This window comes from Amblyomma maculatum, chromosome 4 (assembly GCF_055883805.1).
Source record: "Amblyomma maculatum isolate TAMU_Amacu chromosome 4, ASM5588380v1, whole genome shotgun sequence".
In the NCBI taxonomy this organism is placed as follows: domain Eukaryota; kingdom Metazoa; phylum Arthropoda; class Arachnida; order Ixodida; family Ixodidae; genus Amblyomma; species Amblyomma maculatum.
In genome coordinates this window covers 15463608-15602251 of record NC_139347.1, presented here as the reverse complement: position 1 = coordinate 15602251, position 138644 = coordinate 15463608, and the positions used below count along the sequence as shown (strand labels likewise).

Genomic DNA, 138644 nt, shown 5'->3' with positions numbered 1-138644 from the left:
TAGCGATCGTACCCGGCGAATACGAATCGAAATGCTTTTTTTTAACTGATTCTAAACGGTCAATGTCGCGAAAGTGATGAGGGGACCAAACAGTTCAGGCGCACTTCAGGATCAGCCGAATTAGTGATTTGTAAGCAGTTAATTTACATTGTTAATTTACTTGAAAATCAATATGCAGAAGACTAAGGTAATGTTCAACAGCCTCGGGAAGGAACAGCAGTTTACATTAGGTAGCGAAGTACTTTAAGTAGTAGGCGGTTATTTCTACTTAGGGCAGGTAGTAACCGCAGATCCGGACCATGAAAAGGAAATAAGAATAAGATTGGGATAGAGCGCATTTGGCAAGCACTCGCAGATTATGACTAGCAGCTTACCGGTATCGCTCAAGAGGAAAGTATACAACAGTTGCATCTTACCTGTACCCACCTAAGGGGCTGAAACGTGGAGGCTAACCAAGAGAGTTCTACTTAAGTTAAGGACAACCCAGAGGGCTATGGAACGAAAAATGGTAGGGGTAACATTAATATATAGGAAGCGTGCAGAGAGGGTCAGAGAAATAACTCAAGTTACTAACATTCTAGTGGAAATTAAGAAGAAGAAATGGGCATTGGCAGGACATGTAGTGCGAAGAGAGGATAATCGATGGTCGCTTAGGGTAACAAACTGGATTCCAAAGGAAGGAAAGCGTAGCAGGGGGCGGCAGAAAGTTAGGTGGGCGGATGAGATTAAGAAGTTCGCAGGGGTCAAGTGGATGCAGCTAGCACAGAACCGGGTTAAGTGGAGAAATATGGGAGAGGCCTTCGCCCTGCAGTGGGTATAGTCAGGCTGATGATGATGATGATGATGATGATGATGATGATGATGATGATGATGAATTTACATTCCTGCGTGGCATTTTTTTAAGGTTCGTTTGAGATAGCCAAGTTTGCGAAGTGCTTTCCCAGTAATGCTAATAATGTGAGCATTCCATTTTAAGTTACTTGAAAAAGTAACACCCAGGTATCTGAACTCGCTAACATGGGTCAAGCAATTACGTACCGTTATTACTGTAAGTGAAATGCAGCGGATTCTTTTTGTTACTGAAGGTCATGTTAATTGTTTTAGTGAAATTAATTTTAATTTGCCATGCGTTACTCCATTCACGGAACAATGAAAACACTTTGTTTAGCTCCTGCTGATCCTGGACGTTAGCAACGTTGCGATAAAGCACGCAGTCGTCGGCATATAGGCGTAACTTTACGGTGGTATCATTAATAGCATTTGGTACATCATTAATGAAAATTATAAATAATGGAGGCCCAAGCACAGATCCTTAGAGCACACCTGAAGTTACAGTGACTGACGATGACTGTGCGTTGTTGAAAGTGACGAGCTGGGACCTTAAGTGTAAGTAGTCGGTTATCCAGTCGAGTAACTTATTTCCGTTAAATATGGTACGTAGTTTACGAAGAAGCTTATTATGGCAAACCATGTCAAATACTTAGGAATAAGCTATAAATATTGCGTCAATTTTATCGCGGTTATTTAATGCGGAAGCTATGTCGTGAGTAAATTCAATGAGCTGAGTAACAGTGGAAAAAGCAGATCGAAAACCGTGCTGACAGTGTTAGAGTAGGTTATGACAACTTAGGTACTGAATAATGTGCTCAAGAAGCTTGCAGCAAGTGAAAATTAGGGAGATCGGTCGGTAGTTACTTATTTGTTGTTTATCGCCAGATTTAAACACCGGGATGACATTGGCAATTTGCCAAGCCTGGGGAACGGAAGATGTGTCCAATTATTAAAAATGAATGTAAGGTAACGGGCACTCCATTCCGAGTACCTGTTTAAGAACATATTAGGTATAGAGTCTGGTCCCGCACTTTCGACAATATCGACAATGTTGTGTTGAAGTAAAAGTGTTTAGCTTCTGTCATTGTTTACTTTAGTTCAGACTTGAGTAAAGAAGGTTGTGAATCTCGGCTTACGTCTCGTGACCGGTTGCGCTTGCGCTTGATGCGTCTTATGAGGTAAATTATGTCTCTTGTGTACCATGGATGCTTCGGGTTATGTTTCACACATTCTGTGGGGACGAACTGACACACACAGCTATGTACTAAATTATGAAACTGCTCTAACAAAGCATCAACACCGCACATTTCACTATCTGTTACGAAATCTCCGAAAGACGACTTCAGCAATTCAACAATAGCACGATCGTTAGCACGGTTAAAATCTTTAACCGTATTGAATTTTGGCTTAACCACGTTAAATTGCATGAAAACACCTTTGTGATCTGACAGACCGTCGACTAGGTCACACTGAAAACCATGTTGTAGCAACTGTTGGTTAACAAAAACAAGGTCAAGAACAGAGTTTACTCGAGTTGGGCATTCAACCACTTGTGTTGAATCAAATGGCATAGCCATATTAATTAGAGATTCACAATTAAACAGCCTTGTCACGACCTGCTGAAGTTAGCAAAGCCCAATCTATGCCAGGAGTATTGAAATCACCTGCAATAATCATTTTATAATTGTGGAGCCTGGGTTCCGCTACGTATTCTGTAATGTGCGAGAAAACGTTTTCAGAACCGGGCGGGCGGTATACAGCACACACAACTGTCACGAAACGAGAAATGTTCATACGGCACCAAACGGACTCGGTATTCGGAAGTTCTGGTAGTATAAAACTGCCAATGCCTTTTTTAACAAACAGAGCTATGCTCCCGCCTTTAGCAAACTGCCTGTCGTTCCTGATAACCGAGTAATCTGGAGGCAAAACTTCTACATCTGATATGGTGTTGTTCAACCACGTTTCTGTTACTCAAATAATTGACGGACTGTAGCACTCTACAAGCCAATTTAAATCTTCAACCTTATTAAGCAAGCTTTGAGCATTTATATTCAAGAGAGTTAGTTTCTGTTCATTACCGAGTCACTCTGTGTCCTTAGACACTGTAGCACGTGGAGCCTTGACGATCCTTTTGCAAGCATAATCCCACGTGTAACGAACACTGTCGACTATCAGGGAATCGTACTGCAATGTATACTTATCTGATTCCTTGCGGATATCAACCGCGTTGTCCCAAAGAGCCTTTCGAATTTCCCGTACACGTGCAGAAAAGTCTTCGCTAATGTAAGTACGTATCAGATCCTTTTACTTTTCTGGCGTTTTTGAGGATGGAAAGCTTGGTTCTAAAGTTTAACAGTTTAAAATTTACAGGTCGAGTTTTTTCCTTCCTTCGGATGCCAAGCTTGTGACAGCGTTCGATACCTTCACATTCGATTCCAAGTTCAGAAGACAGAAACTCCGATACAAAAGCTGATAGCTCCTCAGAAGATTCGTTTGATGGTTCCTTGAAGCCGTAGATGATTAAGTTAATTCTACGTGATCTGTTTTCCAGGTCATCGTTTTTGCGGTCAAGTTTGGTAATTACATATTTAAAGTCCTCAACAGTTATTTCGAGATCATGAACGCGCTGAGGAGCTTCGTTTGTTGGTAATACGCTGCTCAAAAGAAGCCATTCTAGAGTGGAGAGCGGAAAGCTGCGCTGATTCGTGCTTGTCCGGATAGCAGTTTTGTTAGCATTTCCTCTGGGCCTGAATTGGTCTCGACATCTCCGGACAGTTGCAACAAAATATGTAAATAATGCAGTGCGCAAGAAAATATACACACAAAGGGCCCAGGGTCTGGCAGCAGCAACAAGAAACGATTATAGCTCCTATAACATTTGAAAGCGTATTTGTGGCCTACCTGCAAAAGGAAGCACATGTGTTTCCATGAACCATTTGCCATGCCGCGATGCCGCTGCCAGACCCATTGAAGAGAATTGGCCGGTGAGTCGCTTTTATGTCGCGTCGGGTCCGTGATGACGTTCCGGTGTTGTGTCATGCACGGTCGAGGCAGGCAAGATCGGGGGGCAGTTGAGGCTACGCACGCATTGCCATATGTCGGTTGACAGCAATTACTGAATGGAGGGCCAGTGAGAGTGCAGTTCCCGTAAAGGAATCTTGAAGAGTACAGGCCAGCGATACTTGCGGCTATCTGCAAAAGGAAGCACACGTGTTTCCATGAACCGTTTGCCATGCCGCTGCCAGACCCACTGAAGAGGATTGGCCGATGCGTCGCTTTTATGTCCCGTCGGGTCCGTGCCGATGACGTGTTGTGCCGTGCGCGGTCGAGGCAGGCAAGATCGGGGGGCAGTTGAGGCTACGCACGCATTGCCATCTGTCGGTTGACAGCAATTACTGATTGCAGGGTCAGTGAGGGTGCAGTTCCCGTAAAGGAATCTTGAAGAAGAAACATTGCTCAGGAAGTACAGGCCAGCGATACTTGCGGCTATCTGCAAAAGGAAGCACACGTGTTTCCATCAACCGTTTGCCATGCCGCTGCCAGACCCACTGAAGAGGATTGGCCGATGCGTCGCTTTTATGTCCCGTCGGGTCCCTGCCGATGACGTGTTGTGCCGTGCGCGGTCGAGGCAGGCAAGATCGGGGGACAGTTGAGGCTACGCACGCATTGCCATATGTCGGTTGGCAGCAATTACTGAATGGAGGGCCAGTGAGGGTGCAGTTCCCGTAAAGGAATCTTGAAGAAGAAACATTGCTCAGGAAGTACAGGCCAGCGATACTTGCGGCTATCTGCAAAAGGAAGCACACGTGTTTCCATGAACCGTTTGCCATGCCGCTGCCAGAGCCACTGAAGAGGATTGGCCGGTACGTCGCTTTTATGTCCCGTCGGGTCCGTGTCGACGACGTGTTGTGCCGTGCGCGGTTGAGGCAGGCAAGATCGAAGGCAGTTGAGGTTACGCATGCATTGCCATCTGTCGGTTGACAGCAATTACTGAATGGAGGACCAGTGAGGGTGCAGTTCCCGTAAAGGAATCTTGAAGAAGAAACATTGCTCAGGAAGTACAGGCCAGCGATACTTGCGGCTATCTGCAAAAGGAAGCACACGTGTTTCCATCAACCGTTTGACATGCCGCTGCCAGACCCACTGAAGAGGATTGGCCGATGCGTCGCTTTTATGACCCGTCGGGTCCGTGCCGATGACGTGTTGTGCCGTGCGCGGTCGAGGCAGGCAAGATCGGGGGACAGTTGAGGCTACGCACGCATTGCCATATGTCGGTTGACAGCAATTACTGAATGGAGGGCCAGTGAGGGTGCAGTTCCCGTAAAGGAATCTTGAAGAAGAAACATTGCTCAGGAAGTACGGGCCAGTGATACTTGCGGCTATCTGCAAAAGGAAGCACACGTGTTTCCATGAACCGTTTGCCATGCCGCTGCCAGACCCATTGAAGAGGATTGGCCGGTGCGTCGCTTTTATGTCCCGTCGGGTCCGTGCCGATGACGTGTTGTGCCGTGCGCGGTTGAGGCAGGCAAGATCGGGGGGCAGTTGAGGCTACGCACGCATTGCCATATGTCGGTTGACAGCAGTTACTGAACGGAAGGCCGGTATTTGGAGGGATTTGGCGCTTCCTCGAGTGCGGTACCACTCAGCATACAGAGGCAGACGCAGTACAGCAGGCATCAGCGGCGTTTGGTTGGTTGGTTGGTTCACAGGAAGGGAAAGGCGCAGTATCTGTCACACTTGCTCTGTGGACACCTGAACCGCGCCGTAAGGGAAGGCATGAGGGTGGGAGGGAAAGTGGAAAGAGAGAAAGGGGAGCCGTAATGGAGGGCTATCGGAGTAATTTCGACCACCTGGGGATCTTTAACGTGCGCTAACATCGCACAGCACACGGACGCCTTTTCGTTTCGCCTCCATCGAAACGCAGCCGCCGAGGTCGGATTTGAACCCGGGTATTCCGGACAGTAGTCGGGCGTCTTACCCCTGCACCACCCCCCGGCGGGGCAAATTTCAAATTGGTTTACAGGAAAGAAAAGGCGCAGTGTGTGTCACAATTCTCCGCAGACACCTTAACCGAGCATCAAGCGGTGGTGGTGAACTCTTTTATTACGCCCAAAAACAGGGGAACTTGAGGTTCTTGAATAGGGGGGAGGGGGGGGGGGGGAGTTAAGGAATGTGAAGAATTGGGGAGCACAGCCCTATAACTGTCTCCTAGTAGAAATGGGGCTGTGCAGGGGAGGAGTGAGTGGAGAGAAGTGATAAATAGTGAGGGAGTAGGGAGGGCGAAAACAGGGGACCAGTCAAAGGAGCGGTCGCGCTAGCTTAGAGGAGGCGGCCTCCACCGCGCGCTGGATAAGCCGGCGTAGATAAGGCCAGGGGAAAGTGCAGAGAGAAATTTCATCAATGAATTCCTGCTTGATCTTTTTGTTGCATCTGTTTGCGTTTGCAGCTCTTTACTTTGTGACTGTCGTGCCTACTTCTTGTAGTGCAGGTAGTCCCACCCTGATAAAGCAGTGCCCGCTCAGTACCATACAGTGCAAGCGTTGTCTGGAACGTCGTAGTCTGCATGGGCGTTCCAGATATTAGCACCGCACAAGGGGAAGTTCGCATCTGCTACCGCTGTTCAGGCTGAACAGCAGTAGCAATATCTGAACATCCGCAATTTCTAATCGCTGTTCCTGGCTACGTCAACGATTTTAAATTTTCAATGTATATCTTTTCCTTTGTACCTACGTTTTGGCAGTAAAATCTGTGTTCTCAAAAGTAAATATGAAGTGATAACAAAAAGAGGGAAAACGTAGCGCAAGGAGATGCGGTAAAAAATGCACTTCTTTCTCCTTTGTTATCATGAACCAACAAGCCCAATCATTTACCCTTATGAAGTATTAGTTTTCTTACACTCAGTCCCACTTAGAACAATGGCTCCGCTGATAGTGCGGATCAAGTCATGAAGCTGCCATGCATTTATTAAGTTTTCAGTTACTTTCAACGTCTATATCAGTTGCGACTGAAGCCTGTCTTGCATCCATTGCCAGAAGCCCTTATTATGACAACTCTATTTTCGGAATAGCATACTGGAAGACCCTTATATAAATGATTTTAATCATATGGGGATTCTTAATAAGTGGCAATATTGTATACGCATCTTTCTTCCAGTCATATCGTTGAATGACCGATATGGTCAAGATCAGATCTTACATGGCTGCAGGGATGCCATTAAATCGCCTGCATTGCTTAGGGTGAAAACCTCGTATGTCTCATGCAGTGCAAAGCCTGTTAGTAGTGGAACCGAAAGTCACATGACGGGACGTGACGTCAAAGGCCAAAATTAAATCTGGTAATTAGGTACATATAAAACGGATGAGTGTGTAGTATGTCGTAACGAGAGTTAATAGACCGTATATACCATCGTGCCTCGCTCCACATTCATCGTGACTCGCTCGCGTCACAGTTCCCATAGCAACTATGACGTCAGCCGCCGAAGCGGTGAGTGAAACAATGGCATGTGAAACAGATTGAAGAACGTTTATTGAAAAGCGGTTGGAGTTTAAGCTCAGCTTGAACTATAAGTATACGAGCTCTAGGAGATTTTGTATGGTGTAGCAAGGCTGCGCACGCGATTTAACGGCTTGAATTAGAGGGACACTCAAACTTCGCCTAAATAGTAGACGTGATAGTGCCTTTAACACCCCCTTCTCATTCTGCGATTTTAGGTTTACAAGTTGTAAATTGGTTTACAAGCAAGGAAGGCGTGGTATCAAGCACACTTCTCCGTAAACATCTGAACCTGAATTACTGCGTAGCCCTCTACTACAGCACCTTTTTCTCTATACCACTTTCACTCCCACCTTCCTCCCTTTCCTTACGGTGCGGTTCAAGTGTCCACAGAAAGTATGACAGATACTGCACTTTTCCCTTCCTGTGAACCAATTATTAATATCATTATTAACTTGAATCAGTTCTCATATTAAGGCGAAAGTTTTTTTAGGCTCATGAAGCGAAACCCCGCCGGGGGGGTGCAGTGGTAAGCCGCCCAACTACTCTGCCGGAGTACCCGGGTTCGAACCCGACCTCGGCGGCTGCGTTTCGATGGAGGCGAAACGAAAAGGCGTCCGTGTGCTGTGCGATGTCAGCGCACATTAAAGATCCCCAGGTGGTCGAAATTACTCCGTAGCCCTCCACTACGGCTCCTCTTTCTCTCTTTCCACTTTCGCTTCCACCTTCCTCCCTTCCCTTACGGCGCAGTTGCGGTGTCCACAGAAAACAAGTGAGACAGTTACTACGCCTTTCCCTTCCTATAAAGCAATCATGAAGCGAAAATCTGTGCGCGGGAGCTGTGCGCGAGCGCTCTGCGCGTGGTTCGTGCGTAGCCTGTGCGCTGATGTGTCACTCACAAATGCGGATGCATGAGGAGGGAGATTAAGAATGAAAATGGTTGATTTTGATCGGTAATGAATAAAGGTTATACATAAACATCGACAGAGTTAATGACTAATGCTGATTAATGATGATTAGCAACGACTAAAATTACTTGCATTCTCAATATGTTAAACTACGACTTGTAATGACCGCAATTGATTGGAAATTAGTAAAAATGCTTAGCTATGAGTGGTAGCGACTAAATGACTAGACATGACAGGACTGCGAAGCGACCAATATGTCAAACGACGACATGAAATGACCGCAGCTGAATGGAAATGAGTTAAATGGCAAGGCATAATCATCATGACTGCTAATTCCTACGAAACAATCTATATGTCAAACGACGACTTGTAATGACCGCAACTGATTGGAAATTAGTAAAAAATGTTTAGCTATGGGTGGCAATGACTAAAATGACTAGGCATGACTCATAATGACTACTAAACGGCCAATATGTCAAATGTTGCCTTGAATGATCGCAGCTGACTTGAAACGAGAGAAAGAGGCAAACGATAAGAGGCAAATGATGAGAGTGAAACGATAGGAGAGGAAGAGTAGGCTTTCGCCCTTTGCCTCTCAAACATTTGAGAGCCCCTCTAATTATTTTTTGTTTAGGTTGGCTTTGGGGAAGGAAGGAGCATCATCTGTCTCGCATTTGCGTGGACACCTACACTTATGATTAGGTTTCGTTTGGTTTGTACACGACAGGATTTACGTGGTTTGCAGTGTCTAACCTCCCGAAGCGACTCAGGCTATGAGAGACACCGTACGTAGTGGAGGGTTTCAAAAATTTAGACCACTTGGGATCATTTAACACGCATGACATCGCACAGCACACGGGCGCCACTCCTTTTCGCCTCCATCCAAACGCAGCCGCCGGCGGTCGGGTTCGCACCCGGGTACTCTGGTACAGTGGCCGGAAATCGTAGCCACTCCGCGACCGCGGCGGGGTACTTATAATCAGGTCAGATCATACCCAGGTAGATTTTATACAGTTTTAAAATAACGTCCTTGTCATACCGCCTTTTTATTCTGTGATTTTTACAATATTATCTTTTAAGCTTGTTTTGGGGAAATGAAAGCCGTAGTATCTGCTTCACTTTGCGGTGTACACCTACATCTAATTAGGTCAATGCGACTTCTCAAAATGTAATTATCGTGCCTCTAGCTCGCCTTGCCGATCACTGAGGTCTCGACGATGCACCATTGTTCGGCGTGATCATAGGCGCATCGGTGTTCGCCGAGACGCGACCAGCAGTACACAGTCCGCTGAAAGATGTCACGTGACCAGCTGTGTTGTGAAGTGCCCTCGAGGCGTAGCAAGCTCATTAATAGAGCTCCCCAAATCCCCAAGCTCATATGTTGTATACACACAGCCCGCTATGAGCACGGTGTGTTTATCTGGCGCCGCTCTCTCTCTCTCTCTCTCTCTCTCTCTCTCTCTCTATATATATATATATATATGTATATATATATATATATATATATATATATATATATATATATATATATATATATATATATATATATATATATATATATCAGCAGATATGATAAATGAAGGGGAAATGAGGGTGCTCGTTATAATACATGAAGGAAAGAAGCCAACAGTCGGCGAGGCCAAAGAAAGCATTTGGTATTGTACTTTATGTTAATGTAAATCTGTCTTGGGGAAAAATAAACACAAAGTAGAAGGAAAAACAACGTGCCGATGGTGGGGACCGAGACCTCCAAATATTGCGTCCAGTGCTCTTCCATAGGTAGCGTAAGAGGGTTCTAGCACAGCTTTCGCCCTCGCTCTTGATCTTGTTCTACGTGACGCTGGCGGTAACACAAGACGTTCCACGTCCGCCGCTATGGTTGAGGATGGCGCTGGTGAACACTCTCAAGGTTCGTATACAGGCAACATTAATACCCAAGAAAGTAGCAGGGGGGACAGCGGCCGATGTAGCTCAGTTGGAAGAGCACCGGACGCGATATTCGGAGGTCGTGGGTTCGGTCCCCACCATCGGCACGTTGTTTTTCCTTCTACTTTGTGTTTATGTTTCCCCAAGACAGATTTACATTACTAATTTATGTGATTACCGAAGTAAAAATAAAAAAAGACATAAAGTACAATCCCAAATGCTTTCCTTGGCCTCGCCCACTGTTGGCTTCTTTCCTTCATATATATATATATATATATATATATATATAGGTATATATAAACTATTGAAAGGGAAATGAGGCCAATACTAGGCGTTATTATAGAGTTTTAAAAGAGCGAACTCCCTTAAAACTATATATATATATATATATATATATATATATATATATATATATATATATATATATATAGAGAGAGAGAGAGAGAGAGAGAGACAGAGTTCCTGGTTTCGCGGTGTGATCGCATTCACGGTCTGACTGTTTGGCAGTGTTTGTTGTGCATCATGTGCTTTACGGACACGAGGCCAAAATTAGTGGCAACGGGGAGAAAATAATCCGCCAGATAATTATTTCCGGTTGAAAAAGGCGGCCGTGTTGAAATATATTATTGTGTTGTATGGGCAAAGAAGCGTCAGGACCATAGCGAAGGGAGTCGCATTGTCGTGGCTGTAAACAGTTTTTCGTGGAGTAAACCCTACGACTGCACGACCAGTCTATAAGTTATAAGCCCAGCGGCTGAGCAGACTGTACGGGGGACGCACAAAAAACAGCGCGTTGGCGAAGCTGACATTCACGATTCGTACATTTATATCTGCATTCGGCCGCGTGGAAAGCGCTCGGTTGTTGAAGGTGCCCGCCATCAAAACACATATAGAAATATATAGCGGCGTGCATGAAAGCTTGCATGTTCATATTCTTCCAAGGCCATGTACCGATATATAGCCAGTACAGAGAGATTTCGAAACCTCATCGACTCCGTTTGGACAGTTTGGAGGTTCGCAGTATACTGTACAGGGTTTTGCAACTTTATCGGAAACGTTTTGATGAATTCTCCCGCTTCAACCGGTGGCTCATTTGCACTGAAACAGCGCACAAAGCTTGCGCGCCGTTGTCCCTTCTGTTCTGTAGTAAGTCTTAAAGTGGTTCTTACCTGGTTTGCTCCCGCTGGATGGATGGAATATAGGAGCGCCCCCTTTGAAACGGGATGATAGCAGTAGCGATCATCTTCATTTTTCTCCCTATATCTTAATTACTGATTTAGATTGGTTAACTAAACCATCATTCTATTTATTAAATTTTTGTTTCTACATTACTAACATTATGTCACTTCTCTACTTTTAAGCCACCAATCTTCAAGTCGTTTTTTGCTAGTTTCCACCGCCGGTTTATTCACCCGGCACTGGTATCTCTAAACCCCAGAGCTTCACGAACAGTGACTGCACCTGCATCAACTTCCGGATGGATACCATTACATTGATGAGAAATCAGAGCCATCTGTGACACACTCGAACACCAATTTTCCGCTAAAGGGTAGCAGTGGCGTCATCTGCCGTCATTACAAAAACCTGCCATGCTTGCCCATGGCCTCCGAGAGAGCCACTGTAATCACACAAGTAACAGAAGACGTTCCTGTACTTGACCCTCACTTGCTTAACCTATGGGAAAGCAGAAAACAAGCCGAACTCGATTATCTCCAATCTGGAAGAAAATGCAAAAAGCTTCTAAAACTTCGTCGCCTCACTGCTGAGGCACGCTGCTATAGCAAACGCCTTAGCAGAAGTCGATGGCTTGACTTTTGTAGCACTTTATCCTATAGGACCAACACCAGCAAGCTGTGGAGAGTATTCCGGGCCATGAACGGCAAGAGCAAATCCGCAAATACCGGAGAAACCCTTCTCCTCCGCACTAGTCAGACTGCTACCGAGCTTGAACAGGAGGCAGCCCGCACTTTCTTTCCGCAACCCGCCTCACCACCCCCACCTGACACCTATGCACCTGTTCCATCCACAGACTCTACTGGCATTAACGTCCCTTTAACACATTTGAATTCGAATATGCTCTTTCACAAGTTAAAAAGAACAGCGCTCCCGGCAAAGATAGCATCACTTGGAGCATGCTCCGGTACTCCAGTACACCTACTAAGGAAAAATTGCTTGACCTCATCAACCAGCACTGGGATACGGGCTGCCTACCACCACATTGGAAACACTCGGTAGTCGTCCCCATTCCCAAGCCTGGAAAACACCCCACGCAACTTGCCAACTTGCGACCGATCTCTAACCTCAACCGTCTGTAAGCTAATGGAACGCATGGTCACCAATCGACTTACACATTATCTTGAGACCTCAAATTACTTTCACCCGTTCCAGACTGGCTTCCGCCCTCAGCTAGGAATACAGGACAGCCTTTATCTTCTACACACCAGCCTGAACAGAGCACGCCGATGGTGCAAAGGCCGTCCTGACATACTCGTAGCTGTCGATTTACACAAGGCGTTCGATACCATCAGCCATCAAGCCATTGTCGACGCGCTCATCCACACTGGAGTGGGAGCCCGCGTCATCAACTTTGTGAAATCCTTCCTGAGTAATAGAACCTATGAAATTCAAATCGATACCAACCACACGGCACAACATTTTACAAACCGCACTGGTGTGCCTCAGGGCTCAGTCATTTCCCCCACCTTATTTAACATCGTCATGGCGAAAATCGAAAGGCAACTAGACAAAATCGATGGCCTATGGTTCACAATATATGCGGACGACATCACGCTCTGGACCACGTACCGTAATACGGCTCGAGAACAAACGGAGACGCTGCAACCAGCACTAAATACAATCAAGATTGAACTTCATTCTACAGGCATGCGTCCATCCCCAGAAAAAACTAAATTTCTGGTCATACATCCACCGCCTGGCGGCGTGGACGTCAACCTTCATTTCGGCGGTCAAAACATTGCACAACCCCCGGAAGGTTATCTCCGGATACTTGGCGTTCCCATCAATCAGCATGGTACTGCTAGATTGGATCCAACAGCTAAAATCTCAATGGAGGCCAACGCTCCACTTAATCAAACGGCTCAGCAGCAAGAGTGGGGGCGCAGGGACAGAGGTAGCGCGTCGCCTCACCGTCGCTATTCTGCTCGCTAAGCTCCGCTACGGTGCCCCTTACTTTGACTTGACCGCAGCCAATTACAAGACACTTGGCTTACTTTATAACTCTGCCTTGAGGGTTATAACTGGTCTACCCGTACACACGCGCATCACGGAGCTTCACAGATTCGCTCAGCTCCCACCAGTGGATGCACTTATTGCTACTCACCTAGCCAATCATGAAACTCGCCTGCGTCACACACCCAACGGGCATCGCCTCCTCACTCGAATCTTTGACGAAGCTAACCTACACTTGCCCATATTGGACCACCTTACAGCACCATGGACAGAAACATTGGTCACAGATCCAAAACCCCTTCCAACCAACACCAAAGGGCCAGGAAGAGATCACCGACAACGCCACATAATTGATACACAAGACCAGCACATCGGTCTCCGCATTTATACCGACGCCGCCCTATATCATGACGATGACACCGGCATCACGTTTGCAACCACCGCTTACTACCAAGAGGGTCCACAGCTGCACGCTACTAGCCACAGTGGCCGCAGGTACTGGTCCGCAACTGAACTCGAATTAACAGCCATCGACGAGGCCCTTCAACACTGCACCAAAGGAACAGATCGTTTCATCCACATCTATAGACAGTCAAGAGGCTATAAAAACCCTGCAAGCCCGTTCTTACAAGACCTCAGTACAACACAGCATCAAAGAGCGCTGCCGATACCTGCGAGAGACCTTACAAGTCTCGGTACGAATTCATTGCACACCTGGACATCACGCACAAGGAACTGGGAACAGAATGGCCCACGAGGCCGCTGGCGCGCAGCTAGAGGAAGACCGCCGGCATAGCCTTGATGTGGGCCCGTCCAACTCGGACCACCCTTACTGTTCTCCCGTCTCCTTCATCATACCGGACTCTGTCATCACGCGGCTTAAACATGAGCGGGGGGGTTTGTTGCGGGACCTTGTCCCCGGCATTACTCCTCCGATCCCTTCCGGCCTCCCTCGTCCAGCCCAGGTTCTAACTCATAAGGCGCGAGCCGGTGCAACGTACACACCGGAGATCCTGAGTCAATGGCGCCGAACCAAGATCAGTTGCCCCAACTGCCCTGCTGACTCCGTTGACCTGCAGCACATGGTCTGGACCTGTCCTGGCACGGCTGGCCTCCGCGCACGCTACACATCTACTCACCACATTCAGAGTTGCGAAGACTGGACAGCCCCCAATACCAACGCCAAGCGCAAGCTTAGTGCCCTGCTAGACTTCATGTCGGAGTCTGGCGCCCTCAACCTCACCTAACCCACCCCCTTCCCCTCTAGGCCTCAGGTCATCCTCATGAATAAAGGAATATGAATGAATGAATGAATGAATGAATGAATGAATGAATGCCTCCGAGAGCACCTCCGAGATCACACGCGCGCGAGAGTGATCTCAGAGGCCATGGCTTGCCTAAGCGCTTTTTCTACACGTGGCACTTTCCTCCGGGTCGCCAGATGACGCCACAACTGCATTTTGCCTAGGGAGCCTACATGTTATTTTGCTAGAAACTCGGCATTGGACGTCTTTTTTTTTTTTTCAGTGAAGCCGCAGACGGTTCGTGGTTTTTTTTATTATGCGAAGCCAAACCAGGTGAACCCCATGGTCAAACTTACCTCGTAACAAAAGAGTCAATAACGCGCAAGCTTTGTGCGCGGTTTCAGTGCTAATGAGCTTCCGTTGAGGCGGGAGAATGTTTTAAGACGGCTCTGATAAAGTTTATAAAATGCCTATTGTCAATGAGACAGCACTGCTTCGTTATACCTTCCTAAAGATAATCGGTTTACATTTGAAGTTTGAAGTTTTGAAGTTTGAAGTTTGAAGTTTATTTTCATTTCAAAAAGAAATGAGGGACCCGAGACAAAAAGTGAACGTTAATTCACTTGACGGCGCTCGGGCCCCAATACATGGCAACAGCGAGGGGTTAGTAATTACAATATCGGTGCATCCAAAATTCAGATTGTAGTTTTAAAAAAGAGTTACAAACATCTTCCTTTTCCACATAATTCAGTCTGCGGAAAAGCTTAATATAACTGCACAACATGAAATATCAACAGGGCCAATGAATACCATCAAAATGAATGCAGCATGAAATGCAGAAAATACAAAAGATTGAAAGAAAACAGCAAATCATATTTACATCTGTGACATAAAAAATAAATGTATTGTTCTCTTATTAACCTTTTCAATATCAACTTTACTTTGGAGAAGATAATTTAAGAGAGAGGGCAAAAAATATGCGAGCATTTGCTGGCCAAATGTTGTTCTCGCAAAAGGCACAATCCAAGTATCTGTAGAACGTGAAGGGTATGTTCGTGCAAGTGCTCTTAAATTGGCGATGGAAAGTAGTGCAGATTCAGAGGTAGCAATGTGCTGTTTGTAGCGAACGGCTAAGTTGTATGAATAGAGATGGGTCACTGGCATTATTCTAAAGTTCTTGAAAAGCGGTATGGTATGAGTATAGTAGTCTGCTCCAGCTATATGGCGGACCGCCTTTTTCTGAAGTACATATAATCGATTTAAATTTGTTTGTGTAGTTTTACCCCATACAAGGAAACAGTAGTTTAGTTGAGACAAGAACAATGAATTGTATATATGAAGCTTAATTTTGGCCGGTAGAAAGAAATGGAATTTTGCTAATATACCCACTACTTTTGACAGGCGTGAAATTGTTTCATTTACGTGCCTATCCCAGGACATATTTTTGTGAAAATAAACACCGAGTGTTTTTACTTCGTCAACGATTTCAATAGGAGCATGGCCAAAAATTATACTATTATTTAGAGGCATTATTGGCAACGATGACTGTCTTACGGAAAATAACATTGCTTTTGTTTTGGTTACATTTATTTCTAATGAATTAAGTTTGCTCCATGTGCTCAAATGATTCAACGATTCATTTATGTCATTTACAAGCTCGTTGTAGTCATTGCTTCGAAATAAGAGTGTTGTGTCATCCGCATATATTATATACTCTGGCCTTGCACTAATGTTTACAATATCATTGACATAAAAATTAAATAAGAGGGGCCCCAGGATGCTCCCTTGAGGCACGCCCATAGTAACACGCTTTGAGGAAGAAAGATTTTCGCCTATTCTAACACTTTGTGTACGATGCTCCAGGTATGAGCGTATTAAGTCTAGGGGCACACCTCGGATTCCGTATACTTCTAACTTTTTGAGCAATGTCCTATGATTTAAACGATCAAATGCTTTGGAGTAATCAATGTAAATACCAGCGACTAACTCTTTGTTTTCAAAGCTTCGTAGAATGAATTCTTTTTGTGTTAATAGAGCTAGTTCAGTAGATCTGCCTTTACGAAAACCATATTGTGCGGGAGTAATAAGACAACATTTATCAGCAAATGCAGTAATTCTAGTTTGTATTAATTTTTCTAAAGGCTTAGAAAAAACCGGTAGAATAGATATTGGACGGTAGTTTGACAAGTTATTTTTATCGCCTCCTTTAAACAGCACTATTACCTTTGATGCCTGCATTTTCCGAGGAAAGGTTCCTGTTGAAAGGACCAAGTTATATATAAACGAAAGCTGCGGTAAGATCAAATCTAAAACGTATATAACCGGCTTGATTTGTATGTCATCAATATCGCAAACCGTACTATTATTCATAGAAATGAATTCTGCATGAATCTCACTCTCATCTGTCGGCCTTAAGTACAAACTATCGCTGTTTCTGTTAATTCCATTTATTGCCTCAGAATGATGTGAACTCGAAACTATGTTGACAAAATGATGATTGAAAGCTTCCGCCAACTCAACACCAGATACCAGAGAGGCATTTAATGTTAATTCGGAAACGCTGTGATCTGTAAGAGAACGGTTTAAAATCTTGTTTATATTTTTCCACAAAACATCCACAAAGTAGCCGTGCAGAATATCATAGCAGTAACTTCGAGAGGCGAGTTAACTTGTACACTCATTGTCAGGCTCTCGATTCGCAATCCCCTAACTCCAAAAACGGCTGCAGTTCATTCTGAATGTGTTCACGGAAACTCTTCCTGGCATGTGAGTAAAGCCCTGAATACGTGAAAAAAAAAAAAAAATAAAAAAAGGGCAGAGCACGCATAAGATGTACTGCTCCTCCATCCGTAACGTTTTCCTAACTGCCCTCTATTCCAAGATAAAAATAATCTCATACTTCCCGCAAACAAGCACAATACAAATATATATTGTAGGGGTGAGCTTATTCGGTAAACCCAGATAGATCCAGGCGCTCAGGAGGGACTCGCAGCGGAGCGTCAGGCGTGGCGAAAGAGCAAGGCAGCGAACAACTTCTTCGTCCTTGAGAGCGGCAGCACGCGACGCATGTCAGTGGTTATATCGATTAAGATTACCACACTACAGTTTCCCCCCGGGCAAAGAAGGAGCCATCGTGGCGACTCATGGTGCCGAAAGGACAGACGGACCGTAGTAGGGCTTGATTCGGTCCACATGAACTATTTCGCGTCCACGGCGACGCAAGTCCGCAGATGGCGTAACGGGCTCAACTACGTAGTTCACAGGAGATGTTTTTTGAAGGACTCGGTATGGACCGTGATACCGAGCAAGAAGCTTCTTTGACAGGCCGGCGGTTGTGGCAGGAACCCAGAGCCACACCAGGGAGTTGGGCGCATATGAAGGCGCCTCACCAGTGTCACGATGGTGTTTTTGTTGCCACTGATTTTCCTTTGTAAGCGAACGAGCGAGCTGACGGCATTCTTCTGCGTACTGGGCGGCGTCCGAGAGTGGCGTCGATTCAGAAACATCAGGGCGGTAGGGAAAAAGCGCGTCCATTGTGCAGGTTGGCTCGCGCCCGTAAAGAAGAAAGAAGGGAGAGAATCCAGTGGTGGTCTGTATCGCAGTGTTGTACGCGTAGGTTACGAAGGGAAGAACTTGGTCCCAGTTGGAATGAGCGTCGTTGACGTACATGGCCAGCATGTCACTCAGAGTACGGTTGAAGCGTTCTGTCAGGCCATTCGTCTGAAGGTGGTAAGAAGTAGCGGTGCGATGAATGATGCGACATTCTTTCAGTAGAGCCTCGAGAGCGTCGCACAAGAAAAGGCGTCCGCGGTCACTGAGTAGCTCCTTCGGAGTCCCGTGGCGAAGAATCAAGTTGTTGAGAATGAACAAAGCAACGTCTCTTGCAGAGGCAGAGGGTAACGGTGATGTTTCAGTGTAGCTAGTCAGATGGTCTACTGCCACAATAATCCACCGGTTTCCAGCAGCAGTAGTAGGAAGAGGGCCATAGAGATCTTTGCCAACCCGGTCAAACGGACGATCAGGGCAGGGTAACGGCTGCAACGAAACAGAGGACTTCTGAGGAGTTTTTCGGCGTTGACAAGATTCGCAAGCGCGCACGAAATGTCGTACGAAGCGGTACATTCCACGCCAGTAAAATCGCAGACGTAGGCGCGTGTAGGTTTTCAATACGCCACCGTGAGCACATTGTGGGTCACCATGGTACGCAGCACAAATGTCGGCACGGAGATGACGCGGGATGACTAGAAGCCACTTCCGTCCATCAAGCAAATAATTGCGGCGATAGAGAAGACCGTCACGAATGGAGAAGTGGTGGGCTTGGCGGACGAGCGCTTTGGATGAATGACCGGGAGTAGGACTTGAGAGAAAATCCAAAAGTGCATTGATCCAGGGGTCATTCCGCTGCTCGGTAGCCATGTCGATAGTAGTAAGAGTCGACAAATCGTAGGCACAGACGTGGTCAGACGAAGTATCTCTAGGCAATGGCGAGCGGGAAAGAGCATCCGCGTCCGTATGCTTCAGGCCTGATCGATAAATGAAATGTCAAACTAGTGGAGACGAAGAGCCCAGCGAGCAAGGCGACCGGATGGGTCTTTCAGAGAGGCAAGCCAGCACAAAGCGTGGTGATCGGTCACAACGTAAAACGGTCGACCATACACATAAGGACGAAATTTTCCGATGGCCCAAATAATGGCCAAACATTCTCTTTCTGTGACTGAATAATTAGATTCTGCCTTTGTCAATGTTCGGCTGGCGTATGCCACAACATACTCGCTGTAACCAGGCTTACGTTGGGTAAGGACGGCACCAAGCCCAATACAGCTGGCATCAGTGTGGATCTCCGTAGGCGCAGCCGGATCAAAGTGGCGTAGAATGGGCGGCGAAACCAAAAGGCGGCGTAAAGTGTCGAAGGCTTTATCGCAGGCTGGAGTCCAGGTGGAAAGGTCGGAGCTGCCGGCAAGGAGCTGGGTCAGAGGAGCGATGATAGAGGCGAAGTTCAAGATGAAACGTCGAAAGTAGGAGCAGAGACCGATAAAGCTCCGAAGCTGCTTCAGGGAGGTTGGCTTCGGGAACTCTGCAACTGCGCGAAGTTTGGTGGGGTCGGGAAGAATGCCTTCCTTAGAGACTACGTGACCTAAAATTGTGAGTTTTCGAGCGGCAAAGTGGCACTTCTTCAAATTCAACTGAAGCCCAGCGTCGGCGAGACACGTGAGGACATACTTTAGGCGGAGAAGGTGAGAAGAAAAGTCGGTAGAAAAAACTACGATGTCATCCAGGTAACAAAGACAGGTCTGCCACTTCAGTCCACGAAGAACAGTGTCCATCAGGCGCTCGAAAGTAGCTGGGGCATTGCAGAGGCCAAAGGGCATAATGTTGAACTCGTATAATCCATCCGGTGTTATAAAGGCAGTTTTCGAGCGGTCATTATCAGCCATCGGTACCTGCCAGTAGCCGGAGCGCAAATCCAAAGAGGAGAAATACTCGGCTCCCTGTAAACAGTCCAAGGCGTCGTCGATTCGCGGCAAAGGATAGACATCTTTGCGCGTGATTTTGTTAAGCCTACGGTAATCGACGCAAAACCGGATGGAACCATCTTTCTTGGTGACCAAAACAACCGGAGAAGCCCATGGACTCTTAGATGGCTGTATGACGCCCCGGCGAAGCATGTCGTCCACGTTGTCAGCAATGACTTGGCGCTCAGAGGCCGACACGCGATAAGGACGCTGTCGTAAAGGTGCGTTTGTACCAGTGTCGATTGCGTGCGCAACGACAGACGTGCGACCCAGAGCAGTGTGAGGAAGGTCGAAGGCAGAAGTGAAGTTCTGTAGAAGAGCAGCGAGTTGATCGCGTTGTGCGGGTTGAAGATCTGCGTCAATAGCTTGTTGAAGAACATCGGGTGGTGTCGAAGCGGTCGCTGTATCGCAAGAGCTGAGCACATTAACGTCTAATGAAGTAGGCGTTGCAGGAAGAGTATTTACAAGCGCGGGATCAAGTTCTTCAATACGACCGAGACACTCGCCGCGTAGCAGGACGGACGGGCACGAAAATGGATTTGAGACGTACATTGCATTAAGGCCATCTTCGAACTTGAGGACAGCAAATGGAAGCAGGAGGCAGGGATGGCGTGAAGCGGCGTCGGAAGGTGTGAAGAAGACAGTCGAACTAATAACACTTTCACAGGAGAGTGGAACGAGGGCAGCAGAAAATGGAGGAATGTCTGTGTCATTGGCGACGAGGAGTTTTGCAGGCCGGGTAGGGACGTCACACAAGACGGTATCACAAAGAGGTAAAAAGGAAACTTCCGCGCGGGCGCAGTCAATAACAGCATGATGAGTGGAAAGGAAATCGTAGCCCAGGATGATGTCGTGTGAGCAGCGAGACAGTACAATAAACTCGATGGTGTATAAGACTTCTTCGATGAGAACACGGGCCGTGCACGCCGCTGAGGGATGAATGCGCTGTGATGAGGCGGTGCGAAGCGAAAAGTCGGAAAGTGCGGTGGTCACCTTACGAAGACGACGGCAAAGAGCTTCACTGATGACGGATACGGCAGCGCCCGTGTCGACAAGAGCGAGTACTGCGACGCCGTCGACAAACACTTGAATTACGTTAGTGGGAGAACACCGAGGACTTGAAGAGTTCGAACCAAGCTCAGTTCTTGCCCCGGGAACTGCGACTGTTAGTTTCCCTCAACAGTGCCGGTAGAACGTCGGAGTGGGGACGGGGAACGGCGACGAGGGGAAGGTGATCGGCGAGTTGTGTACATTTGATTGTCACGAGATACGAAGTCGGAACTGGGCGGATTTCTCGGCGAGGGCTGGTCTGTATTGTAGGAGTAGTTCCATAGTTCAGGTCGAGAAGGTGGAAGGCGTTGGCGGCAAAGGCGTGCGACATGGCCCGGCAGCCCGCAAGAGTAGCAGATTGGCCGGTTGTCCGCGGTACGCCAAGGGTTCGTAGGGCGTTGGCGTACCCTTGGAATAGGGACATGGAATGCAGACCCAGGCAAAGGCGAATGAAGGTTGGAAGGAGCGGCCTGGTAGGAAGGAGATGCTGATGGCATGACCGGCCTGGCCGCAACTTGGGCGTAAGTCAGTGGTGCCGTTACTTGCGCCGGCACGGGGCTGGGCGGCAGCACAGGGCTGGGCGGGAGCATGGAGCTGGGCGGAAGGATATCAGCGATGTGATCTTGAACGGCACGCCGTATGGTAGGGGCCAAAGACGGAGCCATGTCAGGAGCAAGGCGGCCAGTATCCTGTAACTGAGGGACCAGCGATAGCTGGCGGGCGACCTCTTCTCGAACGAAGGCTTTGATTTGCTGAAGTAAAGGGCTGTCCTCTGATGGGGTGGAACCGCCCAGCGCTAGTGTAGAGATGGCGTCGTCTCTAACACCGGACCGCCGGGTAGAAGCGCGCTTCTTACGAAGCACGTCGTAGCTCTGGCAAAGCTTGATCACGTCACTCACCGTGGCAGGATTTTTTACCCAGAGCATTTGGCACGCGTCGTCAGAGATGCCTTTCATGATGTTTTCGATCTTATCCGCTTCGGTCATTAGCGGATCGACACGCTTGCATAGCTCCACGATGTCCTCTATATAACTAGTGAACGACTCTTCGACTTGCTGAGTGCGCTCACGCAAGCGTTGTTCTGCCCGGAGCTTGCGAACTGCAGGGCGGCCGAACACTTCCGCAAAATTCTTTTTAAATGCAAACCAAGATGGCAGGTCTGCCTCATGGTTGCGAAACCAGAGGTTCGCCACGTCAGTAAGATAATAAATTACATTGCTTAGCTTGATAGCGTCGTCCCATCTGTTGTAGCTACTGACGCGCTCATATGCCGACAACCAATCGTCGACGTCCTGGTCGGCTGTGCCACTGAAGAGGCACGGATCACGCTGCCGGAGAGCTCCAGAATACAGCACGGTGGTTGGGAGGGGCGACGATGTCGAGGCAGTGTCGTCCGGCATGCTGGAAGCGGAGGGTAATGTGCGGCTTCTTAGTTCCTGGGTGGACGGGAACGTACCCAGCAGCACCTGCACCAATTGTAGGGGTGAGCTTATTCGGTAAACCCAGATAGATCCAGGCGCTTAGGAGGGACTCGCAGCGGAGCGTCAGGCGTGGCGAAAGAGCAAGGCAGCGAACAACTTCTTCGTCCTTGAGAGCGGCAGCACGCGACGCATGTCAGTGGTTATATCGATGAAGATTACCACACTACAATATTTATATATTATGCATAGACTAACACCGTTCTGTGACGTAAGCGCGATGCGGTGGCTCTCCTGTCGCCTTTTCGCCTGGAGCAGTGGCCAACATTCATGACACGGAAGCTTGGGAATCCCTTCTCCAAAGTGAAACCCTTGAGACCCAAAAACAAGTCGTCCGCCTGGCGGCTGAGGCTGCGAAGAATCAATGTATCCTTGCCCGCTTCTAGTCGCGGAGTCCCAGCCCCCTATTCGGGTCTACGTATCTGAGTATCTGGGTGGGGAAGTAGGGGAACCTCCTGTATCGGCGGCAATGAAGTTTCAAATAATAATAGTGATAGCGCCTATAGGAATACATGAACCCGAAAAATTTCAAAGCAATTTTGTAATTTCACGGCGCACCTATGATCTCGTTATTCGGTACAGAGCAACCATGAGCATCCTAGAACAGATCACGAAGGTATGAAATCTCATTAACGAGGCGAAGTGTTTTTAAAATACCGCGAAACGTATGCGGATGCGAATTGGGAGGACGACCCATAGAAACACATGTAAACACAACTTACCGCAACATTTTATTCGGTTCCGCAGCGTTGAACCCTTCTAATTTTTTGGTGAACGTCTTGTATCACGCCCCGACATCATGTTGCCTGGCACACTACATTCTCTTGCAAGTAATGCAAGTCTGACGACTTGCGGGACCGTTCACAGCGCGATAAACTGACCGCGCACAGTTGCAGACGGCAATGCACCACCGGCGATGTCGCTAGCAGACGCTCCGGAGCTGGAGGAGGCCGCGGTGGTTATCGCCAGCTGCGCTGTCGTCTGCTGCAATGCGCGACTCTCGTTAGGTCCGTATTGTCGTACGGCGTTTGACAACTGCCTTTTAAATGTAATTCTGTCTAGTGTATCACTTGAGGGACAGTATAATCAAGCTAATTTACTCCATGTGACAGCATATCAGACTGTAAACAAATCTACGTGATTCGCTACATGAGCATTTTGGGGGCGTCTGGATTCACAACATAGATTATTCGGGGAGTTTTAAAAGTAGACCGCCTCCGCAATAACGCAGCATACTTCTTCAAGGCGCTGGCCAGTGTTTAACGGCCGGCCACCACTTCTGTGCTTTGCGAAACGAAAAAAAATGTTGCGGTAAGTTGCGTTTACTTGGGTTTTTATAGGTCGCCCTCCCAACTCGCACCCCCATACGTTTCGCGGTGTTTTAAACTTCGCCTCGGTTATGATATTTCATACTTTCACGATCTGTTCGAGGATATTCACGGTTACTCTGCACAGAATAAGGACATCATAGATGTCTCTTGAAATTAAAAAACTGCTTAGAAATATTTCGGTTCCATGTATTCCTATGGGCCCTAACCCTATTTTTCACCCCCAGTCGGCTGCGACGCCGCGAGCGCCCCCTTTGTATGTAAATACGGTGTTGGTCTATACACATGTAGCCCCCTCTCTGGCATACTCTTGGAACGAGAAAGTTTGTATAAAGCGTCCGCGAGGTGTCGCGACCTGTCTTGTGACGTAACGTAAACACAGAAATGCTGGACAGGAGAGAGCGAAGGGCGAAGGCAGCGAGCGAAGAGGGGCCCCCAGGAATTTCATAATGGCTGGCAGCAGCATCTTGTCATTGCCAGCGCATGTAAAATGAGATTTTTGCCCATATGTGTCAACAGCCCTGAGCGTAACTAGTTGGAGTCCTAGTCCTCCGGCTCAACCTTATGCGGTTCTTACATACTCAACATGGCATGTCCCGAGTCGTCGGACTGGTGCACAGTACTACTGAATTCTTGGTGAGGTCTGCGGTCTTATTTTATGTCGTTACGGTTGCGCTCGACCGTCGGCGTGATGCTTGTTCGTGACGAACCCGGCAACTGCCGGCATCGAGCCATGCGGAGTTCAGAGTCAACGTAGCGTGGCAGCGCGGGTTCAATAACACCGGTGAGCTTCCGTCCGTGCTGTGATTACGGCGGCCTCCGCCGCGGCGGCAAGATTTCTTCCAAGGTGAGGAACCGCTTCGGGGCCAATTCGCCCTTTCGCTTGCGGTTTCTTTCTTTCTTCTCGGGGCCGCTCCGGAACAGTTTCTATTTCTAATAAAGTGACAGGGCGTTCTTAGTTTTTCTCGCAAGAAAAGCTCACACTAGCGAAAGTTTAAAGCAATCACCTTCACGGTTTGGTGCGCTCAAGAGCGAGTATTCGCTCCGTCTTCTTTTGCTCGGCTTAAGTAGGGCAGCGCTGGGAGATGCTCCCAAGCGCCTGTGATCATTAGACGGTCAACGCAGTTGTACTACAATGTGGTGCGTTGTAGGAGAAGCTGGACGCATGGCTTGTTTCCGAAGCGAAAGCGGTTCACAGCTTTGGCTTCCCGTGAAAACATTCCCCTAGTAAATGCCCTTCTTTGTAGATCACTGACAGTGGTTGCGAATTGTTCGGTATTCAATACGCAAGCGTCTCGACAGCCGTATTTGCTTTCCCAGCTAACGAGTGTCCGTTTGGTGCAATTAACATGAACTTTTCAATAACCGTCCTCGAGAGGTTCAAATATGACTTTTCCGGGCGCTCTTTGACAGCTCAATGGTCCGTTTGGCGGGCATTTCAAAACGCTGTGTTCTTCCTGCAGAGGCATATCGTCGAAGTTATATCATTGCTCTTGCATTTTCAAGAGAGCATACTAAGTATTTCATTTTCTTATTTAGAACTATCGAGCTACTTTTTGTCAGGGATGAAATCAGGAAGTTATGCTTAGGTGGCACTGTTCCGTCGTATCGATCCGGAACCTAGTAGCCCTGTTTGTTTACGCTCGATATGTACCGTGTTTTAGCTTCTGCATTGATCGGAGCACATGTGGTCATTATCCCATGGTGCTTTTTCAGGGACTTGTGTGTACACACCTTGTCAACGCTTAAAGATGGAGCTTAGGAAGGTAAGCTTGTTGACATTTGCGACTGATCTTCGAAATTAAATGGCTATTAAAGCCTGTTCTTTCTGACGTTCCCCCACTGCCTCTCCCTATTCTCTTCTGTTTTCAGAGCCTAAGAAGAAAGTTCTCGGGAAACATACGGTTGGTTTTCTGCTTCCTTTGACATTTGTTGTCATAAACATGTCACATTGTAATTTATATCTAGTTTTTGTAGGTCAGTAAAGTAATTGCTTCCTTCGGGAAAAATAAGTCGTAGTTTAGCATTCGCCAAAATAGTCTTTTATGTTTATCATTTTTCAATTAATTCACTAGTTCTCCAGCAGATTCAATAATCTTGAGAGTTTTTGTGCAAGTGCAAGGAATTGTTAAACAGAGAATGCATTTCTCTAACTCTCATTTTGCTAGCATGCCACTTCGAAGTCCTCAAAATTGAAAGTTTTTCTGGAAAAAGCTGGCATTCTTGTCTTCACAGTGTCATTCTGCGTTTGTTCGTGATACAAAATTTTAGATATCGGGCCCCATACGCAAGTGTTTTAGTGCATTATCTGTGCCCATCAGTCCATAATGCTCTTAGTCTTATCGGACTGCACCTACCATCAAAGAATAGCTACCAATGCATTGAACCACTCTGGTACAAACTTGTGCCTTCAGTTACTTTGCAGTGGCCAGCTAAACTGCCAGTGTGGCAATAGTTTTAAAAAACTTAGTTCAGTACTAGATCTTTTATTGTGACTCATAATTTTGGACATGACTGATAATTGTAGAGCATGGTTCTGAGTGCTGTCAGGTAGTCCATCAAACCACGGTCTAGTTTCATGGACTAATGTGCGGTTGCGCTGTCAGCATGCAGTGGTTGTGTGAGACTCTGTGGGTTGGGTGAAAGGTGGCTGTTACTTAGCACAACATATTTTTGCACTTTTCCAGGTCTCCAGTTGTCAGGAGAGACAACCAAGCAGAAGTAGTAATCAAGGGCTGGCTCTACAAACTTGAGGGAGCAACGATAAAGCAATGGAAAAAGCGCTGGTGCATTCTTTCAGACTACTGCCTTTTCTATTACAAAGGTTTGTAAGCAAACTGTCTTCCTTTTAACCCTGCAATTCTGCACACGTCACGTGCAATGCTGTGCACACATATGTCAATAGTACTTACTCTCATTCATGAACAGCAGTGTTAGGGGAACAGCATTTCTCAAAAGTAGTTTTCAAAGCTAAGGCCAACTGTGAGCTGCCAGGACTGCACAAGACATACTGTACGATTGCTCGCTGTGAATGGAAACCGTTCCTACAAAACAGCATAAAATTTCTTCACGTGCACTTCTACTCAAGAAGGCGATAGAACAACATTGAATTTTGTTAGTGATTTCAATATACAGTCATGTCTCGTTAATATGGACACTTTGGTTTCTGACCAAAACTGTCCATAAAGCGAGTCATCCATAATAACGAGTCATGAATAAAAACAAAAGGATTTTATTGAGAAAAAAAAGGTGTAATTAATGACTGCTTTTGTACATAATGGTATGCACTGGACTAAAAATTTGGCAGAACACCGGCAATTTTGAGTGCATTATCCTTGTCATTGTTGTCTTCGAAAAATTTTAGTGCTGTCTGAAGGATTCGCGTACCATGACACGCGTGATGGTGGGCTTTGTGTTGGTCGAACTTTCAAACACGAACTCCTCACTGGCCGATGAATCAGCGTCCGATTTTCTACTCACAGCCACTTCCAAAATGGCCGCGTCACTGACCAAAGTAGCCGCTAAGTAGCTGCTTGAGATTCTCCTGAGGCGTGGAAACAGCCGAGCTGTAGATACTAGTCCGTGACGGCTTGGACTGACTGAGATGACTTTTGCAGCTTGTATTCAGAGATTTTTTACTTCGCGCCTACGTTCAGCTCTGTTTTTGTTTTGTTTTTTGTTTTTTTTTTACGTTTAGCTCCCACCATGCGAAAAGCCAGAGTCAAGTTGAGGGTGACAGGCTCCTGATGCTTTGCACTTCTTTGCCTAGTTAACACTTCTGCATTTCCGTTCTTCTGATTCTCTCTTTTTTGACTTGTACTGTTTCCGTAAGTAAGCGAGGGAGTCAAGTTGGCAAGCTGCTATGCAGAGGGCTCTCGAACATCCCATCTTCTTGGCGCCGCTGAAGTAAAGTTTAGAACGATAGCTAGCCGACTACGAAGGGCTGAGACCTTGTCAAGGCCACATCGTTCACTCAAAGCGAAGCCGACATGCGGACCCAGGGGCGCAAAATGTGGCAGTTCGGCAACGCAACAGAGATGAAAACCAGGAACATGATAGGGAAGCGCGTCCAGGACGGGACGCCCAGTGTAGGTTGTGTGCTCGTACGTCGCCTTTCTTTTGTAGCTCTACTTTGCGAGTGCGTCTCAACTCTCACCGAACAGCGTTAACGGCTTCATGGAACACACATTGTGCTTTGGGAAAGAAAACTTCAGTTCCCACCGCCACTGTAGGCACTTGTTTTTCTTCCTGTCATTTCTTTCTTACGTTTTTACCGGCTTTGTGTTCACTTTCAGCAGAATTTATTGCAACCACATGTTGCATGCTTTCCCAACTGCAGCGGCACTTCTGCTGCACCCAGAAATCTCCTGGTTCCCCCTTTTCGAGGTCTTTCTTACACTGACCCTCGGTTTGCTGAGTACGTTGCTCTACGCTCTTGTGCTCCCCCCTCCCCCCCCCCCCCTAAAAATGGCGACACGCCCGCTTTGGTTCTTTCCAACCCCACAGGACTCGTTCAGGCATCCGGCCGTATCGGCTGTCGCATAGGTCCGCGGGCAGCTCGCCCTTCTTTAACTTGCTTTCGGACTCTTCTGCTTTTTTTCAAGCACTGTTCATATAAACGAGACCAGAATACATGCGCCCAAATGGGCCGTTTGCATTCTTCCCCTGTCCATTGTCCAGACAGCGAGTTTCCATATTAACGAGGCATAAATACATTGAAAAGGTTTCGTCCCCAGGAAAACTGTCCATAATTCGGGTCGTCCGTATTAACGGGGGTCATATTAACGGGGCACGACTGTATATGGTTGAGCATGTGTGCATCGGTCTACTGTTATGAGATATTCAGAAATTATTCAAAATTGCTTTTTAGTTTTAGTTGCTCTGTTTTACGCAGTAACATATACAGTCGTTTAACCGAAAAACAACCGATGCCGTAGATGGCAGTCGGGAAAAATACTGATTCATCAACAGTGTCATGACATCACAACCACATGGCCTTGCATGGGAATTTTTTTTAAAACAGTGCACATTCAAGTTAAGGAAAAGAGTTGAAGCTGGGTCAAAATGAAGCCAAAACTGGCAAAGAGGTTCCGCTAGAGGGGGTATTTCAGAAAAAAGTGATTCAATAAAATTAATTTGCCACCAATGCTGTCTGAACCCAAAGTCCTTTGTGGGCTATGATGGCACACAATGCATAAACCATTAAGGAGTGTGCTAGAGGGGCACCTAGTGGACGAGTAGTGGTGCATATGGCCTGTTCGCGTGCATTTGTGATGTGCACTGATATTACAGTAATAATATTAATAACTTAAATGTTTTTTGTTTTGTTTTTTTGTGGATTGAAGAGGTGACGTTAAAGGCACTTTGCATCTGCTCAAGGCAAAGCTTAGGCATTCTCCTAATTTTTTCAGTAAACCTCTCTTTTCTTTTATATATCTCCAAAGTAATGTTCACATCTTCTCTGCCATGTTTTCATTGTGTTTAGTTAACACTGTTAAACTGCATTTAGTTGCACATAGAAGGACAAATTTGTGTTGGCCTATAGTAACAATATATTACCACATTATAACAACCAAATTTCTATTTCACTGAAAACAGATCTTTTGGGAGTTAGATAAGGTCAAGAAATGCAGTAGAGGTGTTGTTATTGTCACCCATTGTTTTGCTTGTAATAGCTGTAGTAGTACAGTACTTGATGACAGTATAAATTGTTTTAATGCTCTATGTCATGTGCGGGTTGGTATTCGCTTTTCTGGGAGGATTGAATTTTCTAATCTCCCTTATTTTTCTTTCATTGTGGATATTAAGAAACAGTGTACAAATTTTGTCCTTTTAGGTTCTGAAGAAGAAAAGTGCTTGGGATCAATTCTGCTGCCGAGCTACAAAATCAGGCCATGCACAGCTGATGATAAGGTTTCGCTGAAGCATTCATTTGTGGTACGTCTGAGGAGAAGCTTGTTGAAGCTTGTTTTCTTTGTTCTCATTTTTTAATCTTAGGCTTTGGATTTGAAATTTTATATCTGATGATGTCAGTTCGAGTCTGTGCCATTGCAGAATGGGTTTAGCACATCTTAATTTAACCTTAGTTATTACCTCAGTTCTTTTTTGTATTTGAAGTATATGCCAGCCCTAAGAAGCTCCAACTTGTGAATCAGTTGTGGTCTGTTGATGTGCATCTGTCTTATACTAAAAGTGACGTGATAGTAATGCTGATAAATATTTATCAATGCCAAACATGGTGAAACACGCAGCTGGATAGACGACAATGCACAGAAGAGGTGTGCACACACACGTAGACGAGGACGATGCTGCACTGACAACTAATGATTTATGCCCGCACACTTCTTTCCAAATTTTCATGTACACCTCACTTCGTCCTTCACTATCCTCCCAGTGATCTAACAATTCTTTCTTTTTCTTCTCATCTCTCTCTCTTCTGTGCATTGTCATCTGTTAAGCTGCATGTTTCATTATGCCTAAAGACCAACTAGCTCAACATTCTACTGTATCAATGCCCACCATTTTGGTACCTACCCAGTCCCTTCTTCAGGAGCAACTGAGAGACGAATGAACAGCAACAGGCAGCAGCCTTAGTTTTGCCTTTGTTGCCACATAACAAAGGACATTCACTTGTGCGGAGGACAGTTCCCGGGATCCTCTTTACTTTCTCCTTTGTGATCTGTATGCATCATGACTCAATGGGATGTCATTTGCAATTATATTCCTTTACCAACGTGCTTGCTTCTTGAAAGTAATCTTGTGGTCAGTGCGTTTGCAGTGCTCGGCAAGGAGGCTTATTTGGTAGTCATGGACTGGAAGCCATTTCTATTTTGCCAAGTTTACTGGTTGTGGTTCATTGTCTCACCGATAATATGGTAGTATTACGCCACCTCAGCGACGTAACGTATGAAGTTGTACCAGCCTCATCAGCTTGTTCATTGCACAACAGCAAGCGCAGCGATGTTGTGCATGTAGTGTGAATGAAGCCGTACTACGAGCGACCCCCCGACTGACTTTCAGGCTACATGCAGTCTATTCTGTGATGTTAGACTCGTGGTGTAACTCGTGAACGCTTCTTCTCTCCTCTCCTCTGTCTGACGGTAACATCGAATCGAGGTGATGCTCCAGAAGAGGCAGCAGTGACACGTGTATTAGAGAAGCACGCAATCGGTAGAGGTATAGGATGCTGAAGTGTAGGCCCGTTGCTGGTGCCCTCGTTTCCTTGTTCAGCTCTCTCGGTGCCCTCGTTCAGCTGCTGCAGTACTTCTTCAGTCTAACTGTTCACATGACCAAGTCTTCAGATCACAAGTTGCGTGTGGTATTTATTTACTGCTGAGGGCAAATGCATTCATGAGGGCTGTCTAAAGTTGGCTCTATCTCTTTCAGTATTTTTCGTAGGGAGTAGATAATTGCAAAACTAGTTGTACCTGAACAGGTTGGTACATAGCTAGAGTGGCGTGAGCACAAGAATAGAGACAAATACAAAATGCATAGTGCCATGCACTATGTAGTGCTTCACATTTAATATGTTTGTCTCTATTCTTGTGTTGATGCCACTCTAGCAGTGAGTAGATCATTCTATCAAGGTTGGGATTCCTTGTGTAGAACAGATGGTTTTTTTAATCTGGTTTACCTGGAACCTCTGAAGAATGGAATCAGCCTCGCACCAGCATTGCAATAATTGATGCTCGCAATCATTTATTAAACATGTAGCCATAATTGTTTCAGTCACTATAATATAGTAAATGCATCACATGAGAGTGAAAATATCACTCAACGTGGTGTTTGCATCCCCTAGAGTGCTTATAAGTTCTAGCATTGTTCCATGCTGCCGTTTTATTAATGTGATAGCATTGTAGATCCTATTCTCCGGAAAATCTGGCTTGGTGTTGTCAGCGGAATGGTGAGCGAAAAATCGTGAGCAAGCCTTTGGCAGGCAATAGTTGGCCAGTGACGTGGCCAGACACTGATTGGTTGGTGGGCTGTGGGAGGTACGAGAACACATGAGATGGCAGGAGCTGCCAACTCAGACCAATCCTTTGATATGATAGGGTGAGACGAGAGTCGAACCTTCTGGACCTCTTGGATCCCATGCCCTCTGCTCATAGGCACATTCAAACAGCTTGGTTAAGGCAGCTCTTTATATCGGGGCTCTCTTTCACATAATATGGCAGCTTGTATATGTGTACTAATAAGCATGTGTGAGACAAAAGAGGGGCAAATTGAGGAATTACTGGTTATGTAATCGAGTAGCAATGTGCATGTATATGAACGAGGATTAACAAGGGGAACCCCAGACACGAGCCATTAATGTTGTCATGGCATACCTTTGAAGATGGAACTTAAGCGGCCCCCAAATTTTTCGTTTGCAGGCTGAGCATCAAAACACCAAAACCTACTATTTTGCTGCTGATAACAATGCCAGTATGTGCCAATGGATGAATGCCATGTCCCTTGCTGCTCTGATGCAAAAGGATGCCGACCGAAGGTAAGACTTATTCATATGTCTAGAGTGTTCAGTTACAAGTAGGCGGTGGTTATGCTCTTTTACAGGGTTCATTTCTGATATTCTTGCAATACAAAATGATAATACTGCAGAAAGTATATGGCAGGCAGGCTTATCACTTGAAGTTAGGTGCTGTCAATGTCCATGATTTAATTTTAATTGCTAAAGGTGGCTTGGCTATAGAGCCGCATAACTTATGGTGCGAGATGTAAGGAGTACACCTATGTAGAAGCCTACAAGTGACTTCATGAACCACAAATGTAACTGTTTGTACTTGCATATAGGCTGAGCTTGGAAAAAAAAACAAGAACATTGGTGTGATTGACACTGCAAGGAAAGGAGAAGAAATAAAGCAATGGGGACTGGTAGTCAAATGCAAGCTCATGATTAGGAAAATAAATTGTGTTTAGCAGTGCAGGCGATACACAGAAGAGTCAACCACTGATAGTTTATTAGTCCTGAGGTTTTAAAACTTGGTTCCTTTTTCTTGTTGGTGCTTTTTGAATATCTCAAGCACCTAATGTCATTTATGCCTCAACCCTTATCCTTCTATTACTCGCATTATTTTTGAACTGCTTATAGCTGACTGTTTTATTCTAAAGACAGGGATTATAATTGAACTTAAGAAATTTGTTTTCTGTCGCTGTGCATCTTCATCAGTTTTGCATGCATGTTAAGCAGCAAGGGATGGAAACCATGGGGGTTTCCTTGGCATCTTTTGAAAGCTATTGGAGTTCACTGACAAAAAAAAAAAGTCATTGAGAACTCCCATATTAGAATGTGAGGAGGAGAATTGCTACCAGGGCAGAGGAAATTGAGTGGAGTGATAATGGGAAGAAATTTGTGGCACTGGGATTAGGTTGAGTAGGAATCATTGGCAGATACCTTTGCCTTGCAGTGGGCTTCATCTGTCTAATGGTGAGCGCTATGATCTATGCACTTTTGTTTGCCACAGATTGTAAATGGCATTACCCATCACAACGTCTACTTTAAACAGATATCATAGTATTTGAGAGTAGACATAATGATTCGGGTCGTTACAGTGGATATCAATCTCTGATGGCTGAGTGATTAGCGTGCTCGGCTACTGAACTGAAGAGCAGAGCTCAGTCCCGGCTGCCGCGGTCATGTTTCGACAGAGGTAAAACAGGGAAGGTGCTCATGTGCTGTACAGTGACAGGGCACTGTAAAGATCCTTAGGTGGTTTAAATTAATCTGGAGCACCTCGTTATGACGTCCCTCATAGCCTGTATTTCTTCAACACATCAAACTACACCTACTATACCATTTTGAGTTTGGCTCGTGGATTGCATCTGCAAGGAGTTGATTAGGAATTGAGATTGTTATAAAGTGTATGTTAAAGTTGTCATTTATCTTTTCACAGCCGCCAAGCATTGCCGCCACCACATGGGCCACCAGCTGCAGCTGGCGGTGCCCAGGGCTTCCTGCCTCCTGACTACCAGTTCTCACCACACGCGGGGCCACAGAGGCACGGTCTTCAGCCACATGCCCAGCGACCCTCTGATGAGTCCTTTGAGGTTGAGGCATACTCTGCTGGTGCAGTGGGCGACGGCCACTACCTGGGCAGTGGAGATCAGTATCCATGCTCCTACACCCGCAGCCCCATCTATGACCAGCGCCCTCCTCCTCCTGCCGCTCCGCGACAGCGGCCATGCCATCCCGTGTATGCCAACGCACCCCCCAAGCCCCTGCGACATGGCGCGATATCACCAAATGCCGGCGACATTTGCAGTGGTGCCTATGATGGCTACAACAGCTACGAGGGTTACGATTTCTACGGGGCTCAGGAGCCTTTGCCAGCCTACGCAGGCCGGCCTGTTTCGGCACACTACGGAGACAGCCTATCGAACTCAATGGCTACTAATCAGCTGATGAGACCACGTTCAGCTGACTTCCTGGAGCGGGACGATGACGGTGGTGTAGATGGGGAGCTTTATTTTCGCAAGAGGAGCACTCCTGCTGTTGCCACAAAGCCTCGCCCCAAGTCTAGTATGGCGCATTACGATTGGGAAGATGAGGATGAGGCAAGGGAATGGCATCAGCAACAGCAGCAGCAGTGGAGGTCCCGCACCATGGAGTCTGTGTCACAGTCGAGTACATTTCATGACCAGCCACGGTTTGGTGCAACGCCATCACCAGCCAAGATGGCAGGTGCAAGCGGAAGCCCAGGGAGTGCAGTGCAGAGCAAGAAGGCAGCTCACGTGAGTTTTATTTTGCAGCTAGTCTTTGACCCTTGGTGTAAAGCGACTCCATTCGTGTGTAGTAGAGTGGGTACTCCAATTGGTTCTTTTTCTGATGATCCCATTCGATTGAAACATGGGGGACTTTTTTTTTCACATTTGTTTCATAAAGAAAGGTTGCCAACAGTGAATGAATGAAAGGAATGGTTGGTTCCAGAGCAATGTAGCATGTTCCTGTATAAACTGGACAGGTGCTGACATGTGAGGGAATAGGCATTCAAGGGTAGTGGTTGGGTACTATATTTTGCACACATCATTGAGCTATCCAATAGTTTGATCCCACTCATGTTTTAAGGATGTGTTTATAAATCTGTCTTTATCTACCCCCCCCCCCACACACACACACACACCTTTTTTTTTTTTTCATTACTCATACGCTACGAAGCCCTTAGACATTGAGCATTTTTTTATGTAAATGTGGCTTCAAGAAAGAAAAAACATCCACTTGCATGTTTCACTTGGGGGTACAGGTCTTTTAAATGTGCAAGCATGGACTAAAAAGAAAATGCACCTCTCTGTTTTCTTGTATGTCCAGGTGTATGTAATTGTGGCCTTAGAAAAAAAGGTCACCTTCTGGTTTTGAGTGACTCAGTGAGGTAGCTGAGAATCTCGTTTAAATATTTGTTAATCAGCTCTGTGAAGGATTGTGCTTGTTGATATAAATCCATAAGGTATCTTTTAAGCAATCATCTTTATGGATTTAACCATATACTAAATAGTAGCACATGTGCCAGCAAACAGCTCTTCGTAGTTGGCAGGTGTGCTGAGGTGTTGGAAGGAAGGCTTTGTGTTTGGCAGAGTGAAAATATGAGGAGATCAGCTGCAGGAAAGACAAGAATATGGGATAGAGCATTTCATTTCTGCAGCACAGTGATGAAAGCATTTGCACTTTTAGGCTTCTTGTATTGTCGCGTCTCTCATAGCCTGAGCTGCTTTGGGACGTTAAACCCTATAAACCAATCTTGGATTATGAGTCTTGCTCTAGCCTACCCACCAGTGAAATACAAACAGGCCTGTCTATTGAACGTTTGTTGGGAACATGGTGGAAGTTTCTCGTTTCTTTTTCAAGCTTGGGTTGCTCATTAGTCTAAATATAAATAACATGAGTGCTAATGCGCTGGTCCACATGCTGCCTCAGGACAAACAGTGCTAGATTGCTCATCCACTGCTATGCTGATAGCATTTTTACATTAATAACCACCCCGCAAGCTAGTACCATAAAAACCCGCATATAGTACAAGGTGTAATTTCAGTTTCAGTTTCAGTTTAGTCGTTCAGTCGTGTCCGACTCTTCGTGACCCTATGGACCATGTCACGCCACGCTTTCCGGTCTCTCACTATCTTCCTAACATCACATAACTTCATCTGCAGTGCCTCGAGGATGCCATCTAACCAACGCGTTCGCTGCCTACCCCTTCTCCGGCGACCCTCAACCTTTCCCAACATCAAATCTTTCTCCAGCGACTCCTCTCTTCTCATCAGATGACCAAAGTAGCTGAGCTTTAACTTTAGAATTTGACCCTCCAATGAGCAGTCAGGGTTTATGGTCGACAATATCGACTGATTTGATCTTCTGGCAGTCCAAGGAACTCTTAAGAGTCTTCGCCAGCACCACAATTCAAACGTGTCAATTCTTCGGCGGTCAGCCTTTTTCACAGTCCAACTCTCGCATCCATACATCACAACTGGAAAGGCCATAGCACGGGTTATACGGATCTTGGTTGGCAGACTAATGTCTCTGCTCTTTACTAGGCGGTCAAGGCTAACCATTGCTCTCTTTCCCAGAAGCAGGCGTCTCCTAATTTCATGGCTGCAGTCTCCTTCCGAGGTAATCTTGGTGCCCAAGAACAGAAAATCTGTCACAGCTTCCACTTCTTGTCCATTGATGCTCCAGGACTTGATAGGGCAAGACGCCATGATCTTCGTCTTTTTAATGTTCAGTTTAAGCCCAAACTTCTCACTCTCTTCTTGTACACGCATCAGAAGTCTCTTGAGTTCCACTTCACTTTCTGCCGTTAAAGTAGTATCATCCGCATATCTAAGGTTGTTGACACGTTTTCCAGCAATCTTCACTCCAGCTGAAGACTCGTCCAGACCGGCCTTCCTCATGATGCACTCTGCATATAGGTTAAATAGGCAGGGCGACAGTATGCAGCCTTGCCTCACTCCTTTCTCGATCGGAAACCAATCAGTAAGACCATGCCCAGTTCTGACTGTGGCCTCTTGTCCGTCATACAGGTTCCTGAGGAGACAGATGAGGTGTAATTTCAGGGTACCGAAAAAAGAAAAAAAGAATGTCTTCATCTACATATAACGCGAGAGAAGAAAGATTGGCAAAATTGTTAATTATTTGTACTATATTTCACGGTTGCCTCGCGAGGCATATTCGCTCTGTGCTTTCATGTCCAACATCGCCCCTCACCAGGCGTCCATGAACCATCATGAGCCGCGCACCCCTTCTTGCACCGACACACATGATCAGAGAATTTCACGCTGTCCTGAAACCAGTAGGCTGTATGGACTTAGGGCGACAGCACATAAGCTGCCAGCCATCATGTGCCGTGCTTGCGGCATGTGTACCTAGGAAGTGTTCTCAGATTCAAGGTTTTCGCAATCGTTGCCACCCGGTACGTGTAGTATCTGCCGAGAGTTCCTTGTTGGAAACATCTTTCAGTTGAAACCTTTATTCGATACCCCTAAACGTGGTCAGTATCCCGAATTTGCTCGAAAGCGCGATTGACATGTTGTAATGTGCTGAGTGATCCTTTGCCATTCCTACATCGTGCGAGGCGCAATCGATGCAATCGACCTCCTTCCAGTCGCATGTGTGTCGCGGGCACCATGGTCGCGAGGATCGCATGGTCAGTGTGGTGAAACCGAAACCACCAAAACAGTCAGCGGACGCCAACGCTAGAGAGCGGCTCCTCTTGCTAGGAGCCTTATGCTAACAGCACAGATATAACGAGGCTGAAACTGTGAATGTAGGATGAAATTTATTCAGATCCGCACACAATTTGGAAAAAAAAAGCCTCATATTATAAGCAGGTTTTTACGGTATGTAGGGTGATTGGCATAAATAGGGTTGAGCTACAGGGCTAAATGCAGTGGCCATGCTTGTTGCCTGCACTGTTGTCGAGCTCTTTTATGTTTTTCAAATGGATGTTAACCTTTGAAAAGCTGATTTCAAGTTCCTCTAGCTTAGAGTGTTTGTGTTGTCGTTATCAGTGATTCACTTCTTTTCTTTTTTTTTTTGCTCTTTTTGTAACTGATTAGAACACACTTGATGTGTTGAATATTACCAAGAACAACTCCATCATTTGGATAGCATGGCAAGCAGTGGGAAAAAAAAAACGTATGTTAAATGTTGTGGTACATGAAGAAGGGACAGTGGGCCAGGGAACTGACATGAGTTCATGATGTCTTACCTTAAATTGACTAGAAGCATCGGACATAAGCAAGGCATGCGATGCAAGGAGCATATAACCAATGATCACTCTCAGTATTGGAGGATATATTTCGTCAGAAGGCAATCTTAGCTAGAGGTGGCAAAGAGTTAGGTGGGCTGGTGAAAAAAAATCTCTGGGAGTGACGTGGTCATCACAAGACGGGTGAATAAGGGAGAAACCTTTGCTGGTGCAATGGATGTAGTTATGCTGGTGTTGATGATGATATGGTTCTTTTTTTTCTTTCTTTTTTTGTTTGCTTCCCTGATTGGCATAGAAGGAACAGTCTATGAAGAGGCTTCTTGAGTGGAAGCAGCGCATGCTCCAGTCTCCCCTGTGCAAGAAGCCAGGCCAGCAGCAGCAGCATCATCACGCGGTGCCTTCTCCTCACGAGCTGCAATCAGCCGTGCTTCGCAAGACACCTGCCCCTTCAAACTTGTCCTCTTCCTCACTGCCCCCCGAACGTCCCCCGCTGCCTGAGGAGTATCGAAGGCGAGCTTCTGATGGTTCTCGGCCAATGGATGGCTCGCCGAGAAGTCACTTCTTCACTGCAGACCCACCACGTGGTACACCTGTAGGAAGGGCACAGGATACATTCACATCTCCAGGACCAGACCTCATTCGTGAGTTTGCTTGCTTGTTCTTGGAAACATTTTATGAAAGGCATTCTTATTAGTGTGCTAAATACATAATTTGCAGTTAGTTATAATATAGCAAAATGTTGGGTGCGAAAGTTTCATGTTTGAAATTTAGATTTACTTTGTCGCGAAGGATTGACAGCATTGACTTCCGCAATGCTTGACCGCCTGGGCTGTACAGTGAAGCATCTCAAAACGCAAAGGGTCTGTTTTGTGAAGAGGGACCTTTGCTTTTGGAAAGAGGAACCTTCCCAACAGTGTGCGCAGAGCAAAGTGCTTGACGAAACCAGAAAAAAAAGTTGTTCTAGTGCAGACATCTATTGCCAGATATTCTTCAGATAAAATTACTTTGACGCAAATGGTTTTTGGCGCTTTTTGCAGACCCATTCGAGCTTACATTTAATTCTGACATTTTCCTAGTACCGTGAAGGCTAAATTAAGAAGAATTTACTGTATTCAGCAGTGATATGATAGCTCAGCTTCATCCGATTTCACGCAGATCCTTTATGTGCAAAAAATTGTTGTACAAAATCCTGTATGATAAATTTATACTGGATTTTTCAGTAGGGTGTACACTTGTGAGCAATTCTAGTTTAATTTTATTTTTAAATGCCATGTGAATTCTGAAATAAACATGGCAAAACAGTGTTTGCTATTTTTTTTTTTATTTTTTTTTCCACTGATAAAGCTTTTTTTTTTTTTTTTGCTGCTTTCTATTTCATATTATTATTTGATTTCTATTTGAAGCTTTTAATATTTGCACACCCCTATTTTTTAGTTCTCTTCAACTCCATCTAGAAACCCCTTTTGCTGATTTCATTAGAAAGTCTCTTTTACTCTGCACAGCCCAGCTTAGATTTGCTTTTGTTTAGCGCCTCGCTGTTGTGCTCTGCTTGCACCCTTTGTAAAAGATGCCATTTTGGTGTCCATCTACTTCATTAGGGCTATAGTGTAGACGAAGTTTTCCTGAACTAGGGCGTCCAAGCTTGACAGTAGTACTGTATGGTACATCTCTGCCCAAAAATCCTTAAGTTAAACGGGTAAAGTTGCATCATTGACATTAAAGTGCATCCGAAGAACATGGTGGTATAGTTGTCACCACCACAGTTGAGCATGCAGCACACATGCACTGAGGCGCCCGGCTACTTGGCAGAAGTTGTGCTGCAGCTACATGTTGGTGTATTCTTTTATCCATTTATTTAGCTCAGTAGAGTGCTGCAGCTTCTATGCACAAGAGCACTAGAATGTGGAGTTAGCCGAAGGTGGCATTGTCAGTGGCCAATGTTGAAGAGCAGTCTTATAATCTAAGGTTGTGCCTCTCATTGGGCCTTCTTTTTCGCACAAATTGAACGATTAGGAACGTTGACATGAACATTTTGGTAATGTCAGAGGACAGAATTTGCTCAACTAATAGGCTCTAGTAGTAAGACATATCACTGTTTTAGTTGCTCGAAGATAATCTAAGGTGGGAGTGAGATCAATGATTGTGCTCGGCTGACTGAGTGGCAGCCTAATGATCACAGCTCCTTTCTCTAGTGTGTGTAGTCAGCCTTGAATCAGGTGCATCATTTCGCTGCCAGATTTACATCGAATGGTGTGGACTACGTCATACTGGCTCATTTGTAACTGACAAATCAGTGATATCTAGCTGCCGTGGTGCAGGTTTTGAGTGAGGCTGAAATTCAAAATAGCTTTTGACATTCCCTCGCTGTTAGTTAGCTTTCCCGATGCAGCGTCCATTTCAGTATGGCTTAAGGTTAGACTTGCTGAAAGTATCTCATTAAGTAGGAAAACATATAGGCCGGATGCTTCACTAGAGATCATTTGTGGTTCTGCCTTGTAGATCTGTATTTCAGTTCTGTTCAGGCATGAAGCAGGTGTGATATTTACATCCATCTGAGGTGCACTGCACTGTACTGCCTGTCTGTTCCATTTTTTTTTTCTTTTTCATTTGAGTCATGCTAGTAATTGATAAGTAATTTAAAATGTGCATTGGTGTATTTAATGGTGGCCAGCTTTTGGTTTGACAGCCATCAATAATGCTTATCAGCTTTGGCACAGTTAGGTTCTGATATGTGACACAGGCTTGCCGTGTAACCAGTTTGTTCTCCGTTTTGTTGAGCTCTCTTATCACTTGTTTTGAGTGTTACAAGCAATGTTAGGGACTGTACTGTGTTGCATTAAGTCTGTGACTGTTAACAACACTGTCTTGGTGCAGAAATTTAGTACTAGCACTTGTGGTACTAAATTGGTAATTGGTGGTAATCAGAAAGTAAAGGTTACAAAACATTATGGTTCTTTACGAGACATGCACCTGGAAAACTTGCAATATTAGGCTCATCTCAATCAGTGCAACCATTCATGCCTTCCCTATTAGATGTACAGGACGTGCCCATAAGATGGCACACTAGTGGCCACAGCTACAGCTGCCAATATCAATCAGGCAATGTTAGAATGCGTGCTCCATTTACTTCCCCATCTGTCACTCTGCATGACAGGTTTACCACAGGTGCACATATCTATATAACCCCAGGTATGATTTTTCTGCATATTTCTCAATGGCACAAATTTTAAGCAAGGTCGCCATCATTTTAGGTATGTTAAAAGGTTAAAGATGAATCAAAATGTAGAGGTGAATGCATTTAATTATATGTAAGGCTTTGTTTGAAACAGCACACTCGCAAATGCTGTCTCTGTTGCAATGAAAGGAAATTGAGTTTTGGTGCTTTTTTGGTTTGTTGATGGCATTAAAAAAAATGCATGTTGGTGGTTACTTATACCTGTCAGCATGGCCATATCTTCAATTGTGCAGAGTCTAGGAATGATCAAGTCATTTTTTGTGAAATCCTGCCATTTTGGCATGGCATGTTGTCTGCTTTGTGTTGATAACTTTTTGTACTAGAGCACCCATATATATAGTATTGTTGTTGTTGTTGGTCATGCTGCATGGTTAAGTTTTCTTCTGCTGAACCCATTTTATGCTTTGTTTGTGTTTTCCTTCTCCCCCTACCCTGTTTCCTTCTACTAATACTGTTCAAAAATGAAAAGAGCACACAAAGGCCTCACCAGTGAGATACAGTGACAGCCCGGACTACGTAAATTTGCGAAACCTTCGTTGTGATCCCGAGTTCTTCTGTGAAACTCAGCAAAAAACCTTTGCACCTTCAACTGTACAAGGCCAGAGACCTTTGCGCTCTTGTTTGAGTCAGCCAAGCATTGACAAGAGGCAGCCACCTTTGCAACGTGAACAAACAGGCAATAACTGGAACCAGCCCTCGTCCAGACAGGAGCAGGGGCCAGCAGAAATTCACAGCGAAACCCCGCCGTCATACAGTCACCATCGCGATCCTCACAACACAAGCCAGCTGCGAGCTTTTAGTCCTTTTGAGAAAACATATTCCAACGAAGATCAGAGCAGGGCTTACTCTGAAAACAGCCACCCCGTTTTCTATGACACCACATACACCCATTCTGATAGGCAGCTGAGCCCAACAAATATCCTGGTGCAGCGAGGCAACCAGAGTGCAGCAGCAAGCAGTCACAGTGGCACAGAAAGAACTCCGCAGCTGAATGAGGAACCTGGGCAGGTCAGTTATTCTTCGCCAAATTCTTCCTCACAGCTAAGGCAGCAGAACGACTCGCTGTTTCTTGAGGAAAAGAACATGCCACGCAGTAAGCCGTTCATGGCCTCCCAAGATGGCAGTGCCCAGGACTTAAGAGGTACCCTTGGACGTCACAGTGCACGGTTGTCTTCTGATGAGCGCTCAACCCTGGATCACGACAGCAGTCTTTCAAGGTCTGATTGGGGTAGTTCACAACCCAGCATGCCCCAGGAAAAGCTCTATGGCAATGCTGATATGTGGCGTCACAAAGACAGCCCTGGCTCTCCTCTCCGACGACCACAGCATCCTGCTAATGCTAAGAAGGGGGCTGATGAAGAGGAGGCATTTTACATCAGAAAGGAAGACTACTACAAAGCGTCGCAGATGTTCTATCCAAAGCAGCCCGCTTCAAAGACACTTCTGGGTTCTGTCTCTGACTTGGAGAGTAGCGGTGGCAGTGGTGCAGTAGAAACCGAGACATTTGACAGTCGCTACCGCAGAAGCTCGGTGACACCGAAAAGTCCTCAGTGGCAACTTGACAAGGATGTTGGCTTGCCTCTTCCTGATAACCTTGATCTCTCTTTCCAGTCAACGAGCAACAACTCTGTGTTTGAAGCATCCTGCGAATGCCAGACACCAGGGGATCAGAGCCCCGAGCTTTTTCAAGGTACCCTGCGGCCGAATCGAACATATGTGAGGGATCGTCAACCCCCTTCTAAGAATCCCGCACAGTCAGCACCGAACGACCTCGGCGCTGACGCTGACTTGTTTTCTGAAGCTACTGAAGTTAAGATGCCAGTTGGAAGCTCCAGCTTTGAGGAAATGCGTACTGCCTACCAAAAGAAAAAGGAAGCACCACCCACGAATATAGTACAGGACAGAATAAAGTGTTTTGAGCCTAAGGACCTCGATAAAAGCCCCAAGCTTGCCGAAAATAGTCAAGAGGACTGGGAAAGCCAAGACAACAGGCGATTTGGTGAGAAAACCGCACTACCAGCTTGCAGTATAGAAAGCCAGCGCGACGTCGAATTCAGGACTAGTGCCGCTGATGCAGCCAAAATCGATTCGCTCACAAAGTACGGCAGCACGTCAATTTTGGCGAGCCTTCACAGAAGTGCCGAGCTGAGCAAGGAAAGCACCCAGTCAGCGTATGCTGAGAAGCTTCGCCAAGAGTCAGCGCCGAAGTCTGACACCATGCCTGTCCTCAGGCACTGCCCACAGCAGTCCCCTCCATCCAGCACATTGCAAACCAAGCCCCCCGAAGCTCACTATCTTCCCATGGGCTGGCTGACTAGTGAGGCAGATTATGTGTCCATGAATGTTGATTCGCTTGAGGAACCCGTCTACAATGAGCCAATGCTGCCCATCACCAGTTATGCGCACGAGTCATATGGAAAGTCATCATTGGCCTGTCAAATTCTGAAAGCTGAGAGTTCAAGGTCAAGCAGTGATGGTTCTACGGAAAACATTTATGAGCAAGTCCAGCAGCAGACTGCTGAAGATTCGCACACGCTGCCATATGCCAGTTCAGGGAACACCGCCCAACCGAAAGGGGAAAGCCCGCCTGTTTATGAAGAACCGTATCGGCTGATGCCTTCACAGCCCGATAGCAAGCCACCTCCTGATAAGGTGAAGAGCCATGAACTGTATTCGAAAGATGGAAGCAAGCAGTTGGTGATGAAAGCCATTCCAGACTTGTTGCACCACGAAGAAGTCAAGGACTCGGGAGCTTCGGATGCAGATGACGAGGCCAGTAGGGCTGACTTTGACACTGCCACATCTTCTCTTCCTAGCTATCAAAAGGAAATCCTTAATGATCACATGTCTGCCCTGCCTCTTAGGTCACCAACACAGCCCTACTTGCCCGTTTACGCTTCTCATTCCACAAAATACTCATTTAGAAAAGACAGAAAGGCAGAGGATACAGCGTCATCAGTGCAAAGTGCAGACACTTCAAAAGAGTCTGAAAAGCGTGTTATTAGCCAGTCAACGAAATTTGTCTCATTTGCGACAACGACCACATTGGCAACCTCCAAGATAAGCTCCGACACGTTTGCCAAAGTTCCTTCTTACCAGACCGAAAGTAGACCCACCAGTATCGGCTTGCTGAAGAGTCTCGAGGGTGAAACTAGCTCTAGTGAGGCTGGTTCAAGCTTCACAAGCTCTACGCTGAAAACAAACGATGCAGACACGTCGCATCGCGGTCTGTCGACACAGGGAAACTTCAGCCAAATTTCCTCTCCTCTCCTGTCTACTGCCCCTGACGTCCTGCCATCAGAAGTCCGGTGTGTGGTCTCAGAGTCCAACTCTAATAAGGCTCTGAACAGTAGCAACAACAGCGCACCATACTACTACTCTGACATCTTTGGTGACAAACTTGGGGCTGTTGGGAGTCCACCAGTGCGGCCAGCTAGTCAGCAGTCACGTGCAGCACCTAACATGCTCAACAACACTCGTGATGTGATGCCGCTGTCTTCTCATTCCAAGGACCATGTCGGTCGCAAGGTCAACAAGATTTCCACCCCTGCAGGAATGGGCGGTATAAGTCACACTCGCACCCTTAGCGAACCACAGTCCACAGCTGATCTGGAGAACACACTGCGCGGTCTGCTCCACCCAGCCAACACCCGCAAGTTCTCCGACGCTGAGCGCAACAAGTATGTCGCTGGTCACACACTTGAGAAGACATCGCACATGTCACGTTCGGTTCTCAGTCACATGCGCAGCAAACAACAGGCTTTGGAGAAAAGCCAAGCCATGGCCGAAGAACACGCGGTTGCCCCTGACAGGCATGACTCCGAAGAAAGCAGCAGCAGGTCATGGAGCCCAGGGAGAATGCTGCCGAGGCGTCTGTCCCGCTCGCTGGAGGACATCATAGACAGCTCACCAGCAGTAGCAGAGCATCATGTGACTCGCAGCAAGACCCCCGTGATAACAATGGACTGTCAGGATGAACCTTACTACGAAAATGTTGGGTTTGGGAGCGCTCGTACACAGGCATCGCCTCCGAAGCCTCTCAGCGGAGCTAGCCCTCAAGTGTCACCAGCGAAACACAGTATATACGATGGTGAAGATCTGTGCCGGGAGTTTGTGGCTGCCAGCATGCTCAATGATCCGATGAGGCTGCTCGGGAAGTCAACACCTGGGCAGCAGCTTCCACCCCAGAAGCAGATTAAGACTGCAGGTTGTGTCAGTGACTTTGCACAACAGGTGGGTCCATTGAGCGCCAGCTTATCATCGCTCAAGCTTTCCTCACCTGAGCGCCAGGAGGATGCCTCCTTCTGTTCCACTCATAGCAGCACCCGAGTTGACCCAGGTAATTGCATTTTGTCCTCATGCCTAGTTCATTGTTCATTTTGTAGGTGCGCTTACCCAGCATTTATTATTACTTCCTTGCTCCACAAGTACCCTCTGCATGGCTTCATTTGTGTTTCTAGTGCATGTTGAGCACTGCTTCCCAGCCTGCTGCTTTGTTCCACTGTTTTCCTTTTTGTTTGCTACAAGCAAACAACAGCCTTCATTCTTTGCCTTGTTGATGCAGTTTCATCTGTTTTTTTGTTTGTTTTTTTACCACAGGTAAACGCTGCTGGTCAAATGACTTCCAGAAGTCGGGCACTCAAGGTGATCTCTACAGGCACAGTATTGACAACTTGTATGCCCGTGGAACTGAGATTCAGTCAAAAAATGTGAGTGGTCCCAAAGGTGTCCTTCAGCGGGGGTTTTCCTCCTGCTCCTAATACAGTGACACTGAGCACTTTATTTTTCTTTATTTGCCTTCGTCTTGCAGTCGCCTGCGAGAGGCGCCACTGAGCCAACGTCCAGTGCGATCAGCCTCAGCCATAGCATTTCAGCGGGTGACCTACTTGGGAAGAGTGTAAGTATTAGGAGGTCATTTTTGGGGCTGTGTGTTGTGACCAGTTTATGGTGTTTTTAATTCACTAGTGTCAGTAGCCCCATTGGAAGAAAAAACATATTGACACATGTCATACTGTGACTTGCCACCAACCACAGTTGCCAAGTGGCAGAGGGGAAGGAGGGAAATTTATCTCTTATGAGAGAGGAGGGCAAAGCTGTCAGGTGGCTTCCACAGAAAGAAACCATACAAAAGCTTTGTAATACTATTGAAAATGACTAACAATAATGGCTAAGAATTGCTCAGCAAAATTGAAAGTGACTAAGAATGACTCGTCAAAGAGCATAGCATAGCGGGTCAGCAGCTTGTTTGCTCAGCAAGGTTGAGCAAAGAACCTATAATGTACAAAGAAATGCATGACAGAATATATAAGAAAATAGGAAAAGATGAAAAAAATATAAGAGAATCAATTAGTAGCAAGGAGAACACCTGGTGCTAATTCGTTGTCTCTCTATGATAATGACGTGATAGGTTAGGTTGCGTAAGCTGCTAAGGCTGTTATGCTCTAAATACTACAGATAAGTACACTTGTCATTTTTATGCTCATTTAATATTACCACTCATTTCAATTTTGATGATCCTGTGCCTCTTGAAGGGAAATAGAGAGTAGTATTATAAAACTCTTGTTTTTAGTGAATATTGACTGCTTGGCGATCTGTACCTATATTGATGTTCATTCTACAGATAAAGATGCATTGATTAACGGGAAAAATGGGGTTAAATGTGAAGCATTTTTTTTTTTGTTCCCACCATTAAATTCAAACTTGTTGGCCTAATGTCCTAAAAGTACTCTATCTATACGTTTAAAAGTGAGTGATAGTGTCACCCAGCTTTGCGAGAACCGTTTACATTCATGGTTAGCCTCAGTATCATTACCTTTGTTTGTCAAAACAGCCAGTGGCAGTAATGCCTGGGTCTTGGTCTTAATGAGGTTATGTGTACAAGCTCAGATTTCTGTGAAAGTTGTTCCTTCTTTATTAGAATAGAGTTATCTATTGACACGGGCCAACTTCGATTCTCCTCAGTGTTGTTTTGAGTGCTTTTGTTTGTGTATCTAGCTTTGGCAGGCTGAGATACATGTGTATGGATTCTAGGAGGCATTGTGATTCTGTTCGGTGTTTGCTGGTTACCAAGGGGGTCATTTCCAACTCGTGTAACTTCTTATTTCTTGCATTGTGCTCGCATTGTCAGTTTCTGGCTGCATTTTTTTTCCCCTCGCTTTTCTAATGTTTTCTTTTGTTGTATGTACAGCACGAAGAGCTGGTTCTGTTGCTGATTCAGTTGAGAAGAAGTCAGAGCAATTTGCTGTCATGCCAACTTCAGTGCAAGGAAGAGATGCATGAGCTGAAGCAGAGCCTTGTCCAGAGGTTGGTGTCTGGGCAGTTCACTGTGCAGCACTTTCTTTTCTTTTGTTTTTTACCAAGAAATGGCATTGATTGAGAAAAAGAAATAGTTCTTGCAGTTTGTTTTTTGTTTGCATAAGATAGTAGTTATTTGGAAGTGGCACAGGTTTGGTTGTTTACGAACTTCTTTTGTGTGAAAAACATTAATTATGCACACACTGTTGTCGGTACTGGAGCAAAAGTTTATGCTGCCGCTGCTGTACATTTGGTCTTAGATGATGTAAATGAGAATTTAAAATGTCCCTGAAAAGAGTTAACTTTCTGTCATGGCTACTACTGATAATTTTCTTATTGCTCTTGATAAAGCTACTTTTTAAGCAGTCCTAAATGCTTTTCTATCAATTATGCCTTTAAGTTCACCTGGTTGTGGTGTTCTGGATCACTAGCTTTTAATGTGCTATTCCTTTGATCTAAGCCAAAAGAAAACCAGGGTATTGTCCGGTGGTGTACCTCTCCATCCTGAATGCACCACTGCTCAATGTTATTTGCAATGCTTGCGATAGATGAACTGGGCAGTGGCATGCAACAGAGTGCTTGTGCCATTCTCACATGTGTGCCTTGCATAACAATTTTATTATTGCCATTAGTGCACTTTTTATGTCATTTGCTTGGCTGATTCCTGTCATAGGCAGTTGCTTTATTTCGCACAATAAGTGTTCACATATCTTACACTCATGTTTGTGATGGTTATTCAAAAAGTTCCACACGAGTTTCCAGTCCACTGCCATCATTTACCTCGCATTTGTTTGCTGTTGCCATGTGACTTGAGCGTGCTTTCTTATATTTTTAAAGTTTACTACGGTGGAAGTTTGCCACCATTGTTGTCCACATAGGACATCATTGCTTGCCTAATGTTGATATTAATGTGCCTGCTCTATAGAATGATGTGTCATTTAAAAGTGCACAACAGCTGCTGCCATTACATCCTTAAACTTCTTCAGTGGTACCCAGAGCAGCGCTGCAGATGTTCAGCGGCTGGTAGGTCTTCAGCGGAGCCTGAATGAGCTGACGAGGAACCTCGACCTGACGCAGCCACTGATCAGCCTAGTTGAGAACATGGTCAAGCTTGGTAGCCTGTACAACGTCGCTGGAATGAACAAACAGGTTTGAGAATGACTGAAATTGCTCTTCTTGTTTTAGTTGGTCCTCTGACGTTGGCACTGTTTTTGATGAGCTTATGGGCCAGCAAGGGATTTGTTGCATGGTCAGTCATTGCTTGTAAGCCTACAAGTAAATTCAGCAAATCTTTCATCACTTTTGATTGCCTTTTTTATTTCCCCCCCCCCCCCCTTCCCTCAGACCAAGAAGACAGATGAAGGTGAGGATTACCGCTATGAGGACACCTATGCCGACACCCTGGAAGCAGAGACTCTGGAGAAGCAGCAGCAGTTGATCGAGAAGGAAATACTGCACATCCAGAAAATGCTCACTGAAAGCACTTCAGTGAGTGGACTTATCTTGTGTTGACATTGTGCTGCCAGCCGCCATAAGTGTGGTGCCACTATGTGTTCGTCACTTCCTTAATCGTTTCCTTCCAGGGTTCCAAAATTGGAAAATGAGAAACCTAGTCTTCAGAATACACCCGTCTTAGAAATTTTTGTATTTGAATACTGTATGACGATTTTCGAAAACATTGCAACTAGAATATTTATTATTGACATGACTGAATATTTTGAATTATTAGTGGTAAGCCAACATATTTTGGGCTAAGCCAAGTGTTTGTGGAGATCTGTTGCAGGGAAGAAAATATGTTGGAAGGAACAAAATTGAAGAAAGGTATTGACAAAGAGATTGAGAAACTAACGCCAATATGTTTTCAGTGACAGTAAGTTTTATGCAGTGTTAGTTTTTTGGTACATAGAAAACGGGCAAAGCTTCTACCTTTGAGTCTTTCACATTATGCTGGCTTGTGTCAATATTCTCCAATTCTATCAATGAAATCTTTGGACACAAATCTGTGCGTGTTATTGAGCAATGTTGGCAGCATTCCAAACCCATATGTTTGGCCCCCTGCATGTCTTCAGGCTCTCATCTTCCGTGCAGCATTTGAGAGAGCACGTGTCTGCCCAGATGGCGGCAAAGGTTACACAAAGCAAGAGGTACTCTGCTTGCTTAAGGAACATGCAGAGGTGGCCACGTGACCACAGAATGAAGCCATGCGGGGGTCGTCTCAAGACATGCTTATAACTGTGCTGTAAAAGACATTGCTTCGTAAATGCTCTCCTGGATGCCACTGCTTCTGAAGCCCTGGATGCAAATAGTCCACATGGTGAAAGAAAACATTCAAGCATAGTGCTTTTGTCTAATTTGCTTTCTGTAAACTGTGAACGCATTGCACCTAGCTATAAGTTTGTCCTGAGATATCTAGTGGAAATCTGCACTGCACAGACCATAAATGCTGGTATATTTCAGGCAACATTTGCGTCCCATTAAGGCTGTTGCAATGGTACGTGTGAACTGTGAAATGCACCTCTTGCCACTTGCTTATTTGTGCAAAAATTTGGTGCACAGATGGCTTGTGACCATCTGCTTTTTTCAGTATCATGTTTGATGAAGGTACTTGCCTGATTTGATCAAAATTAGAAATCTACATTACCTGCAGCATTGGCGACCTCAAAACAAGCAGCCTTCAAGTAATTGATCTGTGGGGCCATCAGATGCTTATGCACGGATCATTCGTTTCACCTTTTCCGCTGCAGTGATTAGGAGACAAACGAATTTGAAGATGTCTTTTTGACGGCTTTAGCAATATTGGTCACAGAAAACATTTACACAGATGGCAGCCAAAGTTCTGTAAGTTTGATTTGTGCCTGGCAGAACAAAATGATTTTATCATTCTGCTGATATGCAGCAGATTGACACCACTGATACCAGTTTATATGAAAGCTGACTTTTTTTTTTTTGGTTGATTCTACAGGTGATGGGAATTTGTAATTAATTTTGATTGACTGAAGCAGGTGCATCATTCAAACGGCATTAAAAAAAAAAAGATGGGCGGTTGTATTCCATGTGTGTGCCATATTTCACCAGAAATAGCTTTAACTGGGATAAGCATTTTACTGTGTGTGTTTTAAGCTGCAACAGTTAATGTATGGGAAGCTCCCATGACCCAAAAATGGAACATCGAAAAAAACGTAGTCATTGTAAATGTGGCTGGGTTTTTCTTCATCCACAGATATTTTAGAAAGCATATGGGAAATGTCAGTAGGATTTTACTTCTTTGAGACACTGCTTCCTAGTGTGGCATTTTAATGGTTAAGAGCTTCAGGTGCTATACTGTTCTTCATCCTGAGCAGATATCCCCAAAAGTAACTGAAAGCTTCTTCTGCAAAAAGAGAATTGCAGTCTTTTAGCAGGATGCTGGTAATTCTTGGGGTTAAAATTCTCATTGGCCATTTTCTCACATGTTTTCCAATGGAAATTTTTGTGTTCGCCCTCTGGCCAACGAGAATATTAACATAGCGAGACTGTAGCGCAAAGCAGACAGGACACACGAGAAGAACGAACAACACGAGCGCTAACTTCCAACAATCTTTATTTCAGACATGCAGCACATTTATACGCCAAAGATAGGAAATCACTTGTGCTGACAGTATCACCGCCGGAGAAAAGAGAGTTCTTTATCGCATAAACTAATAGACGGAGTGCTAACACAAGTCTCTCCGCAAGCATTTATCTTCTCAGCTTCAATTATCATTCGCGTGGTCATGTCGACAGACAGGACGGTGCCTAAATCAGCGATTAATGGAACACGCACGTAACGTCAAGAATGGGAAGGGTAGTACTCTTGTTGATCATATTCTTTCTTGTGAATCGAAAACTTGCAAACCGTACTTGGAACAAACAGTTGTGCTAGCAAAAAATTATGACATGACCACGCGAATGATAATTGAAGCTGAGAAGAAAAATGCTTGCGGAGAGACTTGTATTAGCACTCCGTCTATTAGTTTATGCGATAAAGAACTCTCTTTTCTCCGACGGTGATACTGTCAGCACAAGTGATTTCCTATCTTTGGCGTATAAATGTGCTGCATGTCTGAAATAAAGACTGTTGGAAGTTAGCTCTCGTGTTGTTCGTTCTTCTCGTGTGTCCTGTCTGCTTTGCGCTACAGTCTCGCTATGTTCACGCACCAACAAGCCCAAAAAGCCACCCTTTTGAGAATATTAACCAGGTTTGTACTGGTAATATAGAGCTCTCGTGGAATTTGCAGTCTTGTGCTGGTGCTCTGGGTTGCCGGAAAACAATGCACTTGGGGTTTTATTTATGATGGTTGTTGATATTGTGTCTTCAGCCACCTGGGGAGGACAAGGGGTCCGAGGACTTCTTATTTTTTTAGGCGGAAGCCTTACTAAAACATCATTAAATCAAATTTTGTTGGCGACCATTATGATAAGGCCAAGATGGTTCCTAAAGGATGGCACTGCACATCGTCGGTGTGCACTGCACATACAGCAGCTGAGAGAAGCTTGGTAACGCATGCAGTTGAGCAAGGCACATGCATTGCATCGAGGCTAAATGCGCTACAAGAGGATCAGACGGCATCGCCTCTGGAAAGAGCCGCCCAAGGCCATGCACTCTGTCTAGATGACAGGCTGTAATGTGCGTGTACGCAGACGTGGGTGAGGTACACAAATGGAAAACTGAAGTTCAGCATGCGAAGAGAGCTGTGCTTGGGGCTCCGAGGAAATTCTGTTTCGCCATCCTAGTGCAACTCATTGTTTCGAATGTGTGCTGATCCTAGTGTGCAATAAACCACGTAGACGAACCACCTCACCAAAATAACTTTAATGAAAGAAATGCATCCGCACAAAAAGTAATGCTTTTGCCTTGCCACATGTAAGCAGCCTTAAGCGTGCCTAATGGAAATGTTTTTCATTTTCTTAAATTTTTTTTTGTGGTAGAGTTTTGTGGCTTTAAAATTGTATGAACATTAACAAGAGTTGGTTTTCCTGGCTTTTTTGCTATTGTGTAATTTTCTGGCTTGTTTGACACTTGTGCAGTGTCCAAAATTGAATTAGGGTCGATGCACATTATGGAGCCCTAGATAGTAATAATTCGTAGCTTTTCAATGACTGTGTTCTTTATTGCACTTATGCAGCTTCAGGGCACTAATCCTGTGATGAGCTTAGCACACTATAAACCCCTTTTGTAAGGACCTATTTTGTAAGCGAGGAAGTTGTCTTTTCCACATTGCATGCTGCCCTAATCATGGTGTTGCTGGTCGGCAATAAAACAAAATTGAAGTGCTGAAATTGCATGTTTCTGCTTCACAGGTGCACATAGTGTTGTGAAGGTAATCGTGTGGAAATATTCTGCTGCACAAAGCAAAACATACGAAGTGCGCCTGTTATATGCAGTTTTAAGAATTCATTGTTCCACTATTACTAGGGCTTGATATGTTGAGGAGAAAATGACGTTACATTTATGGCAGCGCTTCATGTGCGAACTCACTGTTCTTTTTATTATTATTCTGGAATGGGTGTTCGAGATAATAATTTCTTCATTTGAGAAGAATAATAAATAATAATAATAATTGGTTCACAGGAAGGGAAAGGCACAGTATCTGTCACACTTGCTCTGTGGACACCTGAACTGTGCTGAAGGGATGGGAATTCAGCATTTTTTACCTTGAATTTACCATGCAAATAGGGTAACTTCTTGCTACCATGTAGTGAGTGCAGCAGCGAAGGATATCTGGCAAAACAATTGGCTTGGTAGCACACTTTCCACCGTTTCAGAGATTTTGCCACGACTGCAGTTAAAAATTTTCTGGACCTTTTGAATCAAGTGTGTCCTTGAAACACAAAATGCTTCCACAGTCTCTAAGGTGTCGACCTCATAAATCATGTTCTTATATTAAGGCTTTAAGCTATTTTTACGGTTTGTCAAAAATTTTGTTTGGGCATTTAACAAAACAAATTAACTAGTTTTGTGTTTTTCCATAGAAAGTGAGTGAACAGGCTTTCCTGAGGCATGGATATGCTAGTTAGGCTGAAAGAGTTTTGTTTTGAACCACAATGATAAGTGGGACTTGAAGGGAATAAACCATGCCCGTACTACCTACATTTATATTCTTCTATGGCAATAGCTGCCATGCTTCGTTGACCATGCGTGCTCAGAATGGGTAGATCAGTAGCTGTCAGCTAGGAAGGGAGCTCTTTCAATTCACTTCACTCGTGCTGACTGTCGGTGCACCAGGAACTCAAGGCAGCGATGAAATGATTTTTTTTTTTCTTCTTTTTAGTGTGGCAGTCCACTCAAGGATGACCTGGAGGTGGAGCTGAAAAGGCTGCAGAAAATCGTAAACGACATGCTGCAGAGGAAGAGCAAGATGTCCACTTCGCCAAACATCTACCTCGATAAAGAGCCTGAAATGAAGGCTAAGCCAGCTGAATCAAAGTCAAGCCCTACTGGTAAGCATGGCAGACAGGATACTTCCCTGAAAATTGCCACCTGCTTTGCAGGCAGAACTGCAGGATTCTGGACCTATTATGGCTCAATGAGCTGAATGCTGCTCATGGAATCGGGAGGTTTTAGGTGTAATCTCTCTATTCCTGGTTTAACAGCAGGGCAGGTCTTCTATAGCTTTCTTCTTTTAACATGGATTGCATCTGGCACTTATTACTGGTATATTTAGATGCAGCTACAGCAACTTTGAAGCAGAACATATCCAAAAACTTTTTATTAGAAGCTGGTGCAATGAATGTGTTAGATGGAAGCCTCTCATACCACATGTTCTCATATCAGCTTCATCATTTTTTGTCCATTTGCATTGCATTTCCAAATGCTTGGTAGTTCTGTCACTGTGGCCGTGAATGGGAACTGGTCGAGTCCAGACGTAGAAAAGCTTGACTGTAGTGGCAGTGGTAGCTGTATGTAGCCACACACGAAGGAATGAATGTTTCTGAATGCGTGGCTGTGTGAAAAGCAACCAAGTACTATGGCACACTCAAATGCCTATAACCACAAAAACATTTATATTGAATTTCTTCTCGCATGCTCTTGCAGTTCAGTTTGAACTGCTGGAACATTGATGGCTGTGATGTCAGAAGTTGAGATATAGGTTACGTGAGAATTAAAGAACTTGCTGTAAAACTTGCTGTAAAATCATTGCTTTTTCTCTTGTCATTCCATTCTTGAGGTAGGCTGGCTTTAGCACTGCTGTGAATTTAAATGATAAAAAAGCGATTATCTTATTATTTTTATTTATGCCTTACATGGCCTATATATTTATCTTAGATGCTGTAGCCTTCATTCAGCAGTTAAAACCGAAATGGCTTGACAGAAGAAATTGAGGGATAAATTATTTAGTGGTCGTAGATAAACACCAAATGGTGATCAATGTGTACTGCCTTATTCACTGTTATAAAGAAAAAAACATGCATAGAAACTTTGGCATATTATAGTAATTGAACTGTGCAGTAACGAAATCGCCGAAAATGATCAAATTTGTTGCCTTCACAAAAATTTTGTTATTGTGCAATTTGGACTGCACAGATTAAAGTACGAATCTTCCCCTCAGAAATGAAACTTTATTTGAGAGGTTTGGTCATTTTCGTTTGCCTTTAATGGTAGCCAACAAATCAAAATCGGCTTAAAGTGTCATATTTACCTGCATATTAGAAAACCGTTCACTTTTGATGTTGAGAATTTACTTTTTTGTTAGCAGTATGTTGCTCATTTACGCACCATTGCTGTAGCCATCCACAGTGCAGACCTTGGCTAATATAACTTGAAATACAGCAGAACTTCGCTACAAAAGACACTCAAGGGACCCGAAAAAGATGTCTCTTGTAACCGAAAATTCTTACCAACTCGTTTGTGTGGCAGTTTAGATTCCCTTATCTAAATTTTGTTCCACATCAGTGTCTTCTTTTTTTGCAATGTGTTAGGAACCAAGAAGGAGGGCCTTCTCTTGACTGGGAAGTCAAATGTCCCCATTGTTTCAGCCACTGTCATTGCATTCCTGTGTGACTGAAACAACAGGGACATTTTGACTTCCGAGTCAAGAGAAGGCTTCCTGACATATTGCAAAAATACAGGACACTGATATAAAACATATAAAACATTTAGATAAGGAAATCTAAACTGCCACGCATACAAGTCGTATGAGTCAGCTGCGTTGCATGAGCCCACCTGGGTTAATTGTCTCTTCCAAATAGTGAAGAAGTTACTTTAGGGACCTGCAGAAGTTGCCCTTAGTAACTGAGTGTCTTTTGTAACCATGTCTTTTGTATGCAATGTTGTTAACATGGCAGACATAGGGAAACCAACCAAACCATTTTGCATTTTCTTTCCGCAATGCACATTTTTTTTAAACATGGTGTCGCTTGCATTTCTAATATAGCAGATACGGAAACCCTATGTCTATTCATTGCCGTAGAAGCAGTTAACATGATTTCTGCGACATTAGTATGCCTAGCTATTCCATTTGAAAAATATACATTGCAAAAAGCCATCTTTAATGCCAAAAAAAATACGTATTTTTGACATTGACAAAATCCATCTCTGATAAAGAAACTGGACTTTTATATGTTGATGGCCTTCAATTCCTAATAATGTAACAGTTGTTACACTCAAGAATTACTGCAACTGCTGAGCGAGGGCACCGAGAGAGCTGAACTAGGAACTCGGGCAACGGGAATGGGCCGACACTTCAACGTCCTCCACTTCTAATGATCGTGCTCCTTCTTCTTTTACCTCGAATGCACACGTCACTGCCCCCTCCTCTGGAGCATCGCCCCGATGCGATGTTACCGTCAGAAAGAAGAGCTAGGAGACAATCGTTCGAGTTACACCATGAGTCTGATATCACAGAATAGACTACAGTGCAGCCTGAAAGTCAGTTGGTGGGGTCGTTCGTAGTATGGCTTCAATCGCACCGCATGCACAATGTCGCTGCTCTTGCTATTGTGTGTGATGAACGAGGCGAGGCTGATGCAACTTCATATGTTACATTGCTGAAGCAGCAGACAACAAGGTAAGGGCGGAAGTAACGCCGCAGTAACTTTTCGTACAGCCCGCAGTGACGAACGGGCATCCAGATTCAGCCATAGTCGCTTGGGTTTTAAGTAATGTATAATGTTGGTCCTTAAAATCAAAAGTAAAAGAGCTCATTAGTTAATTTCAGTTAATTTTTTTGCCATTGAAGTCTATTACATATATAATGTCCGTATTGCTGTAAAATCCACCTGCACAGATCACACCGGTGTATCTCTCACAGGGTTTAATATAACAATCTGTAAACTGTTAGAAACTGCATCCACTATAATATCATTTGATCGTCATGCGTGATTACTATGGCTGGGTTGTTTTTAAAAACGTCAGCCCATATCATATGCACCTGCTAAATGGAAAAAAATTTTCTGTTTTCATTTTGTGACCCAAATCTTAGAAGTGTTAGTTATGCAAATATTAATCAAACTGCATGCCAAAATCGTCAGTAAATTCAAATGAGCACTACTAAATGTAAACACACGGAACAAAAAAAAAGTGTTGTAGCAGTAGCTCGACATGTCTCTTTCAGCAAAATTGTATCTTCATCATCATCTTCTGCACGCTGTCCCCCTCACCCATTTCTTTCGGTGCATGCCCGCACTGTATAGATGGATTGCTATGACATTTGTTATTGTTTTTATACTACATTATACACATATTTTTGTTTGACCTTTGCATATTTCCTTGGTTCTGTCATTTTGGTGTGGTATACCTTCATTTCTCATTGCTCCTCTTCATAAGGAGGGATCTCTCTCTTATGCACGCTTACCTCTGAATTCAGTGTAATGTGAATAGAAAGGCCCATAATTTGCTTTCTGTTGCTACATGCGTCGTGTGTTTTCCATTTTCAGCTAGTGTTCCAGAACGCAAGCGGCACCAAAAGACTTACTACGAGACAGACCTAGACTCTTCAGTGACAAGCAACCTTGCTTTAGACAGCCGACCATCATCGCTATGTGATGTGGTCAATGTGAGTAGGCAGTGTTTATTATAACTTCTGGGCATCAACAGTTCATCATTCCGTGCCGTGCCATGTGGTTTTGCTGCGCAGAAAAAAAAAAAAAAGAATGAACAAAGTGTAAGATTTTATATTCTTCGTTTTTGTTGCTAAACAACAGTGCAACAAACTCACAGAAAAGATGTAAGTAAGAGACACCACTACGTTGACTTCAGCTCATTTTTTTTATTTCCAATAGGCAAACATATTGGAAATTTTCATGAACTACAATAGAACCTCATTAATATTCCTGGTTCATGTGCTCAAAATTACGGAAAGTAAAAATCTCTCATAGAGTTAGTGTTCCTCTCTCAGTTAATTCGTTCCTGGGTAACACAAAATCCTTGCTCCTGCATTCCAAATTCTGACAAATTATGGTTGTATTAGGTGCCTTGCTTTTCACCTCCATCGAAGAGCAGCCAGCGCAGCCCGGATTCAATCTTATTTCCATGGGCACAGCAGTTGAGCACTTTAAGAAGGCTCACCAGCTCCAAGGCAACTCAGATTTGAGCTTGTTTTGTCGATAGATGGCAGCACCTAAGCACCACAAAAAGGAGGAAAGTTCTATTCCACGTCCAGGTACGTAAATTGCACCGTGGCACAAAAGTAGTATTACTACTTTCGCGTAAAAAAACTAGTCAAGAAATTTCAGCAGATATGAGGCCAAACCTGGGGGACTGAAGTTGGGGCCAGAAAATGGACCTTTTCTCCAGTAGCGCACCATTGTAGCATTTTCCAGTTTGGGTCACCTATGCTACCTATACTTTGTCTCACAGGACTTTTGCAGCACTAGGAAAAGCAGGGAACTTTGGCACATTCATAATCAGGCTCACTATAATAGGTAATTTCGCCTCTAAGTGCTTCCTGCCTCTGGGGCCACCATTTGGTGCAGCCCTGATTGGGCCAGGTCACCCCTGTTTTCCTCAGTGCTGCTAACAGCTTGTGAGAGGAAATATATGCTCCCTCTAATCTTTTGTGCGAAAATTCCTTTCCAGTGGTAGGGTGAGGATTCTTTGCAGGCAGTACTCGGCAGGGCTGATTTCCACTAGCGACAGAGATAGGTGTGAATCATCTTTTGACAGAGTTGAAAACACATGAAGCAAACCAACTACCATATTAGCCTTGCTTTAGTAAAAGCAATCCATTGTGTTGGGGACCCTAGCATTCAGCCCCCAGATAAAAGAAAATGGATCTCCTAGGGCAAGGACTCATGCACAAAATCTTGTTTTTGGCATGTTTCAATTTTTTATACCTGTGAATTTTTGCGCCCATTCGGAGCGCAACTTTTGGCAGCATGGTGCAGGAGGTCCTGCTAGCTGTGAAGCTGTGGAGGTGGCTGTAATTGGGAGAATAAAGGCAGAAGGAGAACCCTTGACATATGCGAAACCAGTTCAGAAGGGGAACTGAATGATTTTGCCTGCCAGGTTTTGCGCCTTTGAGGTCACATTGTTTACTCGTCGCGGAGGTCTATTCTGGAGTGTGGAGGTTCAGCCATCCGCGAGCTGCTTTCTGCAGAGAGGGCACACCCACGCCTTGCCTGCATACTGTGGACAGCAGCTGCACTGATTACGACGTGAACATTTCGGCACAGATCTGCCGGATCAAGAGGAAAATGAGAGAGAAGAGAGCGACACTCAGTCAGATTCATTAGATAACTGACTTTTAGATGCTGATTCAACACCTTCAGTATTGACTGAATTTGGAGCGAGAAGCACGCTTTTTAGCCATTGTTCGCAGTTTTTCCCCATCTACAGGGCATCCCAGCTAACTCTAGCCAAGTATTAAAAAACAAAATCTCAATTCTAGCTGGCCACGATTAGTTGCAGGTTGTTGGCTGCTGTTTTGAGGACTTCAGGCAATATTTTATTTATCAAATAATTGATTATTTCAAACAAAAAAAATGCAATAAATTGTATTGTCTTTTGACAAAAAATGCGACTGGCAAGCTCCAGGCGGTGATGGTGAAAAACGTTCAGTTCAGCAAGCAACCTCCTTGCTTGCGTATTTATCCATGACCAGGATTCTGTAGGGCACTGGGGTGGTGTGCTGTGGAACAAACCATAGCACGCAACTGCTTTGTTAAGGGCAGCGCAAACACAGATGGTGAGAACCCAGCAGCTGCCTTAAAATTTCACTGTGTTTGCTCAACAGAGGACCACTTGAATGCTTCGAGACAAGCTTGCTCCCATCTGTACATTGCAGCATGAACTTGGAGGGAGTGTACCCTCAAAGGCCAAAATGGTCGCAGGGTAGTAGATGCAGGGTTCTATTCTTGCTTTCAGTTGCTGGTAGCTCAATTTATGGGAGCGGCATGAGTGAAGTGCAATTTACTAATGTAGTCTAGTGTGTAAACTTCACTAGCAAGTTAATTCAACTAGCCTTGCCACTTTTTTTCTTTTTTCTTGCACCTCCTCAAAAGCATTCTTCTATTGCCGCCCCATTCTCTTGTTTTACTTTGCAAACTATGAAACACAAGTGCTTAAATTAACTAGCACCATTAAGAAATTATGAAGTGAAAAAAAAAAAATGAAATGTTGACACTTTAATTTCAGATTGGGTTTGATGAGGTACACTCTTTTGGGCATCACAGTTGCATCGAGACTGCAATTAAATTGATTGGCTGTGTTTAGTTAAAAGAAAGCTGAGCTATAACGGCATCGAGTCATCTTCTGGAAGAAAGCGGTCGTCACGCAAGAAATGAACACAGAGATTCCCCATCAGATAGAAGGAACATACAGCCAAAATTCGTGGCTGATAAGTTTACTTGGTGAAACATCGCTTTTGCGGCAAAATAAAAAAAAAAGAAAATGGCTCTGTGTTTCATCTACCAGATAGAAGGAACATACAGCCAAAATTCGTGGCTGATAAGTTTACTTGGTGAAACATCGCTTTTGCGGCAAAATAAAAAAAAAGAAAATGGCTCTGTGTTTCTTCTACCAGATAGAAGGAACATGCAGCCAGAATTCGTGGCTGATAAGTTTACTTGGTGAAACATCGCTTTTGTGGCAAAATAAAAAAAAAGAAAATGGCTCTGTGTTTCTTCTACCAGATAGAAGGAACATACAGCCAAAATTCGTGGCTGATAAGTTTACTTGGTGAAACATCGCTTTTGCGGCAAAATAAAAAAAAAGAAAATGGCTCTGTGTTTCTTCTACCAGATAGAAGGAACATACAGCCAAAATTCGTGGCTGATAAGTTTACTTGGTGAAACATCGCTTTTGCGGCAAAATAAAAAAAAAAGAAAATGGCTCTGTGTTTCTTCTACCTGATGGGGAATTTCTTTGTTCCATCTTTTTCCCGTGTCTTTTGGAGGTACGTTTGTACTGCTGAGACACACAAATTTACTGTTTTTCCAAGTGCATTCCTTTCCAACCTGTGTGTATATATGTCTGCCTTTTAGAAATAATCACTTGCAGTCAGCAGTGGTAGCTCACCTTTCCTTCATCCTTGTGTATTCATTGTGCGGTTGTTTCATTTCTTCTACAAATGCCACGTTTAGGAACTAGTCCAGTCAGCCACAATAGCAGCGTTGACCTTCTGCAGTCATGAAAGTTCCTGACGTTATGATTGTTGTAATCAGCAGCTAGTTTCGGAATTTCAGACCTTTCGAATAAATGCACTGCTTTGCGCAAAAACTTGTAGATGTGGTTGTATGCAGCTCTGCAACGGCAATCTCGCTTAGCATGGAAGTGCTCAAAGTACTCTTATCGATAGAAGCAGGGGTGTTTGCTAGACTCATCGGAGGATCTCTTCACGTCTTTTTTTAAAGGTACAGCCGAACAGTGCATTGAATTAGAATGACCCTGCAACTTCTTTAATAAAGCTGGTGTATTATTTATGCCATATGTGACCTTGGCCTCAATTGTCACTAGCCAACAGGCTTACTGGTCACCATATACTGGCCACTAAAGGTGTGCTGCTCAGAGAATCGACAGAAAGTTATGGCCTAACTGCACACTTGTTTGGGCTTAGATTTCACTCGGAAGTGGCATTTGTTGGGAACTTTCATTATATACGACGGTTGGTTGCGGCACCTGCTAGATTTGATCATAATCATTCTGCGGCAAAGACAAACGAAAACAGCAAACTTTTGCTGCAGTGGGACTGTAGCATTACATCGATGGCACACCTGAGGAATGAATGTGCTGTAATCACCGCAGCCTCCATGGTCGAATGTTTTTTTATATATCCATTATTTTTTAATATAGTGAGGTTTGACTTTACATATGTAAATTGTTCTCCTCACAAAAGTTGTCTTCGCTTGTTTTGATAATTGGACTTGGTGTAGAAATTTCCAGGCCAGCTTTGTGCTTACTATGGTGGGAGAAATTTATAAAATCACACAATAATGCAATAGCCCTCAGTGGATAATGTGCATGTCCAGCAAGAAAAAGAAAGTCTGGGAATTTAGATGTTGAGTATCCCCAAAGATCTTAGCAAGTGATACCCAATCTGTCGCTACTTTCAAATATCTGATTGGACCCAACAAATTACTGTGAAGGATAAAAAAATTACCCTGAATCTGCTGTCTTTGAAACTGCCCTTCTCAGCTCTGTTTTCCTGTGGTATATCTAAGCTGGCTGCGGAGGTGATTTTGGTATCAGTGACAAGGCAGAACCCATTGTGACAGAGTAAACATTGCAGCTGATTTTTTAAGTTCTCACCAAATGACAACTGAAAAGCAAGAGATTCCAAAGATCCCTTGACCTGGACGCCCTTTTTTATCGAAATTTGCTAAATTTTATTTTTTGTTCTTGTGCCTAACAAGTTCAACATGTCTTGTTATGTAAAGGCACATATTTTTCTTTTTTTCGTTGATTCATTGTTATTATACTTGCTTCTCTTAGTCATTACAATTGCTTTTTAACTCATGGTAAATGAGGTCAGTATTCGCGGCGGCAGCATTGCACCATGGAGTTTACTGCCCGAAACATGCATTGGGCAACAATATGACGTATTGGAGGGCTCGAGATCAATCTCGAGGGATTGTTTACCGTTCAGCTTTAATAAGATTTGAGAAATATTTGCTTCAGCCACGAAAATATAGCTTGTAAACCTAAAACTTGTAAACTGTTCCCTATTTTCATGAACTAAGAAAATTTTGATAATGAAGGAAATGTCAATAGACATATGTGATCTTATTATTGTTGGGACTCCCACGAGAGGGTGCACTGTAAGGTATGCTTGGGTTTTCCTCCATGCATTGCCGGGTCATTCCATGGGCAGGCCTCTCAGATTGCTGACCTGGAGTCTCCAAGCTTCTCTCCGGAGCCGAGCGAGATGGCTGAGGACAGGTCCTCCTACCTGACACAGGACATCAGCAAAGCAGACGACCGGACAAAGAAGTTCTATGGGTTGCTGCCCCGCGACCGTGCGCAAGAGATCAAAACTGTGCGCATTGTGAAACGCGAATCTGAGCGCCGGAACAAAGGCAAGGATCGTCGCAAGGGTGGTCTCGATGACTCTATGTTCCCCTGGGTAGCCGAGGAAAATGATGCTGTCTTCTGCAATGAGGGAGAAGAGGATAATGGTACGCAACTTGTTTTCACTTTGTGAGTCTAGGTCCCCACAAGAGGACTGCCATATATACTTTAAAGACAAAAGACAAGCAAGACTGCAGTTCTGCCATGTTCTGTTCTTTAATGCGATAGCTTTGAAATGCTTAGTCGAACAAACATTTGAATGTGCTATAAACCTACATCCTATGTCTGCTTATGTAGCACATCTTGCATCTACATGTCTTCTCGCATCATGGCCATTTTGATGGTGCACGTTGCCAGGACTTGCTTGATGTTCAGTGAGAGGGAAATCATGTAGTTTGCTTGGTCGTATTTCCTTGCAATTGCTGATTATTGGCCACAGGGCATGGAAGAACAAAAAAAAAAAAGATTTTTTGCTCTATCCTTTGTTGGCGTACTGTATATACCAAATTATTCAGGTGAAACTTGGCTAGCAAAACTGAAAAGAGCTCCTAGATTTATATATTGCCACAGTCCAGCTGTTACCGGTTGCAAATTGCATTTTCCAGAGGCTGTTTTCTGGCAGAAAGTGTCTTTTAAATTGGTACAGTTTTAGTACATTAATAATTCAGAATTGTAGGCAGAATCAAGACCATGACTTGTTTTTGATTCTGCCTACAGTGCTGAGGAGCGACAAAGCATGGCTTGAAAACATAAGGTGTGATAAACGGTAGAGTTGTAAAGAAAATTTTGGTCGGACGCTTAAGCTGCACCTTCAAGAATATGATGTGACACGGCAACGTTAATAGCTCCCGTCTGCAGCTCTCCTTGCAGATCCTCATTCACAGACATACATTTTGCCGCTCACTTAATCTCTAATTCCCCAGTTTTCAGTCTCTTTTATCTCATGCACTCATTAGCATTGTATTAGCCATAAGCTACCACATGATGTGGAAGACCCACTTTGCCTAGTAGGGTAGCGTGTTTGACTGGCAGTCCTAGGGTCCTAGAGGGTTCGATTCTTATTTCACCCTCGTTTACCAAAGCACTGGCCTGAGTTAGCAGCTGCTGTCAACTCGGCCATGTCATGTCATTTTGCGACATAGCACAACCCAGTAGATGGCCAGTCAGTGGCCTGTCATGCCACCCGCCAACTAGCACCTGACGACTAGACGACGCCGAGAATGGCTAAGTCAGGTTTTCTGGAGAACGAGGCCTTTAATGCTACCCCGTTAATAGTATGCTTTTCACTGTAGCTATACTGTGGCACTTGGGATGAATTACATGTTGGTTGGTGTATAGGATTCTAAAACTGGTTTCCACAAAAAAAAAAGAGTTTGTGGAGCTCAGGGGTTCTGTGGACTGCGTTTGTGGTTTCCAAGAGCCTCTGGCCTCTAATAAGTAAGCCTATAAATCCTTTAGACGAAAATATTCCTTTTAAGTACAGTGTTTGTCTTTTTATTTTCAACAGAGGCTAGAACAGCTCCTGTGGACATTTCTGGATCAGCATACGAGTCTCCATACGAAATGAAGGTAAAGTTCCTCTGCACCTCGCAGCTACTGTATGTGCTTGATGCGCATGTTTTGCAATGAAATTGATCAAAGCCATTTTCACAATGTTGAACAACCTGCTTCTTGGTGCTTCTTTTTCTCCTTCATATTCATTGCATGTTGCACGCAGCTTTTGTACACAATTGCGAACAGTGGATTTTCAGTTTAAAGTGAATAGCTCTTTTGTTAAAATAACTTTGAAATGAAGAAAAAAGTCTTGAATCAAAGTGCTAGTTTGTGCTGAAAATTTAGTACTGAAAAACAAGGCGAGCTCGGTAGCATGCACCAAAATATTTGTAGAATTTGCCAAGGGGACTGAAGAAGTAGATGAAAATAAACGCTTTCAAACTTGCGTCCAGCAAGGGTCAGTCAGCAGCAAGCCAAAGTGCATTAAAGGTTAACTGTGGCATTTGAAGCTTTCTTTCACAGTGCATTCTGTTTATTTATTGGTATTTTGCAGGGATGTGTGAACAGTGGTTTTTTGGTTCAAAGTAAATTCGAAACGAACAGCAATTTTCTTCTAATAATTTTGTGCTGAACAAATCGAATAGTAGTTCTGGTTTATGGGGTCTATTGTCCCCATATGCCTTCTGTGTCACTCAGCCTCTTTTTTTTAGTGCCTGTTCATCAGCTACCTGGACCCAAGGACATGGGTTCCATCCTGGTCACAGCCCATACGTATATATATGCCCTTTCTCGCGTCGCACCACACTTCCCCACTCTCTGCCCTTAGCATATGCTGCACCCAGGGAACACTGCCAGCCCCATCCAGGGCAGCAATCCAGTCCAACGCAATCTCAACTCACAAATATCACAAACAAAACATCACTCGTAAAACGCCAGCTCACCTACATGTGCACATGCCCAAAGGCTGACAGCTGATGTCAGCTGACCACTGTGAGCAAGTTCTGGTGCGCACGAGCTAGAGAGCAGATTGCTGTTGTCTAGGTGGGAACTGGCACTAAGATCAAAATAAGACTGTCGCTAACCTATCGAAATGACACGACGAGAGCAAACAGCGATGGCAGCATAGCACACTTGGTGACAGCATGCCGACGTCTTGATGCACACTTATAAGCCCGATAGAGATTAGTAAAATATTACATCCATGTGCACTGTCCTCAGTTCTTTTTTTTTTTTTTTTTTTTTTTTTTTTTAGTGGGAATATTTTGTTTTCGTCATCTTGATGCTGTGCAAGGATAGTGCTCCCAGCACTTTTCTGGTAATTTCGGTGTGTGAAAAAGGGGTGCTTGCTCAGAACTTTATGACTTTTTTTTTTTTTTGCTACCGTCTCATGTGTCTTCCTGTATCCGATAGCGACGTTTTTCTTTTTTTTTTTTTTAGTTTTTGTTTCGCTTTGAGGGCTGCTTGAAAAGGGCCCAGCAGGGTAGCCATTGCCTCTCTTGTCTTGCCCCACCTGCAGTATAGCTATTACAAACTTCATAAGCTGGCACAGCACATGCCTTTCTGCATGCCAAAGGCCAGTATTTGGCCATCTCTGCACAATGTAGCACATGTTGCGACAGTGTGTCAGTTGGAAATGCCCAGGCTTTTAAGTCTAACATTTAAGTTATATGGATGTAAATGCAATGTGTTCCTAGTGTCGGCTTTTCATGGCTTTTGTTCTTTCTAGCAGCAATGACATTCTGGGCTTTTCTGGATTTTTATAGTACTGCATCTTGCATGAAATAATTTGTCTTTCCAACACTTGTTTCAGCATCAAGGTTAGTAATTGTTATTTGGTCAGAATACCTTTGCAGCATGCAAACAGTCTTGTAAAGATGGTTTGGGGTGCAAGTGTAGTAATTCAAACTAAATAATTCGATATTCTGAGCACTTGTCGATTGAAACTTGTTGAATACTGTAGACAGAGAGGTCCCTGTCCTGTAGTGGCTGGTTTATTTTTGCTGAAGCTTACTTTGGGCCCTGTCAAAGAAAACCCATTTTAAAGAAATGCTTCTCAATTTGAGCACCACACAATTGGAACGTCTTTCTTGTCGCATTCGAGTTTAAATTATTAAGTGCTGACCGCACATGACTACTGATGCTCTTTGGGGTTGGTTACCTCGTATCCTGCACAGATATATTAGAACAGCTGGTTGGCTCTTGTGAAGTTCTCCTGTTGGGAGCTTGTAATCTTGAGAGTCTAGGAATTGTGTGTGCAGAAGCCACCCCAGGACAGCACCTCCAGCTCGGAAGACCGCAGCACCAGTTCATCATCATCAGACAGCACGTCAAATGGGCAGCGCACGCCAGCCAAAAACGAGTCTCGCCGCAACAAGCGGCGGCACTATACCATCTCTGGTAGCCATCCTTTCCTGGAGCAGCATTCGCCTCCAAAAATGGTGAGCTTGGCAGTCTTTCATGGCTACCCACATATTTCATTGTTTTCAAGGCAGTTTTCACAGCTGTACTGAAAATGCGCTGACCCTCACAAGTTTGTAAAAAAATATTGGCAGGGGCACACAGATAAATGGAAGCACACAAAGTCTTGTGTGTAATTGTCCCTGTAATGGTAGGCATTATTTTGGCATGAGTGTCGTATGGTTTTATTCACAGACTAGGTTGTTATAGTGGTTTACTCAAACTCCCATTTGTTGTGGTTCTTCTTTTCTTTCTTTTCATTATTGATTCATGTCTTTGCTGCGACTGTAAACGTGCATTCATATGGGTGGATGGTAAGAACTGAATTGAATCAGGCAGAATGATTTAAGCATAATGTGCTTACATTCATTACGCACCTTCTATCCAGTCCTTATGAAAAAAGAGAGTGCAAGGTGCAGTTGCTTCGAGAAAATAGTGTGTTAAGAAAGCGGTCTCGTATTGTTCGTGCTTTGCTCCCACACCTGCAATTGAAAATCGAGTTATATCTAAAGTAGCACGTCGTCGTAGGTCATGAGCACTAAGAAATGCAAAATCATGAGGCTTTAGCAGTTGAAGCCAGAGGTAGGGGAATATTCGCAATTTCAAATAGTTTTCGAAATAGTTTTTGAATAGTGTTTGCCATTCAATTGACATCATACTTTCACTATTGAATTATTCATGAATGGTTCAAATAGTGAAATTAGCCCCGTGTAAGCTTTGAAAATCTCCAGTAGGCTCGATTTTGGCTTCGAGTGATTGTATGCATTGCCACTGTTACAGGCTGCCTGCCTGCGGTCTCGCGATGACATGGACATGGAGCGGTGCCTGAGAACTGTCAATACGCCTGACATAGTGCGCTCCACCATAAAAAAGTCTGACGTCTACGATGAGCAGACCATCGACATGCAGGTGAATTTCTCACTTGAGGTTGCTGCCAGCAGAAAGCCTTGTTCTATTTTTCATACACGTCTTTGTGTGCAGTCGTGGCGTTGTTTGGCTTCTTTAGTGTGGCCTTCGAAGACGAACAACGGAGAAAAAGATAGTGAAACAAGAAGTGCAATGAGAGCGCGAAGGGCTCTGTTTAGTTTATGCTAGGGAGGTAATGGGGTGCTCGGCATCTCGATATCGGATATGTGGTTTTGTTGTCAGGAGGTAGGCCTCTTCGTAATTTATTATGATAAGCACATCACCAAAGGCAATTCAAGTTCCTGATTGTGTGCTGCAGGTTCCTTTTATCGCAATTTATGCAGCCCTTGATTATGAAACATTTGCACCGAAACCTTGTTAAGCCATACCATGCGGCACAGCATAAGTGCCATGTGCAAAATGGCAGTGTGCTTTAATTGAAAGCTGCATAGATCTAATATTTGCTGTCCTGGTAAGAGATGATGATAGCATTCCATAAGAGAAGGCATACCTGGTAGCACTTATTCACATAGGGCCACAGGGATATGCTTGTATATATCTGGGAAAAACCAAACTATAGCTAGGACTGGAGGATTGCAGGCTGACTCCCCTACTTACCAGTTCTAAAAAATAGAAAGAAAACTGGCAAACATATTAGAAAACACTCTTACCTAGAAAGAAATGCCACTCAACTGGCTGAGCATATCGGTGGCACTATTTCATTTCATTTGCATTAAAATTCTGTTTGAGTACACTGGTATCACATGGTAGAATGTCACTAAGTGCACAAGTGTTATCCAGACTAGAGCTCGATGACGACTGCTTTTTACTGCCGATGTCTCACAATGCATGGCTCTTTGTGCTGCATTTCCAAAAATATTTGCCCACCATCTCTGCGGTGAGAAAGAGACTCCCATGCTGATGACACCCAGCCACAAATAGTTTGCAGTGGCGGACGTCGCAGGTGGAAAGCTGAGGTGCTCGGGTTGTCGGCCTGTGTACATTTATTATAAAGTTTCTGCAATCAGTCTTCAAATGGCTTATTGAATCATTTTATTTCTTTCGGCATGTCATTTTGCTGATGATGGCATTTCGGCATGTCATTTTGCTGATGATGGCAATAGGGATGAAGGCTGTTAAAATATAATACTTCAACCACCCATTTTTGTAAGACTTGGTTTTTCCGCCTTGATCATTATAAACGACAAGGATCAATTTTTCTGTATTGTTTTTTTTTTTTTTTTCCAAGAAAGTTAACTTATACTCTCATTTTTAGTGCCTTAGAGGGCATATATTTTCTTTCATATAAGCTCTTTGGCATTGGAGTTTATTGGCCACATCATTGATGACATATCATGTGGCCTTGTACCCGATGCAGTTTACTGCGGGGAAGCCTGAACACAGTACATATAGCTTTAATGACAATTATGTCATTAAAGTAATGAAAGTGTTGCCATTTCAAATGCTAGCACAAGGACTTCGCAGGGTTTACTTGCATATTTCACATCTTTAATTTCTTTAAGCTCGTCTTATACTAAAACCTTTTCGTTTGCTATAATGGCATTGCTGCCTAATTACTTCTGACCCCCATTCAAGATTTGTGTAGAGTAGCCATGGTTCAGTCACACCAAAAGTCTTAACTTAACCATCTTAACTAAAATGTACAGTCATGAGCAAAAGTGGTATACAACACTCAGCCAGTGACAGAGCTCGGGAAAACAGCATCAAAGTGCCATCTAGCAGCAGCGACAGGGGAAGCGACAGTGACTCATGCATCTAGACAAAATGGGACTCTGCCCCTGTTGTCTAGATCCCACACAGCTGCTACTAGATGAAGTCTCAATGCAGTTTTCTCGAGCTCCGCCATCGGTTGAATGTTGTATACCACTTTTGCTCCCGATTGTACACATAATGTGAGTCGTAATAAATTTATCTTTTTGTTCAAGGAGAACCAGCGAAATTTTCTCGTCTTGTTCGATGTATCCAGCAACCTGCCTCAGTTGAGTCTGTCTGAAAGATTGTAGGGATACTGTATTCCTCACCTTCGTGTCTGTTAAATGTAGCTGGCAGCAGCCAGTGATAACATTGTTTCTAGTTCATAGCTGTAGTATATTAGGTGGGCCTCTTATTGCTGTGTTTCCAGATTGGCTTACCACAGAAGATCCTGATTCCCGAACGGTACATCGAGGTTGAGTCCGAGAACGTGTCTGCTGTGGAGCAGCTTCGAAGAAGCCTCAAAGCAGCGAACATTCGCAAGATGCTCACGGAGACTGTCGGGTACTTACAATCTTTACAAATTGTCTGCTTGGAAAGAACCCAAACTACGAAGGATGGGTAGAAGGAGTAGTATAAGGGTAGCTTGCATGAAGAGTAGTTCTTGTGCAGAGGCAGCTGTAGTGACTGTAATGCAGTGATTAGATTGATTGACCTCGTTTTCTGATGTGCTGCTGGTATTTGTTCAAGGTCAATCCTTTGTTAGTACATGAAGATAAAGTACATGAAAGTAAGGATGCTAATGTAAAAGAGAGCACAAGTCCATTGTGCTGATTTTCTTGCACAGAGAAGCCACAGCTGATTGGAGTGTAAATGCAAAGGCCGTTTCTCACTTATCTTTTTTCTTTTGCGCTATGGCTTTTAGCCTCCTGCGTCATCTAAAATGGGACTGATATGGATGGGGTGCTGAGAAGATTCATATTCTACCCTGCATCATAATCATATTTTTTTGTCCGTCTCAAACTTCCCCCTTGCATTATATTTGCGGTCGCATTATTTCATTGTAAATGTGCTTTCATAATCAAGCACAAATGGTTTTATTGCAAAGTGCAGCTGTGAAAAGAAGCAGATATATTGGAAACAAAATTTATTATGTGCCTTACCACACGCAGCACCTTGTGTCTACGTTTCCAGGCCGAATTCTATGCGCAAAACATGTTCATGGCTCTAAATTATGATTACGCTGCCAAAATTGTTCATCCTTGAAAGTTTTCTTTTTCTTGTATTTTTTTTTTCTTTCAAATTACCGTCTTTCAAGTTGTGAGTATGGCCCTTACACTATGCTGTAAGTTCACATGAAGTCTTCAGCATGTAACGATGCTGCTTTTTACTAAGTCTTTCTTTGCCAGGTTCACCGTAATGCATAGTATTCACAGTGCATTTGCTCTTGCTTGATTGCAAATTAGTTCCTCTCTCTTTTTTTTTTCCAGTAACTTTACCTGGGTTGGTAAGATTTGTCGTGCTTTCTTTTCTGTTAAAACAAGCATTCACTTTATCATTGTCATTGACATAAAGATAGTGTTGTTCACGAACTCATGGTAGCATATAGTATCGTCAGAAAAAGACCTAATGAAGCCATCCATAGTGGGCTGTGAAGTGTAATTACTACTACGTGTAACTTCAGAAGTGGCATATTGCAATTGTTGTCTTCTGCTCACCTTTCTTTTTTCATGAGGTTCAGCGTACATATTCTGTGATTATTACTCTGTATACACCTGTGCCTACTCACTACTCATTCCTTTTGTCCCACATTTGTAAGCAAACACCATTTTTCTGCAGGGCATATTTACCAACTAACTTAGCTTGCAACTGCACTGCTCTGTGAGCTGCACTAGCAGCTTACGCTGGCAAAGCGAAGTATGCAGGCCGCAGTGGCAAACTTACGAGTCCAGGCATTCCACCAAATCGCAGCCTGCACACAGAAGTTTGAAATGAGTGTCTCTCTCTTGCGAATGCAAAAGAAAGCTCTCGCCGCCGTCGATTGGTTGCTGTTTACCCTCATCCTCCCAGAGTTCACTCTACCCATGCGTGCATCAATATGACTTTGCAGCAAAGGGAGCCAGCCAAAACAACACCTATCGTTGATTCATCCCCAGGTGGCAGCCATCATCAGCCTGGCATATACATTCTGCACAAAGCATTTCTGCCATATAGTGAAATGTTATGGCATACATGCTGGTGAGCTGTACGGCGAAAGCAATCAAAGCAGGTAGTACTCGCTGCACAATCATTTCTGCAGATCTTCCTTTACAGTGCTAGTAGAACCCTGCTATTAAGTTCCCAGATGCTGCAGTTTCATGAGCCGGCCCTATTCAACCTCCCATAGACACCCGTTCAATACAGCTTGGCGGTTACGTTGCAATCGTGGCAGTGTTCTCACATGCTATGTCTTGAATGTCACTTCACAATGAAAATGCTGGAAGCACAGTGGCGGGGTGCTGTGCAGTGCAAGCACGTGGTGGTTATGGGGACTATATGTACACCGCATACTTTTTCATCTTTTAATCAAAAGAACACCGGTAAACATCCACCGGTAAAAAAAAAAAAAGAAGTTACGGTATTGGTTGAAACCGAAAAGCACTGGGTTTTGGCAAGTTCATGCTATTCTATAGAACCCGTTCTCAGTGAAAAACTTCCCATTTCCTTCTCTTTCAAGTACAAAAACAAGCCATCAGACACTCGAAAAAGTAGTCCGAGGGGAGTTGATGCTCAAGGCTGTGCCGTGTCGGCCACCCAAGTGCACCTGCTAGCATGTCTGCTTCTAGCAGGTACACTTTCTGGAAATCTAAGTCAGCTTTTCCCCAAGACTAGTTTTTCGACCAAAATAACTCGTTCCCAGATGGCACTCTTGCATTCTTCGTGGAGGTAGTAGTAGTAAGAAACCTGCTAGGAGAGCTGCCGGATGAATTCAGTCAGTATAGGCACATCTACAGACTTGTAATGCGGGACGAGTGCAATACGAAGGTGCTTGAGGCGGAGCTCTACAGTTACCGCCAGTACAAGGTGAGTGCTGTTGCCAACCCACCTTAGTTTTGGAAACTGCGTGCATGCGACTGGCCCCTATTAGCCCAAGCATCTCTGGACATTTTACAGGGATGGAAGTGCTACACCAATTGCGCATTCTGTGCCAATCTGACCTGCTGCGCCAAGCTGTGCCAGAGCGGTAATTTACGCGATAATTGACCGTCGCAGGTATGCAACACCAAATTCAGCCGAATATTATTAATATTGGTTGAGCAAAACTGGGCGCTCGCTGTAGACAAGCGTTAGCCCGCGATGTCAGTAGAGATGCGGCGGCACTGGCGACAGTAGTGACTTTCGGGGTGTAGGCAAAAGCCCGTGCCATCTGCATTGAATGCACTGCGCTTACTGTGTTTCGACTATAATTCCCGATATTTCTGCAAGCTGTGGTGCGGTTGGTTGTGCCACGAGGCACAAAAAAGAAAATGGCTCCTGTTTTCACATGTTTCTTGCAGTCGGATAAAGATGAGAGCGAAGGGCAGCGGCGTTAAGTGCGACAAGTAGACCCTTCGACAACGGATTGCCTTTGTGGCCAATATGCGTTGCACTTCTGCACTGAAACTTGATCGGTTCGTTTGCAACTTTAATTTTCGTGGCTTCTTTTCCGCCGCACTACAAAGAACGCAACAGCAAATGCCTGCAATTCGTACATGTTTTGTTGTATGTACTGTCAAGTCATAAGATGTTTTTACGGGATATTCCATGTGCCCATTATCTTAATCGAAGGCTGGAAAGCCGCGCTGTGACATTCCATTCACCTGCAGTACAGCCCAGGTATATGTTTGTATAGAAAAGGATACAAAAGCTGCTGTGAGGGTAACTGCAGTTAGTATATACTATACCTTCAGCAGCCATTCCAGCGTGATATTCATTTGTGAGCCACATTTTTCTTTTTGTGAGCATCTTTCACAATATTAACCTGCGAATTACATTTACCACTGTTTAACTACTGTAAGAGTTCTTTTCACTTACGTGTTGCAGTGAGAGATTGTCTACTGTTTCTCTTTGGAAAGTGCGGGGCACTATCATATTTAACCTGAGAGACTTTCTCTGCTGAAGGTGGCTAGTTTTGGAGGTTGCGAATTGTGAAATTTGCTCTTGAGTGAGTCACCTCTGTGTGCAGGTACGAAGACCTGGGTGCCCCTCGGGGATCAGTGGAGGCCCTGCGCTCGAAGGTAGGTGAGGAGAAGCGGCGTCGCGCACACCTCCTTGCCCTCAGCCACACTATTGCCAAGGAGGTCATGGAGCGAAGCAAGATGGTTGCAGGTGGGTCTCATGAGGGGAACCAGGGCACTGTACTTGGAGGTCTTGTTTGTCTGTTCACGCCTGCATATTGATATTTTAAGGAGAACTCTTCCCGGGGCATTTTATTGCGTAAGTAATACTACGAGAGGTTTCAGCCCATCGCGTTAACTTGGCCGGTAAGCACGCCGCGCAGATGGTGCATTGTTGCCATAGTAACAAGAGCGACCACAGATGAGGTCCCTCTCAAGCAGTCGGGTAAACCCAGTTAGTAGCCGCACCGCGCCACAGAAGAAGAAAGAACAGAAAGAGAAGCTACATCGGCTTTGCTTACGCAACCTATCAGGTTTAAGTAAAGCTAAACCCCACTAATTTTTTATATGTTCCTATCAATGTCGTCTGTTGCATCAGGGTAGCTTCATTGTGCCACCAGAACAAAATTTTGCCAGTCTTGCCAGTAACAGTTTTCTTTTGTTGCGAAAGCTACACTACGCCAGCCAGCTCGGCTCGTCACGTATGCTCATATGCCGTAGCCGCAAATGGCAGGAGCTGCCAACTTTGGTCTTTCGTTTCACATGAGACGGTTATGTCAGAATCAGCCTACCAAGACCCTAGTATTCACATTACCCCTATAGCCACTAAGGCACCTTCATACAGCTTCGTTAAAGCGGGGCTTCATAAGCATCGGGCTGGTAGCCTACGCTATCGTGTCATGCCTTTAAAGGCGGGGCTTAAATGTCCCCCATTCATAGATGCAATAAACGCCTTTAACACCACCACCTAGAACGCCGGTGAAATTTGGTGCGTTCAACGGAACGCTGGTTGTGTTCGATGCAACGCTCGGTCGCCCGCAGCCAAAGCTTTCACTCCACGCTCGGTTCAGCAGCGTTGAACCCATCTAATTTTTTACAGGATGGAGAGGCTAGTGTGTTCACAAGGTGGATCATTAGCAATGGCACAGTGGGGTGATAAACCCTTGTTAAGAGCTTTATGAGCAGTGTGCATACTGCATGGGGCACACTGCTGTACTACAGGACTTTCCGGCATCGTTTGAGCAGCAACAGGGAAAACCCATGAAGGCAAAGTATTTGCAGTGATCATATAAGGTGTTTAAGAGCCCATTAATATAACTGGCACCCCTCCTAGCAGTGCAGAACCCTTTCATTTAATCATAGGATGCTTTAGCACCAAACAAGGACATTGGATACTACAGCAGGTTGCACTCAAACCTATAGACCTCCCTATAATTACCTTTCCTTCTTCGCTCCCGGATAACCTCAGAATAATCCCCATTCCAAAAAACGTTGCACCCGACACTAACACAGGCAGACGTTGTGGGGTTTAAAGGGGGGAACGGTCTTCCGCCCCGCTCCTACTCCGCAGGTGCAGCGTCCTCGCTGGCGACCCGCGGAGAGGACAAAGGGGACGAAGGACGGGGACGACACATAGTTAATACTCCAATGCTATTTATTGCACTTGCAAATAATACAGAGCATGCCGGCTAGCTATACATCAACGAGGTTTTCCTTGTAAGAGCAAGGCTACGTAAGAAGGACTTTTGACTCACCGGCTGGGAAATGGGGGCGCGACTTCGGCGGCGGACATTTGAACGCGCCGAGAATATGGCGGCCGGGATCTCCCGTGCACGCCGCATTCTTCGGACAAAGCCATACCACGGAGTTTGCCGCGGAAGGCGGCGAGAGCGTGCGGTATTTACCGGTCGCTTCGCCGTCGGGAACCAGAAGATGGGCGGTCGTGCACGACGGGTCCTCCCGTGTGCGCAGCGTACTCCGTGCCTGCTATCCCCCGGCATTTGCCGGGAGAGGCGGCGGGAGACGACCGCTCTCGTTGCCGGCTGGATCCAGAAGCTCTCTCTCGTCTTCTCGCGGGAACCCGCGTAGACGTCTTGGTGGCGCACCCATCGCTGGTCTCCTTCCCCCAAGGGGAGGTATTTACCTCCTCTCCCAGCCGGCGCTGCCATGAAGCTCGTTGGGGAGGTGGTGGTCGGTCGCGGCGCAGGGGGAGGAAACTGGTTTTCCACATCCCTCCCTCCTTAAATGTTCACCTAAGCTGCTCCCTGGATGCCATCAACGGAGTCCACACCAGGCTTGCAATGACGACCGCAGGGCAGCTCGCACAGGCAAGACACTAGTGCAACCCAAGCGTTGGTGTCATCCGACGAGCAGCAAGGTGAAGGGGCCCCCAGCTGTCCATCGGCAGGTCCCAGAAGCCAGCGTGACGGGAGGGTGTTGTTCCCGCTGGCGCGCCTTTGTTGGCAGGTAGGGGTTGGCCTCCTCTCCCGTCAAGCCGGACTGGTTCCGTGAGACTCCGAGCTTCGGTGATTCACGGCCGCAGGGCAGCAGGCAGGAACGTAAACAATGGCAGCATGTCCAGGCGGCTTCACTTGATATCTGCACAACCCTCCGGATCTCCAAAAAGGTTGAATAAATTGAGCAAAATGACCATTTGGTAAAATGCGGGCCAATGCGAGCGCCAAACAATTTTATACGGCACCGCACTGCGTTCCGTTAATCCCAACGAATCACGGGCATCCGCGGTTCGTTTGCCGGCAAAATAATCTGGTTCAACGAAATTTCCGATTTCTCCTTCTCAACCCAAAAATACCAAGTTCATTTGAACGAAGTTAGCTTTCTCTAATTCAGCGAGATGTTCGGCTGCAGCGAGGTCAATATAAAACAAGCAAAACGCATTTGCGCATGCTGTATGCCACGGTTAGACTGTCCTCCGACGTGCGACAGGCAGCTCCTAAAAAGAGCCTTAAGCCTATTCGCTCTAGCGCTAAGGACATTAGCTAGAACACAGCGCCGCGAGGATGTGCATCTCCGCCAAGGAACCCAGGGTGACCCTAGTCGCTCGCTGCCATCCAAAGGCAACTTCTGAGCGAACGGCGCCCACCGCTTCCAGCGGTGTCGGAGTGCCCCGGTGCTTTCCGGCAATCACGGCTGCAATACCAGTCAGCCGATTGCGGCACCTGGCTCCCAGAGCCAAAGAGACACAAGAGAAAATATTTAAAACTATATACAAGAAAAGTAGGGCCACCGTCCCGTTTGAGGCACTCACTCGCTTCCGGCGTGCTGTTCTCCGTGGACGGCTCGGTCTCGCGCTCCATGTACGACCTCGTGGCTGCACCTCTCGAAGGTCTCAGCACACAAACACACACGAATAAAAAAAAAATGCTCCACACACACACAAATACATGCACGACCATTTGTTCTCGCTGCAACTCCTCCCACCTCGCCGTCAAGAAAGCATATTAGCCTTGCTAGCATAGCGATGTCGGGTCAGGCCTAATGTTAAAAGTCCGGGCAGGCACTCCACACCGCGAACTGACTATCGTCCTTTGTTCCTAGGGAGGGGTAACTAGCTCAAGTGCTTCTGCACGAGAGAACCACGTTGAGGCGCCATTGTGGGGATATGAGGGGGACGGTCTTCCGCCCCGCTCCTACTCCGCAGGTGCTGCGTCCTCGCTAGCGACCCGCGGAGGGGAACAAAGGGACAAAGGACGAGCACGACACATAGTAATACTCCAATGCTATTTATTGCACTTGCAAATAATACAGAGCATGCCGGCTAGCTATACATCAACAAGGTTTTCCTTGGAAGGGCAAGGCTACGTAAGAAGGGCTTTTGACTCACCGGCTGGGGAATGGGGGTGCGACTTCGGCGGCGGACATTTGCACGCGCCGTGAATATGGCGGCCGGGATCTCCCGTGCGCGCCGCATTCTTCGGACAAAGCCATACCATGGCGTTTGCCGCGGGAGGCGGCGAGAGCGTGCGGTATTTACCGGTCGCTTCGCCGTTGGGAACCAGAAGATGGGCGGTCGTGCACAACGGGTCCTCCCGTGTGCGCAGCGTACTCCGTGCCCGCTATCCTCCGGCATTTGCCAGGAGAGGCGGCGGGAGACGACCGCTCTCGCTGCCGGCTGGATCCAGAATCTTTCTCTCGTCTTCTCGCGGGAACCCGTGTAGACGTCTTGGTGGCGCACCCATCGCTGGTCTCCTTCCCCCAAGGGGAGGTATTTACCTCCTCTCCCAGCCGGCGCTGCCATGAAGCTCGTTGGGGTGGTGGTGGTCGGTCGCGGCGAAGGGGGAGGAAACTGGTTTTCCACAACGTTCCGCTCGCGTTTCCAACCATGTTCACCCAACAGATTCCACGATCATCTACACAGATGCATCACGAACTAAGGTCGGAGCGGCTGCTTACTCAATTCAAAGCTGTAGCGATGTAGTGACGCATACCCTCGGTCCTTACATAGATCCTCCTCCTACAACGACTCTCGAGACCCTGCCAATAGTTACCAGTATTCAAGACCTTGCACAAGCACCCCCTAACCCTTCAGGATATACCATATACACTGATTCAATACAAGCTATACGCGCCATTCACACGGGTCGCATTCCTGAAGAACTACACGATGATCTACACAGAGCTCTTACCAAACTACGTCCCCTCACTACGCTGGAATCCCAGGCAATGAGGTAGTGCATCGCCTCGCCCGCGAACTTCAACACCGGGCGCCTGGGATTCCCTGGCCTTATCCATCAACGTGGGACACTACTCTTCACTACAAAAAAGAAATCAACGTTCACTACGACAACATTAGAGAAACTCTCCGTACACTTCCTCTTCCTGATAAATCTCTCACTACCACGCAAATCCGCATTCTTAGACGCATACAACTAAATACACTGCTTACTCGTGCCCGACCTTTTCTATACAGAATCATACATTCCCCTGCATGCTCAAATTGCCCAGAACACTATGCAAACTTGGAGCATTGCATCTTTTCATGCCCTGTCGCCCTCCAATCTCCTCACTTTCCACACCCTCCTCCCCCAACGTGGCGGGCTTGGTTAGCCTCTGACCAGCTGCAAGATCAGTTGGCCTTGGTGACCCTGGCTCAGGACATTCTTAACGCTTAATGTAATGCGTTAAATAAAGTTGTTTCCTCCTCCTCCTCCCTCCTCCTAGCTATTGTTGTCAGCATCCCTCTCGAAACATTTTGCAGAAAACTTGGCCCAAAAGCCTCATTAAAGCAACCTAGAACATGCCGCAGGACTCGTCTGTTCCGTGCCAGATGATGTTCAAATTGGTGCCAGTCATTTGGCCACCTAGACGTTTCAGAGTAAACTGCTTAATGAGACATTTTGACTTTCCTTATTGCCATTTATGTGGCTTGTACAAATTGTGAAGTGCTTTTATGTACATCAGTAGGGATGAAAGATGTTAGGCAATCATCAGATCGGTGCCTACCTATGGTTTCCATACTCAGAGGGTTTGTGGCCTCTTAGCTTTAATTTTTAGAGAGCGGTACAGATGTCACTGGGAAGCATTTATTCCATGCTCTTTACTTGCTTCCTGTGATGAGATAAGCTATTCTTTCTGTCTCCCTGCTTCCAAGTAGGTAAACCTGGTGCAAGGCTTGAATTTGAAAAGTTTGTAGTTCAGCGAGGATAGGTTTGGTGCTGGCTCCCGTTGTAAATCCAGGAGCCGGCTTCACAGAGGACTTCAGGAATTATATCATGTGCGTGTTTAGGGAAAAATGCAATGCATGGAATGATGAGCACCTTGCATCACTAAATTTCCTGTGCCCTGTGTGTATACTTATGCTCTCAGTGATTCTGTGGTTTTCGTTGCCACATGGCAAAAATTGTGCCTTTATTTTTTTCTTTCTGATTTCTTTCACTATGTCTTCTTCTTTAGAAGGATATCTGTTTTGCTGTAACTGAAAAAAAAAATTATTAGTGCCATAATTTAGCCTTGCCATGTAAATGTTAACGGGGCAGCGGTTTGTCGACATTATGGCTGAAAACTGGAGTATATTGCTTACTTTTTAAACATGGTTAAAACATGTGAGCATGTTTGCCATCTGTTGATTTCAGGGCAAAATAAATTAATATTGTAATAATTGAAATGAATTTTTCTTCCAAAGGAGTACAAAGTAGTTTTGCTGCATCTCATTTTTAAAAAAAAGGCAACAATCTGAATAAACTGGAGAACCACTGGAAGGCATGGACATGATTCTTAGAATAAAGATGTAGCGCAATATGGACGGCCATGGAGGAAAGAGACCACAAACACGAACGCTCGTGTTCGCGTTTGTCGTCTTTTTCCCTTAGTGGTCGTCCATATTGTGCTACCTCTTTATTCTAAAAATGTGTCGGCAACTAGCCCAGCAACACGTTTTATGGACACGTTTTATGGCATGTTTTGCATTGAAAACTGACTCATTGTTTCCCCATATTATGAAGCCATTGCATCACTGCATGGGGACATTGCATCATCGTGCATGGGAACAATATGTAGCAACTATTACATAGTTTCTGCCAATCGCACCAATGTTTTTGTGAGTGCACTAATTTGTGACACGCTCATATTTCTGAGCCTAGGTTCAAGTATGTAATAATAGGCAGGTAGTATACTTTGTGGCAACTTTTCTTGGCTATGAAGCTAAATCTGCCAAGCAACCCCCTCTAATTATACAATGAATGCAGCCACACTTGGAGGCTCATTTGCAGTTGTTGATGTTCTCTGAAAAGAACTTAGTCAGATTGGTAATACTTGTAATTTAAGGCATATTTCTAGCATGAATGCGCATTTTCAATATTAACAGGATCATAGGAAAAACTTCTTTGATTACAAGTTGTTTAAATATGTGTGGTTCCAAGAAAGGCTACCATAAATGACACCAGCTGATCTCTTGACAAAGCAAAACAGTGCAGCCAGCAGCATGCAATACGGCCATCCTATGTTCGCAGAGTGACGCAGTTACGAATGCTTGGCACCCTCCTTTCATTGCTGAGAAATGTTGAGTGTAGAGCCATGAATGACTGCGGCAACTTTGGACAAGTGGGGCTTTTCTGAAGACACTTCCTTATAGTATTGCTGAAGCACCGGTGCATGGAAGCAATACCCTTCAGCTCTGTGTTATGTTTCGTTGTGATCGGTTCTTGTTCCTTATTCTTTTCCTCAATTATGATTACAAAGCCCCTGCATGACATGCTGTTCTTTACTTTCTTTTATTTTTCAGCGCACGTGAGCTACCAGGAAAACACATAGTGATGTCTCTGTTTTGCCCTCTCCCACACAAACGCACAGGTAGACACGCATATGCAACAGTTGCACCCAATTCCTGCACCTGTTGCATTGTCGTCCAACTGCTGCGTTCATCTCTCACTGCATTAGTTTTGCATACCCACAATACGCACAAGGGCACGGTATTGCTGTCAGTATTTCCAGGCCTCCCACATGCTCGTTTCAATCTTTTTGTTTTGTTATATTGCTTGTTTGTGCAGTATTGCATCTTGCAATGAAACCCTCCCACCTTAAAAAGTTGCACTTGCAGCTACCTTGTTTTTGTGTTGACTTCTCTTACTGTGCTCAAGTTTTTGGCAGATATTCATGCATTACTTGCTGCCTTTTTTGTCATGTTGCATTTCTGTTGGTTGTACCATGTTCCATTGCCATGTTTGCTGGAATCGCCCCTGGCGTCCCTGAATATCTTCATACACCTGGCGAATGTGTTACTTTTACAGCACATTCAGCTGAGACCAAGTTACTTTTATACCTTTCGCTTGCCTAATTGTCGCAGTGGCTGATGCAAGGTCTGACTCACCTCATGTATTTTTTTTTTCTTTTTGCTGTTACTGCTAGTGGCATTCCTGTATGCAGTCACAATTCATGAAAGTTTCATAACACCTTACATTTATTTTCATAATTCTTTTAATGCTCAATCATTTTAAGACTGAGAATAGAGGTAACACCTGGTCAGGGTATTATCGGACTGCTTTGGTACTTGCTTTCATATTTGTTTTGGTACTTGGTATGGTGCTTGTCGCTTGCCTTAGCACTTACGTTAGTTGTTCTGGTACATAGTGCCAAGCGTACTTAAAACATGACTGGGTGGAGTTCACGTAGCATTGTGATTTATAGCTTTTTGTCAAACATTTACCTTTCTTTTCATAATGAGAAGTCATCACTTTGATTTTAGACTTTGTGTGAAATTACACGCAGCTGTCCATTTGCTGTGGCAAACTGCATCTTTACAGCAGGCTGCAGCTGTTTCCAGTACTTAAACTTCCGTCCCCTCTTTAGCTTCCCTTTGATCATTCTTTTAAGCCTCGACATAAACGTGGTGCACCATCCTGAATGCGGTGCTGTGCCTCTGAACACTAGGCCACCGTGCAGTAGTATTCACGTTGTATTAGCTATTGAGCAGCCTTTTGTTGTCATACGTGCAATGGCTGAAAAGGGTGTCAGTAGTGCTTTTTATTATTATTTTATTATGTTCCCTTGCGTTTCACATGTAGGGCCTGTGCAACATTTTTTTTCTATGTATTGCCAAATTGCTGTTGCTCAGACAAATACATGGTTTTTTTTTATATACATAGATATACAAATAGTATACATCCTTATATTCCATGCGAACCTTTTACCAGCTAGAACGGGTGCAGAATAAAGCGTGCTACTACTTATAATTTTTTCGTTACAATTATCATGCTTATTACTCTTTTTGTGTCCATTGTGCTAGCTTTCCTTCAGTTTCCCTGAATTTTTTTTGGATTCAGAACAGCTGACTCTGTTTTATTTGTTTGTTTGTGTGTCTACTTGTCACAAAACTGCACTCGGCAGCAGACTTGCATATTTGGTCAGAAACAAACCTTTGACTCTGACCATCAAAGCACAGTTACCAGAAGGCAGCTTCACCACATTACCAGCATATTTACTTTGTCTAGCAGCCTGCATAAGCTGGTATATGTGCTACAGCTCAGCTGCTCTGTTAAAATGTCCAGACTTTCCATGTGCCCAGCCAGTTTCTGGCATGTCAGGTTTCTTCTTTGTCTTGTGTTTTCAATTCATGTCTTGCTCGCTTGAAAGCTGCGATTATTATTGCTCAGGCTTGGTTGTGCTGAGTGGCGTGCAGAAGCTGTAAGGCAGAGGTGGGTTGGTGGCATGTTTCTGAAGTGCCTTTTTAGAACAGTAAGCAGAAATAGGGCCATTATGCAGTGTATTGCAAATTGTGGTCACCACACGTTAATTGTGTTGTAATTAGCAGTATGTGAATATATTGAAATTTTTGGATTTGAATCGGATATAAGTACGTGAAAAAAGCCTTCAAATGTCGAGTCTAATGTCAAATATCTGATCAGTGAAGAAAAAAGGGAAAATTAAAAAATTGAAAACATTGTTTGTTTTGTTTATCTTAAAATTCATGTGGTATTGGCAAATAAAATTAAACTAGAAGTATGCAGAAGAAGAATCCAGTATAAATTTCATAAAGGGTTTCATATACCATTCTTTGCACAGGAATGATCTGCATGAAACTAGGTGGAGCTATCATCTTGCTGCTGAATGCAGCAAACTTTAATATGGGTTTAGACAAACTGAAAAAATGTCAGAATTAACCGGAAGCTCAAATTATCGAAGGGGCCTGAAAAAGCTGCTGCAAACCATTTGCATCACAGTAAATTTATCTGATGAACACCTCCACGATGTTGTCTGTATGTTAGAGGAAACCAAAGTGAGAATGGCTTTTTTCCCGCCTTCTTCAAGTGCTTTACAACTGGCCCTGTCAAGCTTTCAGGATGCTTCACTAGACAGTCCATGCATCAGATGACAAACATATTCGATTCATATTTGAAATTTCGCCCCGCTGTGGTGGTGCAGCGGTTACGGCACTCGCCTTCTGTATTCAAGGATGCAGGATCAAATTTCAGCCGCTTTTTGATGTAGAAGAAAAGCCAGGCATCCACGCGCTGTGTGATGTCAGTGCACATTAAAGAGCCCCAGGTGGTTGAAATTTCCGGACTCTTCAACTACGCCGTCTCTCATAGTTTGAGTTGCTTTCGAACTTTAAATGTCAGAAATAAACATATTTTAAATTTTGAATACTTGCCACTCACACCTAGTTGTAATAGTCCTAATAGTTGCCCACGTTCTTGCACTTCAACTCATTCATCCTTTAGAAAAGCTTGGCGGGGGGCGGAGGGAAGTATCTATCTTCATACTGCTTATGCCCTCTGTTAAGGCAATTTCCTTTTTCTTTTTTACAATTTAAGCTTCCTAACACACCTACTGTGCCGTGTTGCCAAGTGTTTGTCTGCTATGCTAGTTGCGCATATATCAATGAAATAGGTCGTTAGAGCCCTTTGAAATTATAAGCGTGGGTTGGTACAGTATGAATGCTTTAATCTTAGCTGCATTCTGTTCAGATTTAGATGACCAAAAACCCAGATCTGTGATATTTACTACTTAATTTTGAATTTGAACTAACATTCCTTCACTAGCTTAAGCTTGACAGTGGTACATCAGTACCGATGTAGTTTATGGCAAAAAACATTGTTTTAAGTGCAGAGTGCAGCTATTGCTCATTGTGTGTGAGTAACACACTTTTCATATACTATATCACAGTGATCTCATTCATTCATTTCTTTATTTATTTCGAATAAAAAAAAGTGGAATAGGTAGATGTAAAAGGCACCAGAGCACAATCGAGGTCCTCTGCCTGTGACAGCTATATGGCAGTATATAAAGCAGAATACACTAAAATAATAAGCTGTTAGCTGTTGTTCAGAAGAAGAAAAAAAAGTACCATTATCGAAGAATGTTATTACACATTGCCTTTGACCTTTACCACACTCAGCTTTAGTCTGTCATTTTTTTAAATCTCAGCCAACTTATCCACCTCTGCCCTAAGCCTGCACGCCACTGCAGCTTGTGTATCTATAAGCACCAATGATGCGGTCACAAGTGTATACACGTGTGGCTACTAACAAGGAGGTTACAATCATATTTTGCACTTTGTTTTGTTTTAGTTTTTATCATGTGTCGTCAGTGCACATGCTCACAGCTACTTTTGAGTCCTGCTGAACATTATACAATACATGAGGCCTAGCACAGTGCCTTAGGCAAAATCATGGCACATAGCATGTTACATACTGAAGACAGTGTTGTACCAGCTGATGAACCTTTCACGAAATGGTTATTGAGCTTTGAAATGGCATGCAGCCTGAACTGAGTGATGTCGTATGTGCTGCAATGAGTACGAAAATGAAGAATGTAGAAGAACAGACACTGTCTAAATTGACTGAGAAACCACTCGCGCGTAGACGATAAACCTGTTGCTGAAAAGGCATGTTCTGTCATCTGCTCACATTTTCAGAAGAGGGAAACTTTCCCTCCCTGACACTTCTCATACATGCATTAGTTATAATGTGGGCAAAGCTAGGTGTTTTAACGTGACTGGGCTCTGCATCCCATTCTCATAAATGTGCAGGTTAGCAGCTGTGGTGCTCAATTATGCACCCTTGTACCAAACATTATTGTAATATGTCAATATTAGGGGAGCACAGGAAGCTTCTTTTATGATCTTTACATGGCTTTGTGCTGCCTCCCTTCTCTAGTACTTGAGTAATTTCCAGACTGATACTAGAGGCCAGAGAAGGTAGGCCGCCTGACTTGAATTCCATGCCTAAATATGGTTACATAACACAACTGTTGCTTAAAAATTTGCATGTCTTCATGCCCTGCCCTTCCAAAGGAAATACATTTTTTTTTCTTTGATCTGTCACCATCTGACATTGCCCACACCAATTTCATTGAACCTTTGCATCATTCCCCTAAATTGGTCCCCATTTTGGCTGCACTATGCTCTCATCCACACAGCAGGGGAGCCAATATTTAGATAGGCTGGTCTTTCATGTCCATTCTGCTTGTCAGCAAGTTTGCTCAAGTGTGTGAGCTAGAACTAAAGGGACACAAAGTGCAGTGCTTGTAGCCCAAATGAATTTTGCAAAGGCTGTGACTGTGTGAAAGACTAATGTGAATAATAAAAACCCATCCATTTTTATGTCTTTGTGCAGAGTCGTTTCTAATCAGTGTTGTGTTTATGAGATAGCATTTGAGACACTTTTAAAAAAATTGTGCATGTGTCTGTCAAATGCATTGCCAGTGGAAATCATGCAAAAACATTTCTCTAGTATGCCACTGTATTGCAAGGATACGCTTCTTGTCGGACAACAAGGGTAATTACAGTAACTTCCAAAATTGAGATGAAAATACTAGACAGAAGTATCGAATGGCATGTAAACATTTTTGATTGCATTACTTGATGCTAATATCATATGTAATTTCTAATGATTTTAGCTACCCTATTGCAAAAACCAGCGTCTCCAGTGCGAAACCAGTAAGATTTTCGCGCTGGTTTTGCACTGGATCTGTTGGGCACGCTGGAGGTCTGCGATATTCACTGGAGCAGCAACAGGAAGACACTGGCTGCACTGGTGCGATGGGAGAAAAACGCTGGGATTAGACTTTTGACGCTGGGTGTGTCGCTGGTATCCGCGATGCACTGGGAGAAGCGCTGTATGTGCGCTGGGCCGCACTGGTCCCAGTGCCCCAGTATAGCCGGTGCGGCCTGCGGCGTCAGCCGGAGTAGCATCCCTCAGGGGCCAACAGGGTAACAGCGTACTTTCAATCGACCATCGGGGGCATATGAAAAATATGGTTCAAGCAAGCGCTTTTTGCTGCGAAGTCGTTGCGCATTTGTAAGAAAACAAAGGCAGTATCTTTTTTCTAGAGTTTCCATGTTTCGATAGGTCGTTCCGAGCGTTTCGAGAGCGACAACGATCGCCGCGCCTCGATCTCATGACAGACTGACGATTAACGCACTACTAAAGCTGGAATTGAATAATGTGGGCTACCATGCATAACCAACTTCACAGCTGATCTTAAGGGCACTCTAACACAATGATTACTGCCAAAATGTTCAATGCGGGCTCAATCGCAGGCGAGCGTAGCCTGCACCGCGGCCCAGTATCAACAGCAGAAAGAAAAACTAAAACGAGGAAGAGAGTAGTTTACCGAGCGATGGGTCCATGAGAGAAAAAGCAACAACATACAGCGCTTGTAATACATAATATTTGGCGTGTTTCTCAAGCTTTTGCGCTCCTTCTTACTCTGCGTATCAAGCAGCCGAGCCCTCGGTCATCGCAACGCTTCCCGCAATGTTTACATACAAATAAGGTTTAGTTACACGCAATTAGGGTCATCGCTGCGGCGCTTGCCGGTATTGAAGCTTGGTCGCACGTTTTTCCTTGAAGGCTTCTACTAAAGCTCCGTGTTCAGCGAAAATTACGCCCACGGTAGCAGAGCACCACCCAAGAACCGGCGTTGGTAAATTTGCCAGCGATGTCAAACTCCACATGTTAAAATGATTCCAGTGCACAAAATAGCGCGCATAGGCACCCAGAACATTAGTTGCAAGTCGTGAGAGCAGACAGCAAGCTAAAATGATCAAGAAGTTGCAATTGTTAGAGCGGTAGCACTGGCCTGTAGACTGCGAAACATGAAGTCCCAACATTATAAATGCGGGTCATGACATAAAATGCAAAAATGTTTATAGAAAATCCAGTTGTCGGCGTGGTCGAGTGGTTAGCGTGCTGAGCTAGTGATTAGTATGTACCTGGGGACTTAGTTCGAGGCACGCTTGTTGCACTAATTTTTTTTCTTTTTTTTTTACTTTTTCTGGGTTTTTTTTATGTACCTTTACTTTTATGTACTTTTTACTTTTTAATTTTTAATTTTTATCCCACGCCTTTTTTTTTTCCGGGCGAACAGTGCCGCCAGCGCGGAGCGTCCCAGTATGCCGCGTCCCAGTGCGCCCAGTGTCCAGCGTCATACTGGGACCATAATCAGGTATGGCGCTGGAGCGCTGGCTCCCAGTGGCACTGGTTTTTGCAATAGGGTATGCTTTAAGACTAGTTTTCAAACCTGTATTGGTACACGGGGCGCATGGAAAAATGTCGTTCCTCACGGGCCAGAAGCTGGGAGATACGAACAGGATAAGAATAAATAGCAGTATATTATAAAATCAATAAGTGACCAGAAACTAAATAAATATCAGCCAAAACATCCCATTCAAAGACCACATCCTCCCAGTCTTAGAAAAGTGACGTGTGCTCGACTCTGCCTACATGGGTGCCCCTTCAGAATCGCTCAGAAGGAGCCACTGAAAAGGTACAAAAAATGTAGTGTACTAGAATATTCCAGCACACTGTAGCAGGGAATAAACTTGGCTGCTTTGCAGACTTTTTATGCTCTTTCCCACTGCAACGACAAGAGCCCACCACAGAGCCGTAAGCAGCCGTGGCACGGCTGCTCAAGCAACTTGAGTACAGGTTCAGGTTCGATCCTCTCATACCGGCAAAGTGGGTATCGCGTCCTCACTCTCTGGCCTCCGCTTTGGTGACCATAGGCCGGGGGTGGCAAGGAAGAAGGCGCAATCCAAAATGCAGTAGCACTATGATGGCTGTGACAGGAGGGTCAGTTGAAGCTGGGTTTTAAGATAGAAAAACCGGTATGCTCCTTGCGGCACCTGCAAAGGAGGCATATGCGTGTCTTGTATGATATGCCGTGTGGGGTATATTTAGCTGTACTACTTTCTGTCAGTCATGTAGAATCGCAGCATTCTATAGATAAAGACACAAAACTAAGACAGTAGTGTTCAGAACAGCTGCGTGCGTCCTCGTCCTGTGTCTTCATCTAGGCACGCTGTGGTTCCTTCAACCGCCGCGTTCGAACGCTAGCCGCAGTGTAGGTGTAACAAAGTGCTAGTGTCTGTTACGGGATCAATGTTTTCACGTGGCATGCAGCTTCCCACAACTTTTTCCAGAGCATGCGGCATGAGGATGATCACTAGTATGCCCACACTCTATGCCCGCACTCTAAGCATTTGCTGTTGTTCAGCATCCTATGAACTTGGCCATGGAGCAGTCTGGTGAGCAAGGGGTGTCCCAGAGAGGTGCCTCACCTTCCTCAAGATTTCGGCGGTGAGCCCTGTAGCTGTAGCGACATGCCACCGATGTTACTCGCTATGACCCCCGCTGCTCGTCTGAGTAATGCACATAGAGTTTCTAACTGCGACAGCTGCCACGAAAGCTGAAGGACCGAACGTTCAGCGCACTCACTTCGCTTGCAAACACCACACATGATGAACGAATTTCATGGGTGCCGCAAGTCTGTGCATCCAATTCGGGTGCAAATTACAGTGAGAGCCACGTCACAACAGCTGAGAGAGAATGCAAGGGCGCGCTTGAGCTCAACCATGTATTGAAAAGTTGCCCATTGGGTCTCATAGGTTGCTCACATAGCACCAAAACATTACAGCAATGTCACATTCTTGTTTCAGTCTAAAATTATTTTGACGTTAGTATCCTTTCATTTTAATGTTCACGCAATGTTACATATAAAAGTTTGCATGATGTTTCAGTAAACATTCCAAGAGCATATAATAACATGTATGCAACATAAATGTAACATTCTTGAAGGTGATATAGCAACATTGCAAGAGCATGTAGGACCACCACTCGTGATGGTACACAACTTTCACGTTTTGTAGAGATCACAACGCAACAGTTCCCTAATAGAGCATAACTCCTGCACAGATAGCATAGACTCAAGCTTTTATATCCATTGCCGACGGATGTACCATGAGTGATAGTGGTGAATGGATAATAAAGCAGAATTTTCCAACAAAATATTGCCAGGGGGCGCTCAGAGTGAAAGACGACGAAGTGAATCGGCTCCGGACTCGCAGGACGTATCTAAACCTTGGACCGTGTGATTCTACCTGTACCGGCTCTGTTAATCTACCCCCTGTCGCCAACACCGTGACAAATCTGGTGGAGGTCAGGTCTGATGTCCCGTACCCCTACGCTAAGCAGGAGTGCTGGTCATATATTCGTGGAAACGCCCGTTCACCGCACTAGCCGCAGGCAACGAGGCCTACCACCTGAGTATTCCCCCTCGGGCATGACTACCAGTAGCCACGACGTCGTCGCAATGCCTGGCACGACCCCCACCTACGTCACGTTGCAAAACCCCCGCGTCCCAAAGACCTTTCACGGGGACACCTATGAAGACGTCGACGACTGGTTGCAGCACTACGAAAGGGTAGCTACATTCAACCTCTGGGATGACGCTGCACGGCTTCGAAATGTATATTTCAGCCTCGAAGATGGCGCTCGGACGTGGTTCGAGAACCATGAAGAGCAGCTGTGGTCTTGGAGTGAGTTCAAACGTCATCTTGCGGCAACTTACGGAAGCTCAGATCGCCGCGAACGGGCCGAACGCGCTCTACACACTCGGATCCAAATGCCTAACGAAACTGTAGCGGCGTATATCGAAGACATGACGCGCCTGTTTAAGCGTGCGGATCCTACGATGTCCGAGGACAAAAAGCTGCGCTACCTCATGCGTGGCGTCAAAGAGCAGCTTTTCGCTGGCCTGGTGCGCAGCCCGCCGAAAACTGTTGCAGAATTCTTTGCTGAAACATCCACTATAGAGAAAGTGCTTCAACAGCGAGCTTCGGCACGGGATCCCACCATCCACGCCGCCTCCGTCTCTGCTGAGTTCCCATCGCACAGCATGGACACATCGGCGCTACGGGAGCTCATACGTTCCGTTGTGCGCGACGAACTCCGACTGATGTATGGCACACCTCAACCAGCTCCTTCCTCCATCGCCAGCGTTGTCCGCGACGAGGTACAGCAAGCGCTCCGGCCTCCATTTCCAATCGGTGAACCTGGCCCTACTCCTCCCTCCTTAGATCGAACTCCTGTAGGCGAAGGCTCCATCGCGCCGAGACGAACTATTCAACTACTGAAAAGGAATGCCTCGCCATTATTTGGGCTGCTGCGAAATTTCGCCCCTATCTTTATGGTCGCCCATTTAAAGTTGTCACTGACCACCATTCTTTGTGTTGGCTGGCCAACCTGCGTGACCCATGCGGCCGCCTGGCGCGATGGAGCCTTCGCCTACAGGAGTTCGATCTCACTATTGTTTATAAGTCCGGACTTAAGCATGAAGATGCTGACACGCTCTCCCGCGCGCCTGTCGAGCTCGCTCCACCAGACACGGATGACGCTGACAGTTTCCTCGGAGCTGTTGATGCTTCAGATATCTCACATCAGCAGCGTGCAGATCCAGATTTACGAGCACTGATTGATTATTTAGAAGGTCAGCCAGCCACCATACCTAAGTGCTTTTCTCGGAGCCTCTCAACTTTCTGCCTGAGAGGTGGTGTGCTTTATAAGCAGAACTCTAGATCCGAGTCAAGAACCTACCTCCTCGTGGTACCCACAGCTCTGAGAGAGGAAATCCTTTCCGCGTGCCACGATGAACCAACATCTGGCCACTTGGGCTATTCTCGCACACTTGCTAGGATACGACAGACATTCTACTGGCCCAACCTTGCCACTGTTGTTAGGCGCTATGTCAAGAGCTGTCGGCAATGTCAGCGTCGGAAAGTTCCGCAATCAAAGCCTGCGGGCCTCCTCATGCCCATAATACCACCACGAGCACCATTTGATCAAGTCGGCATGGACCTTCTCGGTCCTTTCCCTCGGTCCTCTGGTGGCAACCGTTGGATAATCATCGCCACAGACTATCTGACTCGCTATGCCGAGACCAAAGCGTTACCTAGTGGTACAGCGTCTGAAGTTGCCCATTTCTTTGTACACCAGATCATACTACGGCACGGTGCTCCTACCTGTATTATTACTGATAGAGGGACTGCCTTTACTTCAAAAATGATGGCCGAAGTCTTTCATCTCAGTGGTACGGCGCATCGAAAAGCTACTGCTTACCATCCGCAGACCAATGGGCTGACGGAAAGGCTTAATAAGACCATCGCGGATATGCTGGCGATGTACGTCGACGCCCAGCACAAGACTTGGGATGCGATCGTACCATATGTGACGTTCGCATACAATACGGCAGTCCAAGAGACCACACGTTTCACGCCGTTTCGCCTCGTTTACGGCAGGGAGGTTCGGACGATGCTGGACGCAATGCTCCCTTACCAAACAGATACCGAACTTTGTTCTGACGCCGAGCAGTTTGCCCAAGATGCTGAGCAAGCACGCCAACTAGCACGCGTCCACATCACCCAGCAACAGGACAGGGATTCACGCCGGTACAACCTCCGCCACAGACAAGCTTCCTACAACACCGGGGACCAGGTCTGGGTGTGGACTCCTGTTCGACGCCGCGGCCTTTCAGACAAGCTAATTTGCCGCTACTTCGGACCGTATAAAATCGTGCGACGCATCAGTAACGTCAATTACGAGGTGCTCCCGGATGGATCAGAGCACACAGGCCGTCGGCTACCTCGTCCAGAGACAGTTCATGTCTTGCGACTGAAGCCGTACTTTGCACGGTGACTGACAAACTACATCTACAAACTTTTTTTTGAGGGGGGGAGGTTGCTTTTGTACGCTTGTGTGCACGTGTAACTGTGTGCGTTACGCTTAAGGAGGGAGGAATGCCAGGGGGCGCTCAGAGTGAAAGACGACGTTGAAGTGAATTGGCTCCGGACTCGCAGGACGTATCTAAACCTTGGACCGTGTGATTCTACCTGTACCGGCTCTGTTAATCTACCCCCTGTCGCCAACACCGTGACAATATTAAGGCTGTGCATGCATTCAATAGCAGGCATCATCTGAGAAATCTAGTGGCAAAAATGTGTTATTCTGGAAGAAAGGGCAAAAATGGCACTGGCTTAGCACAGCTATGCCAGGATATACGCAGCTAGAGGTACATTTCATTGGCTGAGCTTGTTGTGGTCGTTTTGCTTGACAGAGACGAAGACTGCCGCAATCATCTGTGAGGTAGCATGCAGTGGTCTGAATTTTTTCGATACAGTATTTCGATTTGGCAGTCTCTAAACGCAGTCTCATATGTTTCAATACTCATCGCTGCCAAGCCCATTTGGAGCCACAGTCTCTCGCACACACTACACACGTGTCCAAACGGATTGTTCATAAACTCTGCTTCGAATGTCCCGGTCGCAGCTGATGCACTTTCGGAAACTCTAATGGAGTTGCCAGTCACACGACGTGCCTTGAGATGCTCTTCTGTGGGTTGCCGTTGACTGAAACCTTCCATAGGCCCCATCACGGCGGTTATGCCAGGCTCCGTCTATTGCGCTCGGCAGTCTGGTATCGCCGTTTGGCAACCGTTCCTCTCTCTGTTCGGACGTCTCCGCTGCTCTCTTCGCCTTACGCTCATTCTCTCTTTGCTGCTGCTATGCGGCGCTTTTCGGCGGCTGCGTTTCGCTGGAGGCGAAATGGAAAGACGTCCGTCTGCTTGCGATGTCAGTGCACGTTAAAGATCGCCAGGTGGTCCGTAGACCTCCACTACGGCTCCTCTTTCCACTTTCTCTCCCACCTTCCTTCCATTACGGCGCGGTTTAGGTTTCCACAACATCCCCAGGTGGTCGAATTACTCCGTAGCGCTCCACTACGGCTCCTCCCTCTCTCTTTCCACTTTCACACCCACCTTCCTCCTTTTCCTTACGGCGCGTTTGCGGTGTCCACAGAAAACAAGTGAGACAGTTACCGCGCCTTTCCCTTCCTATAAATCAATCAATCAGGTTTCCACAAAATGCCCCGCCGGGGTGGTGCAGTGGTAAGACGACCGACTACTGTGCCGGAGTACCCGGGCTCGAACCCGACCTCGGCGGCTGCGTTTCGATGGAGGCGAAACGAATAGGCGTCTGTGTGCTGGTGGTGGTGGTGAAAAACTTTATATTTGGGAGCCTTAAGGGATTACATTCTAATGACGGGTCGGCTCTTGGCTGCGTGTTGTGGCCGAAAGCTGGTGCTTCACAGCGACACCCAAAGCCCAGTCTGTCAGCCGCTTTTGAACGGCCGGGTCAGAGCTGGACACCGCAGCCTCCCATCGCTCGAGGTCGGAGAGTTGCCAAGTGGCTGGAGGGTGGAATTCCGAGCATTTGATCATAATATGCTCAAAATCAGCTTTAGGTGCCCCACACAGGGTGCACTGCGGCGAGAACAGTCCTGGATGGATCAAAGATAAGAAAGCGGGGGATGGGAATGTACGGGACTGAAGCTGGCGCCACGTCACCTGTTGTAGCTTAGTCATAGATTTATGAGGAGGAGGGTAGATGGTTCGTTGATCACGGTAATGGAGAGAGATTTCGTGATAGGATACCATGCGCTCGCGAGCATCTCCCCAGGCAGTGGCAGTCCCTGCTCGGCTGACGTATCCTCGAGCAAAAGAGTGAGCTGCTTCGTTGCCTGGGTGACCCGTGTGAGCGGGCACCCATATTAGTTGAATAGGGTGTTCGGGTGGGGAGAGGGAGGCGAGGAACCGGAAGGCTGGGGTAGAGATCCGACCGCGGGCGAAGTTCCGTACGGCGGATTTAGAATCGCTAAAGATGGTTGTGGCTCGGGTGGTAGCTATGACGAGGGCAACCGCCGCCTCCTCCGCCTCCAGGGAAGTGGAGGCAAAAGTTGTACCGGCCGCGACCAGTTGCAAAGAGTTGGAAACAGCGCTGAGGGCGAACGCTGGGCGGGAGGGGTATGAGGCAGCGTCTACGTAAACGGTCTCTGGCTGGAAGCCATAGTTTTTGTGAAGAGCTTCTGCGCGTGCCTTGCGGCGATCGACATGGTGCTCTGGGTGCATATTCTTTGGCAGGGGATGCACCTTAAGAACGCGGTGTATCTCAGGGGGAAGTGTATGTTGTGTAGAGCAGTGACCGGGAGGTGAGAGATGGATGCGAGCAAGGATGTTCCGGCCGGTGAGGGTAGATGATAATCGCTCCAACTGGGCTGAGCGGTGGGCTTCTGTGAGCTCAGCTAGGGAGTTATGGATGCCCATGTGAAGAAGGCGTTCATTGGAAGTGTAGCGGGGTAAGTTGAGGGCGGCCTTGTACGCCTGTCGGATAAGGGCGTTAACCTTGTCTTCCTCCACCCGCGTGAGGAAAAGGTAGGGGAGCGAGTACACAACACGGCTCAGGACAAATGCCTGTACCAGGCGTCTGAGGTCATGCTCGCGCATGCCGCGATGGCGATTGGCTATGCGGCGAATGAGGCGGATTGTTTGATGAACCATCACCGTCAGCTTAGTGATGGTTGCGGTATTCTTGCCATTGTTTTGTATCAGAATACCAAGAATCCTGATGTTGTCCACTTCTGGTATCCGGGTGTTGTCAATTGTCAAGAAGATGGGGGGAGGAGGGCCTTTGTCTGTACGACACCTAGGAGGTCGGAGTATGAGAAGCTCCGATTTGGTAGGGGAACAAGCCAAGCCGACATTTGCTGCAAAAGATACAACAATGTCTGCTCCGGCCTGTAATGTATCTTCCATGGCGCCAATGCTACCTGTGGTGGTCCACAGTGTAATATCATCGGCGTATAAGGAGTGGGACAGGGCAGGGATTTGGTTGAGGGCGTGTGCCATGGGGATAAGGGTAATATTAAAAAGCAGTGGAGAGAGGACAGAACCCTGTGGGGTGCCAATGCTACCGAGTTTGAAAGATGGAGATGAGAGCGAGCCGATGGTGATTTCTGCTGTGCGATGACTAAGAAAGGCGGATATGTACTGGTGGACACGCGAGCCGACTTGAAGCGATGAGAGAGCATCTAAAATGGCTGCGTGACGGACATTATCAAAGGCCTTTGTGAGATCTAGGGCGAGAATTGCTCGGGTGCGCTTTGCGTGGCGGGGGTGAAGGACATCTTCTGACAGTTGCAGCATAACATCCTGCGTGGAGAGATGTGGCCGGAAGCCGATCATTGTTTCAGGGAAGAGGTTGTGGTCATCTATGTGGTTCTGGAGGCGTGCCAGCTCAACATGTTCAAAGAGTTTGCCAAGACAGGAAGTTAGAGATATGGGTCGGAGATTCTTGATGTCGAGTGGTTTGCCGGGTTTAGGGGTAAATGTGATACGGGCGTGTGTCCACTGGGCCGGAAGGGTTCCCGTGCGCCAGCATTGGTGGAAGAGGTCCGTGACCGCATCGACAGACGGGTCATCCAAGTTACGAAGCATCTTATTTGTGACTCGGTCCGTCCCCGGAGCTGATGTCGTCCTGAGGCGGTGCATCGCCGCCCTGACTTCAGCTGAAGAGATTTCCTCATCAAGGGTAGGGTTGGGAGAACCGGTGTAAGAAGGGAGGGGGGTAGAGGGGGTTGTAGGGACGTACTGATCTTTTAAGGTCTGAAGGAGGGCGTCATCGTCTAGGGGAAGCTGATGAATAATGCGGGTAATATTCTTACGCTGCGTGGCCTTGGTGTGCCCAGGATCAAGGAGGTAGCGTAAAAGCGACCAGGTGTCTTTAAGGCCTAGATTACCGCTCATGCGGTCACAGACCTGCCCCCATTGCTGGCGAGCGAGGTCCCTTGTAAAAGCTTCAATTGCTTTCACAAGGCGGGAAATTCGCCGTTTGAGGGTGCGATTATGCTTTTGGGACAGCCAGCGTTTCTGAAGGCTGGCGTGTGCCTCCCACATATGGAGAAGGCGACTATCCGCAGCCGAAGTGTCCTCTGGTTCCGGGATAGTGGATGTCGCCGACTCCACATCCTGTGTGAGAGAAGCCACCCAGGCCTCCAAGTCCACAATGGTGTCCGGTGCGTTTTGCCGGATGCGGCGAAATCGATCCCTGTGCTGTGCGATGTCGGCGCACGTTAAAGATCCAGGTGGTCGAAATTACTCCGTAGCCCTCCACTACCGGCTCCTGTTTCACTCCATTTTCACTCCCACCTTCCTCCCTTCCCTTACGGCCAGTTGAGATGTCCACAGAAAATAAGTGAGACAGTTACCACGCCTTTCCCTTCCTAAATCAATCAGCCACGCCGGAGGTTTCCACAACGGTGGTGCAGTGGTAAAACGCCCGACTACTGTGCCGGAGTACCCGGGTTCGAACCCGACCTCGGCGGCTGCGTTGCTGTTGCTGCTCTCCGGTTTCCGCGCATGCGCACTGGTGGCCTGTCTTACACACGGCAAAATGCGCTGCTGACTAGCGTAGTGTAGCTCTCGGTGCTGGGACTCGGTGTTTGATATATATGCTGTATAATAGTTATGATTCAAACATTTTAACGTTTTTACTACCACATTCTAACGTTTCTTTTTAACATTAAAATAATGTTTATAATGAAGCATAAAACCTTATTTAACATTGACATTCAAAAGCCAACATTAGTATAATCATCATCATCACGGGGCGGCGCAGTGGTTAGGGCGCTCAACTATGTGCCCAAGGACGCGGGGTCGAATCCCGTCCTCGGCGGCCGATTTTCGATGAAGGCGAAAAGCTAGGCGCCCGTGTACTGTGCGATGTCAGTGCACGTTAAAGAACCCCAGGTGGTCAAAATTTCCGGAGTCCTCCACTACGGCGGCTGTCATAGCCTGAGTAGCTTTTGGACGTTACAAACCAGACCAAACCATTAGTATAATATTTCTTTTACGTGTTCTTATACTGTTATTTTTATATCACAAAACGTTAGGCAACATTCAAGCAGCTTAGATAACAAACTTTATAACATTCTAATGATCGGGGCTACATGGGTCCTTGACGGCAAGGGGAGTCGCAGGCGCACAACGTTGCAGTTGATCAAGAAATGGAAGCTTCAGACGCTAGGATATAAGCTGCTGCAGCCTTGTTCGACGGTCAGCGCGGGGTCAGTTTGGCTGTCGACGGCGTTAAAGCGGCAATAACATGCAGAACACTGAAAACCCGCAGAGCTTGGGCCACTTCTGGTACGCTCAACACGCTCTTCCGGCATGACACAAATGGAGAGTTGGTGCTCGATGGACCCTGGCGTCTGCGTGACGCTTTGTAGAAGTGTGGTTGCTACTACGGAAACCGAAGCGACTGAGTGACACGAGTCCAGTCCTTCCTAGAAACTTGCTAAGGAAAGTTCCTGTTCGATTAAGCTGCTGCAAGCGCCAATAAACTTGCACGAAGGCGTGGAGTTTTCCCAGTAGATGAGGCGACAGCAATTTTGTGCCTGCGCACTGACGGAGGCAGAAAAACGAGCGCCAAAGACCGCAGTTGCCGTGCGCCTGGTTGTTCGGCCGCTTCCGTTGCAGTGGCAGAACTCTTCAAGGACAAGCGGATATTCTTGAATCTGCAGTCCCCTCGAACCAATTGTGTCCGTCAAGCACACGGACATGCAATATGCAGGCGGACGCATCCGGTAAGATACGCTGCCGCAAACGGAAGCAGTGGGGCGAAAGTCTGGCGGAGACAGTCGGATGCCTTTAGCGACCTTATTTGGGGGCCACTGGTTCAGTTCAGGAAACCCCTCATGTAATTAGTAAAACATTCCAGCAGGGAACCGCTACCAGCGAAGTCGGAGCAAGGGTGAATAGCGCCCGAGTGATTGCGTCGTGGGCGCACGAACATGCGAATGCTTAGATAGGGCTTAAAGAGCGATTCTTGAATCTACAGACTAGTCGGCTTATGAAGCCACCAGCCATTTCGTACACTACATGCGGCGCGATTTGGGAACATGAGCGCTCGATATAACTTTAAAAGTCATATCTGCGCTCTTTAAAGAATGACCACTCCAGCTGGGTCAACTCGGGCATCGACATGGTGAGAAGCCGCAAAAGGCTTCCGGGATCGTTCACGCACTTCTCACAGTAAAACGTTCGCAGAGAAAGAAAGAGAGCGACAGATAGAGCGTAGTATATATAAGCTGTCATCCCGCGGTTGAGGCGCATTGGCTGCACGTGCAGCGTAATTCAGCAAGTAGACAAGCAGGGATTCCGCACTAGAGTTGGGGTTCAATGTCACCGTTCGATGAAGTGCCGTTTCCTCGACCACCTGGGGATCTTTAACGTGCGATGTCAGCGCACGTTAAAGATCCCCAGGTGGTCGACATTACTCCGCAGCCCTCCACTACGGCTCCCCTTTCTCTCTTTCCACTTTCACTCCCACCCTCATCCCTTCCCTTACGGCGCGGGTCAGGTGTCCACATAGCAAGTGTGTGTCTCCATTGAGATGAAGACTACGTTGGTTGAAGGTAGTTAAAAGGAGTTCAGCCATGCCCGTGTGACAGCAGTATAAGCCGTCGTGGTGGCCTTGTATCCTTCCGCAGCAAGCTGTCTGCCTGGCCTCTTCGTGACCTGTTGGCCGAGTTGAGCTGGAAGTAGGATTCCTCTGGGATTATGGTTGAAAATGCGCTTTTGTGCGGCGGACTTGTCCTGCAGCTGTCTGGGTGCGTCATTTGGTCTGACAATGGTTCCATGACGCTGAACTCCGTGCCTTACGAAAACCATTGTGACTGGCCGTAAAGGTGCTGCTCTCTTTCTCTTGTCCTGTGCCGAGAGCACGGTGTGCCGGGAGTTATAATTTGCTGCCTCTCTTTTCTTGGTGACTTTGTTCCGTTGATGGCACTCCGACCTGCACTGCCACTCTGGTGAGTGCTTGGGGCAGTGTTGGAACAGTCGTTTTCAGTATGTGGCCGCCTCCGGTCCTAGTGTTCCTCTGTGAGCAGGAAGGCCTTCAGCGATACTTGCTGACTTCCAAAATATGTTCTTGGCTGTCTGGACAGCTCTCTTTCGTCTTCCCCATTATTTCGAGCATAGTTAGGGCTGGAAGTCATGTGTTTCACACCCCACCTACTCAGAAATTCTGCAAACTCGAGGGAGGCAAACCGTGGGTTATTATCTGACCGCAGCACATCTCGGATTCCATATCAAGCAAATTGTTGGCTGAAGAAATTAGAAACCGGCTTGCTTTGCGTTCCATGTAGCTCTTTCACTTCGAACTTTGAGTAGTAGTCGACTGCAGTGATGTAGTTCCTACCATCCAAGTGGAATAGGTCGGTGCAAACTGTTTGCCATAGGCAAGATCAGTCTGAAGGAAATGCTCGGTTTGTGCTCGACGGTGATTGGTACAGACTGAGATATCTCACGAATAGTTCGATGTCATGACTGATCCCCGGCCACCATGCAGCCTCACGTTTTCTGGCTCGGCATCTAACTATGCCCTGATGTCCAGCGTGCAGTCGTTCCAGAACTTGGCGTAGACTTGGTAGTAAGACGAACCTTGTCCCTCTGAGTAGTAGTAGTCCATGCACAGCGAACAGCTCTTCGGCCACACTTGCATATTTTCGTACTTTCGGAGTCAATGCTTCTGTTTTAAGGCGAAAGCCTTTAATGCCTCATCGTTGTCGACAGAAGGTTGTCAGCAGAGGTGTCACGCTTTCGAAAAAATAAACCTTGTATCCATCGGGAATCGAACCTCCATCCTTCGGATCCCCAGCCCAGCGCTTTACCACGCCGCGGTTCGTGGAATGCTCTCCATAATTCGCCTTGTCTACCGTGGGAATGATAGCGGGATTCCGTGGGTGACAGATACTGCGCCTTCCCTTTCTTGTAAACGAATTATAGAACGCCGGTGAACTGTGATGCGTTCAATGAAATGATGCTTGTGTTCGACAAGAGGCGCGGAATGGGCCATCACGACAGGTCATGACGTCACCAGACGATTCATGTGACCACGCCGGGCGTCCGATCCGTCCATGCGCCGCCTTTCATTTGCCACTTCCACGCATGCCGCACCACACAGCAAACAGATGCAGACCCAGAAGTCTAGGAGGCGCTAGTACAGCAGGCATCAGCGGCGTTTGAAACTGATTTACAGGATAGAAAAAATTAGAGGGCCCCTTAGATGTCTCTTAAGAGGAGAATGGCGAAAGCCTAGCCTTCCTATCCTATAATTTGCTTCCCATCGGTAGCCTCTTGTCGGTATTCGTTGCAGTGCTACGTATAAGTATAATTGGTTTACAGGAAAGGAAAGGCGCAGTATCTATCACACTTTCTCCGGCAAGTGTGAGCGGATGGTACACCATTGCTCCTGTCGCGTGGCGTTCCTTGGCGCGCGTTCAAGTGTGGCATTGCAGATGGCAGGGACGCATCCCGCCTCTGCCAATCAGGACGCCGCAAAAGCGGGACACACTTTGTCCACGACAGCATGAGCCATTAATGGCGTCCGCCTTAAAAGGCGCAGTATGTGTCACGCCGTAAAGGAAGGGAGGAAGGTGGGTGTGAAAGAAGAGAGGGAGATAGAGGTGCCGTAGTGGAGGGCTACGATCCACCGCGCTATAGCTTTCGTCTCATCGCACTTTAGGGGTCCAAAGTGCCCTCTAGAAATTTTTCAGCCATTTTGTCTCACAGTAGTGCATAGCCAATGAGGTTGCAGCATTTGAAGCATCCTTTGTGAGCTCAACTCTGGTTCTGTGCTAGAGCTCAACTCTGGTTCTCTGCAACATATCAGCTGAGGCTCGATGGAGGCGAAACGTAGAGGCTTCCGTGTGCTGTGCGATGTCAGCGCCCGTTAAAGATCCCTAGGCGGTCGAAATTACTCCGTAGCCCTCCACTACGGCTCCTCTTTCTCTCTTTCCACTTTCGCTCTCACCTTCCTCCCTTCCCTTACGGCGCGGTTGAGGTGTCCACAGAAAACAAGTGAGACAGTTACCGTGCCTTTCCCTTCCTATAAATAAATCAGTCAGCTGAGGCTAGCAGTATTCTCTTTCCATGTTAGCAGTTGCTCACTTTCAGGAGCGGACCGCGGATCGCGCTATGCTATGAATGACATGTGTCGCGTGCATAATGGTTGCAATAAAAACACAAGTAGAGAGGCGCTGTTTAGTGTCAGGGATGCACATGAGCAACTTATAATTTACAGTAACCTATATAGAAGGAGATTATTGAAAGTAAGCTGCAAAACCCTTGGAATGAAAGAATTCCAGAAAGGAGACAAAATCTTGCCAGTCTCACAACGAAAGTGAGGAAGCACAAAATGCTGTAATTTACAAAGCGAACTGTCTGACGCCATTATATATAACTACCTTGCATTTGCACACTCGAGCAGCACACTGTTTCCTTTCGTACACTCGGGCCCACAAGGTGTTTTCCTCTGACCCGTTCACAGCCACACACTTGGTGATGCAGAAAACGTAATTGTGCTCGTAAGAAGCACACAGACCTGCGCATATGCGCTGCTTTCTGGTTCAGGAGAGCATATGTTCCTAATCAAGATGGTGTTTCATTTTGCTCTAAAAGATTACCACGACCACTTGGAGAGGAATGGAAGTGGGAGCAAAAGTCGACGAGCGCGCTGTGTATGGCTTTTTTTCCCCCCATCATCGTGCACTGCCCTTTTTTTCGGAATTTTCGGAAGGCCTGATTCGTGCGGACCGGGTCACGATTTGCGCGCTTTAGCCGTTTATTGACTAACTGTACATAGTAAACGCGGAAAGGGGCCTTCAAGATGGAGAGTAACTTACACACCGTCACCCGCACGCTTTCAAAATGAACTCGTATGCAAGTATATTAAAGTAATTAGTTTCATATATCCTTTTTCGCTACCGTTATTATGTGGAGCAGCAACTTTGAACACCATGCCGCCCCCATTAATGAAGTTTGAGCTCAACTCGTTGAGCTATGAGAACGAAAATGCATGAAATCAAAAGAAATATTTAATTCATACTATTTCCAGAGCCGCTAGATGCCACGCCAAGTCGAGTCAACGCTTTGAACTCTCGCGCGTGCCCTTCTAAATTAGCGCACATGTACCCAGCACAATCCAATCCAAATTGTAAACACTGCGGCGAAATAGCAGGATATGATCGCATATTACGGAGCTGCAAAAAAGCGCCGCCACCAGCGGACCTACTACCAGTCCTTTCTTTTGAGCGGTGGGAGGCTATACTGGCCAGCTCAGACCCGTTAACGCAAGTTCGGGCTACTGAGTGGGCTCAAAAGGTCGCCGAGAGCAACGGTCTTGAGGCCATCTAAGTGTAGCGCCCACAAATCGCTCATTGCTGACAATAAATGTTTTCCAATCCGAAATGCCGCTAAACACCTGCAGCCGCCAGCAAACATGCCGACGCACTGACAACTGGTTCGACTGCAGCGCGCCGCGCAAGGCAGGTTTTTAAACTGAAGCCGCAATCATCAGTCAAAGCTCAGAAGGGAGTACAATCGTACAATGGTACAATGTACTCCGACCTGGCCGGAAGCGCCGGCATGTCCGCCTAGAAACCTCTCACTTCGTCGTCAAATGCTCTTCTTTTTGGCCTCTTGAAACATGGCACATTATGAAACATGGCACATACCCATATGGGGTATTGGCCAAGGAGTATAGTGACATATGTAAGGAAATTTCCACAGGCAATTACGGCAAAAATATTAGCGCCAAGCGGGAAATTAAAAAAATGTCGCAATGAAAACGACAGAAAATAATTTAAAGTAAAATTACAACATAACATTTTTATGAGAAGGAGGGTCTCGAAGAGTTTTGAAAGAGTTAGCAATTCAATTATAGATACCAGTTTCACTTAAGGAATCATTTATAATCCCACAAATTGAACCCAATGCAAATCCTTTTGCTGAAGTGCGAACTTCTTGCAGGAGAGGAGAAAATGCTGTATAGAATCAACTTCCCTGCATGAGCTACATAGGTCTATCGGTGTCCATCCACATCTGTATAGATATAAATTCAAACTGAGAATCCTGCACCGCAACCGCGCCATTGATACCTCACGTAAACAGTCTAGTTTTACAAAAACGGAAGTTCCTATTGAATGCCAAGGGCTGCTAATCGGTGGTATGCACCTGTAACTTCGCCATCCGTGTCAGCGCTGTGGCGGCAGCGGCGGATAGCGTCGCGCGTGCGCAGAACACAAGATCATGCTTCGGGGAATGATGTGGAGGGCTTCATGTCTACGCTTCACGTATTTCCCTGGGAGAAAGTATCCCCAGAAATTCCGCATGCTCTAGAATATAATAACTGTACGAAATTATATTTACGTCATTATTACTTCAAGCTTTTTCTGTTACTAACCAGTACAGCGTTGACGTAGAGCATGCTAATGTAAATACATTATGCCGTGCGCATGCCTATGATTGCGCTTCCAATCGGGAATTCCGCGAAGCGTACGTGGGCCGCATCTCACTGCCGGTTTCTGTACGCTTTCTCAATGCGCTTACTTTGACAACGTGCGTCGTATGGGCAGTAGTCGCAAATTCACATTCACATAGGTCTTCAATGGTGCGAAGGAACACACTTCTGCGTAATTGGCTGGTCTAAAACTAGTGAATTTAAACGCAGAACTGATGCCAAGACATACCTAAACTATACTCGGTGTAGAAATACTGTAAGGAGAGCTCCGCACCCGTATCCTTGGCTGCGTTACCACAAAAAGCTGCCGCGTGGATCCAGCGCTCTTTCCTGCACCCCGACTGGTGCGCGCGCATTGATGAACTAGGGGACAACACCGCGTGTGTCACCGTGTTGTCGTCGTTACAGGCTGTTCGCACCGGACATCGGCATGACAAGTGAAGGCCTGTGATTTTTTCACCCTGTCGCCATTGATCAGTGATGTTAGTCTCTAATAATGCGCGTGTGTTGAAACGAGGTTCAGCTGAAGTCAGCGATCTTTGGGCCCTGTCGCGACTCTGTGTTACGCCTGTAATAAACCAATACCATGCTTACATCTACTCTGTTAAGGGATAGGTTCATTCCTCCTCCATAGAAACACGATGGTGGTGGTGTCAAAATTTATTTAGGTGCACCGCAAAGGGGATTCGGGGAATGGGACGATGACCCTAGGTTTCCTGATCATTGAAGACGAAGTTTAGGAAAGGGTAATCCGGATCAATGTCACCACAACAGATCAGAACTACAAGAGCCCGTGAGTCCCAAATCCTCTGCCCAGACCACAATTTTGACTTGGGAGTGAGGGGCAGGAATCAGCAGCACGGTCTCCCATATAGTTATTTGAAGTGCGCTCGCGTGCTTGGGGGAGGCCTATATATGATTTACATGCTTGTAATAGGTGATTTAGGTTTACTCTTTGGAGAAAAAGTAGCATTTGTTACTGTATACACTATACCGCACGGTAAAAGTGGGCCATTTGTATGTAGAATTGGCGTACATGTTTTGAAGTAAACGCTGAAGGTTACCTTTTTTTTTTTTTTTCGTTAGAGATTTGTGGACCTGTGGGTAGTTCGGTCGGAGAACATTTAAGTGCATAATGACTGACCGCCACTCGGCTTGTGAAACCGTAGGTTGCGGCTTGAGTTGCCTCATTCCCGGCCAGAGAGGACGCTGGCGTCCACATAATGTGGGAGCGACGCGACTTCGGGTTGTATGCAAGAATTCGTTGCTCGAGGAAGAAGATAAGACCTTTCACGAAGTTACGTATTGCTGACGAAGTGTAGATGGGGTCGGTATGAAGGGAGGATGCTACGGACAACTTGAAAGCTACCTCCTCTGTCATTTCACGTCATCGCGAAAGCACCGATGGAGGGCCACGGCTCGCTTACCGCATCGACTTGTGACAGATTGGATGAATGTTCCTAGGGATGGGGTTGATCTGCGTATCTGTTTGCGACATGTGTGTGACACGTCCACCTCCGGCGTGAAATTGCCTTCATATTGACTATTTTCAGGGAAAGTATTTTCCTTCCTCCTTGTTTTTGTAGCGTGAGCTACAACACTATGCGGGTTGGAAGGAGTTTTGCGTGTCCTCAGCTCCAACCAAGCTGCGCATGCGCATAGCTACGCTACGTCAAGGCAATGCACAGGGATAAAGCTGCTGCCGCCGCCGCCCCAACCCCAGCAGAGGAAAAGGAGAGAGGGTGTGTCGAGCGAGATAGAGGGAAAGGGAGAGCAACCATGTCCACGTGACCTCATTGCAGCTTTACTGGCAACCATGGCACGCACATGTTGTTGTTGTGGCTGTAGGAAAAAGGAATAGAAAACGCACGGGCCTGCTATTGGCTCTGTAGCTGAGCCACCTCCGCTGCCTGGCCAGTATAGCCTCCCAGTCAGTGAATGCCAAAAACGCGATCACATTGATCTAGCTGGTGTAGGCAGTCTGCAGGGTTAACTTTACATAACTAATGCTTAAATTATTCAATTTAACTGATGACAAGGCTGCTTGATTGCACTAACTACAGGAACGCGCGTCGTATACACGACACAAAACAAAACAGAAAACGCGCCCTTTCGAAAAGCCCGTGCTCTAAGCACCGCCTCCATATCGCCTCACTCATTGGAGAGGAGTCACGTAATCTTATAGCGCAGACGAGAATAAGGTCACGTGGCAATTGAACAATGGTTTGGTTTTGGTATTGTGGGGTTTAACGTCCCAAAGCGACTAAGCCAAGGGCTACCTGCCAGCCTCTAATCCGCGGGCGCACGACTCCCCGTTTCCGATAGAATTAAAAGTTGTACAACCAACCAGGCTACGAGAGACGTCGTAGTGGAGGACTCCTGAAATTTCGACCACCTGGGGTTCTTTAACGTGCACCGACATCGCACAGCACACGGGCGCCTTGCTTTTCGCCTCCATCGAAAAGCGCAATGGTTTGGCGGCGCTGGTGGCGTTGGTTAGAGCGTGGGGCCTTCTAAGACCGGCATTTTTGGCTTGGTATAGCCAAAATTCTTTGAGCTACAGCACCGTGGGTGATCGCGTTTTTTTTTAATTTTAAATATTGATATGGCTGTTTATAATGGAGTTACAAGTCTTGAATTAAAACAGACACACAACTGTAATACTTAGACTTTTACTAAAATTACTTAACCGGCGTAGTTAACATTGTTCGCTTTTTTTTTGTGATGTTCGCCGACACTAGCACGATTGTGCCAGAGAAGCTCTCTTCGGATCTCAAAAAGCTTATTTTTAAAACACATTGACACATTTCTCTGAAGCACCTGGTATATGTAGTGCGCGTGTATCGAAGTAACGCGGTTAACAAATTAGCTAGGAGTACTCGGCGCAAAATCTTTCAGCAGGAATTGTCACAGTTCGAGCACTGGTTTCTGAAAAGGGCTCTGAAGTAATTCTTGTTCGTGTCCGTAAACACAGAGCAGTACACATTGCTCTTTCCTGTCGAAAACGGCATGTGCCGGCCATTTTTCAGGAACATCTATCGGCAATGACACTGCCCATTGTTTACTGCTGCCACGTAAGGCTATGGGCAGCATGATCTGCCTGCAGGAGTGCATAACGCATTCATAGTTCTTGCTGTTCCTTCTTTCTCTGTTCTATTCCCATCTCTCGTTTCCTCGCCGCTGCTGTTCGGCACCACGTGGAACCTGCGGGGACAGTGATGGCCACCCTGGAGCGGCTGGACCCCGAGGTGCTTCAGCAGGAAGCGCTGCAGAGGGAGAGGGAAGAGCAGGATTCTAGCCCCGAGCAGCCGTTGCCTCTCTACCAGCAGCGAGAGAACTACCTTACCTGAGGAGCAGCAACCCTCGTCATACGTCCACTCTAGATCGTGAAATCCTTGCGGTCGCCTTGCCTTGCGCGAAAACTGGTCATTTGTCTGTTGGCGATTTCATGTGTATACGGGGAAAAAATCCGCATCCTTAGTCAGAAATTCAATTTACTTCTTGCCGTAACTAGGTCAACCTTGTTCTTGAGAGCACCTGAGCTATCTAATGGGACAAGTGCTTCGTTTGTGATTTTGCTTGCAGTCCTCGTTTACATACGCAGCAAACAGATTGTCAGTAGGGGACTGGTTCTGCTGAACCTCGGGCTACCAGATATGAACAGTGCACCTCCTTCCTCGTATTATGTCAGCGAAGCATCGAGTAATGAGGCTGGTTGCATCGCTGTTGAACTGACTAGCGACTTTGCCGTGGTGTGAAAAAATAACGCTGTTTACGCCAGCCGATCTAGATTTTTCTGGCTCGTTTTAGGATAGGGCTTGTCTTTCGCAGGGTCGTCGTAGTACCTAGTTATTAATGTTTCCAGCTCGGATAAACTCCTTAACGAAATGATTCACAGTTTTCATACAGAATGGTAGCACGACTCGACCTTGTGGCATTTTTAACAGGCAAGCTCTCCCTGCTTTCGAGTGTGTCCGTTGTGCATTTGTGCGTCGATCCATTGTGCTGTTGAATTTATAATGCACCGCTAGAGCATTTAGATGATGGAGCCATGTTCTGTTTGCTTTTGGCGCAACTTCTGTAAATGTGCTACGCGTGATGCAAGAAGCGAAGTATTACGTATTCAATACGAAGAGGGGCCATGAACTGTTCATTTTGAAAGTATTGATTAGCACTTTGCAGTAACAGCAAAGTGGCACGATGCAGTGTAGTCATATATAACCAATTGTTATGTTAGCCTTTCGTTACGTGTAGGTGCGAGCAATATGAAAGAGAACACTTTATTCCCTCGGAGTCACCAGTGAGGAGTGTGCTTCTTGCTCTTTCGTCCAAAGTAATTCTTCTTGGGCGTGCGATTTCCTCAATGCACGTTTGGGCTCAATACAAAGTAAAAATAAAATTCGGCCTCGCGTGTGCAGCAATTGAGATGTTTCCTGTCATATTGCTCCTGCATTTATGTGTGCCTAGGGTTAGCACGACCATTGAGCAGTCGTGGTGCGTACAACCTCTTCCTCTGTGAGCGATACCGCTCCCTACAGGAGCAAACTGTGTGCCAACTAGTCGTGGAGCAGCGGTGAAAGTATCCGACTGCAGGACATTGAAAGATGTGTCACATATATCTTTTTATTCGTATTTATATTATGGAACTGTGCGTTTTCCTAAGCGCGTACGATGCTCATAATTTGGCAGTCCAGGCAATGGATGTTTACTGCATGGTCCCAACGTGTGCGCCGTCTTTTGCGATGGCTTGCTTATGGTTACGCCATGAATCTAATGCAATGTTTTACTATTCCAGCGTGGTCCGTAAGTTGGTCGCAGCTGCTTACCGTTAACATTTCTTCTACATATTCTGATGGCAAATAAATAAGTATTTAACGAACACTAAAATTTGGTCCATGCCGCTAACGTTTCCCATGGGGCACCTTTCCTAGGGTGGCATGCATTACAAACTTCTGCTAGTTGGCTTCCTCTGTTTGTGTCGTTGCAGAGGCGCGGCATTGAGGTGTCATGTGACTGGGACATGCGTCATCGTGAACATCCATTTGCCGTGACTGTAGAAACAGTCATTTGTATCTGTGCGAACAATTCGTACCTCGACATTCATTTCTCCATCCAGCACCTCACTGGCGTAGAGAACTGCATAGACAGTAAGAGTGGTGTCGTGTGGGGGCGTTGCTAGAAGCATAATTGAATCATACCGCAAAACAAACCTGTACTGCGCAAAGAAACCGACGGCGCAAGAATTGAGCCTTAAATAAACGTCTTTTGGAACAGGCACGAAAGCACATCCAAAGAATGGTTGAATGTTTGTTTTACTTTACGAAGAAATACTGCGAGCTATGAGGAGTACCGCAGGGAAAGGCTCCAAGTTAAAATCCGCCTTCTGGGGTCCCTAATGTGTACTTAATATGAATGCACGCTTTGAAGTACCGCAGTTGCTGCACACCTTTACCAGCTCGAAGAGAGAAAAAAAAAAGTTAATTGTTGAGCGCTGCGGTTCTCACACGGGCATTTGCCTTCAAACTCCTAAAACGCTTAATTTATGCGTTCATGATGTACGCAAAGAGAACAAGATGACATGCACCTTTACTGTAAGAAAACATTGTAGACTAAACAAGTGCTGTTGGTGTAGCAAGCGGAGAGTTGTGTGCTATAGTCTTTCAGTTGTGGACGTCGATGTGCTTTGTGAGCCTTAACTCAAAAGAGTGTATAGGCAAAATAGGTATCATTGTCACAGTGCGTCTACGGTTTTATGCCAATGTAATATTTACATTTCTCCAAGTAGTAAAATTCGCTACGACGTCATAACTCGCAGTGCACATCACGCTGCACGGCTTGCTGCGAGGCTTGCGTCACGTCTACCTCACGCTGTAGGGGATGCCGTGTTTCGTGCATACAATACATGTGCGCGCCGTACGAATGCCGGCTGTCGCGAGTAAATGTTGCACGATATGATCTGGGGACCTCTATTAATTCAGCACGATAGCTAGGAAGGTGAGTTGGAGAAACATTTTGTATGTTACATGAAGATCATTGTCACTGCAGGAGTGTCTGGCTTGGCAGCGTAGTCTCTTGCTAAAGCAGTAATAGTCCATATCCTGTGATATGTGGGACTCGAAAGGTGCAGGCTTGGCCCTCTTTATTGATGAAGTAATGCAAATGTATCCTGTTTTGCCGTCCGCTCCGCCAGTTTCGCGAGAAATTTGCTGTTTTGGAGGCAATTATTCCTGTGATTGTCAGGGACTTCCTCAAGAATTGAAGTTAGAGAGGGGAGTTGAAGATAGAGGGAGAATGGTTAGTAGTATGGCAGTAGCCATCGGGTAAAAAGAATTTTACAAACTAAGGGTGTGCCTTCAGAAAAGCAAGTGAGTCTATGCATACTTAACATGGAGGGTGTAGGGGCGTGTTCGGAGATCAGTGCTGACAGAGGCGTTGAAGCTTTCGATTAGGCCCACCTCGGCTTCTTCTCTTCGAGATCCTAACATATAACTTCCTTTTTAGCTAAGAAATTTGGTGTCTTTCTCTATTGCACAGAAAATAAAGGGGCTGAATGGACAAGTTTTGCCAGTACTTTGCGCCTACAATATCATCTTTTTACGATCTATGAGGGCTCTAAAATACGTGCGGCGCCTTTCAGCGATTCAACGCATCAAAAGTTTGCAGTTTATTTCGGTTTCAAACAACTTTCTTTTTGATTTTTTAATTGGAGAGGAAGAAAAGAGGAGAGGATGCTGCGGCACTTCTTTTATGAATGTTATTAACAGCGATGTTTGTCCGACCAATATTCCTAATCGTTTTTTTTTTTTTCGCTTACAAGTCTGCCTATATCTTGGAAGCTGTGCCAATGAGTGAACGCCCTCTTTGGAAGTTCCAGCGACCAATTTTTCGATAGAGTATAAAGAGAAAAGGTCGCTCAGCGCAAAAATTCCAACCTGAGGCTGCTTCTTTTTAATTGTCAGTAGTCTTTACGCTATCTTTTCTCGAGATTGCGTTTAAGGCCCCGTTCATGAAGCCCGGAGTCTGCATTGTATAAAAAAAAAATCACGGGCATTCTTCTGGCAGGTGGCAGTTGGCATTTGGCAGGTGGCATGGCGGCCGAAAACTCGTTATTCGGTTGGCTGATTGACGTCACGGGACCACATGTCCTGGCAAATTCGCAGGCGCTGCTAACTCGGGCTTCTGCTTTGTGATGAGAATTTAACCCGCCAGGACCCTGAGTCAGGCTAGGTCAATGAGGCACACTAGTACGGCTGCGTTAAAGCCGAGATTTATATCTATGCTGGCTGGTATTTCACCTAAATTAGAAGCTGACGATTGTGTGCTGATGAGTTTGTCAGATAATCGAGACAGAAATAAAGAGATTAGGGATTAAGCTAATAGGAAAGTGCATGTAAGCGATAGAAGATCCGCAAGAGGAGCAGCGTACGGGATCCATAAACGCTATCGCGTCATACCCCTAATGGCGAAGCTTAATGCCTCCGGCATGTTTTGTTTTGTACGTGTGAGCTGTGCATGGTCCAACCGATGGCTTTAACTAATCCCTCGGCTCGGTTAATCAGTGAATGAATGCATATTTCAGACAGTACCAAGTGAGACAAGGTGTCTAGGCTTGCGAAATATGCAGTACACAAAGAAATGTAACCTCTGAACAGTCGTGTTGGTAGTTGTCATTTATGTGACAGTTCGCTGTGTTTTCTCTCACGGAGTCACATCAACAGCCGAGCAAAATGCACGTGCTCATGTACGTACCAGATCAACACGTTCGCAGGTTCTCGGATGAAAACTTCAGGCCGCTGAACAGGTGCTTCTGCATTTTTCCTCATTAAACCTCATTAAAGTGAGGTTGTCGCTTCTGCATGTTGGATGCGCACCTTTGTTGCCTTCAATGGAATGCCCTAGCCACTGCAGGGAGCGAGCAGAATTTGTCAGCAGCGTTACTGTTAATGCTCTTCTTGCGACGTGCTTATACAGTGCGCATAGATGTACGTTGGATGTATTTGGCTGCACGCCTCAGTATTTCAGATAAAATTTGTTGGAACTTTGGTATCATCAACAGCGGCAGTCAGTCACTTGCATTGACAACTTCTGAACCGCTCGTGATCAGTCAGACAAACTGGCTGTGGCATTCCTGCAGCAAGGTGACATAGCGCTGGATGCTTGCGACCTCCCGAAAAGGTTCAAGTCATTCACAAGTTAGCTGCTGGAGAGAAAAACGTACGCCTATTCCTTCTCTTATGCTCATGTACAGGGCTCATGACAATAGTGCCCTGGCCACAGCCTTGCAATGAGGTACTCCCCTTAAGCTAAACATTTCCGGAGGGTGAGGAAGAGTCATCATTTTCTCGAGAAACTTGGCGAATTTGTGTTTGCCATAAGTACCGAAATACACTGCTCAGATGTAGACCCTGCAGCAATGGTACATTGAGCAACATTGAGCATGGTACATGAAACCGCAACCGAAAAAAAAAAGGGAAACGAAACAAAGCGGGTGTCTTTCTCCCACGGCATCATACGTTCGCTTTTCGGGCTGAGTGTTTTGTTAAGGGCTATGTATATATGTTTATATACCACTCCGAGAGCTTCCACTCCATCAGAGGTACATTTCCCCACGCTGTGAAAGACATATGTATCTGTGTTCTCCTTTTTCCTCGCACACATTGAGCCTCTTGCATTTAGTGGGATCAGACCGCCACCTTGTCGTGCCAGAACGTGACATAGTCTCACCGAACTTCACTGCCTTTAGAAAATTCCAGCCAATCGTAGCGTATGTGTCGTGTACATAGGCTGGTCTAGTTTTTGATAGCTATTTCCGAAGGAATGTTGAATGTACACACATGCTCACTCTCACTCTGCTCTCGTTCGTTGGTGCAGCATACCAAATATGGTGCGAATGTAGTCTTTGGGAGAGTTTCCTTTTGTTAGGGGATAGCCTCAGGGATCGAAAGAAGTCCCCGTGTGAAAGTGTACTTGCGGGTATTGCTTCGTTCTTAGTTACGGTCATGTGACATTCATCACATGCCCATCGCGGGCACTGACAAACAAGCGAGGTGGGCAGCACGATTGCGACTTATGTGCAAACTTCTAAAAGGGAAGCCTCCCAACGAGATTCCTGCTTCAGGTGCTGGCAGAATGAAATCGCATGCACTGCGTTGGAAATATCGAATGCACTGCCTCTCACTGATTTTGTAATAAAACTGCCTGTGAATTTTTTGATGACAGGGAACAGAAGGGTTTTCAACACAACTCATTAACCTATTTATTTATTCACTTCACTTCACTTCACTTCACTTCACTTCACTTCACTTCACTTCACTTTATTACCTTAAAGACCCCACATTGGGGGTATTACATAAGGGGTGGGAGTACAAACATTGATTGAATATGATTGCCTACATGATATTTATTAAGTGCATATTTAAACTGTTTACAAAACTTGAGCAGGTGATGGCATCAACATCGTAGGGAAGGCCGTTCCAGTCTTTTGCAGTGCGAAGAAAGAATGATGCAGAAAAAGTGACGGTGCGGGCGCGCTGGCATGAAACTACTAGTGGATGGCTGGTGCGATGAGATATGCGAGCTGGCGGTGTGATGTAGAGTGGTTGGCCAATTCATTCGTTGTTCTCATTGCTCACGGTGACCTGTAAGTGCGCGAGGATCGTTCCAGTGCTTGTTTTTTTTTAATCGCGCCGAATGACTGGGAGTATAAAAAGCGGTATTAAAATGAGGCATGTTTGAGTCACATCATAAGAGAGAGAGAATCTATTAGTTCTCGCTTTATACAGCTCTCACTTGTCTGACCAGATGATGCTGTTCGAGACCAAATATATCATTATGTTTATAGACACAAAACAGAATTTAATGTTTTTTACGGGGTGAAAAGAAATATCGTAGCTGTTGTAAGTATTCCCGAGATTGATTGTACTCAGTCTAGCTAGTCATTTAAAAAAAGAAAAACGCAAAAAAATGTATACTTAATGAGTGAAACGGCTGGGCTGCAGCATCTAGTTCTCCAGAAGTTTTAAATGTCAGCGTAGACAATTTTAAGAGCTGCCTTTCTAGCTTTCCTTATGATGGCTGATGTACGGTTGCGTAAGATCGCACTGTGATATTTCTTCTTTATGCAAACAAGCTTCTATAAGAGCACTATTTTGCCTTCAAAGTAAGTCAGCTGTGTTAACTTATTGTTCGTGCATCGCTTGTACCCCTGTCCTCCTCGCTGAATGAGAAGAAACAATTGTGATGTTTTCCGCTCCTTGATCTCCTGTGTTACGTTGTTCTGGGCTTTTCAGTGCTGCTGGTTACGAGATGCCTTGTCCGGTATGTTGGCACCAAATTTTCTAACGTGTGAATTTTCGCACGGCGTCTGGACAGGAAAGTTAGCGAAAAGTTGAAGTTTGAAGCTACGTTATGCATGTTGACTTGTGCGACCGTAGGGAGATACAAGTCACGCTTCTGGTTGTGCATCGAGAGAGTGCGCGGAAGTTTAACGCCTCAGAGTTGTGCCTGTTACTGTTACCATCACGGTATTCCCTTTAGTGCTGCTGGATTCTTTTGAAATTAGCCATGATCGGAATTAAAGTTTGTACAAAGCTCGCTGTCTGCTGCGTGTCTCTTTGTTTAGCGAATTCTGCCTCGCGCAGTTTCACCCCTTAGATTAACATTTATGTAAGGTCTCATCACTTGCTTTGTCGTTAATTACGACGTGGGATGAAATATTTTACACAAAAAACGCAAGCTATTCTGGAATTCACATCAGCAAAGGCAAGCTGGGGAAAAGAAGCAAATAATGTGCAAAATATAGCACACTAATTGGCACAAAAAGCACGCACATCCGTGCCGCTTTCACACCTTTTATTATGCAGCCCTTGTCAAAAATATATGGCCCAAGGATTTCGCCACCGTAAGTCAACCCATTGCAATTAAAAGGCCTTTAACAGTGATCCCTCAACCTTATCCGCCCACCTGCCCCATAACATCTTCTAATTTTATATTGCAGTCGAATTGTCACCCGCCCACGGCCACTTGCTCTTCTCTTAATACTTTCTCGCGTATCTTAACAAATATTTTTGTCTCCTAACTTCCAAATGGTATGTTCGGCTCACTTGTCCACTTCCCCGATTTGATTTCAGCCAGAATATCATTAATTAAGGTTTGTTCTTCAGTATCTTAGGTGTCTCTTTGCCCCTGTAAATTCCCCCCATAACTTACGGCCTCCTTGTCAGTTTCCAAGTGTCGGCCCGGCACGTAAGTATTTACGCGATACATCGCCGGCATACACTTTTCCTCCGGGAGGTGTCGTTAACTTGCTTTTTGGAACTTGGAGTGCCCACACAAACGCACTCTACTCTACTCTTTTTCTCCGGTTATTATGTTTATTTTAAATCTATCTGGCCTAGGTGCCATAGTTGAATTAAGTGTAGAAGATGAAAGGAAACCGAACAAGGGCTGAGAGGGTGCGTTATTATTATTTTTTTTTGCGTGTGTGTTTGCAGTATTTTCTTGTGTTTTCTGACCTACTTATTTGTTTATTCTGATCCTCCCCCTGCAAAAATGCCTACTGGCGCTGCAGGTATTTTCAATAAATGAATAAAAATACCACCGAGGATTCCCCTCAACCCTTATTCGGTTCCCTTTGACTTGTCGTAAGTACAGGTACTTGTTCACTATTCCCGAAACCCTACTACGCATCGGGATTTGCGGTTCCTAAACAAAGTAGTTCAATGTTACAGTAGTTTTTGTCGTTTAATTTCCACCCCACCTGCAACTTGAAAGGTTAATGATAACATGATTGGGTCCCATATGCCCAGCTACGTTTCATCCCTTCGTCACGTCCGAAGTATCATTTACAAAGCGAAGCTTGTGCCGTTCCTCATTAAAAGGACACCAAGAACAAGTATGAGTCAGCCTCTATTGATAAGATGTCCCGCATTGTGACCACAAATAAACAACTCTTACAAAAAACTGAGCTTTTAAGCCATCCCCAGATGATTCAGCAAATAAAATGCCTGCGTGGACAGCAATATTTAGGACGCGTATCTCAGAGGATATATCTACATCGTCATTGACATCGAAATGATGCAAATCGTTCTTTTTTATATAAAGACGTCATCAGTTTAAAACGAATTTCACAGTGATAACTGAGACGTTTTTTTTTTTTCATTGCTGGAAAAACGCTGACGTTACCGGGTCGAACTAAAGAATCATCTTCTACTAAGAGCAGTAAATAAACCGGAAAAACAGAGCGAATCAAACTGGACAAGAACCCACAACACAGAACGAGCGCTGTGCTCTGTTGTTGCGTGGTTCTCTTTCCACGTTCTTTTGCTGTGTTTTTTTTTTTCGTCTATTAGCCATGAACCAATTAGCCCAGACAAATCTCCTGATTCAACAGCAAGTAACTAGAGCCATCGTCAGTGCTTTTTTAAAGCATGCCCTCTTAACAACGCGGGCTGTATATGCACACAGAGCCAGAGCTTTTTTTTTTTTTTCTTTTTCTGGGATCCGAACGTTTGTAAAAGTGTCTGGTGAAGCGCCCTCTGATAAATTGGCCCAGTTGCTTGGAAAGAAAAAAAAAATCAAGCATTAAGAGAGTAAACGACGTCTGTGCTATATTGCATTCACTCGGAGAGGAATATATTAAAAGCGACAATGTTGGTAAAGCCAGCAATTGATCAGTAATAGCCACGTAAAAAAAAAAATAAAAAAAAATATCATTACGCACTTTTCGCCATTTGCAAATGCACTTAATGCGTGACCTCGATGAGCAACGTAAAAGGGTAAAAGACAAACGGCCTAAGTGCGACTGCGCTTACAAAAAGAAGCAAAAAAATTACGAGGCGGATGTCATTCGCCCATTGCTTTATGGCCTATACTTTAAGAGCAATAACCCAAGTGCGAGACTGAGATGGTCCTATTTGTGGTGGCGCCTCTGCCATACGGATTTGTGAGAGCTACTTCGTAGCAAGTTGAGAACTGCGCAGTAAACCGCCTAATAGGTGGCCTTGGAAATTATCTTGGCGCAGGGTGCGTGATGAAAGCGGATGTCCTGAACAGAAGTCGCAGGACGAATCTAGGGAATGGTTCTACCGAAGTGGCTAATACCACACCCTAATCATACCCGAATGTTGTACTGCCAGAGAAAATTGGAAACCTATATAGTACGGTCACGTCAGTAACCTCCCTGTCTTCGCATTTCTTGGGCCCGAGATCATGCCTCGCCCCGAGAGCTGACCCGCTGTGCTCCAACGGAGAAAGAGACTATAGAACAACAGGCTTAGCCCAGACTGCAAACAAAGAAGGTGATGACGAGACTCCCTTTCGAGACCTTCAAGCTCCAATGTTGGCTCAATTAATGAGCTGTTAATGGTTCATGTGCCTCTTAAGCGTTACCGCTGAAAGTGATATTGCAACAAGATCGCGTGACTATATACCAAGCTGCACACCACGCACCCCATTGTTATTTACGACTCGAACCTGAGGTCGCGCGGCGTGCGCAGCTCTTTCGCCGCGGCACTCGCCGGATCCGCCGCAGTCACCGTCTAGTTGCGGCATTCTTGTGAACATTAGAAATGGCTTCAAAGGCAAAACCTAGCCACGCGTGAGGCTGACGATTGTGGACGCTTCGTAGTGCATCACAAACACCACAACGAACACAGAAAGACGCTCACAGCGGTAACGAATCAGCGGTGTGGACGTTCTTTTCTTCTGTATGTGATGGACTATGGAACGCCAGCAGTCATCAGCTTTGTGTAACTGACTAGGATGCACGCAAGATTTACTGAGCACGCAAGGCTCGAAGCTTCGCTGTCAAACTGAACATCACCGTCGGATGAACGGAGCATTTGTTGGGAGGTATCGCAAGAGTAAAAGGAAAGCATCCGGTTGTCCCATCACCTCTTTTGTGCAGTCACCAGAACCTGTACTTAACGGATAAGCAGCGTGCCCACAAAGTCAAGCAGCAACGAGAACGTCGCAGAGGGGAAAGCTTTCCGCAGTAGCCATGGTGCCATAATTTTTTATTTCTTTCGTCGTGTTTTTTGCAACTGCCTCGCGCAGTGCAGACGACCGGAGCGCAATACAGAGAAAAATATCTGCGACCAGCCAGTCCAGATTCGAGTGCTGTTTAGATTTCACAAATGAGTCATGAAACTGGTTCCGGAAGCTCCGGCGCGTCATCCGCGGCAGTATTTCCGACAGCGCTTCCGGCTTGACGTACACGGTCACCGGTTTAATGGGAGAATCGTGTCATGAACGCCGCACGTTGTCTTCACCACCTGAAGCGACCCCGCAGTGACCGCCAACTCCATATAAGCAGACTGTGCAATCCGATCGCCATGTTGTTCAGAACAGCCGGGCACCCATGGTCGACTCTGCTGTGAAGAGCCTTTGGGTGACTTGTTTTGAAGTGATCAGCTCCTTTGCCTGAAAAGCGATGGGATGAAGGTCACCTGGAGTCGTAAAATTTGTCCTGGAAAAGGATTTCCTGTCCGCTTAAGTATATGCGTAGCTTGGGAGGCAGTTCTCGCGATTAGATGATGGCAGGGTTTTGATAATTATCTGTAAGCCTGAGCCTACTGATGGCATTTATTGCCCCTTAGCGGCAGAGATATTGGGAAGGCTTATTTTAGACACTGGTTGAGATGTTTATCATATTCTGACAAATGAAATTAAGCACATGCAGCTGGCTTACCCTTTGCGAAGGAGTGATAATAACATAGGCTAAATGTTTTCTCTCTGTATAACGCTTTGTATGCTTTCCCGAGCATGGTGGGCCATGTTTTGTGAAACAATGACGTGCAACTGCCATATTTCCGCGCAAGGCTCGTGTATTGCGTCAAAGATAAACGCGGTATAAATATTACGTTTGAACCTCTTTTGGGATACAGTGCTGAGCGTGTAGAGTTTGGTATCATAATTTCCCGAGTATATTACATGCAGTGTCTTACCATTAACAACATAGAATGCTCCACACATTGGTTAAAAAAAAAAAACAGCGATAAAACATTCACTAGGAGAAAGAAAAGACAGCAAGACGCTGGAAACACAATTTCAGTTGTGTTTCAACGTCACTCTGCGGGCTCCTTCTCCTTGTGAGCGCATCATTTTTGGCTGACTTTTCCCATAACCATGCACTCAATGGACCATGCAAGCCACGCTTCTTCAATGTTGTGTTCAACACACGACGCAAGTGTTAATAAAATATCGTCTTCTGAAAAATTCATACTTTCTTTTATAGATATGCATTCTGTGCCTTGGCAGCCAGGTTATTATCCAGTTCTGCGGTCGCACATCGGGGCTCGCCTGCGTGAAATTCAAACCAAAGCAATCGCATAACGACATGGAGCCGCCTTAAACGCGCGCAAACTGGGTAAACGGTCGAGTTGGGGGATGATCAGTTATCGATTTTACGTACATTGAGCTAGGCAGAAGAGGAAGAAGGCTAGGAGGAGCAGGTGTAGCAGATGAATGAGAAGATGTCCGCAATAACATACATCGACTTCTATGGTTAACAGGGAGGAATTCATTTGCACAACACTTACACTCAGCTTTTGATGTACAGGGTCATCCACTCCTACATGCGAACAGTTAGCGGCTTTCGTCAAAGTTATTTGCGTCCGACACGACCTCATGTCGAAGAAAAATGAGGCAGGCAGATGTTGACAGACCCGGAGGTGGTGCTTTGCATGGGCTGTCATTTTGCTCTGATGCGCATTTGAGTAGGACGCATTGTGCGACCGAAGAGAGCGGGCATGCGCTCACGTGTTCCCTCTAAGATTGGACAACACTTCATGTGTCTGCAACAGTTTTAATTCAAAAAGGTGCTCACTGGCTGGCAAGGAATTGCGCAGAGCGATGCTGAGTTTCCTCATTTAGCAGGTCCTTCTCTGGATTACGTGTGGTGAAAAATTATCGGATAATAAACTTTGCGTCATAAGTGGAGTACGCTTGAGTGTCGCATGATTACCGCAAGGAGATGAGAATTTTGTAAAGTTTCAGGCAATATGAAATAAAGTAGTAGTTTTTACAGCATGTTTCATAGGTGCGTCAAAACTGGCTTTATTCTTGCGACAGCGGCAAGTGATAAGGCAACGTATCAATATCTAAAGCAAGAGTTCTCAGCACCTGCATATAATTTCTGTAATGGTGACTCTTGTCAGTGTTAAGTGGTAAGAAGCAGGGACGTTATGCCACTCAGGTTTTAATCCTGACATGATGAAATAAGATATCCAGCGTTAATAATGCCTTAAATGCCCTCGTATGAAGCTGTTACGTGGGAAAAAAGGGAGAAACTAATTAAAGTTTGAAGCTGAGGGGGGGTCAAGGAGAAAGTTCCTCTTATTTCTAAGCTCCCAGCAAGTTAGCGTCCGAAGAATTGTAAAGAAGTCGGGCGAATTTACTTCTGTAGTACGACCTTCACATCTCCGTTGTAATGCAGACTTAGCTAGATGACGATATAAGCTACGACACCATTTTTCCGCCCCTACAAGGTATTCAAAAAGAGCAGTAACTGAAATGGTGGCTTTGCAGCAGTTATTGTCAAAAGTAGCTTTATTTAAAGACGTCATCGATGTTCAGTGCCTGCGTCTTGAATTATTGGGCTGTGGACGCTTTACTTTGTCTGCACTTTATAGGGTCCACGATGTCGCCAGTGAGTACTAAAGTACAGCGAATGTTTCAAAATACACAAAAAGCAAACTGTCCCTGATCTGTGATCTGAACCTATGTGGTGTTGGCTGGGTGCGCTTTCAACAACGTAGATGATTTAATAAGCATGTGACTATTTTATTTATTATTTTGTTGGCACATGACTCTTCCCCAGCCAACACTATATAATACCGCATGCGCAGTTCTGTTCTAGATTTGACATTTGTTCCTCGCGCTCTATCTGACAGCGCTGTATTGTTTGAGCACATGCTTTCTGACCATCACTTTGTGAGAATTTATATCCCTCGAGTTCGAACACGAGCAACTGGTTCGAAGATTGAACGATTTCATAGGGGCTGACGACGCGTACATAATAGGCACTTGAAAACATGCTTTATTGATTTTGATGCAGAGGAATAAGTTTAAAGAAATTTGTCAGTACTGTCAGATAATTTTGTACCCACAAATTGTGAAAAGATAAAAAAGCAAATGCCGTGGATGAATCGCAACATAGTTTATATGCTAAAAAATGCTAGAGAGGAAATGCGTGCAAACAGGGCTAATCTTAAAACTGAAATAGACCTTCGCAAGCAGTATGTATGCAAAGGTACAGAAGTATTTAAAATATTCCGCAAAACTTAACAAAACGACCCAAGGAAGTTCTAGATATCAACAAGTAACGCAAAGAGGCCTGTTTATGAGGTATTAGAAGCTGATGCAACAATAGTCAATGATCAGAGGGTTGTTTCTCACTATATGAAATAATACTTCCACAGCGTTTTCTTTTTGTCGGAGCCATATGCGTTGACTGCGACGTCTGCTGGTGCCCTTGAAGCAAATTTTATTACTGAACATAAATGTAAAACAGCCTTTGGATTGGACATTATTTCAAATATATTTTCAGCAGGTATGCCGAACCAGTTTCATATTTTCATATATTTTCATATATTCATTCGGTCTTGTTTGTCCCTTACTGCCGAAATTTCATTTACAGATTGTAGTGGCACAATTAGTAAATATACGCACTTACCTAATTTGACAGATTTTTTAAATCGGTAATGAAGAGCCGCCGAGACAATCACACTGCAGTTGGTCAGTTCACTACTAGTATGATTTCAGAGTTGCGAAGTTAGTTGGTGAAAACAAACATGTTTTGTTTTTTTTTTTTTTTGTTTTTTTTTTTCAGTCAACAATATGGCCGCACCTCAGAAATACTTGATACGATACGGCCCAGAGGATGAATTGAAGATAAAATCGTGGCATCGAGTGAAAAATAGGAATACCGTCCAGGCTTTCGCGAATGTGAGGTAACATGCTGGTGCTTTTCTTTTCTGTTTAGAACAGCGATAATAGCATTTCAGAAGCCGGGAAGGTTATACTGAACCAAGTGTCTGGTTTTAAAATCGAATTTCTAGGAGGTTTAGAGTTTTCGGGTGCAGTAAGATCAACTTGAGTTCGCGTAATGCTTCTATGTCAAATGATAACAGATTCTAGCTCAAGGTGGCTGCTCACGTTAATCCTCGGAGCCGGGTTCGTTTTACGTTTCAAAGCAGAGCGCTCGTAGTGCGGAAATGTGGGGCCATCCAATTTGCATTTCCATTTTGTGGAGTCGAAACCTTTTGTCTTTCTTTTCTTTTTTTCCTAAAACGATCGGAAGCCTCCTTTTGTGCCTGCATTATATTGAAGTGCCAGAACCGCCTGCAGCGATCCTCCTCCTCCTTTGGCTGAAGCAGCCTTCCGGAAGTTTGGCGTTGGCCTGATCGCGAACGGATTATGTCCGAAACTAAAACGCATGCGGTAAGATAAAAGAAAGGGGAGAGACACAAAGAAAACGTGATGGACAATAGAAGAGAAAAAGATTAGTGAGAACACTCTTTCAGGCAGTGCGCCACTGTCGGTGCACATGGTTGTTTCGTTAAATGCGCATATTGCTGGAATATTATGCATCAAGCTCAAATTATTATATTACTGCACCGAATGAAAGGAAGCAAGCAAAAAAAAGGCAGGGGGGTGGGGGAGACAAAAGGAAAACAAAAAGAAAAAATTCGGAAGAGGCACTTGAAAGTGCTTACACATGGGAATACGAAAACATGAAATGCCCATGTCGCATGTGTTCGAGTTGACGTTTAAGATATTCCGATGCGATGTTCTTTCCCTCGGCTGTCACCATTATTTCTTTTGGAGGAGCGGCGGCAGAGCTAACACCTACGGGCATGTTTAGACCTGCCCACGTCTATGTCACTTGGCTTTTCAGAATGGTTTGCGCGTTGCGCACTCATGTATGTATGTATGTATGTATGTATGTATGTATGTATGTATGTATGTATGTATGTATGTATGTATGTATGTATGTATGTATGTATGTATGTATGTATGTATGTATGTATGTATGTATGTATGTATGTATGTATGTATGTATGTATGTATGTATGTATGTATGTATGTATGTACGTACGTACGTATGTATGTATGTATGTATGTATGTATGTATGTATGTATGTATGTATGTATGTATGTATGTATGTATGTATGTATGTATGTATGTATGTATGTACATCCAGTGTTAAAGGAGCCAGTTATGGTGCTGTGCTCCCCAATTTCCCCCCCCCCCCCCTACCTAGCAACCCCCGACCTGTTAACCTCCTTGATCTGGCGTCATGCTATGCTTCTAATGTTTGCGCAAATGCTGCACCTTACAATATGTAACAGATTTGTATACTGCCGAGTCAAGCTACGTGTCATAATGACTGAGTCATGAGTCGTGACTATGACGATGTAACATTACTTATAAGGTTATAGTACATTGCCATTATTTATGACTATATAAGCTCTCTTAGGTTATGACAGTGTTCATCGATGTAGTGATGTCTTCCGAATTTCGTGGCAGGACGATAAACGGCGAACAGATCGGGATTTCATTAGGCGCCTCCTGGCAATCGAATCCGAGACACTTGAATGCGAGTCAGGCAAACTACCCTTTTAACCCTGCGGGCACGTTCGTACTACGGGTTTGTTAAAGTGGGGCTTTATATTTGCGTCGGATCGTCTTTCACATAATACCAGTGCGAACACGTGAGGCAACATAAGCACAAATTAAATAATCTGTGGATTAAAGGATCGGGATTAGAGTGAGTAACAAAGCACTCGTACGTGGGCGGGGATCAGCGAAGCAAGCCACCGATGGGATTCATTACGGCTGTTACGCCATATCCTTGAAAGCGGAGCTTAAGGGTCGCCTCCGCTCCCCACCTTTTTTCTTTTTTTTTACCAATTCCCTACGGCCACGCAACAATTGAAATGCGTGTATAGTACATACACGTAGACAAGCTGAAAACTTTTAGCAGTAAGGACAAATGAAAACAGTCGCACCTAAAACCATTCAAATAAATTTAAGACAGTGCCGGTGCACGGGTGAAGAAAAATATGGTTATGAATGGATTGCAATAAAGCTCAAAGACCGAAATAATCGCGCATAAGTGATCCCCGAGGGGTAAGAGGTGGAACAAAGCGAGACAGCAAAGTAACTTAATGAGAACTGCCCCTTTCGACGTTCCTGTAAACGATGCTGTTCCCGACCAAACAACTAAATTAGGCCGCGACATCAACAGCAAAAAAGAAGCAGAAGTGGGCCTCACTGCTAAGCGCCGTGCGGAGGCTGTACACAGAGCGGCTGCCCAAGCAAGCACACAACTCGCAAAGGTCTCGATGAATCGTGCAGCGTCTAGCCGTCGGTTTCGTCGCACCGCCAACACGGCGCAGCATACTCCCGCCACCAGCCCAACGGTAAAGGGAGCGCGTGTATATTTATTTTTTATTTTTTTCAGCATCATGCACAGTAGCCGCGCTTCGAGTGCACTGTGCACATTACCGGCATTCCCCACGAGACGGCAGGCCACGCGGCCCAATAGACCTGGCATTTAATTAGAGCCATTAACGAGGAGGGTCGCCTCTTCTCCATCTCTCTAGTGACGGTTTCTATTTTCCCTCACATTTATCCCATTTTCTTTCTGATTGTTTTCGTATGCCTACGCGCCCGCACGCGCAGCGTTCAACAGCAAGTGCTGCGACTCGCGTCTGCAGCAACCGTCTCGTGCAAACGCGGGCGGGGGGAGACGGACGGCGTGTATGTACCGTCGACGCCTTGCTGGTCTCGACACTCGTTGAACAAGCGAGTCACGGGGAAGAGCCCGCTTCTTCCCTCTCTTCTTTCCCTGCTTCCCTCTCTGTCCCGAGCACTATCCCCTTCCCTAGGGAAGAAGGGGACACCCCTCCTTTACTCTTCCGTGCCCAGCTTTCCCCAGCAGGCCAGCACTGGCTTTTGATGTATTATGCAGAACAGTTCGCATTGAAACGAACCTCGTCGCCTCTTTTGACACTTTCCAGTTGTTTTTGAACCGAATGCCAGCCTTCCCTTCTCACCCTTTACCCTCGAACTAGTTGCTCGTGCTCGCGGCATCCTCTGTGTAGCCCCTTAGGACCAAACATTCCCAACTTTTGCTACGGGATGTGCCGCCTGCGTGGACGAGGACCACCGGGATATATGGCCGGTCAGATGGTCCGTTTTCGCTTTCCTCTACTTTCGTATTGTATGGCACGTGTACATGCGTCGGACAGCGTGTGGCTCGAAAAGGGTGTGATGTGAGGACGGTCATCTGCGCGCTCTGAACCGCGTATGTGTATAGTGGACCTCGCTCTTGTTGCCTCCCACGGCAATGGTGTAGATGCAAACGAGTGTCCCAAGTAGCAAAGCTTCCCGTCCCTTTTTTTATGAGCCCTTTGCTATTCAACTCGATTTGGTGGATAGCAGACTGATGTAACAGGCTTGCATGATTTACATTCCTGCCATCTCAAGAGGCTCTACCATGTGTGCTGAGTATTATTACGGGAATGCAAAGCATAGTCGGACTCTAATTTTCCTCCAAGCATTTATTTAATGCTATTCCCAATTGTTCATTCTATTCGGGAGCGTTTGATTGAGGATATCCTCCATGTGGTTATTCCCTGTTGTTATTTTCAACTAAATTTTGTTTTGTTTGTCATACTTACTCTAGCACTTTACCAGCTATGCGTCTACTTTGCAACCCCCCGATAACGATCAAGTTGTGCCATGTCTTTACAATCTACCTTTTGTGTGTGTGTGTGTGGTAGAGTCACCCCGACTGTTCCTATGTACTGTTTGTTCATAGTTTTCGGCACGTGTGACCGTTTTTCCTTGGTTGAGAACTATGCACTCCTTGGTCACGCGATTCAACTTCTATAGAGAGATATGAAATGGCGTATATTTAAACGTAAGACTGGTTCAGAAGCTGACCGTTCATGACAACACAATACAACTACTGCCGAGTAAATTCACCTTCTCTCAGAGATGTATGAAATTGTGAAATCATAAGTAAGAAGGCTGTTATGAATGTGGTCCTTCGTTTGAAGGGCGGCTGTGAATTCTAGCTGAGTGCACTGACTGCAGTTCGTCGCTTCAGTCCGTTGCACGCCGGCATGCTGGTGCTCGTAGTTTCATGCCCGCGCATGAGCAGTAATCATTGCGTCCACGCGCCAATGCAGCAGTGATGTTTCGCTAAACGCTGCGTTTACTCCATCCCTCCAGCTAGCACTCCGATTGCTTCGCGCCATGTAAGGCTCTCATTGATGTATAAGTGAAGAAGCAGGAACTAATATGGGAAGCAGCAGCCCAAATGCGCGGAGCCGACGTCACAAACGGAGCTCTCTTAAGATGTGTTTTTATTCGATCTCGTCCGGGACGCCGCAAAACTATATAAATAAATCACAGCATCGCGACAGTTAGTAGGCGTATGTTTTATTGTTCTGCGCGAGTCTTTTTAATTTCAGACTTTAATTTCGGTAGTTTAAAACATACACAGCACGTTAAAGAAATGCAGTGTACTTCACTTGCTTTCTGTAGGACCCCTGAAGTGTTTGCCTGTTTTTTTCCATCCATCTCATTTCATTATTATTTATTTTCTACTATAGATCCTGACATGTTTACAGGAAACACCTACACCTGACAGCTTGATGGGGCTTGCATAACCCCCAACGAGGGGTGGGCGGTGATTCGTGCACAATAATAATACAGTATAAAAGACTGTAATATTGAAATCACGTTTTACAACAATAACTTGAGGAATAATATAATATTGCTTAAAAAGAAAATTATATTAGGATGAGTTACAAAGCAAAATTTTGGGAAGTTCGAATAAAGGCTACAAGTATGGCAGTGGGTACCACAAATAAGTTATCCTATAATTAAGAGTAATGGGCAATATTTCAAGGAAAAAGAAACATTGAGTACACAGTTTGGAAGCCTATAATTCTATAATAATAGTTAATATACAATTCTGCATACTAGAACCAGTATGTAAATAATGCTGCAACTATATCGGTAAGAATTGGTGTAGTAATTGCTTTAGTACATTATGGCTATGTGTTCGCATGCATTGTGGATGACTGGAAGGTTATGTAGAAGTGACTGCAATTTATAATTTGCGCGGAAACGGGATATTAACCATGCGTCGGTGTTGCCTATGCGAGTGTTCATGCTGAACGAAGAAAGATAGGCTGATTGGAAGGGGGTCATCCTAAAAAACAACGCTAAGAACGGGATAAGAAATACAACAGGATAAGCGCTGAAAACTATCAACTATCGTCTTTATTTCAAAACGTGGCTTACATATTTACAAACGCAAATGAAAAAGCACTTGCATCTGCTACTCATCATCGGGTTCATAACGCTCTCGCGTTGACACTTGGCAGTGATACTCCGCTCCAAACGCGTGCTGAAGTGTTTCGGCATTATCCGACTGGTTCGGCGAAAATTCGGGAAAACGACTGTAGCCCAATTTCTATTACTATTATCCGCCGCTTTTCAATGGAGGCGAAAAGCAAGGCGCCCGTGTGCTGTGCGATGTCAGTACAAGTTAAAGACCCCCAGGTGATCGAAATTTCCAAAGCTCTCCACTACAGTGTCTTTCATAGCCTGAGTTGCTTTGGGACGTTAAGCACCCCAAATCAAAACCAAATCATTTATTTGTCTCACGTCATACTCCTGTCTGATATCAAGCAAAAAGAGGCACAGGCGTCTGATTATGGGGTCTCATTTCCGTGGCTTGACAATATATGCGAGTGAGCAAATTTGTTGTAAATGAACTGCATGCGCAAGCAAGAAATAGATAATTAGTGCAGACGTCTTTTAAAGGAGCATAGCAAACAACACTGTAGAGAACAAAAATGAGCTAGATGAAAAATGAAAGAAGAAAATTGAAACAACTTTAAGGACAGTTAATTGGGTATCCGCCTCGCATTCGAGAGGTCATGGTTTTGAGCCACATTTTCGCCAAGTCCTCATCGATTCTATAATGTGAGCAAGAATTTGCCCAACACTTCATGTGTGAAATGCTATTTTTACAATGCAGTTATACACACTCTGGATTCATATTTTAGGTCGTTACTAAGCAAACAATTCAGCTAATATTAGGGCTTTTGAAAACGCCCATGCGTGCAGCTCAAATGAATAAATACGCATATATTATGCATATGTGTCAATGGATACATATATATAAACGTATGTCAATGAGTGATTACTCCTTTATTACATATATTCCAAAGCCACGCACGGTGCTTACGGGAAACGCTGAGGCAGACACCTTAAAACAGTTTTATGCGCTTATTTCTTAAGTGAACCACACAATAGGGTTTTGTGAATGGAATTCAACCTACAGTTGACTCTGGCTGAAAATTGCCCAATTTCTCCCTGGCATAGTATGTACGGATGATGGGGCACTTTTTCTGCAGATATATCCGAAGCAAGCTGACCCCTGCTGGAAGTGAGCAGTAAACATTAGATTCGAGTGAAGTTTCGAAAAATTGGGCGTTATGTTATTCAATGGTAGCAGTATTAAACCACATCGGTACAAGAACAAAGTACCACATTTTTGTTCTTTGAGGGTTGACGCTTGCGAACGCGGTATCATGCTTGAAACATGGCGTCCTACAAATACCAGAGATTAGCAAAACTACGCTAGTAATATTAGCTCTAGGGGCTCATAGAAAGGCAACAAGCAAAACAATTGTTCAAGAGGATATGAAAGCTGGGTCCGCATTTGGGGCACGGGAAGCACAAAGTAAGATATAGCTTTGGGGCAGACTGCAAACAATGTTTTTTTTTTTTTATTGTGGACGAGGAAGGCAGCCAAATTAACCAGGTACTTGTGCCGTAAAGACATGGGTACATGGTGGAGAGAAAACTTACGTCAGGCTACACAGGCAACAACAAGGAAAGGGAAGCTTTTCTTCTGAACACACAAAAAGGAGCGTTAAACTGGGACTTTTAGCTGTAGACAAAAAAAAAAAAAGGAAACAAAAGAGTCGGTGCACAGCTGGAAAAAGGAAATTCACAAGATGGAAGCTGTTGATGATTCAAGAGGCGCGGCTCTTTTATGTATCTGAGGCTAAATCAGGTTGCCTTAAAACATGCATATATAAAACCAAATATAAACCTGAATGTGCTATTTGTGTAGCCCACGAGAGCAATTTAGAAAGTTTTAAATAGGGTCTGATATGCTGTAAAACTGTACGTCCATATATCAGAGGACAGGGAAAGCGTGCCAATATCTTGGGCTTGAAAAACAGTGAAAGCAAAAAAAAAAAAATGCAAACCAGCAGAAACGACGTGCACCGGAAGGCAAGTACTGCTAGTTTAGAAGCAAAATGGGAAAATTGCTCAGATTGTCACAGAAAAAAAAATGGTATAGTGTAGAACTTATAAAGTAGCTGATAGTAGAAAAGGAGAACACAATTCAAAGGGAAGAGATAAGGAAAACCAGAAAATTAAGAAAAAGAAAAACAGCCACACAAGTCTGATAGCTCAATCGTTTCGGATCTGGAGTACCCGGGTTCCAACGCGGTCGCGGCGGTCGCGTTTTGATGGAAGCGTCCACCCTTTGTCCGCGTCTGCCCGTCTGTGTATACGTCTGTGTGTGCCAGTTAGTGTCTACCTCTTTTCACATACACAAATGCAGAACGCGCCTTAAGTTTTGACCGTGGTATGTACTTGTCTGTACATGCGAAGACAGTAGGCTAAAAACAGCAACACAATCCCCTTTCGACGAAACAGACGTCAGCAGTAAATCAGAAAAAAGCAAGAAGAAAAAAATGTTTTCATATTATTATGAGAGACTGATAGCTATTGTCTTTACCCCTTTTCTTTTAATCTGAAATTCTTAGAGTGGTTTGTAGAGACTGGTTGCCTTGAACAGGACACCAATTAACGAATTTCCTAGCTTGTTTCAGTGGAAAACAAATGGATGCAACCTAAAAGCAGATCCTGATTTTCTGTCGGTGAATGGAGTGTCATTTTGTCTCTTTCTTTCTTTGCTAACCTTCAATAGCGCTCCTTCCCAAGTCTGGTCCGATGTATAGAATACCGTTTGCGGGTGCGCAAATTTTCTCACTGTGAATGAGGCATGTTGCGACCTGAACTTTTGCCCAAATGTCTTGTCATAGTAACACTTCAACTGTGCTGTCTCTATTTTTTTTTGTTCTTGTGAATCCATTTCTTCCCTAAAAAAAAAATAATAAAATAAGACGCGCCGCTATCGTATTTTGCTGAAATTCTTCCACCTGGCAAAAAAAAAAAAATCGATATTTCTCTTCTTTTTCTTGAATGACTGTCATCGCTCACTGAGCAATATTTTGCTTCATGAGGGCCGTCAAACGATCCTGACTTTCTGACTAATTTCCTCTTTGATCTTTTTTCTTCCTCCTGTTTCCTTCAAAGTCACTGGGTGCAAATATCGCATGAGGCTCCCATGCTGCCAGGCGTATGGGCAGCAACGTATACCAGTGCATTCCCATTTGAAACATCTATGGGTTTCTGCCAGTGCTAGCCTTCAACACTGCACGCAATAAAAAAATAATAACCTAGAAATAGTGTCCCCGTATTCTGAGTCATAATAACGAATATGGCGTGGTATGTTTAGGGTAATTCTCAATTAAAATAGTAATCCATGCCCAGAGAAAGGCTGCATAGAGCCCGTGATGGATCAGAAAAAAATGAATCCCGAGCTTATTTCGAGCTCAACATTCCACTGAGAGCTGTGATAGTCCTTCCCGTTTTGTTGACGGAAGCGTTTTCTGTTTTATGACTTGTCTGTTTCGGAAGTTAAAGTGGCTGTTAGCGGCTGGTGGCATCATACTGGTCGACTTTTTGTCTTTATGGTGTTGTTAACGCTGCATGCCAGAAACTCGCCGTGGTGAAAAATCTTCCTAGTACAGGACTTTGTTGTTCATCGTGTTGCGCCTCAGTGGACTCGGTATATTAAATTGCACTTACTTTTTCAGCGTACATTTCCTTGTGTACACTTCTTAAATATTACCTATCTCATTTTTGTGTTGAGGATGACTAACTTTATGAGTTTTTGGAGGTATATAATATGTGATTTAACTAGAGAGTAGTAAATTACGTGTCAAAAGGGACCAAGAGTGCTGCTTTCATGCAGCATAGCTTAATTTAGTATCGCTTTTTTTTTACACTTTTACCCAAATGTTCTAAACCTCTATAGTGTCAATCGACGATACAGCCTCCGGAATTATCCGAGAAACTTTATTCCTTCCTGGAATACACATCAGCCCGCTTCCTGTATGCAAGTGAGGGAGTGATGCTGGACTAAGTGGCTTTCCCACTGACGTATAAAATTTGACTTAGTACTGATTGTACATTAGGCAGCATTAAGTAATAGTACAGCGTAATTAAGGCGATGTCTATGCTGTTGCCTCCATTTCCCCCATTGCCATATGGTGTTTTATCTAATGCGCAGTTAAACACAACTACACTACGCTGCGCTAGAGTGCATGTATTTGTGTTAAGACCAGCCCAATGAAGCTTCTTTGTTTAGTTCCTCCTCATCCTTGAAAAATGAAGCGCCGGAGTGCTCCCTTGCCATCCTCCAAATTATCAAAAAATTCATGCATGCCGCCACCGGATTTGCGTTCCGCTATAGCCAACTCAAGGGCAGACGGGGTCCAGGCGCTGAGAACGAGTTCCCTGGTGCCGGCCACGCCGTGACGAGATCCAGATGCTGTTCAAACATACACTCACGCACACACACCGAGCTCCAAACTGCTCGTTCTTTCCCCCTTTCCAGCATCTCTCCCTGTCTCCCTCGCTGTCCCCAGACTTAGCGCCATCTTTTGCGTCTACTTTTCTCCTCCGGCGTAGGCAGCACAACGCACCCCTCGTGAGCCGCCACTGATCTGGTTAAGACTTCGCAGACCTAATTGCCGCCGACGTCAGTGGCCACCGTCTCTGACTCTGCCGTTCATTCGTGTTCCCGAAAGAGAGGACTTGCCGAGGCCTCTTGAACTTCGCGTTGAGTTTATGTTTCCACTCTTGAATGAAACCTCGAAGCAGTTGCGCCGATAACTTTTCGTGCCTCAGCGAACACTTAGCTCTCCTCTACGGTTCTGTTTTATGCGGGCCGTGCGGTACAAACTTGTCCTGTTCAAGCTAGCTTCCAGCGCTTATGCAGAGTGAAGGGAGTAGAGAACATGTGTGAACTTCGAGCTTTTCCCTTCGCTACATTATTATACTATGGCATCAAAGCATTGTCTCACACCAAACAATTAATCACCTTGCAGTACCACTGAACTTCGCTTTGCTGGATGAGGCCTGTGTGGAGAGTAAGGTTGAAAAAATATAGTGAATGAAGTTCAGTGTCATGCACTGTCCAAAATCCATATTCATGCAATGTCTATAATCCATAACAATGCACTGTCCATAATCATGTGACATTTCATGCAACTGAGGTCAAGCAGAGTTTTGGCTTCACCTTAAACTTAAGATCACAAAATATTTTTAACATTATTATATTCCAGACATTTAGAAATAATACTTTAGGCATCGACAATCGGTATATATACCTTAGCGCAACCTTCATGACTTGAACATGACTTAATAGCTTGTTTATATGCATGTAGAGGTAGGAGTTCGCGCACAGAAAAAGCAATACTTTAAAATATTAGGTCGATAAAAGAGAGCGCTCATTTACCAGTTTCTACAAATAACAAATAGACCTGAGACGAATCCGTCGTTCTATATTTCCTCTTGCACACTCTGCCCTACTAGAATGAAGAAAGTTAGGTTCAAAAGTCATTCACAGATGCCGATATCCAACAATAAGTTTACTTAGCTTTCACCTTTCTGGTAGGGGAGCCGCATCGGGTTCAATCGACTCGCATCGGAAACAAAAAAATAATAATAATAATAAAATGTGTATCTTTTACCCACACCTCGTCCTGTAGAGTTAAACTCTCCGAATTCAAGAAAATGCCTTCAAAGCATGCATATCCGTCGCCCCCTCACAAGTTTTTTCAAATGCTGGTATTTAAATGTAGCTTCACATGACTGCATCCAAAATGCTAAAATTACGCACGGGCGCAGAAAGATATTCGTGAACTCGTTACGGGAGCGTTGTACACCGTTCATTTTGAAGAAAGGTGTATCGCTGTTACCACAACTTGGGTCAATATTTTGCGGCTATAGGGAGCTGTCTATTGAACACTTTCCCTTTAGAATTATAGTTTCCCTCCACAAAGCCTACAGCGCGCGCAGAAGACTAGCGACGCTGTTCAAATTGGAATCGCATAATAGAAACTAGCAGAACAAAACCAGCAGAAAAAACCTGAGGACATTGCATGCCTAGGTACAGTAATGCACTCGAAGAAAACAGCGCCCTATTTGCTCCTTTCAAAGAAGGCTGTCCGACACAAATGGGGAGATGTGTCTTCCTGCCAAAGTATTTTCTATTATATTTTCTTGTGGGACAACACGTCTAAATGCAAAAGTCGACGTCCTCGACGGCCTTGTCTAACTACGAGTGATTTTGGTGTTTCAACAAGGGAAATATTTCTGCTGTGCACGAGTGGAGAAAGTGAAAAGAACTGGAGAGCAAGTATAAGGTACCACAGCTTAAACAGGAAACTGTTTCGTCTACAGATGCTTACAGAACATCAACAAATGGGACTCTTATGACGATAATCGACGGTAAAGCGAAGTTTATGTGAGGTATGTGGGGTTAGAAGTCCCAAAGTGACTCAGGCTATTAGGGAAGCCTTAGTCGAGGGCTCCTAATTAACTGTATAACAACCTGGGAAACTTTAACTTGCAATGGCATCACACGGACACCTATAGCTTTTCGCTTCCATTAAACGTGGCCGCGGTGGCAGAGTTCGAACCCAGTATTCTAACTCAGTAATCGAGCACCTGACCAATGAGCCATCGCGGTTGCCAGAGAGCGAGAGGAAACCTCAGAGGATGGTTGCCACTGTGTAGTTCAACATTCGGCGACAGCTATTTTCGTTTCAATTTTTAGAGCTAAAGCATTTGAGAGTCACTGGCATATTTGTAGAAAACTGAAGGGAAATTAGGGGCTGGTTATGATACACGAATGAAAGAAACCAACATCAGGCGAGGTCATGGAAAGCGTAGAGAAAGATTTTTTTTTTACTGACCTTAATTTAATACTGTGATCATTTTGAGGGGAAATGGATGGAATACTTTTTTTAACCCATGAAAGAATCCGAGGGCGATGAAGACTTGAGTCTTGACCGCCGTCATCTTCCTCCCCTCTAAGCAGGCTGGCAAAATATGTTGAACTATTTTATATATTGCACAATATATTGAAATATATTTTCAATATATTGAAATGTATTGAAAACTCACCGCTTGTGAGAACAGAAGCCATGACCTAAAAATGTCGCGTTCCGTGCTCTTACCAAATGAGCTACAGCGACGGCTGTTCAATCCTATACTTTCATGGGTATTAATGTTGCCTGTTACCGAATCTTGAGAGTCTTCACCAGCGCAACCCTCATCGCCCTCCCTTAGCGCGAGTGTCACGTTGACGTATATTTCTAGCCAGTTTTTTATACACACACGCGTGGTATTATTCACGCGGTAACGCTAATAGCCTCGTGAGCGAAAAATCACGGTCACGGCTCTTGCAGGTGGTAGTTGGCTGGGGACGCGCCCGAGTAGTGATTGGTGTGCGGAGCTTATGACGTTATGAGATCGCTTGACATGGCAGGTGTTATTAACTTGATCTTTACGTTGACATGGGAGGATGAGGCGAGGATTATACTAGAAATGTTCGTCGGCCGAAAAAGAAGAAGCCGATGAGAGGACCAACAACGACAGGTCGAGTGCAACTCCTTTCCTGTCGCGTTTATTCCCTTGTCTTCGTCCTTTCCGGCCTTTGAGCTTTGCTGGTATGTATCCACGCCAACTGCACCAAATATCAATGCCATGCAGCTGCGTCCGTACGGATTGCTTAAAGCGGAGCTTTGTAGCCATGTCAAGTGGTCTTTCACATTGCTGGGTAGCTTACGACTGTGTTCTAATTAGTATGTGCGAGATAGTATAGACCCGAATTATGGGGTTAGTGATTAAGTGATTAGCAAAGTGCTCATACGGGAAAGAGGATCCCCAAGAGGAGCCGGCAAACGGGTTCCGCAAACGGCATTGCATCATTCCCTTAAAAACAGAGCTGGTAAGTGTCCTCCAAGATTTATTAGGGCTCCAGTCCACCATTCCCGCCGCGGAACTTCATTCTCCTTGGGCAGAGCGTTGCGAAACTGCAGTTGCAAACAGACAGTGTTACATTACTTCTCTCGCTTCATAGTCCCCCTCAATCGCAACCACAGTAGCTAGTACCCTCCGAATACTCGTTGCTACGCTCTTACCACACCATCCCCGTTCCACGCTAACCACCCCCCTAGTGGTTTCCGTGTAAACCACTGTTCATTTAGGCCAACTAATACTCTTACTATTACTATTAGCAGCACCATTACTGTTACTACTAATATCACTGCTACTACGAGTAATATGACCTACTACTACTACTACTACTACTACTACTACTACTACTACTACTACTACTACTACTATTACTACTACTACTACTACTACTACTACTACTACTACTACTACTACTACTACTACTACTACTACTACTACTACTACTACTTGCTACTGATGCTATTACTGCTACTACATTACTACAAAGATTCGAATCCAGAGAAACAGGCGATTACGAGTGGTCGGTGTAAATGCAGTCTACTGAGCACTCTACTCAGACGTTTCGCCAGTAACAAAAGATGGGGTTAAGAAAACTTTAGAAGTTATGAAAAGGTGAAAATCTGCTAGGGAGGATTAGGTAACAACAAATTTCTTGAAGGAAGGTGGATATATCGTGCTATAAAAACTCGCCACATTGTATACGCAATGCCTCATGACACCGAAGGTACCAAAAGCTTTGAAGAAAGCTAACATTATCTTAAACCATAAGAAATGGACGCTATCGACTTCGAAAATTACAGACCGATCAGATTACTATCTATTACGTACATGGCGTTTACTAAGGTAATCGCTAATAGGATCAGGGCAGCCTTAGACTGCAAGCCACTAAAGAATCGGACAGGCTTTCGGAAAGGGTACTCTACTATCGAACATATCCATACTATCAAACAGGTGATAGAAAAGTGCCCGTTAGGCTGGAAGATATCTATAGTGATTGCACAGCAACTATCGTTCTGCATTAAGAAAGTAGTGAGAGCCCAATAAAGAAAGGTGCATGGAGGCACGATCTCCCCTGAGCTATTGAAAGTTTGCTTACAGGAAGTATTTAGATACGTGGAATGGGAGCAGTTAGAGATCAGGCTTCATGGAAAATGTATCATTAATCTGCAATTTACTGTTGACATTGTCTTGCTAAGTATCTGAGGGTCTGGAGATGTATTGTGAAGAATAATTATTGACCTAGAAAAAGAAACATGGGCTTAAAACTTAATATGCAGAAGACCGAAGTAACATTCAACGGCCTGGGAGTGTAACAGCAGTTTACAATAGGTAGCAAAGCACTGGAAGTTGTAGGCGAATATGTCTACATAGATCCGTACAACTAAAAGAAAATAACTAAGAGAAAAAGATTGCGATGGAACGCGTTTGCAAGTACTCCAAGATTAGTACAAGCAGCGTACCGGTATCGCTCAAGAGGAAAGGATATGACAGTTGCATCCTACGACTACACCTATGGGATTGAAACGGGGAGGCTAACGAAAATGGGCTTACTTAAGAGCAATGCAGATACCTATAGAAAAGAAAATGGTAGTTGTGACACTGAGAGATAGAAAGCGTGCAGAGTGGGCCAGAAAAAAACTAGAGTTAATGACATTCTAGTCGAATTCAAGACAAATAAATAGGCATGGGCAGGACATCTGGTTCAAATAGAGGATAACCGATGATCGCTAAAAGATTGGATTCCAAGGGAAGGAAGTCTCAGCGGAAAATGGTAGAAAATAAGTGGGCTGATAAGGTTTAGAAGTTCGCGGGTGTCAAGTGGACGCAGCTAGCACAGGACCGGGTTAATGAGAGGAATATGGGAGAGGTCTTCACCTTGCAGTGGGTATATTACTAGTGATGATGATGATGATGATGATGATGACTAAGCAAATCTGGTGTAATCCTCAAGGAGGCAATCTTGTGCGACCAGGGATGAGGTCAACTGGGTACTCCATGAGGGAGGAAGAAACCAGCACCCGGCTGAGGCCCGAACACCGGCTTGGTGCTTCAGACAAGTGCCGAAAAAATACAGCTGCTGAGCTATGCATCGGCGCACGCACGCACACACACACACACACACACACACACACACACACACACACACACACACACACACACACACACACACACACACACACACACACACACACACACACACACACACACACACACACACACACACACACACACACACACACACACACACACACACACACACACACACACACACATGCACGCACACACACGCACACTTGAGGGGGATGCTTAAGCTTCGCCTTAAGAGTATAGACGTGATAGCGCCTTTAATGCTGCCTTTTCATTTCGCGAATGATTCAATATTGTTTTGGTTACTCTGATTTTTGGGCCAAGGAAGGCGCAGGACCAGCCTCACTTCTCATTTGTCACCTAGACTTACGTAAGGCATATATGTTGTCGGTTCGAATCCCTATCGCAAACTAGCCTCCACCTTGGATAGAAGAGAATCCTGAGTAGAGAACAGTTGTGTTGCAATTTCAATACAATCTCACGGGCTTATTTTCGCCGGCGCCGTTTTTCTCAGTTCTGGGTTACGGTGGCGGTGACACCTTTTCGAACCAAAGAGCTGCATACGCTTTGCGTAAAAGAGAAATGGCACCTTGTAATGCAACAAGCGAAATTACAAGGACACGAGAGTCGTAGGTTTCAAGACTGCGGTGGTATAGGGAGAAGCTTTGGTTTTCTGGTGCGGACATTTTGTTGTACGCCGCATGTAACGTTAAAAAAAAAGAGCATATTAGGCTGTGAAAAATGAACAGCTGCTTTATCGCGTGTGTGAAGAGATTGCTGAGAGTTTATACGCACGCATCCTGCGCGTGCATCTTGCTGAGATGTTAGGAATGCAAGGGTTCTCATACACGTCCTTCTTTGCGGCTGCAGAATATAAATCAAGCTAACCGCCAGGAAAGTCAGCCCGTAACTCGAAAGTACATTAGGAATGCATCCTCTGGGCGCTCCCTGTGGGCGCGCTTTGTTTAAAGCGGTCAAGTATACGTTAGTGGCAAATCTATCCATTTTACTGCGAATGCATTTAAAAGCCTAGCTGTTCGCAAGCAGCATATAAAGGTGGCTTGAAAAGGAAAGCAAACTCCTATCCTCCTTCCCTAGCGCTAACGAAACTCACACCACACTCTCCAGCTCAAAAAAGAAAAAGGAGAACCGTTTTTTTTTTCGTGCATTTTTTATTCTTTTTTGTTTGTCTCGGTTTTTGTAAAGATGTGTCTGGTGAATACAGAACCTTACTGTTACTGGAGAAGGAAGAAAAAGCGTTTTCCTTTCATGTTTGTTTTTCTTTTATGCCAAAAAGGCCGTGAATCCTGACCTCACAGAATCATTTCAAGGCGAACAGCTTTCTTCCAAGCCTTCTTGGCCAATTTGAGAAGAGTTGGGTGACTTTCCGGTCACTCTTGCAACCGATGTTATGGAAATTCGACTGTCAAAAGTTTGAATAGCAGTTTTTATGTCTTCTAGAAAACAGAAAAGGAATAAGATAGAGTAGGCGGATAGAAAGCTAGGAGGAAGAAGGTGGGGAGCTAAGGACAAAAGGTAGTCACTTTGCT

The 138644-nt window shown here is 45.4% G+C and overlaps 1 protein-coding gene across 3 annotated transcripts; it reads left to right on the top strand.

Annotated features, from left to right (window-relative positions):
* Window positions 1-24339: 24339 nt before the first annotated feature.
* Window positions 24340-85897, top strand: LOC146190335 (uncharacterized). Of its 3 annotated transcripts, none has more exons than XM_084600803.1 (23): window positions 24340-24809; window positions 25679-25728; window positions 25835-25866; window positions 26650-26786; window positions 29799-29899; window positions 32335-32450; window positions 33853-34690; window positions 38453-38795; window positions 41859-45728; window positions 45989-46098; window positions 46200-46286; window positions 47577-47692; window positions 48670-48832; window positions 49028-49171; window positions 53974-54142; window positions 57578-57696; window positions 62950-63253; window positions 64654-64715; window positions 66899-67078; window positions 67878-68006; window positions 70147-70280; window positions 73921-74063; window positions 81093-85897. In XM_084600803.1, exons 2-23 carry the CDS (start codon window positions 25714-25716, stop codon window positions 81119-81121), a joined length of 7341 nt encoding a protein of 2446 aa, XP_084456929.1. In that variant the 5' UTR covers window positions 24340-24809; window positions 25679-25713; the 3' UTR covers window positions 81122-85897. The 3 variants fall into 3 exon arrangements, with proteins under 3 accessions (XP_084456929.1, XP_084456928.1, XP_084456930.1); XM_084600802.1 differs by having other exon boundaries at window positions 38450-38795; XM_084600804.1 differs by lacking the exon at window positions 41859-45728 and having other exon boundaries at window positions 38450-38795.
* Window positions 85898-138644: the final 52747 nt, after the last annotated feature.

Coding starts and splice junctions, on each gene's coding strand:
- LOC146190335 (XM_084600802.1), top strand. Junction 25,867..26,649: donor AAGTTCTCGGGAAACATACG/GTTGGTTTTCTG, acceptor GCACTTTTCCAG/GTCTCCAGTTGTCAGGAGAG. Junction 57,697..62,949: donor CGCTATGTGATGTGGTCAAT/GTGAGTAGGCAG, acceptor TTCCATGGGCAG/GCCTCTCAGATTGCTGACCT.